This window comes from Zingiber officinale, chromosome 4A (genome assembly GCF_018446385.1).
Source record: "Zingiber officinale cultivar Zhangliang chromosome 4A, Zo_v1.1, whole genome shotgun sequence".
Classification (NCBI taxonomy): domain Eukaryota; kingdom Viridiplantae; phylum Streptophyta; class Magnoliopsida; order Zingiberales; family Zingiberaceae; genus Zingiber; species Zingiber officinale.
In genome coordinates, this window is record NC_055992.1 from 122,044,107 (window position 1) to 122,184,745 (window position 140,639).

At 39.2% G+C, this 140,639-nt stretch overlaps 14 protein-coding genes across 19 annotated transcripts; 6 read left to right on the forward strand and 8 right to left on the reverse strand.

The window, feature by feature from the left end:
* Positions 1-13,327: 13,327 nt before the first annotated feature.
* Positions 13,328-19,020, forward strand: LOC121973608 (protein IQ-DOMAIN 3-like). Its single transcript, XM_042525002.1, has 5 exons — positions 13,328-13,635; positions 16,461-16,923; positions 17,749-17,955; positions 18,080-18,199; positions 18,315-19,020. Exons 2-5 carry the CDS (start codon positions 16,504-16,506, stop codon positions 18,894-18,896), a joined length of 1,329 nt encoding a protein of 442 aa, XP_042380936.1. The 5' UTR covers positions 13,328-13,635; positions 16,461-16,503; the 3' UTR covers positions 18,897-19,020.
* A 1,731-nt stretch (positions 19,021-20,751) lies between these two features.
* Positions 20,752-23,398, forward strand: LOC121970841 (ran-binding protein 1 homolog c-like). 2 transcript variants are annotated; one of them, XM_042521832.1, is made up of 4 exons: positions 20,752-20,977; positions 21,059-21,210; positions 21,290-21,415; positions 22,851-23,398. In XM_042521832.1, the coding sequence occupies exons 1-4, from the start codon at positions 20,826-20,828 to the stop codon at positions 23,078-23,080; spliced, it is 660 nt and encodes a 219-aa protein (XP_042377766.1). In that variant the 5' UTR covers positions 20,752-20,825; the 3' UTR covers positions 23,081-23,398. The 2 variants fall into 2 exon arrangements, with proteins under 2 accessions (XP_042377766.1, XP_042377767.1); XM_042521833.1 differs by having other exon boundaries at positions 22,858-23,398.
* Positions 23,399-24,029: 631 nt separating this feature from the next.
* LOC121970842 (protein DETOXIFICATION 44, chloroplastic-like) lies at positions 24,030-29,628 on the forward strand. Of its 3 annotated transcripts, XR_006109022.1 has the most exons (14): positions 24,030-24,339; positions 24,458-24,567; positions 24,784-24,942; positions 25,024-25,187; positions 25,538-25,673; positions 25,877-25,973; positions 26,088-26,185; positions 28,017-28,180; positions 28,286-28,357; positions 28,473-28,589; positions 28,668-28,763; positions 28,839-28,960; positions 29,023-29,215; positions 29,378-29,628. XR_006109022.1 is itself a non-coding variant. In XM_042521834.1 (13 exons), the coding sequence occupies exons 1-13, from the start codon at positions 24,116-24,118 to the stop codon at positions 29,093-29,095; spliced, it is 1,632 nt and encodes a 543-aa protein (XP_042377768.1). In that variant the 5' UTR covers positions 24,030-24,115; the 3' UTR covers positions 29,096-29,628. The 3 variants fall into 3 exon arrangements, 2 of the variants coding, with proteins under 2 accessions (XP_042377768.1, XP_042377769.1); XM_042521834.1 differs by having other exon boundaries at positions 29,023-29,628; XM_042521835.1 differs by having other exon boundaries at positions 24,203-24,339; positions 24,415-24,567; positions 29,023-29,628.
* A 788-nt stretch (positions 29,629-30,416) lies between these two features.
* On the forward strand, positions 30,417-32,296 carry LOC121970844 (pentatricopeptide repeat-containing protein At2g38420, mitochondrial-like). Its single transcript, XM_042521836.1, has 2 exons — positions 30,417-30,518; positions 30,616-32,296. The coding sequence occupies exon 2, from the start codon at positions 30,680-30,682 to the stop codon at positions 31,853-31,855; it is 1,176 nt and encodes a 391-aa protein (XP_042377770.1). The 5' UTR covers positions 30,417-30,518; positions 30,616-30,679; the 3' UTR covers positions 31,856-32,296.
* Positions 32,297-33,607: 1,311 nt separating this feature from the next.
* Positions 33,608-68,871, forward strand: LOC121970848 (secretory carrier-associated membrane protein 1-like). 3 transcript variants are annotated; one of them, XM_042521841.1, is made up of 12 exons: positions 33,608-33,766; positions 35,317-35,382; positions 36,636-36,698; positions 37,646-37,679; positions 37,860-37,982; positions 38,841-38,903; positions 38,973-39,066; positions 39,163-39,208; positions 39,297-39,364; positions 41,132-41,180; positions 68,231-68,296; positions 68,445-68,871. In XM_042521841.1, the coding sequence occupies exons 1-12, from the start codon at positions 33,710-33,712 to the stop codon at positions 68,529-68,531; spliced, it is 816 nt and encodes a 271-aa protein (XP_042377775.1). In that variant the 5' UTR covers positions 33,608-33,709; the 3' UTR covers positions 68,532-68,871. The 3 variants fall into 3 exon arrangements, with proteins under 3 accessions (XP_042377775.1, XP_042377776.1, XP_042377777.1); XM_042521842.1 differs by lacking the exons at positions 68,231-68,296; positions 68,445-68,871 and adding exons at positions 42,810-42,875; positions 43,024-43,392; XM_042521843.1 differs by lacking the exons at positions 68,231-68,296; positions 68,445-68,871 and adding exons at positions 42,810-42,875; positions 43,024-43,392 and having other exon boundaries at positions 33,618-33,766; positions 35,320-35,382.
* Positions 47,215-51,234, reverse strand: LOC121970852 (protein ULTRAPETALA 1-like). Its single transcript, XM_042521846.1, has 3 exons — positions 50,239-51,234; positions 48,658-48,982; positions 47,215-47,681 (listed from the first exon to the last, which is right to left on the reverse strand). Exons 1-3 carry the CDS (start codon positions 50,444-50,446, stop codon positions 47,507-47,509), a joined length of 708 nt encoding a protein of 235 aa, XP_042377780.1. The 5' UTR covers positions 50,447-51,234; the 3' UTR covers positions 47,215-47,506.
* Positions 52,498-54,181, reverse strand: LOC121970850 (protein TIC 20-I, chloroplastic-like). Its single transcript, XM_042521845.1, has 2 exons — positions 54,052-54,181; positions 52,498-53,388 (listed from the first exon to the last, which is right to left on the reverse strand). Exon 2 carries the CDS (start codon positions 53,375-53,377, stop codon positions 52,604-52,606), a length of 774 nt encoding a protein of 257 aa, XP_042377779.1. The 5' UTR covers positions 53,378-53,388; positions 54,052-54,181; the 3' UTR covers positions 52,498-52,603.
* Positions 54,508-64,005, reverse strand: LOC121970845 (sphingosine kinase 1-like). The gene is made up of 10 exons (XM_042521837.1): positions 63,619-64,005; positions 61,197-61,319; positions 61,025-61,125; positions 59,306-59,378; positions 58,150-58,236; positions 57,952-58,029; positions 57,733-57,803; positions 56,056-56,352; positions 55,392-55,514; positions 54,508-54,954 (listed from the first exon to the last, which is right to left on the reverse strand). The coding sequence occupies exons 1-10, from the start codon at positions 63,962-63,964 to the stop codon at positions 54,772-54,774; spliced, it is 1,482 nt and encodes a 493-aa protein (XP_042377771.1). The 5' UTR covers positions 63,965-64,005; the 3' UTR covers positions 54,508-54,771.
* Positions 68,872-72,434: 3,563 nt separating the features above from the next.
* Positions 72,435-76,439, reverse strand: LOC121970853 (protein ULTRAPETALA 1-like). Its single transcript, XM_042521847.1, has 4 exons — positions 75,874-76,439; positions 75,458-75,711; positions 73,873-74,197; positions 72,435-72,901 (listed from the first exon to the last, which is right to left on the reverse strand). The coding sequence occupies exons 2-4, from the start codon at positions 75,663-75,665 to the stop codon at positions 72,727-72,729; spliced, it is 708 nt and encodes a 235-aa protein (XP_042377781.1). The 5' UTR covers positions 75,666-75,711; positions 75,874-76,439; the 3' UTR covers positions 72,435-72,726.
* Positions 76,440-77,695: 1,256 nt separating this feature from the next.
* Positions 77,696-79,396, reverse strand: LOC121970849 (protein TIC 20-I, chloroplastic-like). The gene is made up of 2 exons (XM_042521844.1): positions 79,253-79,396; positions 77,696-78,587 (listed from the first exon to the last, which is right to left on the reverse strand). The coding sequence occupies exon 2, from the start codon at positions 78,574-78,576 to the stop codon at positions 77,803-77,805; it is 774 nt and encodes a 257-aa protein (XP_042377778.1). The 5' UTR covers positions 78,577-78,587; positions 79,253-79,396; the 3' UTR covers positions 77,696-77,802.
* Positions 79,397-79,693: 297 nt separating this feature from the next.
* On the reverse strand, positions 79,694-89,322 carry LOC121970846 (sphingosine kinase 1-like). Its single transcript, XM_042521839.1, has 10 exons — positions 88,884-89,322; positions 86,462-86,584; positions 86,290-86,390; positions 84,553-84,625; positions 83,386-83,472; positions 83,188-83,265; positions 82,969-83,039; positions 81,239-81,535; positions 80,575-80,697; positions 79,694-80,137 (listed from the first exon to the last, which is right to left on the reverse strand). Exons 1-10 carry the CDS (start codon positions 89,227-89,229, stop codon positions 79,955-79,957), a joined length of 1,482 nt encoding a protein of 493 aa, XP_042377773.1. The 5' UTR covers positions 89,230-89,322; the 3' UTR covers positions 79,694-79,954.
* Positions 89,323-89,448: 126 nt separating this feature from the next.
* Positions 89,449-94,602, reverse strand: LOC121970847 (cell number regulator 5-like). Its single transcript, XM_042521840.1, has 5 exons — positions 94,141-94,602; positions 93,931-93,994; positions 90,459-90,623; positions 90,046-90,108; positions 89,449-89,957 (listed from the first exon to the last, which is right to left on the reverse strand). Exons 1-5 carry the CDS (start codon positions 94,434-94,436, stop codon positions 89,724-89,726), a joined length of 822 nt encoding a protein of 273 aa, XP_042377774.1. The 5' UTR covers positions 94,437-94,602; the 3' UTR covers positions 89,449-89,723.
* A 519-nt stretch (positions 94,603-95,121) lies between these two features.
* LOC121970855 (putative transferase At4g12130, mitochondrial) lies at positions 95,122-99,484 on the forward strand. The gene is made up of 5 exons (XM_042521850.1): positions 95,122-95,806; positions 96,649-96,902; positions 96,993-97,091; positions 98,759-98,917; positions 99,030-99,484. The coding sequence occupies exons 1-5, from the start codon at positions 95,310-95,312 to the stop codon at positions 99,272-99,274; spliced, it is 1,254 nt and encodes a 417-aa protein (XP_042377784.1). The 5' UTR covers positions 95,122-95,309; the 3' UTR covers positions 99,275-99,484.
* A 312-nt stretch (positions 99,485-99,796) lies between these two features.
* Positions 99,797-103,202, reverse strand: LOC121970854 (probable leucine-rich repeat receptor-like protein kinase At5g63930). The gene is made up of 4 exons (XM_042521848.1): positions 102,162-103,202; positions 101,741-102,001; positions 100,787-101,653; positions 99,797-100,627 (listed from the first exon to the last, which is right to left on the reverse strand). The coding sequence occupies exons 1-4, from the start codon at positions 102,589-102,591 to the stop codon at positions 100,161-100,163; spliced, it is 2,025 nt and encodes a 674-aa protein (XP_042377782.1). The 5' UTR covers positions 102,592-103,202; the 3' UTR covers positions 99,797-100,160.
* Between the last annotated feature and the right edge of the window lie 37,437 nt (positions 103,203-140,639).

The following is a 140,639-nucleotide window of genomic DNA, read 5'->3' on the forward strand; positions in this document are numbered from 1 at the left end:
GCACAGGTACTCGAGCGGAAGACGCAGCTAGCGAGAAGGACGGCACGCTGTGCGTCCGAGGGACAAGGCGCTGCAGAAGAGTACACCGGCGGACGAGAAGGAAGCGCGCGGTGGTTCCGAGGGACGAAAGCCGGAGCGGAAGATTGCTCGGGGAGCAAGAGACGCAGCTAGCGAGAAGGTCGACGACCGAGGGACGAAGACTGCGGATGAGTACGCTGGCGGACGAGAAGGAAACATGCGGCAATTCCGAGGGACGAGAAGCCGGAGGGAAGCACGCTCGAGAAGACCGGAAGTTGGGTTCGGGTGAGCCCTATTCTGGATGGTAGAGATCACCCAAGCGAGCAGATTAGGAGGAGAAGAACCGGACCGAGGCGGGACTGAACCAGAGAAGAAGTCCCAGATGAAAAAGTCAACAACTGTTGACTTTGGGCTCCGGGGCGCCCTGAGCAGTAAAATTGACCCGATCGAGTTTTGACTCGATCTGAACGTTGGGGGATAAGTTTTATCCCCCCCCTAGGGCGCCCGGAACCCTTCCAGGCGCCTCGACCAAGGCTATAAATATAGCCTTGGTTCAGAAGCTTCAAATCAACTCAGAGATTTACATTCCAAACACTTGTGCGATTCTGTTCTAGTTTAGCTTCTTTCTTTTGTGCTTTCACTGCTGTAAGAGGCTTCTCCGTCTGAAGGAGATTTTTTAGTGCACGTTCATTCCTTGGATTAACAACCTCCTTGGTTGTAACCAAGTCAAGTTGTGAGCCTCTTCTTTCTGCTTTTTATTTACTGCTAATTTACTTTATGCAAGTGTTCTGTTGAAAGTTCGAGAAGGGTCTTTGTTTTTTTATAGGTTATTCAGCCCTCCCTTCTAGCCAGCCCAACGGTCCTACAAGTGGTATCAAAGCCGAGACGCTTCAGGAGGACTAACCGCCGAACGAAGCAACGAGATGGCCGGATCTAACATCCACCCGCCAAAATTCGAGGGGGACTTTGCAAGCTGGAAGAAGCACATGGAGGTATTTTTCGGTACCGATTTTGATTTATTACTAACAATGGAACTCGGTTTTGAAGCTCCCGAGGGCAAAGTAAAAAGTCAATGGACAAAGAAAGAGCAGGCCGAGTACGTGGCAATCAAGAAAGCAGAATTCCATCTGCTAACCGTACATCCGCCACAAGAAGTCAACCGTGTCGGCACCTACAATTCGACAAAGGAGCTTTGGGAGAAGTTCCTTGAATTATACGAAGGAACATCCGAAGCCAAGCTTGCGAGACGGGGCTTACTTCGCAACCAGCTCACCAACCTCCGTCTTTAAGAAGGTGAAACAATTGCACATCTACACTCGAGGATACAGGAGCTCATCATCGGACTTTCGAATCTCGGAGAAGAGGTAAGTAACCGAGATTCGCTCAGGTACGCTTTAAATTCCTTCCCTAGAAATTCAAAATGGGCATCATTAGTAGATGCCTTTTACATTTCGAAGGACTTAGAAAAAATTTCATTAGAAGAATTTTTTTCAACATTTGAAGTGCATGAGTCAAGATGTGCAGGAATGAGGGAGCCAAAGAACAACGTCGTCCTCAAAGCTTCGAGAGACGAACCTGAATCGGAATCTTCTCTCGACGACGATGAAATGGTAATGATGGTAAGACAATTTAAGAAGTTATACAATTCTAGAAAAAACTAACCATCCACAGGGTAGAAAGAAAAGAACGATCCGCTGCTACCATTGCGACGAAGAAAGGCATGTCAAGGACAACTGCCCCAAGTTGAAGAACAAAGACAAGGAAAAGGGTAAGAAGCCTATTCAAAAACGAAAGGCCCTGAAGGCGACGTGGGACGATACGTCGTCTAAATCGGAAGTCGAAGCATTCTCCGGACTCGCACTGATGGCGAGTCATCAAGATGACGACTGCGATTCAAGCTCTTCCGAAATGAGCATCGAGAGCATCGATGAAGGGGGAGACACGTCGGAAGAAAGCAGCAGCTCAGGGGGAGAAACGGACAACGAGATCGACAAGGTAAGTCAGGTACGATCTCTTCGTCCCGATAAAATGTTTAAGTTCGTTAAACTTTTAACAAAAGATTGCTGCAAATTAGAAAGTGAAAATAAAAATTTAAAAGTAATTCTAGCTAAGTCTTGTCCCTTAGAAGAATTAGATAAATTAAAAATAGCAAATGAAAAATTGAAACTTGAAAATGATGATTTGAAAATTCAAGTAGATAACTTGAAAAACTATGCATGTTCATCTAAAACAAATTTTAGAAGATTTAATAATTTAAATTGGTACTATAAATATCACCCGGGATAAATTAGGAACATTTCAAGAAAATCTGTCCCTAAAAGCTTTTAATTAATCCAGTAGGGTGGAACCTATATTGGGTTCCTAAATCATGCCTAAACTAAATTGTAAAATTAGCGCTTTAAGTGAGAAAGTTAAACAAAGAATTTCCTTATGAGACTTTGTCAAGGAAGTGGTTGTTGCTTCAATAACCAAGAAGGCCTAGTGCCTCGCCACGACCTGGAAGCCAAAATATTGAAATAAATGTTTAATTAACTTACTAATATAGCATTAATAAAAAAATTAATTAGTGCTTTAAAAAGGTTACTCAAAACATTTTATTTTAGAAATTTACTTACTTAGAATTTTTTTTCCCTAAGTCATTTTTTTTGTGCTTAAAAATTCTCAAAAATTTAAGTTAGGATTTTTTTTGGATTTTTCTTACTTAGAAAAATTCTCAAAAATCATTTCTTCCCAAGTTAAAAACTTTTTCCTGAAACTAGAAATTTCAGCTTAAATTACTTAGAAAAATTTTCAAATTGTCTTAAAAATCTAGAAATTTTTTTTAGAAATATTTTCTAAGTTTTTAAACCCTTAGATTGTTTTTTCTTAGAACCCCATTTTTTTGTGATCAAAGGGGGAGAAGGGAAAGTATAAGTCTAGGGGGAGGTAGATAAATTTAATTTTATTATCTTTTCTATCTTTTTGCACTTAAATTGCAAATTAAGTTAATTTACTTAATTTTATTTTATGTCTATTTTAACCCTAGCTTAACTTAGGTTGATCACACCAAAAATGGGGAGATTGTTGGAACCCCAAGGTTGTTTTGGTGTGATCAACAAGTTAAGTTAGGTCCTGTGTGTATTTAACCTTGTGTCTAAGTGTGCAGGAGCTTAGGAGCACAGGTACTCGAGCGGAAGACGCAGCTAGCGAGAAGGACGGCACGCTGTGCGTCCGAGGGATGAGGCGCTGCGGAAGAGTACACCGGTGGTTCCGAGGGACGAAAGTCGGAGCGGAAGATTGCTCGGGGAGCAAGAGACGCAGCTAGCGAGAAGGTCGACGACCGAGGGACGAAGACTGCGGATGAGTACACTGGCGGACGAGAAGGAAACACGCGGCAATTCCGAGGGACGAGAAGCTGGAGGGAAGCACGCTCGAGAAGACCGGAAGTTGGGTTCGGGTGAGCCCTATTCCGGATGGCAGAGATCACCCAAGCGAGCGGATCCGGAGGAGAAGAACCGGACCGAGGCGGGACTGAACCAGAGAAGAAGTCCCGGACGAAAAAGTCAACAACTGTTGACTTTGGGCTCCGGGGCGCCCGGAGCCCTCCGGGGCGCCCGGAACCCTCCAGGGTGCCCTGAGCAGTAAAATTGACCAGATCGAGTTTTGACTCGATTTGAACGTTGGGGGATAAGTTTTATCCCCCCCCAGGGCGCCCGGAACCCTTCCAGGCGCCCCGACCAAGGCTATAAATATAGTCTTGGTTCAGAAGCTTCAAATCAACTCAGAGATTTACATTCCAAACACTTGTGCGATTCTGTTCTAGTTTAGCTTCTGTCTTTTGTGCTTTCACTGTTGTAAGAGGCTTCTCCGCCTGAAGGAGATATTTTAGTGCACGTTCATTCCTTGGATTAACAACCTCCTTGGTTGTAACCAAGTCAAGTTGTGAGCCTCTTCTTTCTGCTTTTTATTTACTGCTAATTTACTTTATGCAAGTGTTCTGTTGAAAGTTCGAGAAGGGTTTTTGTTTTTTTTATAGGCTATTCAACCCTCCCTTCTAGCCGGCCCAACGGTCTTACAAATAAGAGATCTTAGCCAAATAAAATGTATTAAAGATGAATGTAATAGGGTATTAGTAAACGATGGAGAAATAAAAGAGCAGTAGAAGAAGTATTTTCATCAACTTTTTAATGAAGTTTTAGGTGACTAACTTTACTTAGGTAATTTAAGTAGGTCAAATAAGGATAGAAATTTTAATTTTTAGCGTAGAATTCAAACTTCAGAAGTAAAACAAACCTTAAATGAGATGCACAATGGAAAAGCTATTGGACCAAATGATATTCTGATAGAGGTATGGAAGTGTTTAGGGAAACAATGTATTGAATGACTTACAAAATTATTTAACATGATATTGAAAACGAAAAAAAGGTATGATCAATGGAGGATAAGTACTCTAGTTCTCTTATATAAGAACAAGGGAGATATACAAAATTATGCAAACTATAGGGGTATTAAACTAATGAGTCATACTATGAAATTTTGGGAAAAAATAATAGAAAAAAGATTAAGAAAGAAGACCACAGTGACAAAAAATCAATTTAGGTTCATGCTTAGAAAGTTGACAATAGAAACTATACATCTTCTTAGACAATTAATTGAAAAATATCGGGAGCAAAAACAAGATCTACACATGGTATTCATTGACTTAGAAAAAGCTTATGATAGAGTCCCAAGATAAATTATATGGAGAATTTTAGAAAAGAGAGGTGTTAGTGTAACATATATTGAACTAATTAAGGATATATATGAGGATGTAACGACCAGAGTAAAGATTTCAGGCGGAGTAACTGAAGCATTTCTAATAAAGATAGGGTTTCATCAAGGATTGACTCTAAGTTCTTATCTTTTTACACTAATTATGGACGAACTCATTGCGCCCATTCAATACACAGTACCATGGTGCATATTGTTTGCAGATGATATTATTTTGGTAAATGAAACACGTGAAGGAGTAAATGCTAAACTAGAATCTTGGAGGGAAACACTAGAAGGGAAAGTTTTTAAGCTTAGTAAATTAAAGATAAAATATATGGAATTTAAGTTTAGTAATATTAGAAGTAATGAAACAATTGTTAAGATAGGAGAGGACGAGTTACCCAGAACCGAGAGATTTAAATATTTATGATCATTTTTACAAAATGATGGAGGGATTGAGAGAGATGTCTTACATAGAATACAAGCAGGATGAGTGAAATAGAGGGGAGCGTCGAGTGTTTTATGTGACTGAAAGATACCACTTAAACTTAAAGGTAAATTTTATAAAATCACAGTTAGACCTGTTATGTTATATGGAGTTGAATATTGAGCTATGACTCGAGCACATGAGCAGAAGATGAGAGTTGTAGAGATGAGGATGCTAAGGTGGATGCGTGGACATATGAGGATGGACAAAATAAGAAATGAGAGCATTAGAGAGAAAGTCAGAGTTGCATCTATTGAGAAAAAACTCCGAGAGACACGTTTAAGATGATACAGACATGTACTTAGACGACCAATAAATGCGTCAGTTAGACGATGTGAAACTATGATAAACATACATATCAAACGAGGAAGAGGAAGACCAAAAAAGACTTGGTTAGTAACAATAAAATAAGATAAAATTTATTTAAATATAGATGATGATATAATAGGAGATAGAGCTCAATGACGTAAAAAGATTCATACAGCCGACCCCACTTAGTGGTAAAAGATTTGATTGTTATTATTATATACAAAAAAACACTACAACAGCTTATTGCCAGTTCATATGTAATTTGCTCGATACACTCACATACACCAACTTAAGTTACAAATTTGGGTCAATCAAATTTATGAAAAGGCAATAATAATATGTGTGATTACATGCCCTTCACACAGATTTTCTCAAGCTCGCACAGAAAATTTTCAATTTTATATGCGATTACACGCCCTTCAGTTTGGTTTGGAATCCTTGTTTATTTTCATCTTGAAGAATTTCAATTTTATACTTTTGGTTTGATTTGAAAAATTTTCACTAGATCGATAGGCGCAAAACTTGCTTCTATGTTAACATATAAATACCTATGTTTGCAAGACAATGCTGCAAGGTGGCCTAGTGGGTGTGAGAGAGTTTATTCTGCTTTCTTCATAAGAATATATGCTTAAATTGTCCGATTATTTATTGGATTGATGATATCTTAATTGGGTCATAAGAGCATTTACAATGGGGTGTTAAATGGGTATTATAATACTCATTTAACATCCCCTCTCTATTGTGAGTGGGCATTATAATGTCCACTCACAAGAGAGAGGGGATGTTAAATGAGTATTATAACACCCATTTAACACCCCATTGTAGATGCTCTTATGACCCAATTAAGATATCATCAATCCAATAAATAATCGGACAATTTAAGCATATATTCTTATGAAGAAAGCAGAATAAACTCTCTCACACCCACTAGGCCACCTTGCAGCATTGTCTTGCAAACATAGGTATTTATATGTTAATATAGAAGCAAGTTTCATTATAATGTCCACTCACAAGAGAGAGGAAAGAGAGTGTTCAAAGGTTTGAACATCCTCTCTCTTAATTTTTTTAATATTTTTTTCTTTTTTAAATTATAAAATTTTTAATATTATTTAAAAAACTAATAAAATGAATGAATAAGTGGATGGTGGGGCCCATATTAATGTTAAAAGGAATGTGAGTGAAAGAGATATATTGTTATAATGAATATGTGACAGTGAACCTCATATCTTTTGATGAAATGATGGATATTATAACGCATTAGCGTTGTGGATGCTCTAAGTGAAAATGGATATACCAGTAAATAAGGACATTGCAACTGTTTTGTTATAGCATAAAACTTCAGCGCCTTTGCATTATAACTTAAGTTATCAGAAGATAGGTTTAATGAAGAGTAATAACATCTGATACCTTGCAACTTTGTGAAGATCTTCTATGTCATCTAGCTCTAAATCGTGTCAAAATTAAAATGTTAGCAAAAAGTTGATTGGTTGTGCACATTTATTAACTTTTCCTTCAGAGGAACCTGAGGATCAAAATATCAGATATTAGCCTCTTTATTAATTATGGTACTTTTCTTTTGGTAAATTCCACACTCTTTCCCTCAATTTGGACTTGCCCTATACAACAGGTATATGTTGCTATTTCTTATTACATTTTCCTTTATTCCACGTCACTTAATAATGACAAAGTTTTCCTAGATATGAATGCATGGGGATGGAATCAACATTATCACTCAACTCAATGGTTGCAAGTGCCCTCTTTAGCAACAGAATAATTATGAGATAAAAATACTAACAGAATAGAACTAATATCTATTCATAAATAAGAAAATCAAATGTTGACATCATCCATAATTATATTTCTTTATCACATTATAATACTAATACTACTTAACTAGATCAAACAACAAACAAAACAAGCGTATAGCCAAAAAAACTAAGTTCACTATCACTAATATTCAGACTATAAGCGGTATATTTCAATTTCCATATTATGTCCAGGATATGCAATGTGTTCACTTCCTACCTTTACTCCACTCTTGGCAACATCCTAAAATATATATCATTGGTGTCTTCATTTAGTCCAGTATCATACCTCACTCACTTTGACCATCTATGCTGTTTATATCCATAATATAATCTTCCTGGGTTCTTGATCGTTCCAGAGACTAGCACCAATGCTCTTAGTCCGTAGTCCCTGCATTGTACAATTTCATATTTAGTATGGTTGATGCTGCTGTTATTTGATAATGTCATTCAATAGCGACCTAAAAAGTATATTTTGACAAAATTAAGCTAAACAATAGTAATTTACTTAAGTAATGAAAAATTACACAATTTTATGAAAAATTTGACAAACTTCACTCAAAGTAGCCATAATTTGCATTAGAATACCTAAATTTCATGACACACCATATTTTGTAATACCTAGATGATCATGTTTGGAGTGAGATAAAATTAATCCAATTTGTAAGAAATTAGATTACAATGTTTGGAATATCTTTAATGAATCACTTAGGGTTTAATCAATATCGAACTAACAGATATTCAAGATATTGCACATTACCAAAGACATAAATAACCAGATGAAGGGCACAAATACCTGTAGGCCACAAACGATTGGAGAAAAGAAAACCAAGTAATAGAGTGTACCGTCGAGGAGAACAAAAGAAGGGGAATGAGGTGCGGGAAAACCCTAGCTTCGGCTTGAATGGAAGGGCGCAACCAGGAAACCCTAGCTTCGGTGTGGCGACTGAGGGCGAGTGCGTCGCAACGAAGGAGGAATGGGCGGGGAAACCCTAGCTTTGAGCGCGACGAGCTTCGTGTGTGACGCCGAAGAATCGTGAGGGCGCGACGAGGGAAGGCGGTTGTGGGTTCTCCTCACCGCGGGTGCATTGTGACGAAGGAGGAAGGGGCGGGGAAACCCTAGCTTCGGGCGCGACTTGCTTCGATGAGGGAGGGCGCCTGTGAGAGTCGTCGCATTGAGAAGAATCAGTCGACGAGAGAGATTAGAGTTGTTGTAATTACCTTTTGAAAAATAGACAAAAAACCATGACATGTTGAAAAAAATGACGCGGACCTGCCATGAGGACAGGTCCGCACGAAAGGTTCTGCAATGTAACCTTTTTGTATATATATTTGCACAACTTATCCTGCACAGTTGTAAGTGACATCCAATGTGGATGCACTAACACGACCTTTACTCATTTTTTTTTAATTTCCCTCTGTCATCTATAACTTTTCTCTCTCCTACGCGCAAGTCTCTCTCTAGTTTGCAAGGTGGTGTTAGTCTTTAAAGATTAACACTAACGTTGGTTTGAAACCAGCATCGGCCAACGGCATGTTGGTGCTGGTCTCTAAAGACTAGCACAACACCAACGCTGGTTTGAAACTAGCACTAGGTTGTACCACGTTGGTGCTAGTCTTTAAAGATCAGCACCAACACAGGTTTGCACCAGTTAGTACCACATTGATGTTGATTTCTAAAGATAGTACCAACGCTGGTTTCAAACCAGCACCACATTGTTGCTGGTCTTTCAAGACCAGCACCGGTGTTGGTGTTGATATTTCAAGACTAGCACCAGTGCTAGTTTGAAATTGGTGTTGGTCTTAAAGACCAACACCAACGTGGTGTTGGCTGGTATTCGTTTCAAACTAGTGTCAGTGCTGGTTAGTATTGGTTTCAAACCAGTATTGGTGTTGGTCTTTAGAAACCTATATATATCCTATCCACTTTTATATAAGTGACCACCTGACACAGCTTTGAGTGAAATTTTTTAATCCCTCTCATTTATATGCAATAACTTTTCTTTCTTTTCTCTTAAATTAAAATAAAATTCTCTCTTTTCTCTCCCTTGATGGCATACAATAACCATTGTGGTATTGACACTACAACTTAAATACACCAACTACCGTTGTCGTGCTATTTTCTAAAAATTAACACCACCGCACTATAGTGCTATTTTTTAAAAACCAGCAGCAACTGGTGCTGATTTTTAAAGACCAGTACCATTGTGGTGTTGGCCTTCCTTGGTGCAGGCGGTGTTAGTCTTTAAAAACCACCACCGCAATGGTGGTGTTGGTTTGTTGCTAATTTTTAAAAGCCATCGTTGGAGGACGGGTGCGTCGCGATGAAGGAGGAAGGGGCGGGGAAACCCTAGCTTCAGGCGCGACAAGCTTCGGGTGTGACGTCGAAGAATCGCGACGAGGGAAGGCACCTGTGGGTTCTCCTCACCGCGGGTGCATTGTGACGAAGGAGGAAGGGGCGGGGAAACCCTAGCTTCGGGCGCGACTTGCTTCGATGAGGGAGGGGGCCTGTGAGAGTCGTCGCAGCGAGAAGAATCAATCGGCGAGAGAGATAAGGGTTGTTGTAGTTACCTTTTGAAAAACAGACAAAAAAACCATGATATGTTGAAAAAAATGACGCAGACCTGCCACGAGGCAGGTCCGCAGCGGTCCACACAAAAGGTTTTGCAGTATAACCTTTCTGTATATATATATATATATATAATTTTGTTATGTTACGGATCATTTCCTATAGATTGTTACGGATTGCTCTTGTGGACCTGCCATGTCATTTTTTTATTTTTTAAATACAACTTTTTCTAGTTTTTTTCCTCGTTCTCTCATCGTTGAAACCACTTGTTGTGTGCCAATCGTGCTAGCCTCGCCGCCGGCCACCCCACCTCCTCGCCGCCGACCACCCGCCGGCAGCCAGAATCCCGCCACAATCCGGCCAAAATCTGGCTGCGATGCTGTCGCTAGCGTGGTGGTTGGATCACTATTGGATTTTGGTCTGATTCCGATTGCAATCCGGCCGTGAACCGGCCGGGGTCTGGCAGCGATCGGATTCCGACCGTGATGTGCGTAGATATTATGATTTTTTATGCATATTTTAACGCACATTCACTTGCTTAATTTGCATATATTGTTTACATGATCATCTCTCCTATTGTTTATTCTGCATTAATTACTCTTTTGTCAGAGATCTGCTCTTTGTTTGGTTTTGTATTGACAGGGATAACTTTTGGAGCAAAAACAACGATTGTCGACGCATCGGAGTAAAGCAGGGAGCCACTTGACATCGGTCATGCAACCCTGCACAGCCGTGTGACCATTCCCGAGAGAGAGTAGCACACGGCCATGCAACCTCGCATGACCGTGCCTCACGATCAATAGCCAAGAAGCACACGGCCGTGTGAACCTCACACGGCCGTGCAATGCAGACCCGAGCTGAAGGAAGACACGACCATGCGGATCTCGCACGACCGTGCCACTCAACTTGAAGGCAAGAGGAAGTTGGTCGTGCGGATCTCGCACGGCCGTGCCACTCCACCCGAAGAGAGGGAGGAGCTGGCCGTGCGGATCTCGCACGACCGTGGCACGGGCCGTGTGGCGCCCGTGCCCTAGCCTATAAAAAGGGGGGTTTAACCCTTCTCCGGGGGAGGTGAGCTGTCAGAAAGAGATATACCTTGGTGTCGTTCCTTGCCGTCCCGGATCTCCGTTCGACGATCCGAGATCACCTCCATCACCGCATCAACTATAGAAGCAAAGGATTGAATCCGAAAATCACTGGACGACATTGAATAAGTATCTCTTTTCCCTCTCTCTTCTTGTTTGGGATTATATGTCTAATTATACTATGTCTTCGGATTTTTCTCCCGCGTCTATGGAGTAGATTCTTTGTTCTAGGGAGTAGTTGTGGATAGGTATTGATATAAGACTCATGTTTATATCTTTTTCTCATTGAATAATTTCACTTGTCTTGTTTCTATTTGATATGCATGAAACTTGTTTCAGATTACCATGTCGTATTTAATTGATTGTATAGGAATTTCTAATTTCGTAAAGATGAGATCTTAGATCGTATACCCGAGGGACCCTAGTGACAGGGGTAACCCGTTCACGGACATCTAGGATACTGTCTTGAAAGGAGAGGCAATTCCACACAAGGAAGTAGAAAACTAAACCAAACCCCTATATCTATCCTTAATGATACCGATCAAATTCGTATTCTTGTGATCTACCGAGGCCCCCTAGTGACAGGGGTTAACCGTAACAGGATTTCACAAGAATCTTCTCTGTTTAGTGCTTAAGGGTAGTAACTTGAACTTCCGACAAGTACGTGTTGATTGACAATGAGGAAAGGATAGAACATGATACATCAACTACCACCACAACGAAACTGAACTCATAGAGCTCTTCCCAAGCCAAGTAAAACTCTATTTCTCTCACTAGTTCTCACATCTACTTCCTAAGTTCTTTTCTTCTTAAGAAATAGTTCACCTACAACCATCGATAGTTTTGCTAATTCTACATGTACAATCGCTAGTGTTTATAACCAGTCCTCGTGAGATCGATAATCTTTTATTACTGACGACGGATTCGTGCACTTGCGGAAGCGTAACAGGCCGCGATGGTGTCGTATTCCGGTTGCAATCAAGCTTCGATGAGATATGTAGTTCACACGACAGTCGCTAGCGTGGTGGCCAGATCGCAGCCGGATTTCAGTCGGATTCCGGTTACAATCCGACCGTGAACCGATCGGGGTCTGGCAGCCACCGGATTCCGACCACGTTCGCATTGGATTCCAGTTGTGATCAAGCTTCAGCGAGATATGCAGTTCAGCGATCGACGAGAGTAGCACCGATCCCCCTAGGGTTCACCTTCCCTACAAGTTACAGTTGGGATGAGTCCAGGCGACCAGAGGTGGGTGGGTGGTCGACGAGCGAGGAAGTACGATGAGCACAACAAGTAGCTTCGGCGAGAACGAAGAAATAAAACAGAGAAAAAGTTATATTTAAAAAATAAGATGGACCCACCATGAGATAGTCCATAGCAATACGTAAGAAATAGTCCATATCATGTATATATATATATATATTCTTAATTATTTTAAAATACAAAATTATAATAAGTTGGTGTCAATTAGGGGTCCTTAGACCATCTCCAACCCACATCACTAAATTTGGTGTAATTTCCATACCAAAATGGTGCTATTTCAACACCAAATACTATTTCAACTCCAACCCAACATCACCCTATCACACAAAAAAGGAATATTCTTTAGAATATTTTATTATTCTTATTAATTTTTTTATATAATAATTATTATATTTAAAATTAATACTTCTTAATATTTGATATTTAAATTTTTTAAAATTCAATATCCAACTATATATATATATATATATATAATTTTTATTTTTTATTATATTATATAATTACTCAGGCATAATTATATTTTAAAAATATTATATATTTTATTTATGCATGGTATATTTATGCATATAAAAAATTTTAATATTTTATTGTATTATGTTTATAAAATTAGTGATAATTTATAAATGTAATTATAATTAAAATATATTAAATAAAATTAAAATAATAATTTTAATAAATTAAATATTTACAAATATACATAATAAAATTTAAATATGCTATTAAATGCACTTAATTTAAATTTATAATAAATAATAATTACATTTAATTATACTATAAATAAAGATAAAAAATAATAATTATTAATTAATTATATTTGATTTTATAATAATATAATAAAATTTAAAAAAAAAATTCTCCATCACCAAATATGGTGATGTGAATAGTGCAATACCAAATATGATGTTGCATTATTCACATCATCATATTTGAGATGGATTTTGATGTATGGGTTAAAGTAATTTGATGTTAAATTGACACTAAATTTGATGTTTTGGTGGATTGGAGATGCCCTTAAGAACGGAAACCGGGGCCCGCTGGTGCTCGCGCTCGCCTTCGCGCTCTGCGTTCCCCTGCTTAATCACAACTGAGATCGATGGTTGAGCTTTGGCGAATGGCGGAAATGCTCCCCCTCCCTCGCCACGGTGGAGAGAGAGAAGGGGCGTTCCCCTCCGCTTCGCTCGCGCATCCAAGGCCACCTCCTTCTTCTTCTTCTCCTCGTCCTCCTCCTCCTCGTCCTCCTTCTCTTCCTGCCCCTCGAAGAGAAGGGGAAAAGAGAGAGCATCCTCTCTTTCTTTTCCTCCCTCTGACGTGATCGAACCGGGATCATTACCTCCGACGCAATTGCATTTTCATCGATTGGTGCGCCAGGTGAGGTTTGGATACCCTAAAAAAGTTATTCTTTTACCGGTTTGATTCTTCCCTTCGTCGTCCTCTTGGGTTCTTCTTTGCACTTCGTGTTCTTGTGTATGTCCTGTTAAATGCTCCGATGATGTTTCTGAAACCAATTGAATTAGATCATTACTGCCGTCCGTTTCTTATTTTCCCCAAATTTTCTCCTTCGAACGTTAGCTCATGTAGCTATGATTTTTCCACGTAATAAGGTTGGCATCTTTATTCATGCCCTCTCCTTGAAATAGGGGAAAATGCAAATTTTTTTTGTGATGAAAAAAATAAGAATCTTTTTGGTCTATGGTGGCTTCGTAGAGGATGAGAAACGATTAGGATATATAGCAACATTAGTGTCCTTCCTTGAATTATAATCGCTGTTTACCAAATCAAGATTCTCTCACGGAATTATTTGATCAAAGAACACAATTCACCGAGAGTAGATAGGTGAATGGGAAGCCAAGTGGAATTGTAAAATGCTATCTGTTCTTGCTTGAATTTTGATCGATATTCATCCAATCACGGTTCTCTCACAGGAATTTTGCTTAATGTTATCTGTTCTTGCTTTGAATTTTGATTGATATTTATCCAATCACGGTCCTTGTTATGGCCCTTGGATCTGGATCGTGTAATGGGACGATTTACCGGCTGATCGGTGGAATCAATTTTTGTCTTCTTGGTTTTACGACCTTGACGACCTATGGTGGTGGTAGGGATAATTTAAGGCTCGTTGGGATTAGAGAACCTCTCAATCTAGGGGGTTTGCTTTCTTTTTTGAACTCAGTCCTAATCTTTATTGCATTATTCCAGCCATTTAAATACAACTACTTATGTTCCTTCCCGACAAAGGAAGAAAACAAACACTGAATAAGAATGTTTTATTCTTATTAAAAATAAAAAAAATACTCGACTCAATCTTTCTAAAAATAAAAGATACTTGACTTAAATAAAAATCAATTACTATAGCTGAATCAATTCTCTTGATATGCATCCTTCTTTCTAAATTTGTCGTGTGTGTATTTCTTGTATTTGATGAGCTCCAGATGTCCATAACATTACTCTCTCCCTGAAAAATGAGTTTGTTGGCAAACATGAATGATGGGTAGCGTTCACTGCTAGCTACTGCATCTTCCCATCAATCCACATGGTTTGAGGAGCGCAGGTGGCTATGATCGCATTGAGGGAAATTTCAATATTCTCGACGTGGTCTTGTTTATTAGAATCTTCTAATCCCTCAAGCTAGAAAAGACGTTTGCAACGATGATCGGGAGTGTAAAGTTCATCGCAATTCAAACAAAGGCCCTTGGCACGTCATTCTTCCATTTCTTTGTATTTAATCATTTGATAAATGGTTGTTTCAGTGCCTAGATGGGGGTGCATCGTGGTGTGACGGTAGATTCAGATCGGTTAGAGCAGTATTCATAAAGATGGGCAAAACTCATAGCCGATGTGAGATGTTTTGGGTGATGAAGCTAGACTTCCACAACGATGTGATCTTAGAGGTCACTAATGAATATTTGAACTTCTTGTTTTGATGTTAAGGAACTCACTTGTGTCGCCAATTGTTCAAACTTTCGCTGGTAGTCTTCCACGGATCTTGATTGTTGAAGTTTGGCAAGTTCGCCTAATTTGCTGTTGTGAATAGGTGGCCCAAACCTCAGATTACACTGATCTTTAAATTCCTCCCATTGAATATGAGGTCGATCACGTTCTAGTTTGATGAGCCATAATTGGCCATCTCCCTCAATATGGAACGAGACTAGGCCATCATTTTCTTCCTCCGGAGTGCGCTGATGGCGAAAAAAATGGTCATATCGATTGAGCCAACCCAAGGGATCAAACTGACCATCATAACATGGGAAATCCAGTTTCGAATACCATGGTATATATGATGATCCATCCTCATTGCAATTGTAGCCTTTCGAGCGGTGCCCTTGTGGGTCAGGATAGTTGCTACTCTCTTCACTTGGATGATTGTTGTGCGAGTGTAGTTTAGAGAAGCCTTTGGACAATTCCTCTAGTTGAGCGTGGATGAGTTGCAGCTGTTTTTCATTGGCAGCTTTGTCCTCCTAATAAATTTTGAGAAAAGCATCAAAGCATTGTTAAAGTGCTTGTGAGTCACCCATTACGACGAGCTCTTATACTAATTTGTTATGACCCTTGGATCTGGATCGCATAATGAGATATTTTACCGGCTGATTAGTGGAATCAATCTTTGTCTTCTTGGTTTTACGACCTTGACAACCTATGGTTGTAGGGATAATTTGAGGCTCGTTGGGATTAGAGTACCTCTCGATCTAGGGGGTTTGATTTCTTTTTGTAAACGTAGTCGTAATCTTTATTGCATTATTTCAGCCATTTAAATACAACTACTTACATTCCTTCCCGTCAAAGGAAGAAAAAAAACACTAAATAAGAAGGTTTTATTCTTACTAAAAATAAACGATACTAAACTCAATTTTACTGAAAATAAAATATACTCGACTTAATCTTACTAAAAATAAAAGATACTCAACTTAAATAAAAATCAATTACTATAGTTGAATCAATTCTCTTGATATATACCCTTCTTTTTGAATGTGTGTTTCAGTTGTATTTGATGGGCTCCAAATGGGCTTATCTAAGGTCCATAATATTTCCTCACAGGAATTTTGCTTAATGTTATTTGTTCTTGCTTGTATTCTGATTTGTCATTTATACAATCAAGTTTCTCTCACATGATTTGTTCAGTCAAAGAACACATTCAGTGCTATTTGTTCTTGCTTAAGCTCTGGTTGGTCATTTATCCAATCATGTTTCTCTCACAGGATTTACTGAGCCAGAGGGCTCTATTAACCAAGAGTAGGCAGGATGATGGCAAGCAAACTAAAATGGTTCAATTCTTTGAGGAAATCTCTGCTCCCCCAGTGCTTGAAAACAGAGTTCAGAAAGGGAAATGACAAATCCAAGCATTCTGGTTTCCTTGGTTCACAGGAGATGGAGAATTGTATTCAGAATTCTACTTCTCTGCTGCCGCCCATTTCCATGGAGGATAAGCTGATGGTCACGGAGAGCGAGCAGAGTACCCACGCCTACACAGTGGCGCTTGCCACAGCTATTGCTGCAGAGGCTAAAGCTGCTGCCATTCGGGCTGCTGCAGAGGCTAAAGCTGCTGCCATTCGGGCTGCAGCAGAGGCCATTCACTTGACCACCTCAACGGCTAAGTCCTCTAGCAAACCAACAGAAGATGTTGCTGCCATTAGAATCCAGACTGCATTCAGAGGTCACCAGGTATTGATCTGGTTATTTCCCTCATCCATAGGATCTACAATTGATTCAGCTTGCAAGCTATAATGAAATCATTATCACAGCTGAAATAGTCAGTTTCTGAATTGATTGAAAAGTGATCATTTATTGCAGATACGAATACTTCATCTTCTTAATCCCCTAATCAACAAATATTTTTCCAAAATCATTTACTCATCATTTTTTTGGTTTATCTTGATTATGGTAGTAAAAATGTAGTTTGGATTTGATAATCTGAGATCTTGTCTGTGATTCATGTGGGAATTTTGATTATACTTGAAAAGGTACAATCTACCCAGTGATTCTGTTTTTTACCTTGAAAACCTATATTATGGAAACTCTAGTTGTTTTTAGTCTTCATTCAACATAAAATTTGCTTTGGCACTGTTTATAAGTTCTAACATGATTTTATTTTCAGCATTAATTTTATCACTTTACAGTTTATTGCCTTGCTAAGTTGATTCCACAATATGATCTCAGTGATAATCAAATTAATCAACATCACATTATCATGAAATATATAGTTTTTTCCATGTCTATGTACAAATGAAAAGCTGGTCGATTTCAAAATATTAGTTCTGCTTCATCCAAAGAAATATTGAGTTATTCACGTAATGGAAGTAATGGAAGTTCGATATTTTAGTTAACTCTCAATAAAGAACTTGTTATTACAAGAACATATTTTCTCAGACAATGGAAGTTCAAGATATTTTGTTATTAATGATAGACAGAAATTCTCATATTATGAACGTTCCTTACTTGATTGTGCTTTGAACTGAGACCTTGTTAACTCATGATGGATTCATCAAGGCAAGGGCTTCTTTCCGAGCTTCAAAAGGGTTGGATAGGTTGAGGAGAGTTGTCGATGGAATTGCTGCCAAGTCGCAAACAACAAAAACCTTGTACTCCTTGCAGACAATGTCAAGAGTGCAGATGCAACTTCCTTCGAGGTACAAATTGGAGGAAATCCATATTCCTCAGCAACCAAAGTTTGAAAAGGAAGACAATAAGAAAAAGGTAGAATGCATCTGTTTTTTCTCGTCTCTTATCTCGGAACACAAATGGAGATTGTGATAAACAGTTTTCCTCTAAACTAAGTTTTTTTCTCTGTTGGCTGCTAATGGCTACTATTCAGTGACAGATAGGAGAGGGGTGGAATCATAGTTTTCAATCCAAAGAACAAGCTGAAGCGATGCAATTGAACAAGAAAGAAGCTGCTTTAAGAAGAGAGAGGGCTTTAGCTTATGCATTTTCTCATCAGGTAATAACAACTGGTTATTTTGAGAACTGAAGGCAAATGTTGCCGTCAGTTCATTTCAGTTCGATTTTTAAAAACATCGATTCGAACTAAGATTAATATTTATGTTTTGATGCAGTGGCAAAGCCCATCCAAATCTGCAGCAGTCCCAGTACTGAGCTTCAACAGAAGTGGCAAGTTCATTCTGCAAGACCCAAGCAATCCCCAATTGGGATGGAGCTGGTTGGCACGCTTGATGTCAGGAAAACCATGGGAGAACCAGCAAAATGCCTCCTCCAAAACTCTCAGCTCTGCTGGAGGAGCTCGACGAGCCACCACCACCACCAAAAGCGGCAGCGACTCCGGTTCAAGCTCGGGGTGCAACTTGACTGTGCATTCCCCCACAAAGCTGCTCTCCCAGGCATCATCGACTGCAAGCAGCAGGAAAGGTTCGTTGAGCTTCTGCGGAGGTAGCAGATTCTCTCCCGAAGGCGAGGTGAGGCCGCGATTGAGGCGGCACAGCATTGCCGGACTGCCGACAGCGATAGACTGCAACCGGCTCAGCCAATCCCCTGGGGATCTGAAGAAGAACTACACAGTGTCCACCCAAACTGCCAAGCCAAGGTCCCGGCTTCTTCCAAGCCTGCAAGCGAAGGGACCAGTCGAGAAGGTGAAGGAGCAGCCGGCAGCCAGGATTCGACGGTTGTCGTTTTGCAACTGAAGAAGCCAATGATTTGGTTTGTACCAACTGCACGCCTACGTGACCATGTGTTAAGGTTGTTCTTGAATGAGATATAAGAATATGAAAACATGGCTTTCCTTTTCATGATGAACCTTGATTTGTTCTGGTAACCAAAATTTGGACATCATATGGATTTGATTAATAACCATCATCTAATAGTTAAGTTAATATACCATTTTTTTTATGACAATGAAAATAATTCTTTTGAATTTTTCCTCCAAAAATTAAAATGGTAGTAAAAAAGTGATAATCCTGATAGTTCTCTAGGATTGTTCTATATGATTTGGAAGGACTTAGGGACTTTGTTACAAATATCAACTGGACCATCGTGGGAGCCGCAGGAGCTAACTTTGTATTGAATAATAATTGAGTAACGATCATTCAGACAGATATAAAAAGGGCAAAACATATATATATATATTTGTTAAAATACGGACATGCACTTGCGGACTTGTCCGCGGCCCACACAATTTGATTTTTTTAATATTTTTTTATCATCCTCGTCCTCGTTGCTATGTGCCAATTGTGCCAGCACTCGTCGCCTCTGGTCGGTCGCCTGACCACTGCCTCCGGTCGCGGTCGTGCCCGGATTCCGGCTTGATCGCGACCGGAGGTAGGCGGTCGGAATCCAGACGCCATCGCGCCAGAATCCGGACGCGATGGCGCCGAAATTCGGCCGCGATGGCGCCGAAATCCGAACGCTATGGCGTCGGAATCCGGTCGCCTGCCCAACACGGGCGATAGCGCTGGATCGCAGCTGGAATCGAGCTGAGAAGGAACCCAATCTGGCGCGATCGCTGCCGGATTATATTCCGGACGAGATCCATGTCGCGATCCCCGACGGGTTCACCCTTGGGCTATAGTGTGGGTGGGTCCAAGTGGCCGGAGGCCGCCGGCGGTGGGCAGATGGATGGCGGCGGGGCAGGTGGCGGGCGCGCGAGGAGGCGCGGTGAGCTACTTCGGTTCGGCGAGAACGATGGGCAGGCGGCAGCAGCCGGAATCCATGCAGCGATCCTCAACGGGTTCACCCTCTGGGCTATAGTGTGGGTGGGTCCAAGCGGCTGGAGCCCGTCGGCTGAGCGGGTGGCGAGCGTGCAAGGAGGCATGGTGAGTTGCTTCGGTTCGGCGAGAGCGAAGGAAAAAGAAAAGGATTTTATGAAAAAAATGATGTGCCGAATGATCTGTACCATTCCGTAAATAAAAGTGCGTAGGCTATATATATATATATATATATATATAATGATTAGAATTATCTTATGTATAATTTCTGATTGATTTTGATTGATTGTCTTTAAATTTAGATTTTGATAGATTTTTAATTTTTTGAAGGACCGATTTTAAATTTACATTCTGAACGGATAAGATGGACTTGATTACTCAACAATATTTTCATTGCACTTGATATGTTAATCTAACATTCATATGATAACAATTATGATTTAATAACTATTATTATATAAATTTATTTTGTTCAATAATATTAATAACTGTTATAAATATGTAATAATTATAATTTTATGGTTTTTACAATGTGAATTTATCTTATTCTTATAATTGATTGATCCGAAGCATTTAATACATGCCAAAAATAATAATACACTCTGTATACTTGGGCAATTATGTCATTTTACATTAGATAACTTTTTTGATTAAAAAATGAAAGAAGAGCCTGATGTTTTTTTAAAAACATTTAAAAAGACGTTTTTTGATTTTTGAGATCGCATAACTGGCCTGCTTTTCATTTTTACGACGAGTCCGCATAGAAATTCATGCGACTGCCCCACTCTGTCTTTCTCTCACCGCAACGCTTCCTCCTATATAAGATCATGCCCTAACTCGGTAACTCCATATCTCCCCCGTTTCGATCCGTATTCATTTCTGGTCCCGGCCATTGCCGATTGGGATTCCATGGCGAGCAGCAACCCCGATCTCGAGGGCGAGGCAGCGGAGGCCGCTGCCGTCGAGGACGAGGACACCGGAGCTCAAATCGCACCTATCGTCATTCTCTCGGAGGTCGCCGTCACCACCGGCGAGGAGGATGAGGACGTCCTGCTCGATCTGTAAGGCTTTACTTCTCTTGAATCGTTTTTGTGCTTTTTTGATTCGGGATCTTTAGTTTTGACCTGCTTGTTTGTCGTCAGGAAATCTAAGCTTTATCGGTTCGACAAGGAAGGCAACCTGTGGAAGGAGAGGGGCACGGGTAATGTGAAGCTTTTGAAGCACCGGGAGACCGGAAAGGTTCGTTTAGTGATGCGACAGGACAAGACGCTCAAGATCTGCGCCAACCATCTCGGTGAGTGGTCGATTCTTCTTGTATTTGTTTTTTAGTTCTTGTTGCGCTGGATCTACAATTTTCCTTTTCTCTATTTCAGTTATTCCATCGATGAAGATTCAGGAGCATGCGGGGAATGATAAGTCGTGCGTGTGGCACGCTGCGGATTTTGCTGATGGGGAATTGAAGGAAGAGATGTTCTGTCTTCGCTTCGGTTCTGTAGGAAGTGAGATCTTTAATTTATCCCGAACAAATAATCCTGTGTTTCATGCAAGTTGGATTGGGTGATTAAACTTTAAATGCTTGAAGCTGCTAAATCTTAGTTAAAGACACTTCGACTATATCCATACTCGTACATAGTTATAATTTACATAGTTCGTTTATCAGCTGCATCTTTATTTTGTGATTATGAATAATACAGGGTTAATATTAAGCGTATTCTTTTAGCTTCTAAGCTAGATTTTTTTTTAAAGAAATATTACACTTGAGGCTCTCTCATTATTAGTTGCAGCATATAACCTAGTTACATTTCTAATGATTAATTTGAATACCAAGCCAATGTTTCAAGTTGATTGAGGTGGAATATAGATATCACCTACGGTTTACTTTGCTTATCAGCCTGCATACCTCTTCCTGTTTGTTTCTAGGCATGCTTGATTCTATTTACTGAGCTTTATGATTTTTTTTCAATCCTGATTATTTTTGAACTTCCTTCTGATGATAAACCTTATTATTAATCATCATAGACTATGTAGTAAGAATTAACTAGATATTGTACATAAATGTAGTTTAGTCTTCCTAACTTCTATCAGCAACTTTACATGGTTACTTCCCGAGAATTATTCTTGCTGTACCCTTATATTTACTTAAGGAGAGGTAAGAGTGAAGATAAATAAGTGTAGGGAGTAGTTTAATCATGAAGGTGTGTAGAAGTAGAAGTAAAGATAAATAAAGTAGTTTGCGTTTGGGAAAAATAATGTCCCTTCACTCATTTTTGGTCAAATATAATGAAGGTATATAGATGAGGTCGGCAATGAAATTAAGATATTGGATAGAATTAAATTCTTGCTCCTCCTATTCTTTCGTCCACTTGCATCCATCTTTTTTTGCTTTGACAGAATCACAAGGAAGAAAACGATGTCATTTAGGGTCAGTTTCTAGAAGCTATAAGTCAAAGGATGGGCCTTGTGTCTCTTGTTTCCTTGTCAAATAAAGAAGCAAGATAAATATTTCAAAAGATAGATTTGAACATCCGCCCTTTGTAACTCTCTGTAAAGTTAGAAAACTAATTTTCAGATGTTATATCTGAAAAAGTAATCCATTCTTTATATATAGATCTTCTAAAGGAGACAACTCAAAAGGATAACTTTTATGTCTGTCTGTCCTTTTTTTTCCTTACATATTCACCTTACATATTCACCTTTCTTAATTTACCATTTTTTTTTTAAAGGAATAGGCCTCATGTGTGTTATTATTTATTGTAGAAGCTTGCTATTCTTTGAATTTGAGCAGAAATAAAATTCGTTTCTCTTGTTTATTTCATTAGAGTGCTGAGTCTTATTATGTCATTTGAATTAACGTATCCATCATATTTAGTCTCTATAATAATACTACTACTTTTCCCAATCCTTCGTTATTATCACATTCCTCATCTACTATAGACTGTAGGAACTTCATCGAGATGGTCGTGGGCATCACAGAGTCTCTTCAAAAGAGTGCAGCAGAAGAGAGCAAGGAATCCGCAGATGCTGCTGAACTCTTGCTTAACTTGAGGGTAGATGATAGCAAAGAAACAAAGGCCGCAGAGGTTCTATCTGCTGATGATTCGATCAATCCAGAAGACGCCAAATCATCAACACAAACCAAAGCAGAGGAACAACCCAAGGAGTGATATTTGTCCAGCTTATTAGAAATGTAGTATTTGCTGGCCCCTTTACATGGAGACGTTGTATATGCAGTTCAAATTTGTTCAGGTGTTTGAAGAGGTGGATCAAGGTTGGTGGTCTTCTGGTAAGCATATTTGACATCAGAAAGTGAAGTCTTGATGGAATTTCATTTGCATTCAAATCATGTTTGGTTTCATCATGGAATTTGCCGTTTATATTCTTGTTGCATGATTTCATTACTCCCTCTTACATTACATGGGTTCAGCTTTTTGTTTTTGACTAGGGGAATTGATCGTAATATATTGAATATTGTCGTTTGAACTTGTTCCTGAACCCTATAACTTTTGTGAACTTTTTCTTATTTTCCTTCATATCTTCCAAGTAATTAGATCCAAATCTTTGATGTTGTGTAATAATTCAAAAGAATTCCTTCCACCTAAACACCACCAATCAAAAGGCAAATTATACGTTGCACAATATGGTACATAATATTTTAAAATACGGGAGGTAAAATGAAAAGGTGGTAAAATATGTGTTTGCAAAATGCAATTTCAGTAAATTGTTCTAAAATCTCTCATAGCAAACTAAACTACTCTTCAATTTCTACCTATTTTATTCCCATTCTTTAAATTGAGCACTGTTTGATCAATCCATTGATATACTACATTCTAATTAAATAATATTAAACTTTTTTTAAAAAAAAATTACATCTTATTTTAGATTTATTTTATATAGAAAAAAGGATCGTGTTTAATTGATAGAAAGTATATAAATTTTAATTTGAATATATTAAATTTAGGAAGAATTGTATTCTATTTTGAATTTTTTATATTTAAAAAATATGGATAATCATGCACTGAATTTAGAACAATTTCTCTAAACACTAATGCCTAATTATAATGGAATGTTTAAAAAAAATAACAAAAAAAAAAAAAAAAGATATTTCACGTTTCCCTGAGATGAGACGAAGCTTCAAGCTTATGGTCGCGAAGGGCCCGCGGTAGCTAGGATCCACAGGGTCTCTCGCTCTCTTCCCAGCCATGGCCATCGCCTCCGCCCATGCTCCCGTCCGAATTTTCTCGCGTCTCTCTTATTCCCCTTCGCCACCTACCAGGACACCGAACACGGAGCATCTCCTATTTTGCCGCACAACCCACTTAAGAACTCAGAACCGGCGCAGCCCCCGTCAGAAAGCCAAGCACCGGCCTTCGGACACCTTCCAACCTCTCCTCAGCTCGGTCTCACGCCTCCTGGATCGAATTAGGTATTTGTTATGTGCTTCTAGGTTCCTTGGCCCGCCTGCCGAAATTTACGTTTTTTTTTTTTCCAATTGGTCAAGCGTTTTGAGTTGAGGAATTGATTTTTCTATTGGGGATTCCTAGAGGCGACGATATCAATTTGGAGATACTGGGCATTGCAGTTCCGGCTATGTTGGCCCTTGCTGCTGACCCCATTGCATTGCTTGTGGACACCGCCTTCGTAGGACATTTGGGTATTGGTCTTTTTTTTTTTTTCTTTCAAAATTTATTATCTTTGAGGATCTTGCCATTGTCTGGCAGAAAGCTTGCAGTTTTTCTGGGTTGACTGTTTCATTCATGCATGGATTGCTTCAATTGGAGCATTTTGGCGGAACTTTGATGCCATGTTGCTAATTTATTTATTAATCGTTTCTCTTCTCGCCATGTAAAGTTGTATAACACTTCGATAGGGTCAGCTGAGCTAGCAGCAATTGGTGTCTCAGTCTCGGTTTTCAATCTGGTATCGAAGTTGTTTAACATTCCTTTGCTCAATGTGACTACGTCCTTTGTTGCTGCTCAGCAGGCTCTTGAGCCTCGTCCTGGGGACAAAGATTTTGCTGGTGGAATAGGTAGGAGCTTTTATCTCTGTGTGAAAGTAGATGGATAACTTTTGGAATCATATTTTAGTCAAGATTGTAGTTTGTGCACAGAATCTTTGCAACTCAAGCCCAACGGTGAAGTTGATGGAGAAAGCAGGAAGTCTCTTCCATCAGTATCGACTTCTTTGGCTTTGGCTGCTGCAGTTGGGATTTTGGAATCAATCGGTCTAATTTTTGGCTTGAGAACGCTGATGGATTTCATGGGTATAGCTGTTGTATGTACAATCAGGCAATGGTCACAATAGTTACTCTAGAAATTTCATCATCATTACACAACTGTAGTCAACTAAAGTAAACTCTTGGTCTTTCTTTTCAACTGAATGGATATTGCATACTGAAAAAAGTCAAGGAAATATAATTACATTCTTTGTTGTTAAAACATGATTTCCTATATTGATGATTTTGGAACGTAGAAAATTCCCTAAAGGAGAGCCATGGAATTGAAGCTAACTGTTAGAACTGTTGCTAAGAATCTAATAAGTATTTCTGCAATGCAATAAAGGATGGTAGTTGAATGCTTTCTTATGCCTCTATGAAAATTGACACCATCTTATGATTGTTGCAGGATTCACCTATGCGACTACCTGCAGAACAATTTCTTACCCTACGAGCATTTGGTGCTCCTGCAATTGTATTGACACTTGCTGCACAAGGAACATTTCGTGGCTTTAAGGATACAAAAACACCACTATATGCTGTCTGTAAGTATTATGTTTTCGACATTTGATTTTATGTAACTTATGCTTACTTGGTTGTTTCTTTACCAGTGCTACTGAAGATTGCTTAATTCTCCCTCTATCTCATCTTCACCATTAAACTTAGTTTTTCTAGTTATTGTTCACATCTTAATTTGTCGATGCCATATTCATCACTGAGCAACATCTACAATCATCTTGCATATCAGGTGCTGGAAACTTGCTAAATGCAATCCTTGATCCCATTTTGATTTTTCTACTTGGTCTAGGCATAGGTGGTGCTGCTATAGCTACAGTTACATCTGAGTATGTATATGCAATATGATATTTTTGGCAAACCAATGAATTCATGGTTCTTGTTTTGTTACTTCTCCCCTTTTGCCATTAATTAAGTCACTTTAATGCTTGGTTCTCTTGAAGGTATTTGATAGCTGGTATTCTCCTCTGGAAGCTGAATGAGAAAGTTATACTATCTGCAAATATAAATGGGGAAGGAATGAGTCAATATCTGAAATCTGGTAGGTTGCCTAAATCATTTTAATAGCAATAAACAAAGATATGTAAAATGATATTTTTGAGTGCTTCATAGTAAGGAAAAAAACTAGGATTACTACTATTTTTGAAGTCTGTAGTAAGGGAAGCTTGTTATGTGAGGATGCACCAATGTTTTTTTTTTGCCTCTACCAAAGGCTCCTTAAACACAGCTAAGTACCACCCGAGGCAAAAAATTTGACTCTCTTAACTTGGTTCTTCTCATGTGTTTATTTCACTTTACAATTCCACTACGCAGTAAGGATACTTAAATTCTATACCCTACTGACATTGTGCTTGTTATATTATATGTGAACTTTGATTCTCAAGCTTTTGATCTACCCAATATGATGCCGGAATTTGACAATTCTCTGTGTGAAGTGATAAAAAAAATGCTTATGAGTCAATTTCACTTATCAAAAGTAGGAATTATTTATTGTGGCAGTAGCATACACATATTTCCGTAGCAGAATACAATATGTCCAACATGAATAGACTTTCTAAAAAAAAAAAAAGGATAGCCTAGTGCATGAAGCTCCCGTCATGCGGGGTCCTGAGGAAGGATCCATTGTATGTAGTCTTTCCCTGCTTTTTTCAAGAGATTGTTTCGAGGATTCGAACCCGTGACCTTTTGGTCACATGGCAACAACTTTACCGTTGCGCCAAGGCTCCCCTTCTCATGAATAGACTTTCTACTAATGCAAAAATTAAATACTTGTACAGTCAAAAGTACGAAAGTGATACAATATGCATTCCCAGATTTCACAGTATCTTTTGTCAGCCAAAAATTCCCTGTCTCATGTAGATAGCAATAAAATCAACAAAAATTCTTGTTGTCACAACTTTGACTCAATCTTTCAAAATCACGAACTTTATGAATTTATGCTTGCTAATATATAGTATCTGAAAAATAAAGGCTATAAACATATAAAATAGTATAATCTATTATTATTTTTAGTTGTGCTAGCATGGTCGGAAACATTTCCAGAAGTCACATCCTGTTCTTTAAGCAGTTACAGAATCAAGGTCTCAGATGTCATCAGATGAATAATATATTCTTAATGAAAGTGCAATACTTTTAATCCCTATAGAATAATATTCTACTCTAACGTTCTGTTGGAATGTTGAATGAGTCTCCAGAAGTGATATTGCTAACTTGTGATCACTTGTGATCTTAGATCACCTCCCCAAAAGACAACCCAACACGCTGAAGAAGCACTCCAAAGTGTCATTTTGATCTTTAGAGAATCACAAAATTAAAATGAAATTAGTTGGATTTTTCTCTCTTTTCTTTTATTTTGTTTTTGTTTTCTTAAAGTTGGGATCTTATGGTTCTGAATATTGCATGCTGGACTATTTCTCAAGTTCCATTTCCAAACTGTTGATGATGCCAATTTTGCAAGAATATATCTACTTTGGTTAAAAATGCTAAGAGAGCTAAATTAAGACAAAAAAGTATTAGTTGGCAAAATCAGGCATAATTTCCACTATTTATGAGGCATATTCAGATATCATATATGTATATCGTGAATAGGAAATTCCACTTTGTATGAGATGAGTTCATGGGTGGAGTGGAAAGCATTATGAGACCCAATTAGGTGATGTCATAAATTCTTTTACATTTGTTAAATTGTTTTCTATGCTGACAATCTTCACAAACAAGGGATTATGGATTTTCGTTTGGTACCAGCCATTCTAGGCTTATTGTGATTGCTTTAGTTATATATCTATGAATGGCTATAAACCACATAGAACACAAAATCTGAATACTATACATTTTCTTTGAGGGATAATACATTTAATGCTATTCTTATGCAGTTGGCCTCTTAGTTGGAAGAACCATTGCAGTGCTCATAACCATGACAATTTCAACTTCGCTGGCAGCACAAGAAGGTCCAGTTCCCATGGCTGGTCACCAGATATGCCTGCAAGTTTGGTTGGCGGTATCTTTGCTTAATGATGCTTTAGCACTTGCTGGTCAGGTCAAATATCCTAATCAACCTCTTCATTCTTCAGAAATCAAGAAATAGGATAACTCCATTTTCAGCTTATATATAATATTAAGAAAACACAAACTTTTTTCACAGGCTCTGCTTGCAAGTGAATATACCGTGAAGAACTATAAACAAGCTCGTATAATAGTGTACAGGGTTCTACAGGTTTGTACATTGCATTTAGTGGAACACATTTCTATGAAGGCCCATCAGTGCCCATGAGTCCATGATTAGTAGTTAAAGCCTAAATCCTTTTCATCATCCTTTGAATCACCAACAGATTGGAACCACAACTGGCATTGCACTGAGTGTGTTATTGTTCTTTGGATTCGAGCCATTCTCAACTCTATTCACCACCGATTTTGCTGTTCTCCAAATTGCCAGATCTGGTGTTCTGGTATTTTTATTTTTTTTTTGCATAATCATTAAAACTTGGACACTTTCTTTGTCTCTAATGAATCTTGAAAATTTGCAGTTCGTGACCATATCTCAACCAATCAACGCCCTTGCTTTTGTGATTGACGGGCTCTACTATGGCGTTTCAGACTTTTCATATGCTGCATATTCAATGGTGTGATCTCTTTTACACTCGAAAAATAGTATTTTTCCGGTTACTATCCATTTACCTTAAATATATGCTACGTAGGTGTTCATAGGGTTAATCTCATCTGCGTTCCTTCTCGTGGTTTCTCCTGTATTTGGACTTGCTGGAGTGTGGGCTGGCTTGGTTCTCTTTATGAGTCTAAGAGCCATTGCTGGAATTTGGAGGTACAAAAACCAATCTACCTCAGACATCCATATTTTTGTGACACTAATATCTTCTCTTTCAGATTACAAACCAGAGGTGGCCCGTGGAAAATATTATGGTCAGATACTGAGATAGGATCCATAAAAGAGTCATGAAATAAACTATCAACAATCTTGACGGTAACTAACTACGCACACCGAATGGACTATGAAACCAGCATCACTGGACAAGGATGATTGTGAAAGACTTAAACTTGCAGATGCTCGAAAGTTTCAGTAAGTTTAACAACTCTAACCTGACATCCTAACAATTGCGGTCATCGGGCAAATCATTTCAAAAAAGGCATGGAGAAGTTCAACCCTGTTTGCATCATAATTCATACACTGGGTTCTATTCTGATATAATACTCGATAACTAACACAGCTTCTGGTCGCCAGAGCTCACAGTGAAGGAAAACTATCTGTTGCCTTCTGCCGCTGCTGTTATTACAGAATACTTCAACGCTATTCAACATGAACTAGAATCCATTTTGTTCCAAGATTGTTTTTTTCAAGTGAATGATCTCTTATTTTGTTGTCTGCATTTTCAGAAAAGTTGATCATTGTATTAGTTCTTTTTCTACGAGCTTGCAAGCTCTTTGTTCATCCACTGTTATGTTTCCCATTATAGTAAAAGAGGGAATTTCTCACCCAAGTGGTGGTCGGTCTCATGACCTTATATGAAGAGATAAATCGAAAAATTATAATTATTGTTTGTTCGACTTTATCGGGAATCGACCTTCTGTTATGCTTTCCAAGATCTATTCATGAAAGTTTATGATATTTTGTTATACCTTAAAGTAAAGAAAAAAGTGAATTTTCAAACTGCTCCTCAGAATTTGGATATTGATAAAAGGCAAATGTTTTTTATAGTTTTTTTTTTTCATTTTATCTTTTTTTTTAAAAAAAAAAAAGGAAAGGAAGAACATGAAGCGAGTCAACATGTACGAATGTATTCATAAATATTTGTAATTTACATAAATTGAGTATCTTAACATGTATAAATATGTGGCAGAAGATGATAATCTTCATCCCGAGTTCTTCCAAAATTATCTCATGAATATTAAAAAAAAGATACTCTTACTTGAGATATCGGCCAATAGAACAATCCTCTATATAGAAAAATCCTCTATATAGAAAGACATATATATTATTGAGATATTCTTATACCGTTAAAATTTATCAGTAACAATTTACTTGAATGACAATTTGAATGTCTTATGATGATACCATAATGCTAGAGACATCTAAACATGTACAAATGCATTCATAAATACTTGTAATTTACAAAGTTGAGTATCTAAATTTAACTTAAATCAAATTTTGTTGTAAAGTTACTTTATAAAACTTTGAGGGGTGCGATGAACACGTAGAAAAATTCTGAGGTAGAATGAAAGTATTCCCACGGATAAAATCATAAAATGCTGAAGGATCATCTCTGGTGCCGTGCAGAGCGTCAGAGGACGGCAGCGGAAGGCCGGGCGTTGCTCGAGCTGTTCGGAGATTTTTTTTACTGCGCGGATTAGTGTTTCTCTTCAAGGTAAGTAAGAAATATTGGATCTTGAGATATTAAGGTCTTTCCCCTTTCTCTTCTAGGTTTGTTCCCTTTAATGATTCTTGCTCAATCTTCGGATAAGATTTGTGTTTTTCCTCTGAAGAAATCACCAACCGAGGAAATAGAAAGCATAGGCGAAGGACAGGATGATCATGTCCAGTTCTTGTGCAAGGAACATCTGTATGAGAAGTTGCAGATGGTTTGCATCCTCCCGCAACGGCAAACGGCAGCGGAGTCTCAGCGAGCAGCTGGCAATGGATACCTTGAAGAAGAAAATTGCCGAAGAACCAAACGACGGGACCAATCATATCTCCATCTTGACTAATTGCTTCCGCAGCTACGACACTGATCCGAGCCCATCCGCCTACGCCTTCGTCATCAGACATCTCTTCCGAAATCGCATGCTCGCTCACGTATCTTCTGTCCTCGAGCATCTCGAGAAAGACGAGAGATTTGATGTTCCAGAAGGAATGTTTGTCACTGTGATCCAGAACTTCGGCCAAACAGGCAGACTCCAGGACGCCGTGGATCTCTTCTTCAGAATCCCAAAGTTTCGGAGCACGCCTACTGTGGTTTCATTGAACGCATTGCTTGCTGTTCTTTGCGAGAGCAAGGAGGGCCTTGCCATGGTCGGAGATGTGCTGTCGAAGGCGCCGGAGATGAACATTCGGTTCGAGGCAACAACCTTTTCCATCCTCATAGAAGCTCTTTGCCGGAACGGGAAGTTGAGCTTTGCAATGGAGCTTCTGGAGATGATGCAACTCCATGAATGTGATCCTGATGCTGGATTGTATTCAATTGTGCTTGTGTCACTTTGCAAACAGGGAGGTTCTGCTCAGGTGATAGAATTCTTGGAGAAGATTCGAAATGCCGGGTTCGATCCTGGTGCATCGGAGTATAGCCATGTTATCAGCTTACTTATTGATGAAGGCAAAGCCGATGATGCACATTCCTTTCTAGTGATGATGAGAATGGAGGGCAAAAGGCCTGATATCATGATCTACAATAGGATTTTGGATGCGTTCATCTTGGCAAATGATTATAAGAAGGCTGATGAATTGTTTGACGAAATGCTTCTGATAGGTCTTGTACCTTGTTCTACTACTTACAACACCTACATACATGGACTTTGCAAGCAAGGCAATCTCGAAAAAGCTCGTCGGATGCTAATCTGCATGGAGAAAGCCGGTTGCAAACCTGATGTCGAAACCTTCAGTGCTGTGATCGATGGATATGCGAAAACAGGGGACATGGCTAAAGCAAAGGAGCTTATGCAGGAGGTTCGCGAGAAAATGCCTATAATTGACACCAATTCCTTTTGAAACCTTGTGCATGGATTGGTTTCTGAAGATCAGGTGGAGGAAGCACACCAGCTATTGATGGAAATGGCAAGGATGAGTTTTCCCTTAAGTCTTCGACTCCGAAGCAACTGGAATTTGAGAAGGGTGTCCTTCAGTCTTGACAAAGAATTATGCTAACTCCCCTCTCATGAATCCTTGATTACATTGAATCAAATCATCTTGGATCCTTGATTCAAGGTTGTATCATTGTTTTGCATCTTATGTGAATTTCAGTTGTGCATTTTAGTGGTTTTAAAACAGTGTGTTCTGATCTTCTAGTTCAGATGCTGTTGAATCTCAGCTTATGCTGTAGTGGAGCAATCAAATGTGAAGCTGATTAAAGAATCTTTATTTTTATTTTTTGAGATTAGGTAGATGACTTTTCCTCTTAAGTCGTAATAAATTTGGAGCATAATTTATGTAGTCGACTTCGAAAATATTCATTTCAATTTTGATTCTCTTAGTTATTCTTTTAAGTATTTTATCTTTTTTTTTAATAATTCTGATATTCAATTCTTGCAATCTAATTATTTTTGAAGATGATTGATCTGGTCCTATGAAAATTTTTTACTAGTCATCAACATAAATCGGAAAGTACAGATGGATCATAATGGACGGTCCAAACTCCATAGGTATAATATGTCTTGGAGGATATTTGTTTGAACCCTCCTTGTTTAGGGCACAACCCATATTTTATCATCCCAACGTAGCTTCAGGGATTTAGGACATCTCTAATAAGGTTTTTTTTTTAAAAAAAAAATCTTTTCAAAAATCATGTCAAAAACCTGCTATCATTGCAAGAGCATGTTTTTTTAAACTTTTCCCTAGATTAAATATTTTGAACCATGAATAGTGGTGTTGATTTTAAAAAATTTGCATTCATAATATTTGAAATTCACACTACAGTGGTGCAACTCTGATTCGGTTGATAATGTTGATTTGATCATATTATAATTTTTTTTAAAAAATATGTGAATTATTGAATGTAAAATCTATACAAAAGTTATAGGAAGTTTTTTTTCTCAGTGAATACAAGAGCGGGATTTTTACTTTCAACGTGATAATAATATAACACAAAAGAAATAGAAAATTTACTTTTAAGGTTCTATTGAAGATGCCCTAAGTATTTTATGATTGCACCACCAAAATTAGACTTCTTTCGTTGTGTTTATGAGATTAATTTTTGAAATAATCTCTACGTCTATTTAGAAATTTGTCATAAAAAAATTGATATAAAAATTAATAATATTTGAGGCCAAACAAAAGAAAATTCTCATCAATGTGGAATTTAGAGACATAGTAACACTAGATGATTTTATTTATAATCCAATTTATAGACGATTTGACGACTAGAGATAAAATTTTTTAAAGATATTAATCGTTTTTTACCGTCTTACCTATATTTTAAAAGATTATTTTTATAATTTAAACCCATAACCTCGAATCACACCGTAACAATTGTACCCTACATTACGCCAAACCCTAAACTACCACATCTCCAAATTCCATTGGAGATGTAAAAACCAAGTCAAAATGAGTAAAATTCAATTCAACGGAGGAGGGACCTAATTCCATTTGATTTTGATGCTGAGACATGTGATAGCCTACAACTTGTTGTACGATTATGACCTTGCAATTGCTTCCATCCGAAGTCACGTTGACATCTGATACAATCTCATACATTGAACAAAGATCACTTGTTTTCCACTAACCCAGTCCTGTACAACAGACACTAACTCCCAGTCGTGGAGTGGTTGTCAACAACTCAACATACTCCCCCCCCTCTCTCTCTCTCTCTCTCTCTCTCGCACGCACCAACAAGCGGATTGGAGTCTGATGGCGAGGCGATACGATGCCGACCCCTTCCACGAGGAAGACGTCAATCCCTTCGCAGTGAGTCCATTGTTCTCATCTGTCCTCAGTTACTTCTCAATGTTGTAGTTCTGCGGCCCTTGGCCCGTACGTTAGATTTGGTGCCAGATCTGAAAGCTGAAAATTTGAAGTGTGAGATTCCGATTCGGCGAGATTGTTTTCCGATTTCTGTCTCTTTTTTATTTTTGTGAGTCAGTGACGTCTTTTGGTTTTGGTAGTCTCACGCCGGATGCGAAAGATGCCTTCTTTCGTCTTCTGTTGAGTTGATACTGAATTGAGGGTTTGCTCGATAATGTGCTTATTTATTGTGTTGTTTCTATGAAATATATCTAGTGTTTCGCGATCTAACCTTCCAATATGAGAATCGGCGCCACAAAAATTTGACCCTGGAATCGAATACTTACTGTTTTTATTCCGTTCATCAAGTTTTATGTCATACTGATAATAAAGTTTCGCGTTGACCTGGACTAAGCAGCCAATCCAGTCTTTAGACTATTTTAGCTTTATGACTTGTAAGAAGCCAAGACTGTTGGTCTTGAACTGAGAATTCATGCTTTGCTAGATTCTTATGGGACTATTTCTGGGAGTAGAAAGGTACGCTAAACTAGTATCTAGGCAGTCCCATCGCTAACTTCTCTAATGTCCGCAAAGTACTTTGATTTATCCAACATTAAGTTTTTTTTTTTTTTTTCAGAATGCCGTTAAGTTTCTTTTTGTGTGTGATAGGAATATCCCTTTCCTATGGAAAATGATTAAAAAACTTTTGGTGAAAAAAGCGTTTTTTTCCAAGAAAACCAGCACATATATGTTATAGGACAAAATTCAAAAAGGCGTCCCAAATTAAGAGAAACATCAACTGAGTGCCCCTCTTTCCAAAAATGGCAAATGGGCACTCCTCTCATGATTTATCCCGAAATTACCTTTTGACCCAGTGCTATCGTAGAAGCTAGCTTCTACAATGTGTTGCAACCATCGGGCAGCTTCTACAATGTATAGAAGCTACACAATAGCTGCTACAACATGTTTTGGGTGAGTTTAGGATTTATGATTTATACGGTGTAAAAGCTACTCGATAGTTGTTACAACATATTTAGGGTGAGTTTAGGATTTAATATTTATACCGTATAGAAGCTACCCAGTAACTGCTACAACGTGTAGAAGTAACTTGGTAGTTGCTACAATGTGTTTAGTGTGAGTTTAGGGTTTAGGGTTTAGGATTTAGGATATTTGAACATTATTATATTAAAATACTATTTACCAATTTGGTTAAAATACTATTTACCCAAACTCACACTGCATATGTTGTAATAGCTATTGGGTAGCTTCTACGCACTGAATCAAGCGGTGATTTGGGATAAAATCATAGGAGGGGTGCCCATTTGATTTTTTTGGAAAAAGGGACACCCTTTTGATGATTTGTAAAATCTGGGGCACCCTTTTGATTTTTGCCCTATGTTATAAGGTTCTTTGGTGGTTTTTTGTTTAATTTAATTAATTTCTGAAACGATGTTGAAGTGTCTACTTTTTTCCACATAGATTTTGGAATTACTATTATTTGGTGATAATTGCAGCAGGATCCTGGTGTACGAGGAAAAGCAGCTGGATCAAATTATGGTGGAGGAAAACTAAGTTCAACAGTATGTATGCTGCATGCGCATGCAATTATGTAACCTAAGTCAAGTTCTATTGTGGTTTTACGAATTAAGGATACTTCTGTCTTTGAATTTGATTAAAATTTTAATGTCTAAAAATTGATCAAGCATCACCTGCTCACATATACACCTTAACCAGTATCACTCCGGGTGCCAATTTTAAAAAAACCAGTATCACTCATCTCATTTACTTTCATTACGTTATTTTGAATTAAGAATTTCCACCTATTCATTTTCGTGTATTTATAAATTTCCCAAAAGATGATAAATACGAGAAAGTAGGTTAGTTTCATATTTTGTCAAACTTAGTTAGACTTAAAGTATGAAGGACACAAGAAGACCAAAGAACCTACATAAGATAATCAGGAGAAATAGTCATGTCGCACAAACTTCCTGCACTAACCTCTGTCTATCAGTTTCAAAATTGCAAGGACTTACCAGTTAGTAGAAAATAATATGAATGGAAATTATTTTAGTTCTATATAATGCTTAGTTCGCCTAAGTTTGTTCATTATGACCTAGTAACCATGAATCAAACCAATTTTCATTTCTGTTGAGGCTCCAATGATGTTGTGTGAATGATCCAATGTGAATTTATTGGCAAATTAGATTGACTAGGGACTATATGAGAATGAAATTATACCCACCCATATTGTTCTTGATTGTTTCAATATCCTATTGAGGTTTCTTACGATTTTTAAGCTAAGGGGTCTGCTTACCATTGGAGATTTTTACAAATGGATCCATGCATTTGTCCCTTGGAATGACTAATGACTTACTAAGCATATTACTGTTGTATAATTCAATGGAGAGATAAGATTTACGTAGTTGGACCAAATAGTTTGAATTCAATTTGTTGTTTTCGTCAATTTCAATTTATTTTTTTATGCTTTGGGAGTTTGTTTGCTGGTAGCAGTTATTGAATGTTTTTTCTTCTAGTAAATAGTAGGTGACAGAAACTCAATTAATGTAGTAGTTCATCAATATTTATCTTCCTACTGGTGTAGTGCTTCTGACCTAAGATTATTTTTGTTATATCTGTTGCATAACAAAATGCCATAAATATCTTCGATGCATCATAGATATTGAGACAACAATAAAAACCATTTTTCACTTATCTTGAGACAATAGTCTTTGTTTTTAACATCAATTCCTAATATCGATTGCATTGCTTGTAGTGTTTGGTTTAGAGGTACTGCTATTTCCTATACCCTCACAATCTTTGCTTTTTAATGTAGGATCTGAAGACAAAGGAAAGGGAGTTACAAGCCAAGGAGGCAGAGTTAAATCAGAGGGAAAAGGTGAATCAGTATCTTAGACTCTTAAAATGCAAATTTGTACTAATCCTGATGTTTTGTTTAGTTTTTTTTTTCTTTCTTTTTCTAAATGGCTATGTTGAAGTTTTTTTTTTTTGAAGTCAAGTTACATGGCACAAATTAATTCATTGAATGGTCGATTGTTTAGTTGGTCAATAAGCTTCTTGTTTTATGTAAGGTCGATTGTTCATTTGTTCCAAGAGCATCCTATGGATGAAGAAATATTTGGGTGATTGCATTAGTTTGTGCTAAATTGGTGTGTCATACAAATGCATAATGGATGATTTTAGAATATATACTGATAATTTTAAATCAGGATAAATTAGAAGTAAAAAACAATTGACACCCATATCATAGCTCAGTCTTAAATTAAATATTATCTAAAATAATATTACTAATATTCTTGGCAAAAGTCTCAAGTATCTTACTTAAAGCTCAAACTTTGAAAGAAAGTTGTGTTAAATTTTTAAATGCTTGATCATTACGTATTCTAATTGGACTAAGCAGCACTCATAGTTGCCATAGTTTAAATAGATGGCAAAGGATGCAAAGAAATATGATGCTCTGTTGTCTTGACAAAATTGACTGTGTGGTTGGATGAGCTACATTTTGATATTTCTATTGTTTGTTCATATATATATACACTGATACACACTTTTTTGATATATGACTTTTCTAGAATATATGGGTGACAATGCCATAAATAATATAGATTAAAGTAGACAGTGCAAATAAAAATTATTTCTTGGTGTTTATTCTAATAAATGTTTGTAAGAACTGTTTAGATCTAAGGTTAAAGCCTATCTTAAATGGAACATTTTCTAGATGATGCACATCTACTTTTGATCTGCCAATTATTGATATACATTTTATGCATGTCAATTTAGAGAGTGTGCACTTATTTTGTTTTGATTTACTGTTTTTCATGTAAGGAATTGAAAAGGAAAGAAGAGGCTGCAGCACAAGGTAACTTTCCTTCATAAAAAGATTAATATTTTTTTTATAGTAGAAGTATTGTTGTTTTTCTTAGTAGGAGGCAAGTCAATGACTTCACTCTCTTTCAATGACCACTGTTGTTTTTCCAAGTATATTGATAGTTGTTTGACCCCAAATTGATTGAAGCCATACATTTTGTTTTTCTTGCAGCTGGAGTTATTATAAATAAGAAAAATTGGCCACCCTTCTTTCCTATTATTCATCATGATATCGCAAATGAGATACCAATCCACATACAAAGATTGCAATACCTTGCGTTTGCCTCATTGTTAGGTATGTATAACCTCTTATCATTATTTTTAAGGTTCTAGAATTTGGCTTGCTTTCCTTTCTTTAACTCAGAGCACATATAAACTTGCATCTTTTTCAATGGTCTAAGCTAACTATGAAGGTAGAACAGAGAAGAATCTTGATTAAGCATTATGGCTGATGATATTTTATTTTTACCTTTTTATATTGACACTCTAGATCCATATCTACATTTGGATTGATTTTATTTCATCATCATGCTGGATTGACATTGGAGATAAAAACAATTATGTTTTAGTTTTTGGTGGTAAAGAAACAACAAATTGAGCAGAAATAAATGTTGAGATTGATGTTTGGGATTACTTGGAGAGTAATATTAATTATTTAGTATGAGTTGTTCTGACAGATGATAAATCAGGAAAAATAAGATTAAAGATGTGAATATATTGAAAGATGACTGATACATTCTAAGAGTGAGGCAGCTTGAATCTAGGTTATGAATTCGAGTTGACCAAAATAAATTTTGCTGACAATTAAAGGTTTCTAACTGACTTGTATTTTATGGAAGATAAGGTCCATGTCCCAAATAGTTAGGATGCACTGCTTTTTGTTGTTGTTATAAATTTGTATTGAATTTATAAGCAGGCTGGAGTTCTCCTATAGTTTTGTTGAGATTCGTCTGCCATTATGTCATCTAGAGTGTGGTTTCTCGTCCATGCCCAAATAGTTGTTTCTGAATGCATATGCTGCCTGGAGTTATTTTATGGTTATATTAACTGAGACTCTCACTAGCTTGAAATAAATTTCTTTTATGAGTACTTACTCATAATGTTTATGCTATTGAGTTCTAAATGTTCAGGGAGTTTTTTGTTTGTTTGGCAGGTCTAACGTTGTGCTTATTCTGGAATATCATAGCAGTTACAACTGCATGGATTAAAGGACAAGGTATTTTGAAACTTGAGTGGATGCCTTCATATCAGAACTGGACTTATTTGACTTGCTTCTAACATGTAGACGTCAAGATCTGGTTTCTTGCGATTATATACTTCATCTCAGGTGTTCCTGGTGCATACGTATTATGGTACAGGCCTCTTTATCGTGCTATGAGGTACAACTCTATGTTAACCTTTTTCTATAGCCATTCAAGTTACCATCTACTAGCCCTATCTTTTAGATAGTATAAATGACATTGCAACATACATAGGACGGAAAGCGCATTAAATTTTGGATGGTTTTTCCTCTTTTACTTGGTATGTTATTGTCTCTTCATTATATATCAGGTTTTCAAATTTAGTGATGCTCTATGGTTCATTCATTGTGTCTCTGACTTGTGTGCAGCTTCATATTGCTTTTGTCATATATGCTGCTGTTGCTCCTCCAATATTTTTCAAGGGAAAATCTTTAACGTAAGTGTTAGTATTTTATAGGAAATTTAGATGGCTAATGATCTGTTGCCATTGATATGAATCTTGTTGATAATTTAAATTCAAACTTCTTTCTGATAAAGATCACTACTTGCAGCTTGATCTCAACTTATTTACTAATCTAATTATGTTTTTCATTTGATCTAACACGTGAAACGAAGTGGAACTGTTGGTCATATCCCTAGCTTATTACATCCAGGATAAGGGTTTGCTTTACTTGTGTTGTTAAATTGATACATGTACCTTGCATGCAGTCTTCGTGAAGTTTAGTAAAAAGCAGAGACAATTGTTCCCATCTTATTTTACTAATTGTTAAGACAATTAGATTCTTGGCTTGTTCAACCCTTGATTTCATTGATTGATCCTTGATGTATGCTATAAGGCATAGAACAAAAACAGAACTAAGCCTCACACAGAGGAAATCTCTTGGAGAATTCATAGTGTAAAATCTTAATGATTAAAAGCACATCAGGAACTACAATTATCACTACTAATGGACAATCCAAATTGAAGGATAACAAATCTAAATAAACTAATTACTAAACAACTCGAATTAAAACCAAACAACTCAAATTGGAATTTAAAATTCAAATATATTTCAATTTGATTCCTTTTCTTCATCATTATACTAGCAAGACCTCAACATGCTGCTATTATCATGCTACTAACTGTAATTATTGGATTGTTGAATTTTTCTAAATTCTTGAAAGAAAATATATGGTAAATAGTTGAATCTAGCTCCTGGCTGTGCAAGGATATTCTCTTGGCTGCTTGAGGTTCCTTGCTTGTCAACACTTGATGGCCTTAGTGGTTATCATTTTCCCCCCTTCTATTCGTTCTCCTTATTTGTCTTGGATTTAGTTGCATTGGAGAACCTATCAGAAACCGTTCACCTTCTCATTTGGTAGGAAACAGAATCATGATCTTGACATTCTAGAATAAACATAATTTTAAATTTTTCTAATCCATACTGCAATTATCAGACTTCCAACTTTGTATGCTTATCCTCATACTCAGTGAAATATAAGAGTAAATTTTCTCCTATCCAACCTCCTAACATGATGGATTCTATTAGGAAATGTTTTTCAATAAAACCCTTCATTTTCAGTTTATTCATTTCCCTAGATAAAAATTTGGATGTTTCTTTTCCTGTAACATTATTGTCCTCTTAAATTACTATAGTAGTCTTGTGAGAGTGTCCACAAATAAAGGTGCCTTCTGTCTGTGTCTTTGTAAATCAGTCGCCTAGTGATGGTGCATACTGATACTGTCTAGATTTCCTGCCATGTAACTACTAGTATATAGTTTTCTTGGAATTTACAACAAGAATAGACTTTAGTTGTTTAGCTCGATGCATTCCATTATTTGGTAAATATATCTTTTCTAATTTTCCATGCTTACTAGCAATTCACATTGAATCATGGACCTTATTGGATATATTGTTGAACAATGCTGGTTTCTGCACAAGTCCTTAAAGCTTGAACTTCTGGCAACTTAAACTCTTCAGAAGCACATATGCAATAAGCAAATGTTACACCATTACTTGAAATCTGATGGCCTAAGCTGATCTGCAAAGATTTTTTTTTTCTTTTACCTGTTTACCTTAATCCTGCTAGTAGGCATAACGAATTGTCAGTACATTTTTGAACATGATGTTTCATTGGAGATTGACACTATACAAATTTGAGGATAATTTGCTTTCTCTATAAAAATCATAACAAAATTTCATGTCCATGTTATCTGCTGCAGAGGTATCTTGCCAGCAGTGGATCTTATCAGTGACAAAGTTTTGGTTGGGGTAAGTTCTCATGTGCAATAAAATCTATCCATTTCTTGAAATCATATCAGTGCCTTTAGCCTCCTAATATTCTTGAAATCATAGTTGATTCTGTTGGTCGATGCTGGAATTATATAATTTATCCATTTCTCAAAAATTGTTCATACTGCACAGAGATATAATTGCAGAAACTGCCTCTTACAAAATGCAAGTAAGACTGCATACAATAGATCCAATATGGTCCGACCATTCCCCGGGACTCCGCATTGGCTGGAGCTTCGTGCATCGAGCTCCCCTTTTGCACATAGATATAATTGAAGGAATCATAGTCATTAAGAAAAAAATTGATAGGAGAAATGAAAGGGGTCCAAGGTAGATGAAGAGAGGCATTGATGTGGTGTGAAGATGACGATATATACTCTGGCTTGTGAGGATGAAACAAAGGAGAGATTGCTAATGTTGCCTAAGTTGTTCGCTTAAACTAGTCTCATGTTATTCGCTAAAGATGATATGATCATACAATATCCTTCCTTAATTTGTTATATATATATATAATATTGAGCTTATCATGTGGTTGGAATAAGCCACTTCAGTTTGGTTGTACTAGAGCAAACAATATTAGACACAACCTGAATGCATAATGAGTTGACACAAATTAACTTGTTTATGAAGATAATTCATTTTAAAAAACACTAATAACTTTTATCTCATATAAAACGAGACTATTTAATTGTACACTTTATAAAATTATTTTTAAAAATATGCAATTATGTTTGTATTATTTAATATAATGTTTTTTGACCCAAATGATATGATCAATTTATGATATGATTAACATAAATTTTCACCCTAGATTGTGCAATTGATAATTATATATTGACAACTAAGTTTGTATTTCATCTGCAATTCCCAGGCATAGTTTCTTCGCTAGTATTTGCAATTCAAATTTTATTCATCCATCCATATAATTTTGATGCAAGCATGCTTTACAAGCTTTTCATACACAAGCCTGGCAATACCCAACCTATACTTATTCAAGTGAATAAAAAGGAAATGAATAAATCATTTCACTTATAGTAAATATGTGGATTTATTCATCCACTCAAACTCATTTATCCCTTCATTTTCTCGTACTTATTTACCTTTGGATGATTTACTCCTCAAGAGTAGTAGTGGTCAAGTGTTGAATGTAATATCATCACAAATTATGTGTGAAATAATCTCTGAAACAAGACTTTTGTTTTCTTAAATTTGGATCACATTTGTGATTGCATTTCTCTGCTTTTATGAAAGAAATTTCTCATTTGACATATTAAGGCTACCTAGCTCCATGCTACCGTGAACAGTGCAGATTAAGTTTGGGGTACTAGAGTCTGTACTAGGTTGTTATAATTGAGCAGCAATTACTTTTCCTTTATTTATGTTGGCTATAAGGATACAAGATAACAACATATTAATGCAAGGGACTTCCCTTCCATAAAATTGTGGAAGAAAAGTTAGAATGATTTACCTCCCTTAATAACCTAGGGACGGTTGTGAGGGGCACATGAGGTGAGCGTAATCACCTTTTTGCTACATGGAAGAAAAGCTAAAACAGACTCTAAAGAAAAAAAAAGTTTTTTTTTTCTGACCGTTCTTTGTTGTTTTCAGATCTTCTATTTTGTTGGATTTGGTTTGTTCTGCCTGGAGGCGCTGATCAGTGTTTGGGTCATCCAGGTGATTTTTTTTTCCTTTTCTATTTACTATTTACTATGTACTGTGAAAATATACTACAAAAGTTGGCATGAAGTTTGAGCTTGAACAAATTTCTTTTATTCTATCTTAAAATATTCTTTTGCTCAACTGTTCTCACAATCCCATGCAGCAAGTGTACATGTACTTCCGCGGGAGTGGAAAGGCAGCAGAGATGCAGCGTGAAGCAGCACAAGTCGCCATGAGAGCGGCGATATGAATATCATCGTTGTCAGTGCTCTCTCGACCAAGCGTGTATTTGATCTGTGCTCTAGTTTGCTTGTTTCTTCTCGGTCATTCATGCAAGTCATCATACCATTCAGGTTTTGGTTGCTCGAGTCACATAACAGTTTTCGTCGTTTATTTTCATTTGGGAATCATCTAGTGCGTGTATAGCTCTTCTCCAAAGCCCTGTTCTTACTCATCTTTGCTATCTTCAGTTTTCCCTGTAAATTTGTGGTGTGTTTGTTAACGAGTTATGATCCATATTTATTTGTTGTTACATGCAATGCTGGTTAGAACATATCTAGAATCAAAATTTTAATGCAGCATTAGACTATCACTATTGGTACAATAGTAGAATTGCTTCAATACCTGATAAGATTAGACTGCATAATAGATCTAATGTAGTCCGATCATTCTTCGGATTTCATACTAGCGGGAGCTTTGTGCATTCAGTTTTAATATTCGACCCTGACTCAGTAATTTAACAAAGGGTAAAAATTTGAGTCTTTTTTATTTTTGTTATTATTATAAGGGCATTTTATTTTTTTTTAAAAAAAAATTCAAAATTATGCCTCCTCTTATTCTTCATTCCCTAAACTATATACTGTTGGAAGTAAAATTATTTTTCTTTAATTAAATTGCCACATATTAAGTATTATTATATTAATATATATATTTAACTTAGTTAAAATTATTTTAATTTGATTAAAATTATTATAATTTAATTAAATTAGTTTTAATACTGATATAGGCTACATGTATAAGAGCTTTATTTAAAAGTTATTACGATAAAAATTGATATTAGCAATTATGTTATTACAAACGTTTTTAGGATATTTTTATAGCCGTATTGTTTTAATATTTTAAAAAAAAAATTAGGTATTTTTTTAGTGATAATATATATACACATAGAGTCGGTACTTAGACCACGTTTGCCACTAAAGAAATATGGTTCAATATTTGACATGTTCGAATACTACTTTGGGTTATTTACAGTTGGATCATGATCGTAATCCAATTGTAATTAGTTGTGATCTTTTCTTAAATTCATCGCTCCCTTCAGATTATAATTTAGTTTAGAACGAACCGTCGGAAGCGTCTGGAGGCCACCAGTGGTGGACAAGTGGTCAGGTTGCTTAGCGCCGAGCGAGGAGTGACTTCCCGTCATCCGTTCTGAATCAAATTATAATCTAGAGGGGATGATGAACTCAGGAAGAAATTGTAACTAATTATGATCACGATTTGATCATAATTATAAATGGATATCGACTTAGACCACGTTTGCCACTAAAGAAATATGGTTCAATATTTGACATGTTCGAATACTACTTTGGGTTATTTACAGTTGGATCATGATCGTAATCCGATTGTAATTAGTTGTGATCTTTTCTTAAATTCATCGCTCCCTTCAGATTATAATTTGGTTTAGAACGAACCGTCGGAGGCGTCTGGAGGCCACCAGTGGTGGACAAGTGGTCAATGATGAACTCAGGAAGAAATTGTAATAAATTATGATCACGATTCGATCATAATTATAAATGGATATCTCCTAGTCCATAGAAAAATGGACCTTGTTCTCCTTATTCTTTTTTTTTTTTCCTTTTTTTAAATAATCTTATTAATTGTTGGCACTATAAATTTCATAATAAGCATTTTTGCCATTAATTTGACTACCTTTCTAATTAAATTACATAGCGACAATATTATAAATTACCCTCGATTTTTTTTTTCAGATCTCCTTTTTTCAATCTCATAAAGTATATGTAAATTCTAAAATTATAATTTAGCTCCTAATTGCCATTTTTATCCTTTCTTTTACAAAGCATACCAAGTACGATATAAATGGACCCTTCCAATTTTGTATTTCACAAATTTCACTGAATTGCCAATATGGCAATTTGGTCCTCACAATTTTTTTACTTCTAATCTTTACCCTTATTCTATACACTTTTGTTATGCAATATCACAAGCAGGCCTTACACATTTCATTATTGTACATTTTCCCCTTGTACTTGACCATCTCATAATGGAACTAAAAATTTTATGGGTGTGAGTGGTAAAACATTCAAAGGAACAATAAAAAAAAATTAAGATTCTAATTCTACTACAGATAAATATTTTAAATGTCAGACTTTTGAGTGTGTATAAGTTATATTTAGATTTATCTAGTAGGTGATCTAAGAAAAAGTTGTCTATCTATTATAAAAAACAAAAATAAAAATTTTGTGAGCATTATGAACTATCATCGATTATTAATTACGATCCTAGAGAGTGATGTGATTTTTTTTTCTAATCTCCATAATATTCCATTTTCAACTTGATTAATTGTGATTATACAATAAGTTATTCTTAGATTTCACACTTGTAGACATAGAGATGTCTAAAGAAGCATAGTAAAACTAAAGAATGTCCATTTAATATATTATCTAGTATTTTTGAAATCTCATTTAAATGAGTGTAGCATCTTTGAAATAGCTTTAAAGTCGAAATTATCATTTATTTTATAAGAAGATCAACATACTTTGATGCATAAGGATTCAATTATTTTGATGCAAAAGAATTGGCTCTTTGAAAGGGTTGTAAGTGCCTTTCTTAGTAAATGAGAGTTTATATCGCATTGCTAGTGTAACCATAGACGATTAGATTAAACCTATGCATACTTTCCGATAGATCACAACAAAGTAGAAAAAGTTCTTGAACTTGACTTATCGGGACAAACACGAATTCGAGTCTCAAAAACTCGTTATGATATACGGATAATAAGCGAATTGCATTGCAAAATAATTCCACTATAAAAATGGTTTATGGAACCCAATGACATATAATTAAGTGAATTAGTATTAGTTTAATTAATTAGTTGTCAATTAGAAATTTAAATAATTTAGTTGTTAGTTAGTCTGATAAATGAGAAATTTAATTGGGATGGATTGATGGTTGATCGTAGAATAATTCTATAGTGGTTTTAAAATTATTATTAGAAGGTCTAGAACTTTTAAAATAATTTTTAAACTTAAGTAAATGGTAATAAATTAAATTAAACTATATTTGATTTAAACTTGGGTTTGGTCTTGCAAAAAATTAAAAATGGCTAATTTTGTTAACGAAAATAAGGAGAGACTTTGGAATTTTTACCCTTGAAATTAGTTTAGACAACCTTACAAATTACCCCTCGAAATTTTAAGATTTTTCTACTATCATCACTCGGAATCAATCATTATAGAAATTTTGACACGTCATTGGTATTCATTTTGCCTAAGATAATTGAGTGCAGGTCTTTTTGTCCATAATTTCTTAAGAATTCGATTAAAATTCACTATGATTTTTTTTAATTTTATTTCCCACTTAAGTTATGATTTTGGATTGAGTGAAGCGGTCGGAGGTCGTCAGCGATGGACGGACTATATAGTATCGAGCAGGAGGTGACCTGTCTATCGCCAACAACTTCCGACTAACTGACTCGATCTAAAATTATAATCTAGATGGTAAGATGAATCCAAAGAAGATCATAGTCAATTTTGACAGGATTCCGATCACGATCCGACATGTAAATTATGAAGAATGGATCAGAGAATCTACTCCAAATAATTCCCCTCCACCCTCATTCTATCACCTTAGCCTAAATATTTATTTTTATATTCATTTTCACCCTAAAAATTTTAAATGAGCTAACTAGTTAGGTAGTCAAGTCGAGCAATCCAAAATGAACCAAATCTAAAAAAGCTTTTTAATAAATATAATTTATAAATTCTATTCGTGAATATTATTTACAATAATTCATAATTTCCATTTTAACAAATTATATATATACACATATTCAAACTTATTTATAAATAGATTCTTACCCAACCTAGCTAACACCAAATTAAATCACTAACATTTCCTAAAGAATACCATCAAAATATTATTTTATCGCACATTTTTTTCTAATTTCTCACTTTGTTAAGTTTGTTCTCTAGAAAATTACCTAATCGTTTATATCTTACAAATGTTTTGGATAAATGCAGAAATATTGACAAACTGGAACTGGAAAATTGCACGTGTATCAAAAGATTGAACTATTGATCCATTAAGAAAGAAAGAAATGTTTCAAGCAAGAAAGGAATCAAAATAAGAATTTAGAGACCATGAGAAAAGAATGTGCCAACTATTACAGATCCCATCACAGGTCTTCATACATCGTCCATCATAGCATGAAAAGAAGATGAAAAGAATGCCCAATTGTGGGTTTGTCAAAATGTCTCACCGGTAGCGGATTATCATCGTCGAAAAGCGAGCGAAATCCCGACCGCATGAGAAGAAACAATGGAACCTGAAATAGCCTCTTAACCAATGCCATGGTTGCGCAACTTGCAGCAGTCCATGGCCGATAAATTAGAACCCCTCGAGCTAACTTAGCTTTTAGAATTGCTAGTGAAATCAACACAGGTCTGACAGCTGCAATCTGAGAAACGGCATATCTCGCATCCAAAGCAAACACATGTTGTGCACCCCTTGCAGGACGGAGATCGCGAGCATCCCCGCAGAACTTTACGACTTGCTCGCTCCTCTTCATCATCGCAGGTGATCCTGGTGCATGAGATAATGAGGTATAAGAAGAATCTAGGATAATAGAAAGAGCACCATATAAAAAATTGACAAATGTTAGCCAGAATCATTTTAAAATGAAAGATTTTTTTTTTTTGAATTTCAATTGATCAATATGTTCTAAAATAAATGTCAGAGAATCCAATCTTTTACCACTGCACTTATATTTGAAGAATTCATCAAACTAAATCAATTTAACAACAGTTGCTAACTTATTTATAATGAGAAGACAAATAAGTTAGGAATCTGTCGCGACCAAATTTGTTTCTCTTTGTGGCCTAATTGTAAGAAACAGCAGTTGAAAAGTCTTCCAACTTGTGTCGATCAAGTAGTGGGATTGAAATTCAAACAAAACCAAACTCTTAACAAGAAAGTTATGTATATACATCATCATAATTGTCTGCCAAACGAAATGACTGGATGTTAGGCATGTTATGAATAACTTATACGAGCCATCTGACAATCATAACAAATAGAACTCATCAACTTGTATAACAGAATATTGTCTCTGCGCAAGCACGGTACAAAGAAAGTAGAGATTAACTGAAGGCGGGGGGCACTGGAAGTGAGCTTAGAACAGTTTGGAACATACTACTATCAATTCTTCCAATACTTGATATAGATATCTTCTTTATTTCTTCTCAAAAAGCCAACCTATAAAACCATAAGCATTTTTATCCCTAGAGTATCTTGAGTTCTTGCATGATACACATAGTATTTACTTTTTAGGTAGCATCGCCGGTAAACAAATCCCTTAAAGTATAAGTAAGCAACAAGTTCAATAGCAACTGAAATCATCTTCCCTCTGTATTTTCATTGTGAGATGAAGAAACCATGAAATTAACTATCTCATGGAACGTACAGACCAAATAAATCATAGCAAGAGCATATTAAGAAAAAAAAAAAACTTAGCAAAAGAACAAGTACCTTGACATTAGTAAGCCATATTAACTCTTACCTGTCAAATGTCAAATTAGAACATTCCCAGGTTGCATTTCTCACAGCATCATGATAACTGCGGCATTCCTCGTTAGTACGCAAGCGAAATCTACGCTCCTTGTTACATCTCTTGCAGCAAATGAATTCATCGCGGTGACACAGCCGTCCATTGGGGCCTTTGTGAGAGCCATTAGCACCTTTCGATGCCAGATTATAGTATTTAAGCAACACTGTCTTTGAAAGTGGAACCTTGTCTCCTTTGACTATGATCCACACATTGCTTTTCCATTTCCTCGCAGTCTCCCTCCCAGAATGCTTCTCAAAAGCAGCCGGTGTCAACTTATCTGATTAGATTAGAACGAGAAGAAAGAAGATTACTAATTATGCCACTTGTGGCAAGACAAAAACTAAATAAAGTGGCGATTGAAGATTTGATTTCATATGGTAGCAATAGATTGCTTGATCCATGTGATTGAGCTTATTAAAAGGAACTCCTATTACTCATTTCTATTGAAATTTGGCTACTAGCTTCTATTATGTGCATCACCCATGTGACTCAGAAGTTGACAAATCTTATTTAATTCAAAATTCACCTGCTGGCATGTTTCAGTGCACTTCTTTTCATGCCTTGGCATACTTAAATCAAACTTTTCGGTAAGGCAACTGATTACTTCATCTGAAATACATAGAGATCCAACAAGAACAGTTCTTACCAACACAAGAGGATAAGATAGACAATTTTTTTTTTTGAAAGACCAAAGAGATTGTACATTTGGGAAGTTTAATGACTGGAATCTATTTAACTATTTCCTAATCCTCACTACAAGAAAGGGTTGCAAGGGCACCTTTCTGTGAGTAATTTCTGTAGAATGCATTTTGGTGTTATTTTATGGAATGTTTGATTGCATATGGCCAGAACCATGAGAGCACAGTGCTGAGCTGCTGACATCTCTGAGAAAACAAAAGGCTGCCAGCAAATACTCTATATTGTTCACCAAAATCTCTGTTCTTAGGTAAGTAAAATAAATGCAGTAAACTTCATACAAAACTAGATCACAAAGGATGGCACAGTATGAATTGGAAAACACAGCTATAAGGAAGAACATGCCATAAATGAACATTAAGCTCGAGTTATCAAGTAAACCACAACTTAAGAGGAAAAGTAACAAAAGGAACATGCAGAGAGTCTTCTTGAGGAATGAATAACTCACGAGACTACTGTGTGATAATTGTTATCCAAAGAGGAGTTGATCAAGTAGTTGAGATAATAGATCTAGAGATCAGTCAAACAATCAACCAGAACACATCTAAAATAGGCACAAACTGAAGAGAGACGTGACAAATCAACTCCTTTACTTGCATGCAGACGAGGAGAAGTCAACATGAACAAGACAATGGGCAAGTTGCATGGTATCAAACAACAATTATTTGCAATCATGCGAATCTTATCGCGAGTTAAGAAGCACGAATCCAAGAACAAATAACGTGTATCATGAAGACTAGATCGTCTTCTTTTGTTTCCAAAAGATTGCAACGTTATATACATTACGACCGGAGCAGCAAAACGAGGGAAAAAAAGGCATCAGATGATCGAACTCACCTTCCTGACAACCGGGCGTGCAATCGCAGCTGATCTCGAGATCGCCGGAGGCGAAAACCTTAAGACGCCCAACAGCATCGCCGTACCGGTGGCTCGTGCACCCGCACAGCACCTCGACGAAGTCGGCGCCTCTATTAAACCCGCTCATCTCGGCCAATTCCTCGTCGGCAAACAAAAAGGAGGCATCTTTTCCCTGATCACTGGCCATCTCTCTCTCTCTCTCTCTCTCTCTCTCTCTCTCTCTCTCGCTCGCTCTACAAGAAGAAAACACCCAGCTTCATCAAGGATCCCTATTTTATACCAAACCCTACGAGCGCAAGCCCAGCGAAGAGCGAGATGGGCTTGGGGGCGCTTCGAAACTTGTGAGAAATAAAGAAGAGAATCGCCCAAATGCAATCAGAGACAAATCGAATTACCACCGTAAACCAAAAGCAGGAGTTTCCAAGGGTCCTCGGGCTGAGATCTAAGTTTCCAAGGGAAGAATCTAACGACGTATCAACCTCAAATTAACTAGGCGATCGAGCGAACTCGTCGGGAGCAGGAACGCTTCACAGGAAAAGCAACACGAAGGGTACAAAGGCGCCGCCTTTAGGCGCCGGAGCGATGCTGCGGCACGCCAAGGAGAGAGGCCACACGAGTATCCATCGAAAGGAGCCGCATCGTACACGCCTCCCACCTAATAAACCGATGGGAAAAGGGCATACGCTATATAGGCTCATAGCTTTCCCATTGAGGGCCCAAACGCGCCTCTCTCTCTCTCTCTCTCTCTCTCTCTCTCTCTCTCTCTCTCTCTCTCTCTCCTGCAGCCTTTCCCGCTCCCGCTCTTCAATCTGCCGAGCTAAATCTCACCGTGTGACCTCCATCAGAAACCTCACCAGAGAAATCTGGAACTGGAAGAGATACAAACTAGAGGGGAAGCGGAGGAAGGAAGAGAAAGGGCGTTCCTTTAACAATAAAAAGAAGCGTAAAGAGCAGAAAAAGGGACACATTGGGAATCCCAGAAGAGGCCGGCGTTAAAGTAGAAGCAGTGTTGTCGAAGTTGCGCCACTGTTCTTGTATTGTCGTGCCGTGAGCTGGCAATGGCATCGCCGTCAGCATCAGCAGCCACCCGCAACCAGTAGCTGCTCTCTCCGTCCACAGTCGCGTGCATGACATGACATGAACAGCATTAATTATTCCTCAATGTCCATTCCGCACCGTCCCTCCCTGATTGATTGATACTTCTCTCAAAATAAACAAACAAACAAACAAAACATCATTTCAAAATCGAACACAAAACCCCCATCGAAATCAAAAGAGACTCGTCGTCGCTCGACTCCAAACTACCATGAACAACGAGTTGGAGAAGAAGATGAAAAAGGAAATTTTAGTAGGAATTGCAGGGGAGATGAACAAAAGCGCGTACCTTTTGGTTTCCTACAGCATCCGTAGGCCACCTGGGTGTCGCTGGTTGCCTTTCTCCAAATAATCAAACTTGGATTCTGGGTCACAGGAAAAAGTGATCGACTTTATTCTCCTCTACCCGTCCTGTAACACTGTTCATCCTTTGCAGTAAACAACACTTGAATAGTAAATTCATGATCTTGCTCGTTGAGAAATATATTTGTTGGAAGATACAGAGACAGAGAGAGACGTTGCGCCTGGTCGATCGCCGCTCGAAGACATCATTGCAAAAACTTATTTCAAAATCAACTTGGATTGTAAGTTGATTAGGAAATAGCTAGTTTGTATTAGAACATATGAAGAAATGATTTATCTTTCAAGTATTTGTATGAACATTACAGAATTACATTGTCTTTTTCCTTTTGATATCATTCTCCAACTCTCCTGCCTTGCCTCTGTCTTTTCACTATTTCCTAACAAATTCATCAGATTTGTTGGTGCTCTACTGTTACAATATCCCATAAGTGATTTTATCCTAAAAATACATTATCTATTATCTACAAAGTATTTAGAATGAATTTAACTGGATTAAGAATGAAATAGACTATTTTTAAATTCTAAATTTTAAACTTTTAAATTCTGAATATTCAAAATTACATAATAACTTTTACATATTGTAGTAATAAATAATAACTAACAATAATAATGGCTACAACAACACTAAGCTAAAAGAGCATTTTAGGGAAAAAATAAATGTGTGTCCTTTGATTTTTTTTTTTTAAAAAATATTCATTTGATTTAATATTTCTTTTAGTTTGGGACACCCTTACCCATAATAATATAGAATAAATTATTATCTTCAAGTTTGTACAGATATAATATTTGATCTCGCTTCGTTTATCCAAAGCATCATATTTTAGCCTAATTAATCTCGATGGATGTGTTAAATGAAAATTTTAATCTTCCCATCTTGATTATTTCTCTAGAACAAATCTAGATCGGAATGAATATATGCAGCATCAGACGCTAAGGGAACATCTGCGTACTTGCCGCTGAGCGCGGCTCTCATGCATTCCGCCACCGTGAGCAACTGCGCGACCGCGACGGCGAGCCAGAAGGTCGCGCCGAGCCTGCCGCGGTAGAGAGTCTTCGGAAGCCAGCCGCAGGCGATCGCCAGCGCTTGGTATCCGTTCTCCAGCAGCATGGCCATGATGACGTGAAACCGCAAGAAGTGCGGCCACTCCTTCCGCCTCACCACGAGGTAGTACGCCGCGAACATGAGCGACATCATGATCCAATTGGGCATCAGCGAGATCGTGTCGAGGAAGGGGTTGACGAGGAACTCCCAGTTCTCCATGAGAGGGTGGAGGCGGTAGGCCGAGTCGGCGTGGAACCACATCAAGTGGAGAGGGAGGAGATAAGGAGTGCAGGCGAAGGACCTCCACCACCATTTGGGTTTACTGGTCATGGGAGGATAAATGAAGAGAGTAGGAATCTTTGATGCTCTGCAGGAAATCACTCTGTTTCTGGTCCTCCTCCTGTCACTTACGGCCAATAGAGGCACCTTGTTCGATGCAGCATCGCCATCTTGCCCACAGAGAAAATGACTACGTTTGCTCGTAATTTTAGGAGATCTAATTGCAGGAAGACTGATGCAATGGACAAGTTTGAAAGAAGAATAGGGTTTCGCACAGGAAGGGGCAGCTTTTCTGTTTGGGTGCAGAGAAACAGTGGTAGTTTTTCCGGTTGTAATCATGTTGAAACAACCTACCAAGAAATGTTAGACAAAATGAGATGGCGAAGAACTTGGAAGAAAATAAAAGAACTTATAAATGCAATCAATGAAAGACTGAAACTTGGATTCTTGACATAATTGGTTCAAAAAAGTGAAGCAATTAATACCGCAAAGAAGAAGCGACCAATCATAGGATTTAAAATTCCTACTTCATTGAACAAATAAATAAGTTGAAGGATGCATCTGAAGCGGAGAAAATTCAATTCTCAAAAAGGATGGATTTAAATTCCATTTTCCAGTCTACGAGATCAAACTTCGTTTAATCCATTTTTTTTCTCGAAAATGAGGGAAAAGTAGGAGAAACCGGAAGATATTCAATTCTCACATTCAAAAGCCATTCGCGACGACGATCTCACTTGTCGGATACAAACAGAACGAATGACCAAATTGAGGACGATCCGAAATCGAAAAAATAAACGAGCTCGATTTTCTTTTAACTGGAGATCCCTAATTACGAACAGAGCTATGCGTTACGTAGCCGCTATGCGCTGTCGCCGGCGGAAGAAGCACGCGACGGAGGAGAAAATTGGAGGAGGATCTCCGTTTCCATACATTTCCGATTTTTCAATGTAGCAATGACTACAATAGGGACGGTCGATCGATAGGGGAAAAGCGATTAACCTAAAAAAACGTACCTTTAGAGGAGATCGTCGTCGTCTTCCACGGCGAAGCTCTCCGGACGGTATCGATCCAAACCCTCCCCACCTCCGGTCTGACGGAGGCGGCTCGATCGGAGGAGAAGCGACGGAGCGATTTATCGGGAACTAGAACGTTCTGGTTGAGTCGGGGAAGAAACAAATCATTCGGATATTTATAGGAATTTCCATGATGGGCCGTATTGGGCCACAAGTTGGGTCTCTTCAATAGTCTATTCGATGAAAATTTAACGAAATTTTCAAATATTAAAATTGGATTCAAGTATTTTAAAATATTCAAATTAGATTTTTTTTTTCTTTTTACCAAATTAGCTTAATTATTAAATCAATTGGTAAAACGATTTGAGTGATGTAAGTTAAAATTAACCAAATTTTTAAATAATAAATGTCTGTTAAACCGACTACGAATTAATTGAGCAAAACAAATTTATTCGATAGACTAATAGAGCGAAATCCAAAATGAATACTTCATTCTCTCATTGTTTTGTTCGAATTACATTTATAACCAAACATAAAACATAACTATTGTACTAAAATTCGAAAAGCTAATTGAAATTAATACAATTATTTTATGACCAAATGCAAAATAATTATTGTCAAAAATAAATAACTAAATAAATCATAATCTTTCCTGCATGAAGTGTCTAAACCTCTGAAGCCAATACTATGATCTTCTTTCTGGCAATTCAGTTCTGATGGTTACTTAGGAGAGAATATAGTTGCCAAGCCCTTGTCCACTGTCATCTGAATGGGAGGACCGTAAGCCATCAAGCAACTCTCTGGTTGATCTCCTCCGGCTATGACCTCTCCGTCGGAGTCGATGATGCCACCCTTGGTTGGCTGCCCTACTCGGCTACTTGGCTGTAACCTAAGTGCTTTGACCTGCAAAAAAACAGCATACAGGAATCAATGCTTTAGATATGAGTTCAGTTGAATCGCTCATATGAATAAAGTGAATGGATCAGTTATTACACGCAGAGGTATACTTATCAAAAGTGTTGCGATAGTTCATGCCATGCCGCATATTAGATTTACAAAATAAGAGAAACATATTCACAAGCTATCTTACCTACGTTAGTTTTTTTAGGTCTGTGAGGTGCATTTGGTTTGTGTTACTTGGAGATGTGCTTTGTGCAAACTTAGCAAACACATTTCCGAGACTATTTTTTTATTTTCAAGAAAATGAAAAGTTCTTTTACTAGAACTAATACCATATGTACCATAGTGAAAACAAGAAAACTCCACAAGGAATCACCAGTTTTCCTACTTTAGAATCTAGAGAGATTACTTAAAGGTTATAAAAAAAACACATGGCGTACCTTGAAATACAATATGTATGGTGACTTAATGTAACTTCCATCGCTCATTGATAGCATCATTTCCAGAAGTCCTGATTTCGGAGAATCCTTAACTATGATTACATCCAAGTAGCCATCTGCGAACTGTATCAAAAGCAAAGAAGCATTAGTTGCAGCGGCAATTGGATGGGCAAAATGATACATGTGTTATGACGCATTGAGACATTAAACCAATCAACAAAGTACAAAAGATACAAAATAATAAACATAATTAGAAATAAATGATGGAATTCGACAAAATGTTCCAAGCTTATTCATTACCAACTCATACATTGTTGAGTACATGAGCTCACCAAAGTGATCACAAGTAAAAGAAATCTGCCAATTCAAGACGTCACTAATGCATACACATGAAATTGACACTTCTTGATGACTCATTATTCAACAAATGAATATTTGCTCCAATAGATTTTGGGATCAATTCCCAGCCAGTGCAAACCTTGTTACGTACTTGAACTCCCCCATGCAAAGGGCCGCTGCACTAGGGCAAAATGCCCCTCATGATTTATCTTGCCATGGAGCCAGCAATACTGAGCCGTTTAGGGTGAGCGATATCACCTTATCTCCAATTATTCAACACCAGCAAACGAAGACAAATATTAATATTACTATAATAAGAAACTACCTCTGCCTTGGGTGCTGGCATATAATCTTCACCAGAAAAAGGTACATTGTGGACCAAAACTGAAATAAATGGTCCATCAATAGACCTCCATTCCATTCTTTCCATAGCTACTTCTGGGCCCATATATTTACATTGCTCTGTGTTATCGTTACCTCCTTTGCTCCATTTAGACAGTAAAACTTCACACTTACAGTCATCAACATGAATTACTGGATCGCCATATGCTTCAAATCCAGGTGCAGGAATAAAATGGATATGCCCATTATATTTCCGCAAGTTCAGAACTCGGAAAAGAGCCTGTGAGAAACATAGATATTTGATTATAAATATATAACAGGATGCTGAGGGCACAACTTTTGCTGTTAGTTTTTCAACATAGGAAATGAGCATTCACCCAATTCTTTTCACATTTCATTTGTTATAGACGTTAATTCATCTGTAAAATGTTTCCAATTACAAACCATGAGGTCATTTCCAATGCGGCCTTTGAAGTGGAGATATTTCTGACAATCGAGGAAAACAAGATTAAGAATTACCTAATGCAACAAGAAGTTAATTCGTAAAAGTTTTAATATTGTTAGTTATTTTGGTAGGTTCTATTTAGGAGAATAACTCCTTAAAGCTAATTCCAAAGTTTGTAATTGTTTATCTTAGCGTGTCAACTAGTTTTCATGTGCTCTACTTTGTAAGGGATGAAGTCTGTAAAGCAGGTGTAGTTTTTAGTCAAATTATTCATTTGATCTTTGTGTCAAATCATTTCTCCCTGTGAGTTTGATTTAGTTTGGTGTTGCAACCTGGTATTAGGGCATCCTCGTGTTGCATCATTACCAATACATGTTGCATCGTTAACTTAAACAATATTTAAAAGGTTTAAGGTTCTCACATTTACATCAAAGAAGGAAGCTAATCATAGGTTAATCTAATTAGTTCAAACTCCTACCGGTAATTTATGTAAACAAAAAGAAAAGAATGAATGCTTAGCTCTTTTTTAGTCTCTACATAAACACAAATGGAGCAAGATGCAACAATTTATGTTAGAATCTAAAGTTGACTTGGGAATAAAAGAGAAAGTTGTGTGACAATTTAGTGCTTACCTCTTAGTTGTAATAAACTTGACGGCAGTTAGGAAAATCAGTGTAGCCAATACAAGAAAATACATGACAGCCAATAGTTTTTGGTCAAACTATTTAATTAATGTAATGGTGCAATGCATGATCCTGTGTGAGATTTTCTGTACAAAAGCTGGATAAACCATATCACTAGGTAACCTATTTCTTGACAGGGTAAACAATATCAAGATGATCAGCTTGTGAATTAGTTTCATCATGAACGTGAGCCCACTCGAGACCATGGTAGCCATATTCGAGAGTTGACAGTAATAAAGCAGATTGGTTTAGAAAAACACCTAGAATATTGATGGTAAAAGATTCAGACGAAATGTTTCATGAGAAGGTACCATGTCCACTTAGAAAGTAACTGCAACACTTGTATAACAAAGGATCATTTGAAATAGTTAAATCACAGATAATTAGAATATGCTAAAGACCTAAAGGTTGCCACCTCATTAGATGCATTTGCAGATGTATTCTGTTGAATATGCTACCATTGAAGTGATTGAACATGTAATGAAAAAAAAAAATTAAATGGAAATTAGAAAGTTATTGCTAAGTGACATACATATAAATCCATCCGAGCACTTCCCATCCACCGATACCTCTCAGACTCAATATCAATATCAGCGACTAAACCTGTAGAATAATTAATTTCTTTTTCAGATATGAATACATATGTTCACATAATTTCTAAAGACGAGTTTAGTCAAATGGTGTGGAAAGGCTAAGCCTTGAATTGTTTATTTAGAGAGCAAAGAAAACAGCTTTCAAGTTTTCTCCATACCCCAAGTTAGTGACAAAACATTGAAAGACTTCTTTTCATTTTGTAAGATAGTAGCAACATCCAAAGCACGTCTGTGACCTGTACAGAAACTAGAGAGTGGAAAATGTGATGTCATCTTGATGCTGATATAGGTGGCAACACATTTGAAGAAGTAACAGAATTTTAGGAAACAATATAACGTTATGAGCAATGCATGACCTCTTATTATTGTAAATGTAGCATTAGGGACCGTGCACAAGTCATCAGCTGAATCCAGAAGTGATTTAGCCATGCCATTTCCTGTACCTAAAGTGTGAAAAAATCAATATATTATAACCTTCTGAATTGTCATATACATGATGATCATGATGATGTTGATCTCAATTGGTTGTATTAGAATCTTCAGATCATGAACTAAGTTACATATTCAATAAGAGATGTACAATTTGAACAACTCTAGTCCATGTATTATCATATTCTTCTGAGATACAGGTTCATGCTTCAAAGTTTGCAAACATACCCTGTTGTAAATTTTAGTTCATACTTTTTTCAACATGCATATACAAATTTATCATATTTAAACACTTTAACCCACAAGGTCAAAAATACACCAAAGACCTGCAAAAATTTCATATAATCATTGATGGATATCGAATGCAAATCCATCAAGTTTGAGCATGAATTATGGTGGTGACGCAACATCAAATTGAACTCTCACACAGAAATTGATGAAGCAAACAAGAATAATTATCTATGTAACACTGAGAAATTTTGATCTCACACAGAGAATACAAAGGGGATTTGTTTATTAACTTAAAATTTTGGTGTCATCTAAAATCTCACAATTGCTAGCATTCAGGACAAATTTTGCATTTAACAACACTGTCAGTAGAGATCAACAAAGAATTCTATCAGCAAAATATATATATGCCAACTTAATCTCTAATGTCCATAAGTTGTGCTTCTTGTTTGTAATAATATGCTAGAGAATCTCAGGACCCATAAATAGTGGAATTTGTGCTTGATTGGAGCTGAAAAAGAAGACCCAACATTTTATGAACGATGTGGGGTGGAATTTGTTGATTCTCAGATATGAAGATATCAAATGGGATACATAAAACTTGCATGCCCAGTGACTCATGTGTGGTATTTAAAATGTGGTCCTAGTTACATTGTGAATCTTTTAGATAAACTCCTTAAGGTTTTATAAGGCATGGTATATTGTGATGTGTGATTTGAACAAAATTTGTATGTTACAGATTCGGCCTGAGAAACTGTCCTCTCGACAAAAAAAAAAAGGAAAAGAAAACAAATCTAATACTTGATGGGTATTAAAGATGCAAGCTCAAGGAAGAAATAAACGACGTATGCATACCTGCAGGAATTACCCCAAGAGGTACCTTAATTGCAGTACCCCAGTCTTTTCTATTGAGCAAACCATTAACTATCTAGTCATGAGAAAATCAAGAAATAAGCAAACATTTTTAAGGTTAGAAAATGAAAGTAAAAAAAATCAAAAAAAAATATATAAAAGTTCGGCATTGCATATCTGTGCATCTATATGAGCTAGTACACAGTGAGAAATAAATCCTTGCAGAATATTAAAAAATTCTTCCACAAAACAACTATGAACATTAGGAGCAGGTGTTCACAAGTCACATCAAGTGTCAGCCCAAACCAATGAATTCCAGTAACAAATGTTTGATCCCAATGGGGCTTGCATTGATAAAAAAACAAAAGAAATTTTTTATGGTGTTGTGTGTTTCTTATTTCAACAAGTTGATTTTTGGTAAAAGAAAAATCTTAGATATCCAATTAAACCAGATCATGTTCGGACAATTTCAACCAAAATACGATGAAAATATTGAAAATAGATGCAGTTAAGTAACCATAACCACAAAAAGAGAAGAAGAAAAAAAAGAACTGGTCAGAGATCAGAAAACATGAAGCCCACATGAGTTTCTGAGTTTTAACTTCAGATGTACAAACATCAACAAGTTTGACAAAATAACCCATGGAAGTCATAAACTTATAAAGCATTCACAAAAAAGATTGATAACAGGACCAAATAAAGAAAGGTAATTGGAATAGCTCCGGAATTCAACAGCCACATCAATTGATGCAAAATAACTTTTTTGACTATGCAAATAGAAGGCTTTGAGCCTTCGTTCTTTTTCAAAGGAAAAAAAAAATGCAAGAAGAATGAAATATAATCCCACAGACCTTTTTATGTACAAATTTGTATGGAGAATAACACTTAAAGAGAGTAAACTCAAATTTTAAAATTATATTGTTAAATAAACAAGAATAGAGGAACTTGTGAACATAAATGCTAGAGCTTTCTGGTTTGGTTCATGTAGTAAATTTTGCAGATGAACAGCTCAGTGAAGGCGTGTAGATGTAGACATAATGTTTGCTTTATTAAACAACAATAAGTTGCAAACCACAACTATCATAGTTCTGCTACATGAATCATACCTCATTATTAAGTATTATATGTGATTTCGTATCAAAGAAAAGGATATTTTAAGGCCTTTAAGATAAAGGAAATACATTGTTCAAAGTTTTATTATGAAGATCAAGAGCAGTAACAGTGTCAACTGATCTTTGTTCTTTTCTGGAATCATTTAGTTGTTTGATGTCCACTTATAAGGAAGCCTACCATGCTAATTTAAGTAGAGATAAGAGTAAAAGCTATCTTCTCCAATGGACCATTGATTACTGAGACTAGTAACCTTCCTGTTCCCTATTATAAGTTGATAAACTAAGTCAACAGAGTTTTGAATAATCCATTGGCCATATATTTATGCATACTCTACCTTTTTTTAGTATTTATTCCATAAGAAAATGATACACCACTGTTTCTTAGTGTTTGCAGAAAATTAGAGTCCATACTAATTCAATGAGAACTAACAACAACAACAAAGCCTTTATCCCATTAATTCAATGAGAACTAAATCGTTAGAAAAATCCTGACACATTCAACTTTAGTTTCCACTGTCTGGGCTTAGAGTCTTAGACGAATACGTTCTACTTTCAAATTTAATTATCACCAAAATATTATTGGCCTTCAGACACCAGATAAATAACTAACCTCCACCAGGATGCCATCACCACTGACACAAACAATGCCATCATATTGTAAAATGTCCAACTTATATGCAATTTCGTGAGCATGATTCTGGCGTTCAGTCTCTGTGCAAAGGCAGACTTCAACAAGTCAACTGCTAGAAACAACTTACTTTGAGAATAAGTTGAGTACCAACCTTTTAAGTCAAAAAGGACACCAGCAGCTTCAAGAAGTGGCTTAATCTCATTCTGGAATATCTTTCTTGCAGATTTCTTCCCAGAGAATGGGTTTAAAACAACACAGAGTTTCTTTGGCCTTCCTGTTCAGTGAGATAAGTTTCAATTAGCAGTGATGTATTAAAACGTGGGAGCAGACAAACTAGAAGATGAATGCTGAAGTAAATCAACCAACTCAGCCTCTAAGTATATAAGCACAACATTATTTATGAATCATTTGATAACAGTTGAGAAACATTCTCACTCAAAAAAAAAAAAAAACTTTGCTGCAAAGTAATAAATTTTATTTTTAAAGTTTTTAGATTTGTAAGGAATTACGAATCATGTCAGGAACAGGGATCAGCGACTAAAATCACGTCAGAAGGCAAGACATAAATAATGATTTATCAGCCGTCTCAACGTAGCTATCGCTTGTCCCTATCAGTCGGACCAGCAACTAAATGAGATCAGTCCCAGACATTTTGGTAGAATTGTGCTATTTAGGAGAATAAGATTTTTTAAGAGGGCCTGTTAAATTGGTTTGTCTTGTTTAGGAGTATAGGGTATTTTTGGTAGATACTTTTTTGGTTTATTTAGATGTTTGCTTGGGTTGGACCTCTAAAATAGGTTCCAATCACCCATGTTAAGACATCTTTTTCTTAATAGTGTTTTCCCTTTGGTGAGTTTGATTTAGGTTCTACCTCACTTCCAACTTTTTCGTGATATAAAAGATTAGCTCTGACTTTTTCAGATGAAGTGGTAGGTCAATTCTACCAAGTCTTGGTCAAATATATAAAACTCCTTTTTTCCACTCAGTTGATTTTTTTCTTTCTTTTTGCCATCCGTAAAGGTTCTCTGGTCGTCTAGGTTTACATGGATGGAAAGAAAGGAAGGAGAAGGGAGGAGGAAGAGAGCAACATAAAAACGTATATGATGAATTGATGCTCCATATGCAATTTTGCACCTGTTTCCCCCTCGCTATCCCTCCCCTTCATATTTTTCCATACATACAAGATTGACCTTGATTTTATGTACCCTATTTGATGTACTGGAACCAGGATTAATTGTCTAAAAAATGAGAACTACGTGCAGGCATAGGAGCCTCTCACATCCTTTGCCTAAAGCAATGACGGAAAGAGGATGGTGAAGACTCCATAATCATTTCTCTCTTTCTGGGCACTTATGTTTAATTTTCAAGTCGAACACATTCCAAAATTGTCTTGTTTCTGATAAGAAAGAAAAACAAAAAGCACATTTTGAATCCATGCACATTAAACACCAAATATGTTCATTATGCCTAGAAACAATGTTTTTTATTTACCTATTGGATCCTCATCAGAAACCTCGATCCACCCAAAATTGAACACCACGCAAACTGCTCAATGACCAAGGCTAGACAATAGATGCTGAGACTGGCTTTAATGTGAAAGTACAAACTGTCATAACAAATAAAGCCCTCCAACAAGTAGTCTTTATTTTGCAAGTGACAGAATGTACCAAACACCTTATTCACAGTTTAGATTTGACCTCTTAATTGAGCATAGAACCAGCACCAATCACAAGTAAAATACGTGATCAGAAGGGTAGAACTGTGTCCTAGTGCAATTTACAAATAATCTACATGAAATGTTAGCTTTAGGACAGATAAGGATGGATATATAATTGGAAAGGCCGACACCAGATGTAAATAAGAACTAAGTGTTTATGCACTTCCCAGAACTCTCCTTGCTAGCCAATTGAGAAACATCTTATGATGAATATTCACCTCAAGGCTCCCTAGCCTCGACAAAGTACTTGCAAGAAGAAAAGCTTTCTCATTTGCATTCTAACTCCTAAATAGTTACCACAACCATAAAGGTACTAAAAGAAGATTTATAGCTTGAGTTTTGAATCAATTTTGGGCAGAAACCTACGGTCCAACTGAGCTTGAGCTAGGTCCAACAAAAACATCACTATCAAATATTAACATCAATTCAGGTGACTGAGCCACGCATTTACATGCTGTCAATAGTGTGCATTTACTTTTCCTTCGTTATCCGCCGACCTTTTCCCTTGTACCTTTTCCTTACTTGGGAAGTACAAAGGCAAGCATAAATGGTTTCAGACACTCTAGAAAAGGAAGCCAAACAGCGCCAATCTTAACGCCAGCAAACTTCAGGTGAACATAAGGCAAACAGAAAGAGAACAGAAAATGTCAATTTATTGTCTAAATAATCACTATTATCACTACTATAAACATAAAAGAAGAACACGTTACATTGGCCGTTTAAACCATGACATGATTTGATAGAAACGTATATATAATTGTAATAAGAACAAAAATTCAATAAATTTGTAATCAAATGAATTGTTGTTAAAGTAACCTTCTTTTAAACCATTGAGATCAATATCGGCAAGCCTTACCGAGAGATCCTAAAAATTCATTTATCCGATCGCTCCACCGCCGAGCCGCCGCCTCGTCGGCCATCTGCAGCACGTAGTCCCTCCTCGCCCTCCTCCTCCCGCCTGCCCCACCAACCACACCGCAGCACCCGCCCTCGCTCGTCCCTTCGAATGCCCTAACCGTGATCCAGGATCCACGGATCGCCAATCCGAGGACATCCGACTCCAAGCGTAGCCGCCGCTCGCCAGCTCCAGCGCCCCAGAGAAGCGTCCCGTCAGCCTCCAATCTCGCCCACGATGCTACCCCGTCGATCCGGATCCACTCCGTGGTCGTTTCTTCCACGGCACTCTCCTCGCTCCCCGTCATCCCCGCCAAACACACCGCGAAAAAAAACAAAAGAGTCGGATGGCGACCAAGAAATAAAGCTTTAGAAAAGCTCGATAATTACGTCCAGTCGCTCTCGCCTACCCACTTCGACATGTCGATTTTAATTCGCCAACAGACATGGACCCACTCAGAACCTACCGTAGCTTGTAGGTTAAGTTTTCTTTATTCGGACTTTCTCATAAATAGATCATTTCCCTAAATAAATTTATACACATTCAAAAATCGACTTTTAAAATATTTATTTTGTTTAAAATTTAAATCTTAATTTATGAAAACCCTAAGAAATCACTACTATTAAGCATTTACACTTTCCTGCAATATTTTGACTAGTTTTGCATCGTCGATGAAACTACACTGACAAGCTGCTTCTTTCTCCTCTTTTAGATACTCGACTTATCGAAAAGAATGATTCACCTGTTCCATTGCTGATCACTTTGTGAGGCAGCACTAGCTTGTACTTCAGCCATTCTGACCGAATTGGTCGGGCGGGACTAGCTGTTCCGATTGATTTGTGTCTGTGTTCCACGAATGCTGGCTGCCGGCCGATACCCTCTCCATGCTGCAATGGAGAGGCGGCTTCGAGATACCTGGGAATGCGTTGCTTCCTTCACCGCTGCTCACTAAGCATATTGTGTCGCCTCTACCATGCCATACACCATTCTGAACATTGTTCATTTCCAACGTTCTTGATTCCTGGTAAGTTCGAGAATGGAGCAGCATGTCAGAAACCGATAGGAATCTCAATCTCGAGAGTATTGAGTAATCTTTCAAGGGATCTACTGTTAACCTGGGACAATGTACAACAGGGGCAGATGAGATGGTTGACACAATCATCTAGAGAATCACTTCCCTGCACAAAAAGAAAATCGACATTAATTCGACTTATGCAACAAATGAAAAACCTGATCGGGGACGGGGAATCGATACATCCAACTCGCATTCTGATTATCAAGTTGCACTATCGGTCTTATGCATAGTCAAAATGATAACAAAATGTTTTCCTTTTTTCTTCTTCTCAAACTAGATTACAATGGCAGGGATGGTAAAGGATTTAACTTCAAACTGATAAAATGGTATCCCAATCCATGTAATAGTCTTACAGATCAGTTAAGACTGTTTAAGTCAATTCTTGGCTTGTTCAACCCTTGATTTCATTGATTGATCCTTGATGTATGCTATAAGGCATAGAACAAAAACAGAACTAAGCCTCACACAGAGGAAATCTCTTGGAGAATTCATAGTGTAAAATCTTAATGATTAAAAGCACATCCGGAACTACAATTATCACTACTAATGGACAATCCAAATTGAAGGATAACAAATCAAAATAAACTAATTACTAAACAACTCGAATTAAAACCAAACAACTCAAATTGGAATTTAAAATTCAAATATATTTCAATTTGATTCCTTTTCTTCATCATTATACTAGCAAGACCTCAACATGCTGCTATTATCATGCTACTAACTGTAATTATTGGATTGTTGAATTTTTCTAAATTCTTGAAAGAAAATATATAGTAAATAGTTGAATCTAGCTCCCGGCTTGAAACGGTGCAAGGATATTCTCTTGGCAGCTTGAGGTTCCTTGCTTGTCAACACTTGATGGCCTTAGTGGTTATCATTTTCCCCCCTTCTATTCGTTCTCCTTATTGGTCTTGGATTTATTTGCATTGGAGAACCTATCAGAAACCGTTCACCTTCTCATTTGGTAGGAAACAGAATCATGATCTTCGGCATTCTAGAATAAACATAATTTTAAATTTTTCTAATCCATACTGCAATTATCAGACTTCCAACTTTGTATGCTTATCCTCATACTCAGTGAAATATAAGAGTAAATTTTCTCCTATCCAACCTCCTAACATGATGGATTCTATTAGGAAATGTTTTTCAATAAAACCCTTCATTTTCAGTTTATTCATTTCCCTAGATAAAAATTTGGATGTTTCTTTTCCTGTAACATTATTGTCCTCTTAAATTACTATAGTAGTCTTGTGAGAGTGTCCACAAATAAAGGTGCCTTCTGTCTTGTGTCTTTGTAAATCAGTCGCCTAGTGATGGTGCATACTGATACTGTCTAGATTTCCTGCCATGTAACTACTAGTATATAGTTTTCTTGGAATTTACAACAAGAATAGACTTTAATTGATTAGCTTGATGCATTCCATTATTTGGTAAATATATCTTTTCTAATTTTCCATGCTTACTAGCAATTCACATTGAATCATGGACCTTATTGGATATATTGTTGAACAATGCTGGTTTCTGCACAAGTCCTTAAAGCTTGCACTGCTGGCAACTTAAACTCTTCAGAAGCACATATGCAATAAGCAAATGTTACACCATTACTTGAAATCTGATGGCCTAAGCTGATCTGCAAAGATTTTTTTTTTTTCTTTTACCTGTTTACCTTAATCCTGCTAGTAGGCATAACGAATTGTCAGTACATTTTTGAACATGATGTTTCATTGGAGATTGACACTATACAAATTTGAGGATAATTTGCTTTCTCTATAAAAATCATAACAAAATTTCATGTCCATGTTATCTGCTGCAGAGGTATCTTGCCAGCAGTGGATCTTATCAGTGACAAAGTTTTGGTTGGGGTAAGTTCTCATGTGCAATAAAATCTATCCATTTCTTGAAATCATATCAGTGCCTTTAGCCTCCTAATATTCTTGAAATCATAGTTGATTCTGTTGGTCGATGCTGGAATTATATAATTTATCCATTTCTCAAAAATTGTTCATACTGCACAGAGATATAATTGCGGAAACTGCCTCTTACAAAATGCAAGTAAGACTGCATACAATAGATCCAATATGGTCCGACCATTCCCTGGGACTCCGCATTGGCTGGAGCTTCGTGCATCGAGCTCCCCTTTTGCACATAGATATAATTGAAGGAATCATAGTCATTAAGAAAAAAATTGATAGGAGAAATGAAAGGGGTCCAAGGTAGATGAAGAGAGGCATTGATGTGGTGTGAAGATGACGATATATACTCTGGCTTGTGAGGATGAAACAAAGGAGAGATTGCTAATCTTGCCTAAGTTGTTCGCTTAAACTAGTCTCATGTTATTCGCTAAAGATGATATGATCATACAATATCCTTCCTTAATTTGTTATATATATATATATATATAATATTGAGCTTATCATGTGGTTGGAATAAGCCACTTCAGTTTGGTTGTACTAGAGCAAACAATATTAGACACAACCTGAATGCATAATGAGTTGACACAAATTAACTTGTTTATGAAGATAATTCATTTTAAAAAACACTAATAACTTTTATCTCATATAAAACGAGACTATTTAATTGTACACTTTATAAAATTATTTTTTAAAAATATGCAATTATGTTTGTATTATTTAATATAATGTTTTTTGACCCAAATGATATGATCAATTTATGATATGATTAACATAAATTTTCACCCTAGATTGTGCAATTGATAATTATATATTGACAACTAAGTTTGTATTTCATCTGCAATTCCCAGGCATAGTTTCTTCGCTAGTATTTGCAATTCAAATTTTATTCATCCATCCTTATAATTTTGATGCAAGCATGCTTTACAAGCTTTTCATACACAAGCCTGGCAATACCCAACCTATACTTATTCAAGTGAATAAAAAGGAAATGAATAAATCATTTCACTTATAGTAAATATGTGGATTTATTCATCCACTCAGACTCATTTATCCCTTCATTTTCTCGTACTTATTTACCTTTGGATGATTTACTCCTCAAGAGTAGTAGTGGTCAAGTGTTGAATGTAATATCATCACAAATTATGTGTGAAATAATCTCTGAAACAAGACTTTTGTTTTCTTAAATTTGGATCACATTTGTGATTGCATTTCTCTGCTTTTATGAAAGAAATTTCTCATTTGACATATTAAGGCTACCTAGCTCCATGCTACCGTGAACAGTGCAGATTAAGTTTGGGGTACTAGAGTCTGTACTTGGTTGTTATAATTGAGTGGCAATCACTTTTCCTTTATGTATGTTGGCTATAACGATACAAGATAACAACATATTAATGCAAGGGACTTCCCTTCCATAAAATTGTAGAAGAAAAGTTAAGAGTGATTTACCTCCCTTAATAACCTAGGGACAGTTGTGAGGGGCGCATGGGGTGAGCGTATTCACCTTTCTGCTAAAAAGCTAAAACGGACTCTAAAGAAAACAAATGTTTTTTTTTTTTTGTTTCTGACTGTTCTTTGTTGTTTTCAGATCTTCTATTTTGTTGGATTTGGTTTGTTCTGCCTGGAGGCACTGATTAGTGTTTGGGTCATCCAGGTGATTTTCTTTTCCTTTCCTATTTAATATTTACTATGTACTGTGAAAATATGCTACAAAAGTTGGCATGAAGTTTGAGCTTGAACAAATTTCTTTTATTCTATCTTAAAATATTCTTTTGCTCAACTGTTCTCGCAATCCCATGCAGCAAGTGTACATGTACTTCCGCGGGAGTGGAAAGGCAGCAGAGATGCAGCGTGAAGCAGCACAAGTCGCCATGAGAGCGGCGATATGAATATCATCGTTGTCAGTGCTCTCTCGACCAAGTGTGTATTTGATCTGTGCTCTAGTTTGCTTGTTTCTTCTCGGTCATTCATGCAAGTCATCATACCATTCAGGTTTTGGTTGCTCGAGTCATAACAGTTTTCGTCGTTTATTTTCATTTGGGAATCATCTAGTGCGTGTATAGCTCTTCTCCAAAGCCCTGTTCTTACTCATCTTTGCTATCTTCAGTTTTCCCTGTAAATTTGTGGTGTGTTTGTTAACGAGTTATGATCCATATTTATTTGTTGTTACATGCAATGCTGGTTAGAACATATCTAGAATCAAAATTTTAATGCAGCATTAGACTCTCATTATTGGTGCAATAGTAGAATTGCTTCAATACCTGATAAGATTAGACTGTATAATAGATCTAATATAGTCCGATCATTCTTCGGATTTCATATTAAGTAATTTAACAGGGCTTTGTGCATCCGATTTTAAATATTCGACCCTGACTCAGTAATTTAACAAAGAGTAAAAATTTAAGAGAGCCCTCTTTATTTTTGTTATTATAAGGGCATTTTAATTAAAAAAAAAAAAATCAAATTATGCCTCGTCTTACTCTTCATTCCCTAAACTAAATACTGTTGGAAGTAAAATTATTTTTCTTTAATTAGATTGCCACATATTAAGTATTATTATATTAATATATATATTTAACTTAGTTAAAATTATTTTAATTTGATTAAAATTATTATAATTTAATTAAATTAGTTTTAATACTGATATAGGCTACATGTATAAGAGCTTTATTTAAAAGTTATTACGATAAAAAATTGATATTAGCAATTATGTTATTACAAACGTTTTTAGGATATTTTTTATAGCCGTATTGTTTTAATATTTTTTAAAAAATTAGGCATTTTTTAGCGATTATATATATATATATATATATATGGGTCATCCTAGAGGACCCGTTATGATAACAGCCTTTTTTACCATTAGAGATAATTTAGATGTGTATTCGACTAATTCTAAAGATGTTTTTCTTCTTCATTTATTTATCGAATAAATTTGAAATATAATTTATAGAGAAATTCATGAAAATTTAAATTTAGAAATTAATCTTTTTATTTGTTCTAATTGGCTTTATTACAACTTGATCTTTGATATAAATGGTCATCTTGCACTTTCTTTGCACAATCTAGTAATCGGCTATATTACAAATTGAGCTTTGGGATTTCATAATTCACATTTTGCCCTTGATTGCAGCAAAATTATAATTTTACCCTTGAATATTTCACTGCTTATTTTTATCCTTATAAAATATAATTTACCTCCTTATTCTTGAGAACAGATCTTTTGTTTTTTTTAATGATCAAAGGATGAACCATTCATAATTACAACCAGATCTGTTCTCCTTATTATCTCGTTTTTATTCTTTCTTTTGAATAATCTTATTAATTGTTGGCACTATAAATTTCATAATTCGCATTTTTGCCATTAATTTGACTACCTTTCTAATTAAATTACATAGCGACAATATTATAAATTACCCTCGATTTTTTTTCAGATCTCCGTTTTTTCAATCTCATAAAGTATATGTAAATTCTAAAATTATAATTTAGCTCCTAATTGCCATTTTTATCCTTTCTTTTACAAAGCATACAAAGTACGATATAAATTAACCCTTCCAATTTTGTATTTCACAAATTTCACTGAATTGCCAATATGGCAATTTGGTCCTCACAATTTTTTTACTTCTAATCTTACCCTTATTCTATACACTTTTGTTATGCAATATCACAAGCAGGCCTTACACATTTCATTATTGTACATTTTCCCCTTGTACTTGACCATCTCATAATGGAACTAAAAATTTTATGGGTGTGAGTGGTAAAACATTCAAAGGAACAATAAAAAAAAATTAAGATTCTAATTCTACTACAGATAAATATTTTAAATGTCAGACTTTTGAGTGTGTAGAAGTTATATTTAGATTTATCTAGTAGGTGATCTAAGAAAAAAGTTGTCTATCTATTATAAAAAAAAACAAAAATAAAAATTTTGTGAGCATTATGAACTATCATCGATTATTAATCACGATCCTAGAGAGAGATGTGATTTTTTTTTCTAATCTCCATAATATTCCATTTTCAACTTGATTAATTGTGATTATACAATAAGTTATTCTTAGATTTCACACTTGTAGACATAGAGATGTCTAAAGAAGCATAGTAAAACTAAAGAATGTCCATTTAATATATTATCTAGTATTTTTGAAATCTCATTTAAATGAGTGTAGTATCTTTGAAATAGCTTTAAAGTCGAAATTATCATTTATTTTATAAGAAGATCAACATACTTTGATGCATAAGGATTCAACTATTTTGATGCAAAAGAATTTGGCTCTTTGAAAGGGTTGTAAGTGCCTTTCTTAGTAAATGAGGGTTTATATCCCATTGATAGTGTAACCAAGAACCATTCGATTAAACCTATGCATACTTTCCGATAGATCATAACAAAGTAGAAAAAGTTCTTGAACTCGACTTATCGGGACAAACATGAATTCGAGTCTCAAAAACTCGTTATGATATACGGATAATAAGAGAATTGCATTGCAAAATAATCCCACTATAAAAATAGTTTATGGAACCCAATGACATATAATTAAGTGAATTAGTATTAGTTTAATTAATTAGTTGTCAATTAGACATTTAAATAATTTAGTTGTTAGTTAGTCTGATAAATGAGAAATTTAATTGGGATGGATTGATGGTTGATCGTAGAATAATTCTACAGTAGTTTTAAAATTATTATTAGAAGGTCTAGAACTTTTAAAATAATTTTTAAACTTAAGTAAATGGTAATAAATTAAACTATATTTGATTTAAACTTGGGTTTGGTCTTGCAAAAAATTAAAAATGGCTAATTGTGTTAACGAAAATAAGGAGAGACTTTTGGAATTTTTACCCTTGAAATTAATTTAGACAACCTTACAAATTACCCCTCGAAATTTTAAGATTTTTCTACTATCATCACTCGGAATCAATCATTATAGAAATTTTGACACGTCATTGGTATTCATTTTGCCTAAGATAATTGAGTGCAGCTCTTTTTGTCCATAAGTTCTAAGAATTCGATTAAAATTGACTGATCTTTCCTAATTTTATTTCCCACTTAAGTTATGATTTTAAGTTGAGTCAAGCGGTCGGAGGTTGTCAGTGATGGACAAACTATATAGTGTCGAGCAGGAGGTGGCCTGCCCACCGCTAACAACTTCCGACCAACTGACTCGATCTAAAACTATAATCTAAATGGTAAGATAAATCCAAAGAAGATCGTAGTCAATTTTGACAGGATTCCGATCACGATCTAAATTATGAAGAATGGACCAGTGGATCTACTCCAAATAATTCCCCTCCACCCTCATTCTATCACCTTACCCCAAATATTTATTTTTTATATTCATTTTCACCCTAAAAATTTTAAATGAGCTAGTTAGGTTAGTTAGGTAGTCAAGTGGAGCAATCCAAAATGAACCAAATCTAAAAAAGCTTTTTAATAAATATAAATTATAAATTCTATTCGTGAATATTATTTACAAATAATTCATAATTTCCATTTTAACAAATTATATATATATATACATATTCAAACTTATTTATAAATAGATTCTTACCCAACCTAACACCAAATTAAATCACTAGCATTGCCTAAAGAATACCATCAAAATATTATTTTATTGCACTTTTTTTCTAATTTCTCACTTTGTTAAGTTTGTTCTCTAGAAAATTACCTAATTGTTTATATCTTACAAATGTTTTGGATAAATGCAGAAATATTGACAAACTGGAACTGGAAAATTGCACATGTATCAAAAGATTGAACTATTGATCCATTAAGAAAGAAAGAAATGTTTCAAGCAAGAAAGGAATCAAAATAAGAATTTAGAGACCATGAGAAAAGAATGTGCCAACTATTACAGATCCCATCACAGGTCTTCATACATCGTCCATCATAGCATGAAAAGAAGATGAAAAGAATGCCCAATTGTGGGTTTGTCAAAATGTCTCACCGGTAGCAGATTATCATCGTCGAAAAGCGAGCGAAATCCCGACCGCATGAGAAGAAACAATGGAACCTGAAATAGCCTCTTAACCAGTGCCATGGTTGCGCAACTTGCAGCAGTCCATGGCCGATAAATTAGAACCCCTCGAACTAACTTAGCTTTTAGAATTGCTAGTGAAATCAACACAGGTCTGACAGCTGCAATCTGAGAAACGGCATATCTCGCATCCAAAGCAAACACATGTTGTGCACCCCTTGCAGGACGGAGATCGCGAGCATCCCCGCAGAACTTTACGACTTGCTCGCTCCTCTTCATCATCGCAGGTGATCCTGGTGCATGAGATAATGAGGTATAAGAAGAATCTAGGATAATAGAAAGAGCACCATATAAAAAATTGACAAATGTTAGCCAGAATCATTTTAAAATGAAAGATTTTTTTTTTTTGAATTTCAATTGATCAATATGTTCTAAAATAAATGTCAGAGAATCCGATCTTTTACCACTGCACTTATATTTGAAGAATTCATCAAACTAAATCAATTTAACAGCAGTTGCTAACTTATTTATAATGAGAAGACAAATAAGTTAGGAATCTGTCGCGACCAAATTTGTTTCTCTTTGTGGCCTAATTGTAAGAAACAGCAGTTGAAAAGTCTTCCAACTTGTGTCGATCAAGTAGTGGGATTGAAATTCAAACAAAACCAAACTCTTAACAAGAAAGTTATGTATATACATCATCATAATTGTCTGCCAAACGAAATGACTGGATGTTAGGCATGCTATGAATAACTTATACGAGCCATCTGACAATCATAACAAATAGAACTCATCAACTTGTATAACAGAATATTGTCTCTGCGCAAGCACGGTACAAAGAAAGTAGAGATTAACTGAAGGCAGGGCACTGGAAGTGAGCTTAGAACAGTTTGGAACATACTACTATCAATTCTTCCAATACTTGATATAGATATCTTCTTTATTTCTTCTCAAAAAGCCAACCTATAAAACCATAAGCATTTTTATCCCTAGAGTATCTTGAGTTCTTGCATGATACACATAGTATTTACTTTTTAGGTAGCATCGCCGGCAAACAAATCCCTTAAAGTATAAGTAAGCAACAAGTTCAATAGCAACTGAAATCATCTTCCCTCTGTATTTTCATTGTGAGACGAAGAAACCATGAAATTAACTATCTCATGGAACATACAGACCAAATAAATCATAGCAAGAGCATATTAACAAAAAAAAACTTAGCAAAAGAACAAGTACCTTGACATTAGTAAGCCATATTAACTCTTACCTGTCAAATGTCAAATTAGAACATTCCCAGGTTGCATTTCTCACAGCATCATGATAACTGCGGCATTCCTCGTTAGTACGCAAGCGAAATCTACGCTCCTTGTTACATCTCTTGCAGCAAATGAATTCATCACGGTGACACAGCCGTCCATTGGGGCCTTTGTGAGAGCCATTAGCACCTTTCGATGCCAGATTATAGTATTTAAGCAACACTGTCTTTGAAAGTGGAACCTTGTCTCCTTTGACTATGATCCACACATTGCTTTTCCATTTCCTCGCAGTCTCCCTCCCAGAATGCTTCTCAAAAGCAGCCGGTGTCAACTTATCTGATTAGATTAGAACGAGAAGAAAGAAGATTACTAATTATGCCACTTGTGGCAAGACAAAAACTAAATAAAGTGACGATTGAAGATTTGATTTCATATGGTAGCAATAGATTGCTTGATCCATGTGATTCAGCTTATTAAAAGGAACTCCTATTACTCATTTCTATTGAAATTTGGCTACTAGCTCCTATTATGTGCATCACCCACGTGACTCAGAAGTTGACAAATCTTATTTAATTCCAAATTCACCTGCTGGCATGTTTCAGTGCACTTCTTTTCATGCCTTGGCATACTTAAATCAAACTTTTCGGTAAGGCAACTGATTACTTCATCTGAAATACATAGAGATCCAACAAGAACAGTTCTTACCAACACAAGAGGATAAGATAGACAATTTTTTTTTTTTTTGAAAGACCAAAGAGATTGTACATTTGGGAAGTTTAATGACTGGAAATCTATTTAACTATTTCCTAATCCTCACTACAAGAAAGGGTTGCAAGGGCACCTTTCTGTGAGTAATTTCTGTAGAATGCATTTTGGTGTTATTTTATGGAATGTTTGATTGCATATGGCCAGAACCATGAGAGCACAGTGCTGAGCTGCTGACATCTCTGAGAAAACAAAAGGCTGCCAGCAAATACTCTATATTGTTCACCAAAATCTCTGTTCTTAGGTAAGTAAAATAAATGCAGTAAACTTCATACAAAACTAGATCACAAAGGATGGCACAGTATGAATTGGAAAACACAGCTATAAGGAAGAACATGTCATAAATGAACATTAAGCTCGAGTTATCAAGTAAACCACAACTTAAGAGGAAAAGTAACAAAAGGAACATGCAGAGAGTCTTCTTGAGGAATGAATAACTCACGAGACTACTGTGTGATAATTGTTATCCAAAGAGGAGTTGATCAAGTAGTTGAGATAATAGATCTAGAGATCAGTCAAACAATCAACCAGAACACATCTAAAATAGGCACAAACTGAAGAGAGACGTGACAAATCAACTCCTTTACTTGCATGCAGACGAGGAGAAGTCAACATGAACAAGACAATGGGCAAGTTGCATGGTATCAAACAACAATTATTTGCAATCATGCGAATCTTATCGCGAGTTAAGAAGCACGAATCCAAGAACAAATAACGTGTATCATGAAGACTAGATCGTCTTCTTTTGTTTCCAAAAGATTGCAACGTTATATACATTACGACCGGAGCGGCAAAACGAGGGAAAAAAAGGCATCAGATGATCGAACTCACCTTCCTGACAACCGGGCGTGCAATCGCAGCTGATCTCGAGATCGCCGGAGGCGAAAACCTTAAGCCGCCCTACAGCATCGCCGTACCGGTGGCTCGTGCACCCGCACAGCACCTCGACGAAGTCGGCGCCTCTATTAAACCCGCTCATCTCGGCCAATTCCTCGTCGGCAAACAAAAAGGAGGCATCTTTTCCCTGATCACTGGCCATCTCTCTCTCTCTCTCTCTCTCTCTCTCTCTCTCTCTCTCGCTCGCTCTACAAGAAGAAAACACACAGCTTCATCAAGGATCCCTATTTTATACCAAACCCTACGAGCGCAAGCCCAGCGAAGAAAGAGATGGGCTTGGGGGCGCTTCGAAACTCGTGAGAAATAAAGAAGAGAATCGCCCAAATGCAATCAGAGACAAATCGAATTACCACCGTAAAACAAAAGCAGGAGTTTCCAAGGGTCCTCGGGCTGAGATCTAAGTTTCCAAGGGAAGAATCTAACGACGTATCAACCTCAAATTAACTAGGCGATCGAGCGAACTCGTCGGGAGCAGGAACGCTTCACAGGAAAAGCAACACGAAGGGTACAAAGGCGCCGCCTTTAGGCGCCGGAGCGATGCTGCGGCACGCCAAGGAGAGAGGCCACACGAGTATCCATCGAAAGGAGCCGCATCGTACACGCCTCCCACCTAATAAACCGATGGGAAAAGGGCATACGCGATATAGGCTCATAGCTTTCCCATTGAGGGCCCAAACGCGCCTCTCTCTCTCTCTCTCTCTCTCTCTCTCTCTCTCTCCTGCAGCCTTTCCCGCTCCCGCTCTTCAATCTGCCTAGCTAACTCTCACCGTGACCTCCATCAGAAACCTCACCAGAGAAATCTGGAACTGGAAGAGATTGAAACTAGAGGGGAAGCGGAGGAAGGAAGAGAAAGGGCGTTCCTTTAACAATAAAAAGAAGCGTAAAGAGCAGAAAAAGGGCCACATTCGGAATCCCAGAAGAGGCCGGCGTTAAAGTAGAAGCAGTGTTGTCGAAGTTGCGCCACTGTTCTTGTATTGTCGTGCCGTGAGCTGGCAATGGCATCGCCGTCAGCATCAGCAGCCACCCGCAACCAGTAGCTGCTCTCTCCGTCCACAGTCTCGTGCATGACATGACATGAACAGCATTAATTATTCCTCAAAGTCCATTCCGCACCGTCCCTCACTGATTGATTGATACTTCTCTCAAAAATAAACAAACAAACAAACAAAACATCATTTCAAAATCGAACACAAAACCCCCCATCGAAATCAAAACAGACTCGTCGTCGCTCGACTCCAAACTACCATGAACAACGAGTTGGAGAAGAAGATGAAGTAAAAAAGGAAATTTTAGTAGGAATTGCAGGGGAGATGAACAAAAGCGCGTACCTTTTGGTTTCCTACAGCATCCGTAGGCCACCTGGGTGTCGCTAGTTGCCTTTCTCCAAATAATCAAACTTGGATTCTGGGTCACAGGAAAAAGTGATAGACTTTATTCTCCTCTACCCGTCCTCTAACACTGTTCATCCTTTGCAGTAAACAACACTTGAATAGTAAATTCATGATCTTGCTCGTTGAGAAATAGATTTGTTGGAAGATAAAGAGACAGAGAGAGACGTTGCGCCTGGTCGATCGCCGCTCGAAGACATCATTGCCAAAAACTTATTTCAAAATCAACTTGGATTGTAAGTTGATTAGGAAATAGCTAGTTTGTATTAGAACATATGAAGAAATGATTTATCTTTCAAGTATTTGTATGTACATTACAGAATTACATTGTCTTTTTCCTTTTGATATCATTCTCCAACTCTCTTGCCTTGCCTCTGTCTTTTCACTATTTCCTAACAAATTCATTAGTTTTGTTGGTGCTCTACTGTTACAATATCCCATAAGTGATTTTATCCTAAAAATACACATGATCTATTATAATGAATTTAACTGGATTAAGAATGAAATAGACTATTTTTAAATTCTAAATTTTAAACTTTTAAATTCTGAATATTCAAAATTACATAATAACTTTTACACATTGTAGTAATAAATAATAACTAACAATAATAATGGCTACAACAACACTAAGCTAAAAGAGTATTTTAGGGAAAAAAAAATAAATGTGTGTCCTTTGATTTTTTTTTTTAAAAAAATATTCATTTGATTTAATATTTCTTTTAGTTTGGGACACCCTTACCCATAATAATATAGAATAAATTATTATCTTCAAGTTTGTACAGATATAATATTTGATCTCGCTTCATTTATCCAAAGCATCATATTTTAGCCTAATTAATCTCGATGGATGTGTTAAATGAAAATTTTAATCTTCCCATCTTGATTATTTCTCTAGAACAAATCTAGATCGGAATGAATATATGCAGCATCAGACGCTAAGGGAACATCTGCGTACTTGCCGCTGAGCGCGGCTCTCATGCATTCCGCCACCGTGAGCAACTGCGCGACCGCGACGGCGAGCCAGAAGGTCGCGCCGAGCCTGCCGCGGTAGAGAGTCTTCGGAAGCCAGCCGCAGGCGATCGCCAGCGCTTGGTATCCGTTCTCCAGCAGCATGGCCATGATGACGTGAAACCGCAAGAAGTGCGGCCACTCCTTCCGCCTCACCACGAGGTAGTACGCCGCGAACATGAGCGACATCATGATCCAATTGGGCATCAGCGAGATCGTGTCGAGGAAGGGGTTGACGAGGAACTCCCAGTTCTCCATGAGAGGGTGGAGGCGGTAGGCCGAGTCGGCGTGGAACCACATCAAGTGGAGAGGGAGGAGATAAGGAGTGCAGGCGAAGGACCTCCACCACCATTTGGGTTTACTGGTCATGGGAGGATAAATGAAGAGAGTAGGAATCTTTGATGCTCTGCAGGAAATCACTCTGTTTCTGGTCCTCCTCCTGTCACTTACGGCCAATAGAGGCACCTTCTCCGATGCCGCATCGCCATCTCGCCCACAGAGAAAATGACTACGTTTGCTCGTAATTTTAGGAGATCTAATTGCAGGAAGACTGATGCAATGGACAAGTTTGAAAGAAGAATAGGGTTTCGCACAGGAAGGGGCAGCTTTTCTGTTTGGGTGCAGAGAAACAGTGGTAGTTTTTCCGGTTGTAATCATGTTGAAACAACCTACCAAGAAATGTTAGACAAAATGAGATGGCGAAGAACTTGGAAGAAAATAAAAGAACTTATAAATGCAATCAATGAAAGACTGAAACTTGGATTCTTGACATAATTGGTTCAAAAAAGTGAAGCAATTAATACCGCAAAGAAGAAGCGACCAATCATAGGATTTAAAATTCCTACTTCATTGAACAAATAAATAAGTTGAAGGATGCATCTGAAGCGGAGAAAATTCAATTCTCAAAAAGGATGGATTTAAATTCCATTTTCCAGTCTACGAGATCAAACTTCATTTAATCCATTTTTTTTTCTTGAAAATGAGGGAAAAGTAGGAGAAACCGGAAGATATCCAATTCTCACATTCAAAAGCCATTCGCAACGACGATCTCATTTGTCGGATACAAACAGAACGAATGACCAAATTGAGGACGATCCGAAATCGAAAAAATAAACGAGCTCGATTTTCTTTTAACTGGAGATCCCTAATTACGAACAGAGCTATGCGTTACGTAGCCGCTATGCGCTGTCGCCGGCGGAAGAAGTACGCGACGGAGGAGAAAATTGGAGGAGGATCTCCGTTTCCATACATTTCCGATTTTTCAATGTAGCAATGAGTACAATAGAGACGGTCGATCGATAGGGGGAAAAGCGATTAACCTAAAAAAACGTACCTTTAGAGGAGATCGCCGTCGTCTTCCACGGCGAAGCTCTCCGGACGGTATCGATCCAAACCCTCCCCACCTCCGGTCTGACGGAGGCGGCTCGATCGGAGGAGAAGCGACGGAGCGATTTATCGGGAACTAGAACGTTCTGGTTGAGTCGGGGAAGAAACAAATCATTCGGATATTTATAGGAATTTCCATGATGGGCCGTATTGGGCCACAAGTTGGGTCTTTTCAATAGTCTATTCGATGAAAATTTAACGAAATTTTCAAATATTAAAATTGGATTCAAGTATTTTAAAATATTCAAATTAGATATTTTTTTTCCTTTTTACCAAATTAGCTTAATTATTAAATCAATTGGTAAAACGAATTGAGTGATGTAAATTAAAATTAACCAGATTTTTAAATAATAAATGTCTGTCAAACCGACTATGAATTAATTGAGCAAAACAAATTTATTCGATAGACTAATAGAGCGAAATTCAAAATGAATTTCATTTTCTCTTGTTTTGTTCGAATTACATTTATAACCAAACATAAAACATAACTATTGTACTAAAATTCGAAAAGCTAATTGAAATTAATACAATTATTTTATGACCAAATGCAAAGTAAATAACTAAATAAATCATAATCTTTCCTGCATGAAGTGTCTAAACCTCTGAAGCCAATACTATGATCTTCTTTCTGGCAAGTCAGTTCTGATGGTTACTTAGGAGAGAATATAGTTGCCAAGCCCTTGTCCACTGTCATCTGAATGGGAGGACCGTAAGCCATCAAGCAACTCTCTGGTTGATCTCCTCCGGCAATGACCTCTCCGTCGGAGTCGATGATGCCACCCTGGGTAGGCTGCCCTACTCGGCTACTTGGCTGTAACCTAAGTGCTTTGACCTGCCAAAAGACAGCTTACAGGAATCAATGCTTTAGATATGAGTTCAGTTGAATCGCCCATATGAATAAAGTGAATGGATCAGTTATTACACGCAGAGGTATACTTATCAAAAGTGTTGCGATAGTTCATGCCATGCCGCATATAAGATTTACAAAATAAAAGAAACATATTCACAAGCTATCTTACCTACGTTAGTTTTTTTAGGTCTGTGAGGTGCATTTGGTTTGTGTTACTTGGAGATGTGCTTTGTGCAAACTTAGCAAACACATTTCCGAGACTATTTTTTTATTTTCAAGAAAATGAAAAGTTCTTTTACTAGAACTAAGGCCATATGTACAATAGTGAAAACAAGAAAACTCCACAAGGAATCACCAATTTTCCTACTTTAGAATCTAGAGAGCTTACTTAAAGGTTGTAAAAAAAACACATGGCGTACCTTGAAATACAATATGTATGGTGACTTAATGTAACTTCCATCGCTCATTGATAGCATCATTTCTAGAAGTCCTGATTTCGGAGAATCCTTAACTATGATTACATCCAAGTAGCCATCTGCGAACTGTATCGAAAGCGAAGAAGCATTAGTTGCAGCGGCAATTGGATGGGCAAAATGATACATGTGTTATGACGCATCGAGACATTAAACCAATCAACAAAGTACAAAAGATACAAAATAATAAACAGAATTAGAAATAAATGATGGAATTCGACAAAATGTTCCAAGCTTATTCTTTACCAACTCATACATTGTTGAGTACATGAGCTCACCAAAGTGATCACAAGTAAAAGAAATCTGCCAATTCAAGACGTCACTAAAGCATACACATGAAATTGACACTTCTTGATGACTCGTTATTCAACAAATGAATATTTGCTCCAATAGATTTTGGAGTCAATTACCAGCTGGTGCAAACCTTGCTAGGTACTTGAACTCCCCTGTGCAAAGGGCCGCTGCACTAGGGCAAAATGCCCCTCATGATTTATCTTGCCATGGAGCCAACAATATTGAGTCGTTTAAGGTGAGCGATATCACCTTATCTCCAATTATTCAACACCAGCAAACGAAGACAAATATTAATATTACTATAATAAGAAACTACCTCTGCCTTGGGTGCTGGCATATAATCTTCACCAGAAAAAGGTACATTGTGGACCAAAACTGAAATAAATGGTCCGTCAATAGACCTCCATTCCATTCTTTCCATAGCTACTTCTGGGCCCATATATTTACATTGCTCTGTGTTATCGTTACCTCCTTTGCTCCATTTAGACAGTAAAACTTCACACTTACAGTCATCAACATGAATTACTGGATCGCCATATGCTTCAAATCCAGGTGCAGGAATAAAATGGATATGCCCATTATATTTCCGCAAGTTCAGAACTCGGAAAAGAGCCTGTGAGAAACATATATATTTGATTATAAATATATAACAGGATGCTGAGGGCACAACTTTTGCAGTTAGTTTTTTCAACATAGGAAATGAGCATTCACCCAATTCTTTTCACATTTCGTTTGTTATAGATGTTAATTCATCTGTAAAATGTTTCCAATTACAAACCATGAGTTCATTTCCAACGCGGTCTTTGAAGTGGAGATATTTCTAACAATCGAGGAAAACAAGGTTAAGAATTACCTAATGCAACAAGAAGTTAATTCGTAAAAGTTTTAAGATTGTTAGTTATTCTGGTAGGTTCTATTTAGGAGAATAACTCCTTAAAGCTAATTCCAAAGTTTGTAATTGTTTATCTTAGTGCCTCAACTAGTTTTCATGTGCTCTACTTTGTAAGGGATGAAGTCTGTAAAGCAGGTGTAGTTTTTAGTCAAATTATTCATTTGATCTTTGCGTCAAATCATTTCTTCTCTATGTGATATAGTTATCCCCGTGTTTCATTAATTTTGATATCAATTCTCCCCGTGAGTTTGATTTAGTTTGGTGTTGCAACCTGGTATTAGGGCATCCTCGAGTTGCATCATTACCAATACATGTTGCATCGTTAACTTAAACAATATTTAAAAGGTTTAAGGTTCTCACATTTACATCAAAGAAGGAAGCTAATCATAGGCTAATCTAATTAGTTCAAATTCCTACCAGTAATTTATGTAAACAAAAAGAAAAGAATGAATGCTTAGCTCTTTTTTAGTCTCTACATAAACACAAATGGAGCAAGATGAAACAATTTATGTTAGAATCTAAAGTTGACTTGGGAATAAAAGAGAAAGTTGTGTGACAATTCAGTGCTTACCTCTTAGTTGTAATAAACTTGACGGCAGTTAGGAAAATCAGTGTAGCCAATACAAGAAAAAACATGACAGCCAATAGTTTTTTGGTCAAACTATTTATTTAATGTAATGGTGCAATGCATGATCCTGTGTGAGATTTTCTGTACAAAAGCTGGATAAACCATATCACTAGGTAACCTATTTCTTGGCAGGGTAAACAATATCAAGATGATCAGCTTGTGAATTAGTTTCATCATGAACGTGAACCCACTCGAGACCATGGTAGCCATATTCAAGAGTTGACAGTAATAAAGCAGATTGGTTTAGAAAAACACCTAGAATATTGATGGAAAAAGATTCAGATGAAATGTTTCATGAGAAGGTACCATGTCCACTTAGAAAGTAACTGCAGCACTTGTATAACAAAGGATCATTTGAAATAGTTAAATCACACATAATTAGAATATGCTAAAGACCTAATGGTTGCCACCTCATTAGATGCATTTGCAGATGTATTCTGTTGAATATGCTACCATTGAAGTCATTGAACATGTAATGAAAAAAAAAATTAAATGGAAATTAGAAAGTTATTGCTAAGTGACATACATATAAATCCATCCGAGCACTTCCCATCCACCGATACCTCTCAGACTCAATATCAATATCAGCGACTAAACCTATAGAATAATTAATTTCTTTTTCAGATATGAATACATATGTTCACACAATTTCTAAAGGCGAGTTTAGTCAAATGGTGTGGAAAGGCTAAGCCTTGAATTGTTTATTTAGAGAGCAAAGAAAACAGCTTTCAAGTTTTCTCCATACCCCAAGTTAGTGACAAAACATTGAAAGACTTCTTTTCATTTTGTAAGATAGTAGCAACATCCAAAGCACGTCTGTGACCTGTACAGAAACTAGAGAGTGGAAAATGTGATGTCATCTTGATGCTGATATAGGTGGCAACACATTTGAAGAAGTAACAGAATTTTAGGAAACAATATAAGGTTATGAGCAATACATGACCTCTTATTATTGTAAATGTAGCATTAGGGACCGTGCACAAGTCATCAGCTGAATCCAGAAGTGATTTAGACATGCCATTTCCTGTACCTGAAGTGTGAAAAAATCAATATATTATAACCTTCTGAATTGTCATATACATGATGATCATGATGATGTTGATCTCAATTGGTTGTATTAGAATCTTCAGGTCATGAACTAAGTTACATATTCAATAAGAGATGTACAATTTGAACAACTCTAGTCCATGTATTATCATATTCTTCTGAGATACAGGTTCATGCTTCAAAGTTTGCAACATACCCAGTTGTAAATTTTAGTCCATACTTTTTTCAACATGCATATACAAATTTATCGTATTTAAACACTTTAACCCACAAGGTCAAAAATATACCAAGGACCTGCAAAATTTTCATATAATCATTGATGGATATCAAATGCAAAGCCATCAAGTTTGACCATGAATTATGGTGGTGACGCAACATCAAATTGAACTCTCACACAGAAATTGATGAAGCAAACAAGAATAACTATCTATGTAACACTGAGAAATTTTGATCTCACACTGAATTGAGAGGGGATTTGTTTATTAACTTAAAATTTTGGTGTCATCTAAAATCATTTGAGATGCATTCTCACAATTGCTAGCATTCAGGACAAATTTTGCATTTAACAACACTGTCAGTAGAGATCAACAAAGAATTCTATCTGCAAATATATATATGCCAACTTAATCTCTAATGTTCATAAGTTGTGCTTCTTGTTTGTAATAATATGCTAGAGAATCTCTGGACCCATAAATAGTGGAATTTGAGCTTGATTGGAGCTGAAAAAGAAGACCCAACATTTTATGAACGATGTGGGGTGGAATTTGTTGATTCTCGGATATGAAGATATCAAATGGGATACATAAAACTTGCATGTCCAGTGACTCATGTGTGGTATTTAAAATGTGGGCCTAGTTATATTGTGAATCTTTTAGATAAACTCCTTAAGGTATTAGAAGGCATGGTATATTGTGATGTGTGATTTGAACAAAATTTGTATGTTACAGATTCGGCCTGAGAAACTGTCATCTCGACAAAAAAAAACAGAAAAGAAAAGAAATCTAATACTTGGTGGGTATTAAAAGATGCAAGCTCGAGGAAGAAATAAACGACGTATGCATACCTGCAGGAATTACCCCAAGAGGTACCTTAATTGCAGTACCCCAGTCTTTTCTATTGAGCAAACCATTGACTATCTACTCATGAGAAAATCAAGAAATAAGCAAACATTATTAAGATTAGAAAATGAAAGTAAAAAAAATCAAAAATATATATATATAAAAGTTCGACATTGCATATCTGTGCATCTATATGAGCTAGTACACAGTGAGAAATAAATCCTTGCAGAATATTAAAAAAATTCTTCCACAAAACAACTATGAACATTAGGAGCAGGTGTTCACAAGTCACATCAAGTGTCAGCCCAAACCAATGAATTCCAGTAACAAATGTTTGATCCCAATGGGGCTTGCATTGATAAAAAAAAAACAAAAAGAAATTTTTTTTTATGGTGTGGTGTGTTTCTTATTTCAACAAGTTGATTTTTGGTAAAAGAAAAATCTTAGATATCCAATTAAACTGGATCATATTCGGACAATTTCAACCAAAAACGATGAAGATATTGAAAATAGATGTGGTTAAGTAACCATAACCACAAAAAGAGAAGAAAAAAAAAGAACTGGTCAGAGATCAGAAAACATGAAGCCCACATGAGTTTCTGAGTTTTACGAACATTCCAAACTTCAGATGTACAAACATCAACGAGTTTGACAAAATAACCCATGGAAGCCATAAACTTATAAAGCATTCACAAAAAAAGATTGATAACAGGACCAAATAAAGAAAGGTAATTGGAATAGCACTGGAATTCAACAGCCACATCAATTGACGCAAAATAACTTTTTTGACTATGCAAATAGAAGGCTTTGAGCCTTCATTCTTTTTCAAAGGAAAAAAAATGCAAGAAGAATGAAATATAATCCCACAGACCTTTTATGTACAAAATTTGTATGGAGAATAACACTTAATGAGAGTAAACTCAAATTTTAAAATTATATTGTTAAATAAACAAGAATAGAGGAACTTGTGAACATAAATGCTAGAGCTTTCTGGTTTGGTTCATGCAGTAAATTTTGCAGATGAACAACTCAGTGAAGGCGTGTAGATGTAGACATAATGTTTGCTTTATTTAACAACAATAAGTTGCAAACCACAACTATCATAGTTCTGCTACATAAATCATACCTCATTATTAAGTATTATATGCGATTTCGTATCAAAGAAAAGGATATTTTAAGGCCTTTAAGATAAAGGAAATACATTGTTCAAAGTTTTATTATGAAGATCAAGAGCAGTAACAGTGTCAACTGATCTTTGTTCTTTTCTGGAATCATTTAGTTGTTTGATGTCCACTTATAAGGAAGCCTACCATGCTAATTTAAGTAGAGATAAGAGTAAAAGCTATCTTCTCCAATGGACCATTGATTACTGAGACTAGTAACCTTCCTGTTCCCTATTATAAGTTGATAAACTAAGTCAACAGAGTTTTGAATAATCCATTGGCCATATATTTATGCATACTCTACCTTTTTTTAGTATTTATTCCATAAGAAAATGATACACCACTGTTTCTTAGTGTTTGCAGAAAATTAGAGTCCATACTAATTCAATGAGAACTAACAACAACAACAAAGCCTTTATCCCATTAATTCAATGAGAACTAAATCGTTAGAAAAATCCTGACACATTCAACTTTAGTTTCCACTGTCTGGGCTTAGAGTCTTAGACGAATACATTCTACTTTCAAATTTAATTATCACCAAAATATTATTGGCCTTCAGACACCAGATAAATAACTAACCTCCACCAGGATGCCATCACCACTGACACAAACAATGCCATCATATTGTAAAATGTCCAACTTATATGCAATTTCGTGAGCATGATTCTGGCGTTCAGTCTCTGTGCAAAGGCAGACTTCAACAAGTCAACTGCTAGAAACAACTTACTTTGAGAATAAGTTGAGTACCAACCTTTTAAGTCAAAAAGGACACCAGCAGCTTCAAGAAGTGGCTTAATCTCATTTTGGAATATCTTTCTTGCAGATTTCTTCCCAGAGAATGGGTTTAAAACAACACAGAGTTTCTTTGGCCTTCCTGTTCAGTGAGATAAGTTTCAATTAGCAGTGATGTATTAAAACGTGGGAGCAGACAAACTAGAAGATGAATGCTGAAGTAAATCAACCAACTCAGCCTCTAAGTATATAAGCACAACATTATTTATGAATCATTTGATAACAGTTGAGAAACATTCTCACTCAAAAAAAAAAAAAAACTTTGCTGCAAAGTAATAAATTTTATTTTTAAAGTTTTTAGATTTGTAAGGAATTACGAATCATGTCAGGAACAGGGATCAGCGACTAAAATCACGTCAGAAGGCAAGACATAAATAATGATTTATCAGCCGTCTCAACGTAGCTATCGCTTGTCCCTATCAGTCAGACCAGCAACTAAATGAGATCAGTCCCAGACATTTTGGTAGAAATGTGCTATTTAGGAGAATAAGATTTTTTAAGAGGGCCTGTTAAATTGGTTTGTCTTGTTTAGGAGTATAGGGTATTTTTGGTAGATACTTTTTTGGTTTATTTAGATGTTTGCTTGGGTTGGACCTCTAAAATAGGTTCCAATCACCCATGTTAAGACATCTTTTTCTTAATAGTGTTTTCCCTTTGGTGAGTTTGATTTAGGTTCTACCTCACTTCCAACTTTTTCGTGATATAAAAGATTAGCTCTGACTTTTTCAGATGAAGTGGTAGGTCAATTCTACCAAGTCTTGGTCAAATATATAAAACTCCTTTTTTCCACTCAGTTGATTTTTTTCTTTCTTTTTGCCATCCGTAAAGGTTCTCTGGTCGTCTAGGTATACATGGATGGAAAGAAAGGAAGGAGAAGGGAGGAGGAAGAGAGCAACATAAAAACGTATATGATGAATTGATGCTCCATATGCAATTTTGCACCTGTTTCCCCCTCGCTATCCCTCCCCTTCATATTTTTCCATACATACAAGATTGACCTTGATTTTATGTACCCTATTTGATGTACTGGAACCAGGATTAAGTGTCTAAAAAATGAGAACTGCGTGCAGGCATAGGAGCCTCTCACATCCTTTGCCTAAAGCAATGACGGAAAGAGGATGGTGAAGACTCCATAATCATTTCTCTCTTTCTGGGCACTTATGTTTAATTTTCAAGTCGAACACATTCCAAAATTGTCTTGTTTCTGATAAGAAAGAAAAACAAAAAGCACATTTTGAATCCATGCACATTAAACACCAAATATGTTCATTATGCCTAGAAACAATGTTTTTTATTTACCTATTGGATCCTCATCAGAAACCTCGATCCACCTAAAATTGAACACCACGCAAACTGCTCAATGGCCAAGGCTAGACAATAGATGCTGAGACCGGCTTTAATGTGAAAGCACAAACTGTCATAACTCATAAAGCCCTCCAACAAGTAGTCTTTATTTTGTAAGTGACAGAATGTACCAAACACCTTATTCACAGTTTAGATTTGACCTCTTAATTGAGCATAGAACCAGCACCAATCACAAGTAAAATACGTGATCAGAAGGGTATCACTGTGTCCTAGTGCAATTTACAAATAATCTACATGAAATGTTAGCTTTAGGACAGATAAGGATGGATATATAATTGGAAAGGCCGACACCAGATGTAAATAAGAACTAAGTGTTTATGCACTTCCCAGAACTCTCCTTGCTAGCCAATTGAGAAACATCTTATGATGAATATTCACCTCAAGGCTCCCTAGCCTCGACAAAGTACTTGCAAGAAGAAAAGCTTTCTCATTTGCATTCTAACTCCTAAATAGTTACCACAACCATAAAGGTACTAAAAGAAGATTTATAGCTTGAGTTTTGAATCAATTTTGGGCAGAAACCTACGGTCCAACTGAGCTTGAGCTAGGTCCAACAAAAACATCACTATCAAATATTAACATCAATTCAGGTGACTGAGCCACGCATTTACATGCTGTCAATAGTGTGCATTTACTTTTCCTTCGTTATCCGCCGACCTTTTCCCTTGTACCTTTTCCTTACTTGGGAAGTACAAAGGCAAGCATAAATGGTTTCAGACACTCTAGAAAAGGAAGCCAAACAGCGCCAATCTTAACGCCAGCAAACTTCAGGTGAACATAAGGCAAACAGAAAGAGAACAGAAAATGTCAATTTATTGTCTAAATAATCACTATTATCACTACTATAAACATAAAAGAAGAACACGTTACATTGGCCGTTTAAACCATGACATGATTTGATAGAAACGTATATATAATTGTAATAAGAACAAAAATTCAATAAATTTGTAATCAAATGAATTGTTGTTAAAGTAACCTTCTTTTAAACCATTGAGATCAATATCGGCAAGCCTTACCGAGAGATCCTAAAAATTCATTTATCCGATCGCTCCACCGCCGAGCCGCCGCCTCGTCGGCCATCTGCAGCACGTAGTCCCTCCTCGCCCTCCTCCTCCCGCCGGCCCCACCAACCACACCGCAGCACCCGCCCTCGCTCGTCCCTTCGAATGCCCTAACCGTGATCCAGGATCCACGGATCGCCAATCCGAGGACATCCGACTCCAAGCGTAGCCGCCGCTCGCCAGCTCCAGCGCTCCAGAGAAGCGTCCCGTCAGCCTCCAATCTCGCCCACGATGCTACCCCGTCGATCCGGATCCACTCCGTGGTCGTTTCTTCCACGGCACTCTCCTCGCTCCCCGTCATCCCCGCCAAACACACCGCGAAAAAAATCAAAAGAGTCGGATGGCGACCAAGAAATAAAGCTTTAGAAAAGCTCGATAATTACGTCCAGTCGCTCTCCCCTACCCACTTCGACATGTCGATTTTTATTCGCCAACAAACATGGACCCACTCGGAACCTACCGTAGCTTGTAGGGTTAAGTTTTCTTTATTCCGGACTTTTTCATAAATAGATCATTTCCCTAAATTTAAAATAAAAATTTATACACATTCAAAAACCGACTTTTAAAATATTTATTTTGTTTAAAATTTAAATCTTAATTTATGAAAACCTCTAAGAAATCACTACTATTAAGCATTTACACTTTCCTGCAATATTTTCCGACTATTTTTGCATCGTCGATGAAACTACACTGACAAGCTGCTTCTTTCTCCTCTTTTAGATACTCGACTTATCGAAAAGAATGATTCACCTGTTCCATTGCTGATCACTTTGTGAGGCAGCACTAGCTTGTACTTCAGCCATTCTGACCGAATTGGTCGGGCGGGACTAGCTGTTCGGATTGAGTTGTGTCTGTGTTCCACGAATGCTGGCTGCCGGCTGATACCCTCTCCATGCTGCAATGGAGAGGCGGCTTCGAGATACCTGGGAATGCGTTGCTTCCTTCACCGCTGCTCACTAAGCATATTGTGTCGCCTCTACCATGCCATACACCATTCTGAACATTGTTCATTTCCAACGTTCTTGATTCCTGGTAAGTTCGAGAATGGAGCAGCATGTCAGAAACCGATAGGGATCTCGAGAGTATTGAGTATTCTTTCAAGGGATCTACTGTTAACCTGGGACAATGTACAACAGGGGCAGATGAGATGGTTGACACAATCATCTAGAGAGTCACTTCCCTGCACAAAAAGAAAATCGACATTAATTCGACTTATGCAACAAATGAAAAACCTGATCGTGGGCGGGGAATCGATACATCCAACTCGCATTCTGATTATCAAGTTGCACTATCGGTCTTATGCATAGTCAAAATGATAACAAAATGTTTTCCTTTTTTCTTCTTCTCAAACTAGATTACAATGGCAGGATGGTAAAGGATTTAACTTCAAACTGATAAAATGATATCCCAATCCATGTAATAGTCTTACAGATCAGTTAAATTCCAGAAGAATTAGCACACTGATATTTAAGTAGCAAAGTTATAAGACAAAGGAAATGGACAGTAATGAGATCTGAAACAGATGCTTACTCTTATGTTAAATTGCCTCTTTATCTTGATACGAAAGTAACTCAAGTACAGCCCTGCTGAGATGCTAGAAGCAATTCCCATAAATACATAGATATACTGGTTGGTGATACCGAATGCAATGAAATTGACCAATGCAGCTAGTATAAAGATACAATGCACCGCGGCCTGCACTCAAAAAAAAAAATCTCGTCGAAAGCTGTGCTAGAGAGAAAATGATGCAACTACAGAGATTACTTCTCGAAAATAATATGTGCAGCAGTAATCTGGAAAATGAGCTTACATCTCTTAAAACTAATAGTGATAATTAATTGGACTCCAGATAGTTTACAGGAAGTCGAAAGACAGTTTGTGCAATATAACAGGTCTAGAAATAGCACAACTTTGGTATGCTATAGAAATTGACTGCGCGAAACAAAGAACAGAAAGAACAACTAACTAAAAAGTTTTGCCTCAGGAGACCCTCTCTAAAAAGAACTTTTGATGTTTGACTACTATAACAATCTATGGAGTAGAGCTTCCAAGCCTCGGTCAGCAACCTCAGAACAAGTTACAGATAGAGTAAGGGCATTTTATTAAAGTTAAAAACTGTGCCAAACAATAAAACATATTGCTATAATAGAACAATAATTTTACCAATTAGTCCGCATAATTTTCATTCATACATAGTAGGGGGTTCAATTGTGAGTGAGAAATTCCTATGCCCACTAAAAGAAAGAACTCAAATGTCTAATATGGAAGAAGACCATTGATACGGTGCATGATGGTGGGGTCTGATAAAGGTGGGCAGTCAGAAGTCAAGGGACGTGGCAGTTAGAAGTCAAGGGAACGTGGCAGTCAGAAGCCAAGGGGATGTAGCGGTCAGAAGTCAAGGGGGGCGTGACAGTCAACAAGTATGGAACGACGTCAGCAACCTGATTCCCAACCGAATTCCAACAGGCCGGGACTTCAGATCTGAGACGCCTGGGTAGACAGTCGGATGACACCTGATCTGGATTTGATGGGTTAGGCTCTCACAGCCTGGCGGTACTTAGGCCCAGTGCTCTCAATAAGCTAAAACTCCTGGTCAGCTAACTCTCGGCCAGCTAACTCTCGGCCAGCTAACTCTTGGTCAGCTAACTCCCGATTAGCACTTGGACTATTTCTCCACAACCTCGGCCTCCCAAGGTCTAAGGAATTGAGCTTGACTCTCAAGATCCGCATAGCTTTCTGCTTCAACACTACTTCAGCCCGGGTCCGAGACTTAGTTGCTAATCAAAGTTCCTCAATATCTTGGCGGAGAGAAGACTTAAGATCTCTGTTTTGCGCCATCTTGATTAAAGCAATATCCTTGTAGGCGAGTAGTTGACGCAAAGATGACACCTCATCAGAGTTAGGGGTGAATTCCATGGTCAAAAGAAGTCAGCAAGAAAAGTACAATGATGTGGAGGGACTCAGCCCTTTTAAAGAGGAAGGAAGGAAGAGTCGGTTTCAAGGCGTTTATGAGGTTCTTCCCCCAAGGATGAATGGGTAATTAATCAGGTTGTATAGCCGAGAAGCTGGGAAAAGATACAGCATTTAAGAACGTCATGGGGGAATGAGTAGACTAGAGTCTGAGCCTAGTCAGTCGGACGTGAGCCTCCTTCGACTAGACTTAGGAGGGAGGCTTGTAATACAGTGCATGATGATGTTGTTAATCCTAGTTTTATGGATATTACAACAAATTTTTGATGATGTTGTTAATCCTTTTATTGATGATAGGGTTATTAGTGCACTCTTCACCGATTCTAAAGCTATTGATGCTGTGGATGAAAGTGTAGGGACATGTACTATGGAGAAAATGTCCTAAAAATCACCTCCTTTAATCACACAACCAATTGACACTATGGAAGTTGTAAGAATGAAATTGGTTGATGATAAATGTGTATGGACTTGTGCAATGGAAACAAGTCCATGGGGTCTGATAAAGGTGGGCAATCAGAAGTCAAGGGGACGTGGCAATCAAAAGTCAAGGGGACGTGGCAGTCAGAAGTCAAGGGGACGTGGTAGTCAGAAATCAAGGGGGACATGACAGTCAACATGTATGGAACGACGTCAGCAACCTGGTTCCTGGCCGGGTTCCAACAGATCGGGACTTCAGATCTGAGACGCCTAGGTAGATAGTCTGATGACACCTGACCTGGATTTGACGAGTTAGGCTCTCACAGCCTGGCGGTACTTAGGCCCAGTGCTTTCAGTAAGCTAAAACTCCCGGTCTCAGCTAACTCCCGGCCAGCTAACTCCCGATCGGCTAACTCCTGATCAGCAAACTCCCGATTAGCACTTGAACTATTTCTCCACGGCCTTGGCCTCCCAAGGTCTAAGCCGGACAACAAGGTCAGGGAATCGTAACCGCCTATCAGAGAATAACTGCCAAGTGTCAGGAATATTCCAACGGTCTGCAGTCACCTGCGAATGGAACCTTCCTTCAGGCTGTAGGAGGGTGTCATGTGTCCTCCCTCACCCGACAAGTCCTGACACCCAACATTCTCTGACATCAGTCAGCCTCAAAAGGTATGCACTGTCATATAAAAAGGGAGGGCTTCTCCCTTTCGCAGGTACGCTCTCTCGCACATTCGCACTTGTCTTCTATTTTCTTTTTTCTTCGTACGCTATTTCTTCTGGGGAAAAAATACCTGACTTGAGCGTCGAAGGGCTTGCTCCGGGGACTTTTTCCCTGGTTTCTGGCCTCTAACATTCATGTGCTTGTCTGAGTGCGCGCAGGCTCAAGTACCACCGGCCGAGTCATCGCCGTCTGTCAGCACCACGTGGAAGTCTATTTTTGGAAGCATATACGAGAAAGGCATCTCAGTCTCCCCTCCGTCAACGTCCGCAACAGCTCACCCGCCCTTCGTCTGACTCAGATTCCGGACAGGATCAACCACTTATATAGATTGAATTACAATTTAAGGGTAGGGAAACTCGCGATAACAGGCCTATTAGTTTAGGAAAAACAATGTTTTTGATATTATTTAAAATGTTTAATGTAGTTTAGTTCGCCTGAATAACCTTCTGTCTACATTCAACCATCCAAAAGTACCACCAAAAACTCATTGGCAAATTGTTATAAACTCAACATAGCATTGGCAGGGAGATGAGAAGAGTGATCATTTTCAAAGAGTCTCTGATTCACTATATTTATAAGAGCATTGCATGAGATAATCTTCCTGAAATCAAATCTCTTCACTGAGTAGGTATATTCAGAGATCTCGGCGACCTACTCATGTTCAAATAGTTAGTATGATCGTTTAGGCAACCAGCTCTATATTATTCATCCACCATCAGTACATGTCTGATTACTACTTCCCTAGATGTAACAACTACATATGGGTTAGTTTTCCTTTTACCTACACACATTACATAATGCTAACTATTTCTATCTCTAATTACACAAATTGAAAGGATTTATCAAAAATGTAGAGAATTTGAGAAAAACAAAGGGGAAAAATAATCCCACCTGAAGAAACAAAGACCCTAAGTTGGCCCTCTGCATGTTCTTCCCAAATCTATAACATGGGAAACTGCAAAACATGTAGTGAACGATGAGATGAACATGTAACAGAAGTAAAATATACCAAAGAATAATACGTAGAATACTAAACATAGAAGATAAAAGTAGTTTTTTTTTCCTAATCAACGAGTAGAAAATTGAAGACCAAGGGCTAACCATGCGGCCTCGATGGCGATTCGCCGGTCGTCGAAGCAATCCATGACGTCGCCCTCCCACATCCTCTGCACGCCCCCAAACTTCAGGCCTTCCTCCTCGGCCTCTTCCGCCGCCGACTCTTTCCAGCGCGTCCTCCCCGCGGAGAACCCCTGCGTCTGGAGGGCGACGGTGGCACAAAGCATGTCGAAATCCAGCACCGCGTGTATCTCCCTCCCTTGTTCAACCTCCTCTTCCTCTGTCTCCGCCACCGCCAGCTTCTGGTCCGCCGCCGCCGTCAGCACCCCAACCGATCCCATCGCTACGGCACGCGTCGTCGATTCTTCCCCTTCTCGCGTCGACTGCGACGAAAATCGAAGGCCTGAACCTAACAACCTTTTCGCCGCTCCTTTTCCTCCTCGCCGTTCCTTTTCCTTTCCTCCGCCAAGCAAAAGCAAGCCGCCACCATTGAAAAGCCCACGGCGAAGACGCCACCATTAATAATTATTTTAAGAATATTCACTTTGCCCCTAAATATTTATTAAAATATAATTTTATTTATTATTACATTAAATCAACAAATTATTATATTAAAATATTCTTTATTGATTTAAATAAAATTATGTTTACTTTATTGAATAAATATATGATGTCCTTTTATGATAATAATAATAATAAAGGTATCTTCTTGATGTTTCCCAATTTCAAATGGCAAATAAGATCGTAATGCATTTTATGACCTGGATTGGGTCGGCGGCTTAGCGCTTTCATTGCAGGTGGACCCCATGACAGCACCTTTTTAACAGAATCCAACCGGCTGGTGGCCGTCCCGGTTGGCCACTGTTAATGCGCCACGTCTGCATTTTCCACTTTATGTATGGTAGTGGGCCAGCCAATTCTCATGATCCGCTACGGGTAGCCTTGTATTGTTTGGACCTAAGCCCAGCCCATAATGGAGATGATGGATCCGGATCAACACTAACGGGTCACGCCACAAGCCCCGACCGTTCTGGAGAGCGTGGGGAGCAACCCGCGATAGATGAGGGAGCGCATGGAGCCGGAACTCGCCGGCCGCCACGTCTCCTCTCCCTCTCAACACGCGTCTCTTCCACCGCCGCCACTGCCGCCGTCGCTTTTCCAAAACCTTGTAAGCGACAACGAGGAGCGAGGAGCGGTATCGGTAACGGATTGAGATGTCTCCCCTCCGCGGCCCCGCGCATCTCCGCACTGCCCTCTCCGCCTCCTTCCGTCGGCGCTTCCACGCGCAGGCCCCGCCGGGAGGCGGCCTGGACGAGTCCGGTCCCTTGGCGTGCCGTCTCGAATCCCGCTCCGTCGTCCGCTTCCGAGGCCCCGACACGCTTAAGTTCCTCCAGGGCCTCCTCACCAACGACGTCCGCCGCCTGGGCGCCGCAGATCCTCCCGGCTCCGGAGGAAGCAGCAGCGACACTTCGGCTTCGTTTATCCCAACTCAGAATCTCGACTTCCGTCCCCCGCCGCCGCTCTATGCCGCGCTGCTCACCCCCCAGGGTAGATTCTTGTACGATCTCTTCCTCTACCGTCCTCCACGGGCGGATGAGAAGCTCGATCGAACCGGATCGGGGCCTGGGTCGGACGATTCGGGAGAGCCGTTCACTTTGATGGCCGATGTCGATTCTGCCTTCGTGGATGAGCTTCTCGATTGCTTCAAGAAGTAAGAATTTTACATCCCTATCTTCTCTTTGTCTATCTCATTGAGAGATTGGAATTGAGTCTCAAAAGTAAAAAATTATTCTCGAATCATTGTTTCGAGTGTGATGTAGTAGCTGCAGTTATGCCGTTGATGCAGTAATTTAAATTTCTGGCTTTGTTTAGTACAAAAGTTGAAATTTTGCAACCATTAGCATGTTAAGTTGTGGTTTATATAATCATAATCCTGATAATGATTTTCTGGATAGCTTCCCCTGATTACCTGGGTAAAAAATAGCTGGTTATACAGATGTTTGATCACTGATATATGATAGTGTTGAAGGAAATACTTTCTTGTGGTCAAATGTGATGGTTTTATTTTTTTCAAAGTGACAAATTACATGTGAACAATGATATCATTCTGTATTCCGTGTTGTTTTAGATGGATAATATTTAAACTAGTTATGGAACATTGAATGTAATTAGAGCATCAACTGCCATTTGGTACTTAAGCCTCACTGCATTGATATATGATGTCAAATTTCTTCACCGTGCTTTTCTAGTTATTGGTATTCTGGATGCTATTTATTGGTCTAATAGAGTTTATCTAAGTAAATATTATAAAGCTTCCCACTGACCTTGGAAATGAGAAAATGGTGGATTGACTGATTATTTTGTTAGAGGGAGGTTAGTAAACGGAGTTATTCTTCAGCTCTGAAGCTTGTTCATTATCTAATGTAAAGCAACAAATAATTTGTTTATAGAAATATAGTAATCTTTTAATGGTAAAGACAACAACAGTTTTAGATAATCTAATGATGGCACTCTAAACATAGTATTTTGCAAATGATTCTTTTGTCATTGTAGGTATCGCTTGAGATCAAAGGTTGAGATAGATAATGTAGCTAAGGAATACTTTTGTTGGCAACGATTTGGCAGCAACCGCTTAACCAAAGTGCCATCAGCCCAAGAACCTGAAACTGCATCAGTTGGCTGGGGAAAAGGGATTGATCACACTGCGATATCTTCTACACAAGGAAATGATGTTGGTTGGCAATGGTTCAAGGATCCTAGACTGGACCATCTTGGATTTAGAGGAATTTTTCCTTCTAATTCAATCCGTGAGGATTCTGACTTAGTTGTATGATATTCCATTACGAATAAAGATGAAATCATTTAATGAAGCTTTTATTCTATTGATTTTTGTGCAGCACCTCTAGTTGAGGCTGATAAGGAAGTTGGTGAACAGCATTATCTTATATGGAGATATCAGAAAGGAATTCCAGAAGGTTCATATGAGATTCCAAAAGGTTGGACTGCAAAATTACAATTCATTGTTTGTTAGGACATGAGGTTGATGTTTATGCAATATAGAAACTTAAAATCAATATAAATACAGTGTATTAACCACTTTAGGGATGCTTTGTTACTACATTGTCTTCACTTGATCTATCCTTGGATAGAGAGAATTTTAGATTATTTTTCTATTAATAGGCTTTGCTATAGAATCCACTGTGTTATCAAGCTTGTTCTATTTGCACAGAATATTGACGCTTCACACTAGCAATAATATATTTTGTGGATTATTCACCTGCCTAGACACACATAAGTACCATATTTAGACATTTGTGTGTTTATGTGTTGTCGTACAGTTTGTTCTAGGAGACTAGGACTACAAATATTTTCTGAATGGAATTTGCATATAAAGAACACTAAGTTATACTTTCTGTCCTACTACAAAACCCAGTAGACGGGAAGCGATAATTCCCATGAGGTCATGAAGTGTAACTTACAATAGCTAAACTCAAAACAACTAAACGAATAAAAAAATACTAAAAGCAACTAATAAGATGGTCCTGGGTTTACAACAATGTAATAATAATAGATGTGTCACTTTCAAGGTGTATCAATGTTTCATCCTTATTTTCATGCTTGCTAATTAAAGTTGGCATGGAATTCTCAGTAGTTTAGAAAGTTTAATGTTTTGGTTACAAAATTGTTTTGTGCTGAGAACTGAAATTTGCATAGTATCGTATTTCTATTTATAAAACATTTAAAGCCTTCACAACAAAGTTGTAACTATTTGATGAAAGATTAAATGGGAAACTGATACCTCGAGTTTTTATGGTGTTTTCATGAGCCTCTCAGTTAATAGTTTTGTATAGGCTGAGTAAAGGTGGATCACATTTATGGACAAGCTATAGAAAAGTGGATGTGAATTAAGTGTCTGAGTTTTTATTCATCCTGAAATGAAAAGTTAACTGAGATCTCAGTGCACCTCAGGTCAGTTTGTACTCCACCAAGGATTATTCTATCTCCAATCTGATTGAACCCCATGAAGGGGAGCCTTGGCGCAACGGTAAAGTTGTTGTCATGTGACCAAAAGGTCACGGGTTCGAATCCTAGAAACAGCCTCTCGCAAAAAGCAGGATAAGGCTACGTCAATGGATCCTTCCCCGGGACCCCGCATGGCGGGAGCTTCGTGCACCGGGTTGTCCTTTTTTTTTTCTAATCTGATTGAACCCCATCAGAAGTGGTGCATAATAGTTTGGTAGTAGGTTGCTTCCATAGTAGTCATGGTCTTGTTCAACTAACATAAAATTAAAAATTTAGCCTTATTGGTGAATTTAGCCTAATGACCAGTTACACCGGCGTGAGCCGTGCAATTAATCACTTGGTTTCTAACTAGCAGATGTAAACATTTAATTGAAGATGCTAAAAGTAATATGTTTTAAACAATAACAATCAAGTCTTTATTCAACTAAGTGTTATGGATTCTCCTACATCATTTAATATGTTTTAAAGCGCAAACAAATTTCTGATGTGTGGTTTCTTCTTTGGCTATCTATTGTTATTGATATGATTTGTCAGCATATTAAATCGAAGTGCAATTTTTCATAATTTGTCTTACAACATGGATATGGATAGTCAGAACCTATTCAGATATTTACTCTTGGATTCTTCTATTTTGCAATAGGCGAGGCAGTACCTCTGGAGTACAATCTTGTGGGATTGAATGCTATCTCCTTTGATAAAGGATGCTATGTAGGACAGGAGCTTGTTGCTCGGACACATCATCGAGGTGTCATTCGCAAGCGATTGTTTCCACTCAAGTTTCTCAATGACAAAGGAGAAGGTTTTAATTTCTATCTAGCTTGGTTCATTAATAAATTATCATTAATCAGGAGAAGTCATTCTTAATTAACTTTCTGGTTCGTGAAATTTACACTTCTTTTGTCTGCCATCAGAGCTACAGCAGGCAGTATCTCCAAATTCAGAAATAAAAGATGGTGAATCCAATAAAAAAGTCGGGGCTGTGACGGCTGCTCTTGGATGTCACGGTCTGGGCTTGGTGAGACTAGAGGAGGCCCTCAAGCAGTCATCTAATCTATGCATCAAAGACAAAGAAGAAGTGAGCGTTAAGATCATCAAGCCTGACTGGTGGCCAATTGAATGGATGCAACTGGAAGAACAACAAAGTGCTGCTGCTTAGAGCTACATATGCGATGATACACCTTACCCCATTTTAATTTTATTTTATCTATAAAGAAGAGGGTGGCTGTCTAACTATTATGTGATTTTTCAATGTGGAAACAATGGAGAATGTTACATACTCAACTAGAGTTTCTTCCCATGTTACAGACGTATTGTTCACGGGTCTTGTACTGCAGTAAATAAAGGTGCAGAGTTGTTGATCTTGAAACTTATGGACAACGAACAGGCTTAGTAAACCTGCCAAAATTTTGGAAGAACTTGTTCCCTGTAGCAGCTTTATTAAACTTATGCTGTTTACTGATATATGTATATATATTTTTAATAAAAATGTTTTAGTTTGCATTTTGATAGCTAGTTTAAAAGATCAGCCGTTTCCCAGAATAAAGAACAAGAAACAGCAGATCATCAGATTTAGGTTTCATGGCATGTGAAGTTTGGCTTAATCAGTTTGCAATGGCCTGCATATACACTGACCTTGAATATTTCTCTCATGTTTTAGATGAAAGGAGAGGAAGATCAATTGAGCAAAACCATCTCTTACAAAGGTAACTAGATAATTTGATCATACACATTGATGCATTCAACAAAGTTCCAGTTTTGCATTGATCATCAATTGTCTGAATGACCAGATTACATAAAATTAGTGCATAGATGAAGCTAATTTTACCACATTGTTAGTGCAGCTGAAGGATCAAAAGATTGCATTCCCTCTGATGGAATAGTTTGCAACAAAGCACATATTACATGGCTAAGCTTACCAATATGCAGAGTTCATTACTCGAGCAAGTATCTGTTTCTCCAGGTCAGCAGTTAGCAAAGGTCACAGACCACATAGCGATAAACATCCCTGCGATTAGGAATAGAGTGCAGCAGGCGCAGAGCGATCAATTCATGTTCAGCTGTTTGAGCACAGTCTCCATAGTCGGCCTCTGGTTTGGTACCTCGCTTGTGCAAACCAATGCAATTCCAGCAAGTGTAGCTGCCTCTTTTCTAGAGTAGTCGCCATGAAGATTCTCATCGACGATGTTTTCAAGCTTGCCAGAATCCTGACCCAATCGCAAATGGTTTACATTTGTTTTTCCAGCAAGGATTTGGAAGATGATGACTCCAAACGAATATACATCACTCTTTTCTGTGAATCGTCCAACAGTTGTGTATTCTGGAGCTAAGTAGCCCATGGCAGCACTAGCTTTGAGTGTGGAGAAGACGACATCATCAGCGAAGAGTTTGTGCAGACCAGAACCAGAGAGTTGAGGGATGAAATGCTGATCGATCAGGATTTTTTCTGCCGATATGTTTTGATGGACAATTGTGGGCTTGTTCGGTCTGTTGCTGTGTAGATAATGAATGCCTGAACATTGAAACACAAGAACATACAGTGGAATCGACAATCATAAGGAACATGAGAGGATCAATGTAAGTACAGAACAGGTTTGCATCAAGGATGGTATCATCAAATTTCATGTTTTGCATACTAAATTGATTGGAAACTGGAGTTTGAATTTATTACCTTTCGCAATGCCTTTGACGATCGAAACTCTTGTAGGCCAGTCGAGAACTCTTCCTGGATTCTCCTTCAAATCTAGATACTGAACTAGGTTACCATTTGGAATGTGATCATACACTAGGAAACATTCTCCCCTTCCTCTCGAGCAGCAGAACCCTCTCAATGCGACAAGATTGTCATGCCGCAACAGAGTGAGCAACTTCAAACCTTTCAAGAATTCAGCTTCATCGGTTTTGCAGCTCGTCTTGTTGATGCTCTTAACAGCAACTATACTTCCATCTCGCAAGATGCCCTTGTAAGTTGCTGCAAAACTACTTTTTCCTAGCAAGTTAACCTCCGAAAAGTACTGAGTTGCACACTCGACCTCCTCCAGATTGAACCTGAAGCTCTGCGACACCTCCTCTGAGAAGCCAACACCACTTCTGCCATCGGCTAAAGGATCCCATCCACCCGAATACTCAAGGCTGATGAGTGGGGAGGCACTCTTGCGATATATTTCCTTTGGCTGATCAGTGCTGAGCCGGCTATCCGATACCTCAAGCGCACTGCCAATCTTTTGCTTCCTTCGACGGTACCAGACACAGGCAAAGAGCCCTGAGATTGCCCCACAAACTAAAATGGCAACAACAACAATCACAATGGTTTTCGAGGATCTTTCTTCATTCGAACAGCTAGAATCATTGCAGTTTGAGTTTAAGTTTGCAGACTCAGGAATCTGCTGTGGCTTCGTTCTCGATTCTGGTCCAAAAGGTTCCGGCTTGTTAGGCCCGAGAGGATCATATAAATCACAAACCTGGAGTGAAGCAAATCCAACACCACACAATCCTTTGTTGTTTCCATACTGAAATCGTTCGCCCAGACTCTTCAGACCTTCATTTACATGGAAAAGCATCTCGAGTTCATAAAAAGGATACAGATCTACAAACAAATGAATACAAGATATGGACTTGGAATTACCAGTAGGTACATTGCCGGAAAGAGAGTTATTTCTAACATCCAACACTGTCAACTGAGGGAGGCGAGCTAGCTTGACAGGGATGGAGCCAAACAGCTTATTGAAACTCAAATCTAATCGTAACAGCTGAGTCAAATCGCCTAAGCTTGCAGGGATTGCTCCATTCAAGAGATTGGATTGCAAGGCAACAATGCTAAGCTTCTTCAGATGCCCTACTTGGGTTGGTATACTACCACTTAGCTGGTTATGGCATAACTGCAACACTGCCAGCAAAGTAGAAAGCTAAATGGCTTAAGAATTGGAGTTATTCAGTATCGTTTTTGCATGCATGCAACAGAAACGAGACAATCTTTCCATTTGATTTGTTTCTTGTATTCTTTTTTTTTTAGAAAAAGGAATAAGATGCTGCGGGAAGGAACTCACCCTGCAGGCTCGACATGTTCCCTAGCTCCACAGGAATGCTCCCAGAGAGATTGTTGACGTTGAGGTAGAGGTCGGTGAGCTCAGTGAGGTTGCCGATTTCGCGCGGAATCCTCCCGGTCAACGCATTGTAGTGCAGATAGAGGCCTGAGAGGCACTTGAGCACCGCCACCGCCGGGGAGATGGAGCCGGAGAGACCCTTTCCCTGCAGCGAGATGTTCGCCACTTTGCCGTGCTCGTTGCACGCCACTCCCTCGAAGTCGCCACGACATGGGTCACCGTCAACGGTCCAGGACGAGAGGAACCGGTCCTCCGGGTCCAGGACCGCCTTCATCTCCATCAGCGCCGCCACCTCCGGGTTCCCCGACGAGGGCTCGAACTCGAGGCCCAGGACGAGAAGCAACAAAACGACGGCGACAGGAACCGACGCCATTGACCAAAAATTACAAGGCGGAATCAAGAACGGTGGAGAAGGAAAGAAAACTGACGCATTTCTCGAATCTCACTCTCCGCAAATCTGAATCCAACGCCGTAGAAGCTAGAAACAACAGATTGAGAAGAAAGGCAAGATCTTTCCTCTACTTCCACCTTCAAAATCCCACCTTTTTCACTGATGTGGGAAGGGGGGAAAGGAGAGAATGACAAAGTAAAACTGTAAAAGCTCGCCGCTTTGGGTGGACGAAACAAAGGATGGGGAAGCAGCACCGAGGCACCGCTTCTGTAGCACTGGTGGAAAAGGACAACGGCTCTGGAAATTAGCAGGCCTCAATTTCGAGAAGTAAAGAAAGATAGAAAGAAAGAAAGAAAATTTTGAGATCTTCGTGCTGATTTCTAATTATCCACACTTTGAAGTCAACAAATCTCTGGTAAGTTAAACAAATAGTTTGTCATCTACGTTAATCTTCTCCAAATTCATGATTACAATTCAAAGCCTTGATTTTTTTTCCCCTCTTCCAAACAGATGCTGACAAGCCCTGCTCATCGTCGGCAGCTCTCGTGTATCATTCCCCAAAGGAGGAACAAAAGATTGTATGTATCAATTCCAGCCCTTCGCTTTGCCTACTACTACAAGGATGCCACTGCGAAAAGGTACCTTTTGAGCTGTAATGCACACCATAATCCTGGTAGTTTCGCCCAGTTTTGAATTCCCCAGTTAATGGTCCACCTGCAATATTTTTTGTTCTTCTGAATAATAGTCTCGAACATCAATAAAATACTCAAAAAAAGTACCAATTCTGATATGATAGGTGAGTTGTAGCTGTGGAATTCAAACAAAGTTGTCTCATTTAAATAATAGAGCAGGAATCGACGAGCTAAATTTATTTCCCACCTCCCCCCCCCTCCTCTCTCTCTCTCTCTCTCTCTCTCTCCTCCTTCAAAAGACCGATCTCTCCTCTATCTTTTTTGATTATTTTTTTTTCAATTTTTTAGTTTTATTTTTAAAATTAATTTTATTTATTATTTTTTTCAATCATACTTATATATTTTTAAATTTTTATTTAATTTTAATCTTTTAATCAATTTTTTTTATTATTTTTCATTAATACTTATATATATTTTTAAATTTTTATTTAGTTTTATTTTTTTAATTAATTTTGTTTATTATTTTTTCATTAATACTTATATATTTTTAATTTTATTTAATTTTTATTTAGTTTTATTTTTTTAATTAATTTTGTTTATTATTTTTCCATTAATACTTATATATTTTTAAATTTTATTTAATATTTATTTAGTTTTATTTCGTTAATCAATTTTGTTTATTATTTTTTTATCAAATTTTTTAATTTTTTAATTTTATATAATTTTTAACATAGGTCAAAATCTTCCTTCCTTTGAATTACCTTCTAATTTGACATTTAAATTACCCCCATCCAACTCTTGACACATGTTATAATCTTCTCTCTCTTTAAATCATTCCTCTCTCCAACACTTGACACATATCAGAATCTCTCACCCTCTTTAAATTATCCATCCTCCAACCATTAACACCTGTCAAAACACTTCCTCCATTTAAATGAGTCATTCTCCAACCATTGACACCTGTCAAAACACCCCCCCTCCCTTTAAATTACCTCTCTTCAACGCTTGACATATGTCAGAACCTCCCCTCCCTTTAAATTATCCCCCTTCCAACCCTTGTCACATGTCAAAATCTTTCATCCCTTTAAATGACCCCCCTTCTAACCATTAACACATGTCAAAATCTCTCATCACTTTAAATGGCCCCCCTTCCAACTCTTGACATATGTTAAAATCTCTCATCCCTTTAAATTACCCCACTTCCAACTCTTGACATATGTCAAAACTCCTCACTTTCTTTAAATTACACATCTTTTAATCCTTGACACATGTCAGAGTCTCCCCTCCCCTTAAATTACCCACCATTCAACTCTTGACACATGTCAAAACCTCCCCTCCCCTTAAATTACCCACCATTCAACTCCTGACATATGTCAGAACCTCCTCTTCTCTTAAATTACTCACCCTTCAACTCTTGACACATGTCAAAACCTCTCCCTTTAAATCCTCCTCTCACACTTTATTTTTAGTCACTCTTTATTCACACCTCCCTTCACTGCTATCTCCCTCTCAGCCTCTCCTTCTCTCTTCCTGAAACTATGAATGACTATTTGGGTTTATTTTCAGATAGTTGGTCAATTGAGAATGATGTTTCTAGTGAAAATATCTCCAACAACAGTTGCGATTATACATTCGAATTTACCACAGATCAAGTTAGTTATTATCATTATTTTATGCATATTCATTATTTATTTTATAAGTAGAGAAATTATATTAAGATTGGTAATGTCATACTTATATATTTTTGTTATATTTTTTTATATAGATATTTAAAAGTAAAGAATATATGTTAAATTGGGTAAAGACAGTTGGTCTGAAGAATGGTATTGTAGTGGTTATTAAAAAATCTACTAATTTAAAAGGTATGTTGAAACGGTATTTCTTTATCCATGGGCAATGAGTTTCGATGTATTGGGTGTATCCGTATTTATTGAAGCTTTTATTTTCGTGCTTATCTTAATTATTGGTTCAGTTTATGCATGGCGAAAAGGAGCATTGGAATGGTCTTAACTAAATATTCATACAATCAAAATAAAAAGGAAGGAAAAGATTACATTGAGACAGTTATGAATTTGATTGAGTTTACCTTACTTGACAAAATAACTACCAATTCAGTTATTTCAACTACATTGAATGATCTTTCGAATTGGTCAAGACTTTCCAGTTTATGGCCACTTCTCTATGGTACCAGTTGTTGTTTCATTGAATAGCTACCAAAGTGTCATCTTATGTGTGAAAGAGGTGGAAAGTACAAACCGCCACGATATCTAGTTGATAGACAATCCTTAAAAAGAAATACTGGGACTAAAAAATGTGAATGTCCATTTGAGCTACGAGGTATATCAATACCTCCAGATGGTGTGATGTGGGGTTTAAGGGTTGTCTGTAGTTTTCATAATCATCAATTAGCAGAATATATTGATGGTCATGAGTACCCGAGTAGGTTAAAACCAAAAGATAAAGAATTTGTGCTCAACATGGCCAACAACACTATACCTCTTGAAATTCTTAATATTTTGAAGGAAAGAGACCCGTCAAACACTACGGGGATCAAAAGCATTTATAATGTTATTTTCACAAATAAATCCACTAAACGAGCGGCCTAAATTTTATTCAGTATGTCTTGGACCAATTAATTAAGAAAGAATACCTTCATAATTACCGTACAAATCCAGAAGCCAACGAAATCACAGATATTCTTTGGGTTCATCCAAAAAGTCTAGAGTCGTCTGTCAATTTTTCGTCTGTGTTGATCATTGATGTCACATACAAGACCAATGAGTATCGGTACCACTATTAGAGGTTGTGGGTATCACATCCACAATGCGAACTTACTCACTTATGTTTGCATATCTTAATAATGAAAAGACAGAGCAACTGGCATGGCCATTAGGTACCTTAAAGAAGTGGATGGTTGAAAAGAAGGCATCGTTGCCATTTGTATTTGTTTCAGATCTGGATTTGGCGCTTATTAATGCCATTGAAATATGTTTTCCCAATGCACGCCACATCCTTTGTATTTGGCACATAAACCAGTGCGTAATGAAGAAATGCGCCCCTATACTTGGTATGGAGTGACAACATTTTTATGCATCATGACACTCACTCATTAATTCATCAACACAATGGTCTTATCAGCAAAAGTAGGATGATTCCATGATCGAGACAATTGGCTGAATCCCGTGAAACCATTTCATAGAAGTTCATTGATATATTCTTTTTATAAAGCAAATCCACTTCGATTCTTGAATGATCCAAATCGCTTCTGGTTCTATTGTAACAAAAGATTCCCTTTTTATGTGGAAAAGACCCGTATCAATAATTATGATCCTACATATGGACAATTCCTCACTATCTTGTTCATTCGCAGCAAAATATTTTCTTCGTGCGTCGGTAAAAAAAAACATATTTTTGGGGAGAGAGAGACTATTTTGCCAATCGAGTCACAGGTATCTGACATATTTATACTTAACGATTTTACACAAAGTGGTGACGAAAGGTATAACTTGTACAAATTTTTCCATTTTCCAATTCGATCCTAGCCATTCGTTCGTAGAGCTATTTACTCGATCGCAGACATTTCTACAACACCTCTAACAGAGGAACAAATAGTTAATTTTGAAAGAACTTATTGTCAGCCTCTTTCAGATATGAATCTATCTGATTCAGAAGGCACAAGGAGTATCAATGATTCGAGGGTGTTCTAAATTACCTTTGGGATACATGGTTACACCCTTACAAAAAGCGGTTTATTTCAGCATGGGTTGATATATGTATGCACCTCGGGAGCAATTCAAATTAAATGTATAGTCATTTGATAGTTTTATTATTTAAATTTTTTTCATTATTGTAGTATTTCAATTCTTTTCAGTATTTAAACACAATGCATTTTTTTTTACAGGGCAGAATCTGCACATGCGAGACTGAAGTTATATTTGGGAGATACTATGTCATCCCTACAGGCATCTTTTGAAAAAATACATAAGATGCTGAGAATTCAGTTCGGGAATATTAAGAAGTCGTTCGAAAAATCTCTCAACATTCCACGCTATCAACATTTACATGATGACATTTTCAGTCAAATAAGGTGTCGGATTTCATTAGAGGCAATGAAGTTGATTTCTGGTCAGCTAAAATGTATTGAGGAAACAGCTCACCAGCTAGCCGGCAAATGCAACTATTCTATCAAAATTGTATACGGATTACCATGCGAGCATGATCTTGCATATTACTGTTACTTTTCCATTCCAATTCCGCTTCAGAGTGTCAACACTCATTGGAGGAGATTGTCGATGCACGTACATCAGTTTAATGACGAGGGAGCATAACCTAACAAGGCATCCCACGTTGTTGAAATATTAGATGAGATGTATCCACATATGCGAGAGCATATGATAGACAAGTTTTTGGATATGATAGATCCATCTCAAAGTACAGTGCGAACCCCTTCATACAACACAGAACATAGAGGTCGACCTACGGGTAGAGATGAGCAAAGTGGGCGTCGCATATCTTCTTTCGGAGATGCATCCACTTCAGGATCTAAGGTCTCTCAACCGACTGCAACATCTCAAGGGAGAGGAAGACGTGGAAGGGGGTCGAAGGTTCGCAATACTCAAGCGACCCATGATCACTCTCCAGTTCCACCCATCCATGATACTTATATTGAGAAATTACATGTGTCTTTGCAGCGTTATATTTCTCTCACTGTTGATGTTTAACCTGATGGTCATTGTGGATTCAGGGCAATAGCTGCACTAATTGGGTATGGTGAAGAAGGTTGGTTCTAAGTACGATTCGAGCTTATAGAAGAGATTCAACAAAATAAGGATCTATATGATCAACTTTATCCAGATCTAAATATGGTAACCATTCTATTATTCTCATTGAATTGGTTTGAGTCGTGGGCACCGGAAATGTATTGGATGGACTCTATGCCTTTGGGAATTGTAATCGCATCAAGGTATAATCTCGTACTTCATACATTCGGTGAGAATGTTGGAAGTTGTTTTACTCACTTGCCATTAAGAACTCATCCAGTTCCAAACCAAGAGCATAGAGAAAAAAGCTATTGCTCATGTTGGCAATCACTTTGTACAAGTTTTCTTACATCCTCATTATCTTGTACCACCCATTCCAACTTGGTGGTGGCAACATTCATCGTATGAAGCTAAAGGATGAGTCACTCGTTATAGGGCACGTGTTCATTTGTGGTACAAAGTAATAGGTACACCACCATCAAACGCGTCGGGAGCAGAATTTGGAGGCAATATTGATTAAGATTTTTATTTTTATGTATTTTTATATTTTTTTATTATTACATGTACTCTTCATTTGAAAAAAAAAAATATTGATTTCTAAGTTATGAATGCGTTCACTATTAATTGTTAGTATTTTTTTTTTTTGTTAGTTTTAAATATAAACTAAAAATAAACAAAGGATTATAAACATATAAAAAAATTATTCAAAAAATAAAACTGATAAAAAAACTGATTAATAAAAAATAAAATTTTAAAAAAATAAATTGAAAAATACAAGTAATATGAAAAAATAATAAATTAAATTAAGTAAAAAATAAAAACTAAATAAAATTTATATAAAATTGAATAAATAAAGTATTGATAAAAAACAAAAAATTAAATTAATTTAAAAAAAAAACTAAATAAAATTAAATATATATAAGTACGAGAGTTATTTTTAAACAAAATTAATAAAAAAAATTAAAACTAAATGAAAATTAAATGAAATTAAAAAAAAAAAAACAAAAAGAAGAGAAGGGCACATGCATCATTTGACAGGGAGAGAGGAGGTGGCTCTGCTCCTGTAGAACAGAGTTCCAGCTTGCCATGGATTAAGAAAATTACTGCCTTGTCCCCTTCTGTCAAAAAACAAAACAATTAGGAGGTGATGACTCTAAACCGGAGTTTGAGTGTTTGATGCTGCTCTCCTCCATGATTAGTCATCCTAATCCTGAATATCATCATTAGCAGGGAGAAAGATAGGACTAGTTTTGACAAATAAATAGATAGATAGAATCTGTGGCTTTGTGCATGAATAAAGTAGTGGCCCCCGGCATCAAATGATGGAAAGATAGAAAAATTAAAAGAAATAATTTCTTTTAGACTAATCATTCATTCAGATAGATAGGGTAAATTAATGAGTTCAGATATAATGACTCTAGCAACGTGTTTATGAGTTTGAATGTCAGTTACAACGTATTGTAAAATATTTTTCTCGTCCAACTCTAGAATTTAATTGGGTCGATAGAAATTTGGATACTTGCGACACTCTTCTAAAAATACTCCCAGCACACCTTTTCCATACCATTATGGCATTATATAACAATACTTCCTCATGGAAGTATTTTAGAATAAGAGCTATGATATTCTTAAAAAAAAAAATTTAAGTAAAATTCTTAAGAATACCCAACCAGCTTAATCTATCGCTCAAATTTCCTCATGATATTTCATTATGTCACTCCATGAAATTTTACGAGGGGTGAATTTGCGAGGCAATCCTTGTCATTCCTAAAGAGTTCGCTAAAAGATAGTGCAAATTGGTTAGAGCTTGTTATTGCTAACAACTCTTGTGCTGTGTTTGATCTAAATCTCACATACGAGCCTCTTTTTTATTTCCTAAATCCTCTAGAGTCATCTTGTCCTTTTTCAAATTTCGATCAATTTAAGTTCTTGTACAATCTTAGTCAAAACTACTATATGGATCTAAATTGTCTAAATTTGATAGAATTATTTGATAAATTTAAGTTTATATAATAGTTTTAGTAAAAAAAAACTACATTAATTAAACCTTTTGAATGGTTCTAATTTTAACTAGCTTAGGTCCAATGACGGGTTAGTCAAAAGGAAGAGGATATTTTTTAAATCGAACAAGTTTAGGTACCATTTGACTAAAATTATTATATGGATATAAATGAGTTGAAATTGAACTAGCAAAAGAGGATTTATCTATGAAATTTGACTAATAATATAGATTACATGAAAAACAAACTCATTAGTGTCAAAAGGGTTTAAAATTACTATTTATTTATTTTTTGGATTTATATAAATTTAGATTAGTCCAAAACTATATTTATCACTGGATTTATATAAATTTAGATTAGTCCAATCATCGATGAGTCCAATCAGTTATCTTTTGTCCGAATTCATCATATTTTAATTAAATAATTAATTAATTTTTTAAATATATTTATATCAAGAAGAGGCGGACTTTCAAGCGTCTTTGAATTTCAAATTCTGAAAGCAGAAAATAGTTGAATAATATTCGTGTATTGTTAATTATTAGGGTTTTAGTCGTCGGTCAAAATGTTGGGGGAAGTTAAGTAAATTGAATGAAGAAGACAAAGACAATGCTATAAATTAGAAGTTAATGTGGAGAAACTTTGGAAAGCGGAGCTTCACCTAAACGTTCGGCCACATGCTCTCTTTCTTCCAACTTCGAACGTTATTATCTTCTTGCTTCCTCCTCGTCTTCTTTCTTTTCTCAGGTTGGGAGTTGGTTTGGTGGAACTCTTCCGGCCTAACTTTGATTTCTCTGTTTCATGGGCCCGCCTTGTGCTGTGTTTATTCAAATGGGTTTTGAAGTAGAAATGAATAAAATAAATAGGGCAAAATAATATTTTAATATATATTTTTTATTTTGAAAATATTTTTATTTTAATATTATATTAGTTATAAAGTCATTGTTAAAACGTATTAAAATAAATTAATTTGATTTGATTAAAAATAATAATATCTTATAAAGAGAGCAATTTTGATGTAAAAAATTATTTACTTAATTCAAATTATTTTGATATGATTGAATCATCATAAAATTATTATATATATTTTTTATAGTAAGTGATCTGGCGATAAGAACAGGGGACCCTCGTTGTAAGGGGTCAACGCCATGTGGAAGTCAAATAGCCGGGCGGTCCATTGGAGAAGGTCGGACCAGCTAGACCGACCGGAGAAAGGGGGCTGACCGACCGGGCGGCCGCCCGGTGTTTAGCCGAGGGCAAAAGGCACCCCTATGGAAGTCGGGGTTCCGGCGCTCATTGGGCAAGATCGTAGGGCCGAGCGGACAGCACGCTCGGTCGAAGACATGAAGCATACTGCTAACAGTCGCCACAAAACACATTACCGATAATTTCCCAAGTGGACCATCATACATGACCAGTCGGACGGAAGGTGGACGTGGGCCGGTCGGACGCACGGCAGGAGTTCGGGGAAAAAGACAAGGGACATCTTCTGACAGCCGGCAAGGGACACGACAGGGGATTCCGCTGTCCCATCGAGGACATGCTTGGACTGTAGCAGTATGGGTCAGGTAAGCTCACTGATAAGCCCTTACTGGGGTATGGGCCACGGACACGTGTACACCTCGATATGTGTGCACTCGCTTCTCCGCTGCCCTATATAAAGGCCCTCATCCTTCGCCGGAGGTACGCGTTCTAATATTTCGAGAGCCACATTTCACTGCTTGCTTGCCTGACTTGAGCGTCGGAGGGTCGCCGCCGGGAACCCCTTCCCGGCCCGACTTCTGTGCAGGTTCGCCGGAGCTTCGTGCAGCCAGTCGAAGATCCACACCAGCAGCCGGGGAGCGCCACGTGCCCAGCGTCCGTTGGTTCAGCATTCGGACAGGATCAAATTGGCGCCGTCTGTGGGAACGCTCCTGCATCCGAACGGAAACAATGGACGAGACTGGACGACAACACACGGTAACGCTCTCCACGGAGGAACTCGACGCTCTGATCGAGTTGCGGGCCGCCAAGCTTGTGGAACAAAAACAGAAGGCAACAGCCGAGCGGCCAGAGCAGCAAGCAACCTCAGCCTCTGGTGGCCGAGTGGAAGCACCTCAAGCCACCGTTGCATTCCACCGGGCCCTATTCCGCACCCCCGAAGCCGCACCCACTCATAGAGATAGGGGATCTTCTTCGGAAGAAATGCCGAGACGAGATGACAAAAAAGGAAAAGCCCCTCGAGCGGACTCATCGCCCGAGCGGATTAATCGCCAATTTTCAGAGGCTATTCTACGAGACCCTCTGCCCAAGCACTACGCGCCTTCGACGATCGACGAATACAATGGAACCACCGATCCGGACGATCATTTGGGCAAGTTTGATAACACGGCAACCCTGCATCAATACACAGATGGGGTGAAGTGTCGGGTTTTCCTCACCACCCTATCTGGATCGGCTCAACGATGGTTTCAGAGGCTGCCGGACGGATCCATCACCAACTTCAAGGACTTCCGGACGGCCTTCCTCCATCATTTTGCAAGCAGTCGGCGCTATCAAAAAACCAGCGTTAGTCTGTTCGCCATCAAACAAGAAGCCCGTGAATCGCTCCGAGCTTACATCCAGCGGTTCAACAAAGTGGCCATGGATATTCCAACGGCCACCTCGGAAACCATGATGAATGCCTTCACATAAGGCCTCGTGGATGGGGATTTCTTCCGATCGCTCATTCGGAAGCCGCCCCGAGACTATGATCACATGCTACACCGAGCCAACGAATACATCAACGTGGAGGAAGCGCAAGCGGCCAGGAAAAAAGAAACTCCAACCGAGCGGGCTCCTCCGGCCGAGCGGAAACAGCACGCCGCTCATCAGCCGCCCAGAGGACCGAGGGCCGAAGCAATCCGCTCCCCCCATGCCATGTCTCACGTGCAAGAGGTAGTTGCCGCCCGACCCAAGCCAAAGAAGAAATGGACCCCGATGTTCTGCTCTTTCCACCGGACGGATACACACAACACAAGGGATTGTCGAAGTCTTCCCTTCGTGGCTCATCCCGTTCCCCGGAATGGCGGCCAACGGTCTCCCTCAGTCGACAGGCGACAGAGAACTCATGATGCCGATCGGACGCGAGCTGATAGGCGACAGCAACAGACTCCCGATCGGCATCGCTCTCCAAGGCAGGAGAATCGCCAAACGTCAAGAGAACGGTCTCGGCCATCCGCTCAGGAGGAAGAAAATAGAAATAATACTTCCCGAGGTGAGATCAACATTATCGCTGGCGGGCCGACCGGAGGAGACTCCAATCGAGCAAGAAAGGCGAGCGTCCGGCAGCTCCAGATCAATGCGGTCGGCTGTAGCCGAGAGCGGGCGAGTGGACCCGAAATCAGTTTTGGGCCTGGGGACTTGGAAGGAGTTGAAGTGCCCCACGACGACGCGTTGCTCATCAAAGTGGTAATAGCCAACTACACTATTCACCGCGTTTTTGTTGACACAGGAAGCTCGGTCAACATAATATTCAAAAAGGCGTTCGATCAACTACAAATTGACCGTGCCGAGCAGCTGCCCATGACAACCCCCCTCTACGGGTTTACGGGCAATGAAGTCCTTCCGGTCGGACAAATTCGGATGACTATTTCATTGGGAGAAGAGCCGCTCAGAAGGACGCGTACAACAAACTTCGTGGTGGTCGACTCTCCCTCATCATACAACGTCATTCTGGGACGACCGGCGCTCAGTGAGTTCCGAGCGGCCGTCTCTACCTTCCACCAGAAGATCAAGTTCCCCGTCGAAGACAAAGTGGGAGAAGTACGGGCAGATCAACTGGCAGCTCGGCGATGCTACGTCGAAATGGTCCGAGCCGAAGCAAATTCCGCTCGGAAGTCGCCACGGATCGAGGTGAATGCTATAACTGAAAAACCTCCCTCTCTAGTTTATGAAGAAAAAGAGGAAGTCCAGATACACCCGACCCGATCGAAGGCCACGACATTCATCGCATCCGACCTGGAGGCGAATCAAAAGGAGGAGGTGATCCAATGTCTCTGGAGAAACCATGATGTCTTCGTCTGGTCGACACATGAGCTGCCCAGAATTTCACCAAGTATAGCGCAGCATGAGTTACACGTCCGACCGGATGCACGGCCAGTAAAGTAAAGAAAAAAGGACTTCAGCGCCGAGCAGAATTCCATCATCCGAGCGGAGGTGGAAAAACTCTTGGAGGTCGGGCATATCCGCGAGGTGCAGTTCCCGAGCTGGCCGGCGAACGTAGTATTAGTCTCCAAGCCGGGCAACAAGTGGAGAGTGTATAGATTTTCGGGATCTCAACAAAGTTTGCCCGAAAGACTTTTATCCTCTGCCCCGGATAGATCAGCTAGTGGACTCTACGGCCGGCTGCGAATTAATATGTATGCTCGACGCTTACCAAGGCTATCATCAAGTGCCGCTCGCCCGTGAAGATCAAGAAAAAGTCAGCTTCGTGACGGCCGACGACACCTACTGCTATAATTGTTGGTTGCTACTCGGAAAGCCTAAAGGTTCCACTGTACAAAAATTTTGTACAAATGTCTGAACCTTTTCCTAGCTACCATGTGTTCTTTTAAATTAAATTTTGGATCGCCTGCGGAACTTAACACGTTTGATCCAAAACTTAATCTATTCGTTCTTTTAGGTTTTGACTTGGGTCTTCTGCGGAACTTAACACGTTCGACCCAAATCACCTTAAGTTATTAATTCCATTAAATATTAATTTCCATAATCGGTTCCCAGTACTGACGTGGCGAGGCACATGGCCTTCTTGGATATGAGAGCAACCACCACCGACTAGACAAAACCTTTTATAGAAAGCTAATATTTAATTTTCTAAAATAACTTTAGGTTAACCGAAAAGAACAATCAAATCACAAGGAAAAGAAAAACAAAAGAACACTATATCGAAAACAAATTCGAAACTCTAGAATCGTATGCCTCTTGTATTTAGTATTATTTCCAAAAATAACTAGTATGATGCGGAAAGAAAAATTACTAGTTATACCTTTTAGAAAGACCTCTTGATCTTCTACCGTATTCCTCTTCTAACCTCGGACGTTGTGTGGGCAACGATCTTCCGAGATGAGAACCACCAAGCACCTTCTTCTTCCTTGCAAGTTTCGGCCATCAAAACTTCTTCTAGGATGAAGAGGTTCGGCCACCACCACCATGCTCCAAGGGATGCTAGAAAAGAGGCTTCTTTTCTCTCCTTCTTCTCCTTCTTAGATCCGGCCACCAAAGCTAACTCCACCATGAGAAAGTTTCGGCCACACAAAGGAGAGGAAAGAAAAGAAAGGGCCAGCCACACCCAAAGAAGAAAAGAGGGAGAAAAATAAATAGAGACATTCACCTTGAAGCCTCCTCTACCCCTCTTTATAATCATTGGTCTTGGCAAATAAGGAAAATTTAATAAAAACTTCCTTAATTCTTTTGCCATTAAAAAGGAAAATTTATTTAATTAAAAATAAATTTTCTTTTCTATTTGTAATGGCCGGCCACCTTAATCCCTTTAATCAAGGAAATTTTAATTCACACAAGAATTAAAACTTCCTAATTTGCTTTCGGAAATTTATAAAATTTCTCAAATAATTTTTCCCTTCATAGTGGTTAATAAAAGGAAATTTAATAAATTAAAATCTTTCTTTTAAATATGTGGATAAAAAGAAAGTTATCTCTAAAAATTAAAATCTCTCTTAATCTACAAATAAGGAAAGATATCAAATCTTTTCTTAATCTTTTGTAGAAACTAATAAAAGAGAATTATTAATTTTAAACTTTCTTTTAAATCATGAACATGGTTAAAAGGAAAGTTTTCTTAAAATTTAAAATCCTCCTTTAATCAACAAATAAGGAAAGATTTCAAATTTTAAACTCTCTTTTAAACATGTAGATGATTTACAAATAAGGAAATTTTTACCAAAAATTAAAACCATCCTTTTAAACTACAAATAAGGAAAGAGATTAATCTCTTCTCTTAATCTTTTGTAGAAAACTATAAAAGGAAATTTTTAATTTTTAAACTCTCTTTTAAAATCATGATATCCACATAAGAAATAATTTTAATAAAAATCCTTTTTAATATTCTAGTGGCCGGCCACCTAAGCTTGGGACCCAAGCTTTGGCCGGCCACCTACATGACTCATCCACTTGATCTTGGCCGGCCCTAGCTTGGGTTCCAAGCTAGCTTGGCCAGCCCCATTGGATGGGTAAGAAGGTGGGTATATGGTGGGTATAAATCTCTATATACTAGAGGCTACGATAGGGACCGAGAGGAGGAATTGGTTTTGGTCTCCCGATGAAATTAAGCATCCCGTGTTCGCCCCGAACACACAACTTAATTTCATCAATAATAATTCATTCCACTAAAGAACTATTATTGAACTACCGCACCAATCCCAAATTACATTTTGGGCTCCTTCTTATTATGAGTGTGTTAGTCTCCCTGTTTAAGATAACAAATGCCCACTAATTAAGTAAGTTACTGACAACTCACTTAATTAATATCTAGCTCCAAGAGTACTACCACTCAACTTCATTGTCATGTCGGACTAAGTCCACCTGCAGGGTTTAACATGACAATCCTTATGAGCTCCTCTTGGGGGCATTCTCAACCTAGATCACTAGGACACAGTTTCCTTCTATAATCAACAACACACACTATAAGTGATATCATTTCCCAACTTATCGGGCTTATTGATTCATCGAACTAAATCTCACCCATTGATAAATTAAAGAAATAAATATCAAATATATGTGCTTGTTATTATATTAGGATTAAGAGCACACACTTCCATAATAACTGAGGTCTTTGTTTCTTTATAAAGTCAGTATAAAAGAAACGACCTCTAATGGTCCTACTCAATACACTCTAAGTGTACTAGTGTAATTATATAGTTAAGATAAACTAATACCTAATTACACTATGACCTTCAAATGGTTTGTTCCTTTCCATCTTGGTCGTGAGCTACTGTTTATAATTTATAAGGTACTGATAACATGATCCTCTGTGTGTGACACCACACACCATGTTATCTACAATATAAATTAATTGAACAACTACATTTATCACAAATGTAGACATTTGACCAATGTGATTCTTATTTCTAGATAAATGTTTATACCAAAAGCTAGGCTTTTAGTATACACTCTAACAATCTCCCACTTATACTAAAACTGCCATACATCTGATTCTCATCCCTTCAACATGCCCATCAAAAGCTCTTGCCTTAAGGACCTTAGTGAAAGGATCTATAGGTCATCACCTGATGCAATCTAGGCGCCAACAACTTCTCCTCGTTTATACGATTCCTCGTATTGGGTGGTACTTGCGCTCTATTGTGTTTACTTGCCTTATAGACTTATGGTTTCTTCGAGTTTGCTACTGCACCAACATTATTACAATAAATTGTAATAATTTTTGGACAAACCAGAAATCATATCTAAGTCTATCTTGAGGTTATTGAGTCATTCAGCTTTTATGGCTACCTCAGAGGCTTGCCATATACTAAGCTTCTATGGTGGAGTCCAGAAAAACACCTATGCTTATCACTCTTCCATAGTTATGACTTTACCTCCTAAAGTAAACACAAAACCCCGAGGTTGACTTATTATTGTCCCTATCCGATTGGAAGTCAAAATCCATGCAACCCACAAGGACTAAATTAACTGCCTTGTAAGCTAGCATATAATCTCTAGTGCCTCTAAGGTACTACAATATATGCTTTGCTACAGTCAACTGTTCTTGTCCAGGTTACTTTGATATCTACTAACTATGCCCTTGGCAAAATAGATCTCGTGCATAGCATACATTAGGCTTCCAACACCCGTAGCATAAAAAACTGCCTTTATTTCCTTTATCTCCTTTGAAGTCTACAGAGACATATCTTTAGATAAAGTTACTCCATCCTGAAAAGGTAAGAAACCTTTCTTGGAGTTTTGTATGCTTAAAACGAGCAGGGATTTTTCTGATGTATGAAGCTTGGGATAAGTAAAATATTCTTTTCTTGTGATCCCTTATTACTTTGATCTCAAGAATATATACATTCTCCCAAGTCCTTTATATCGAATTGTTTGGACAACCATACCCTTACTTCTGACAACATTTTGATATTGTTTCCAACTACCAAAAATGTTATCTAAGTATAGTACAAGAAATACCACCACGTTTCCATCACATCTTTTGTATACACAAGACTTATCCGGTTACTAAATCCATAGATCTGGATTACTTTGATAAACCGGATGTTCCAAGACCTTGAAGCTTTGCCTCAGTCCATAGACTGATTGAGCTTATACACAAAATGCTCTTAGCCCTTTGCAATGAACCCTTCTGGTTGCTTTATATGGATGTTTTCTTCAAGACTTCCATTAAGGAATGCTGTCTTGACATCCACTTGCCAAAAAGAATCCGGATAGACTTAAGCATGACTACCAGTGAAAAAGTTTCCTTTTTCATCTAGCCTTGCTTTGAGAGTTTTTACCTTCCTGTCTATCCCTCTTTTCCTAATATAGACCTTTTTACACCCAAAGGCTTTTATACCATTTGGTGGTTCTATAAGCTTCCAGATTTTATTAGAATGCATATATTCTAATTCTGTTATTCATTACTCTTTGCCAAGATATTGCATCTTTACTTGGAGTGCTTCGTCATATGTCCGGAGATCAGATTCATGTCCTCCAGGGATCGAGTCCAAAAAAAAACTCTCCCAAAACATAAATCTTTTTAGGTTGCCTAACAACCCTCCCACTACGATGAGGCACTTTCTTCAATTGTGTATCATTTGTGATACGTATTGCAGTTTCCTTGTGGTATCTCATCTTGTACAGTTGGTACTAGATTAGACATGTCTTTTATTATTTCCTTAAGAACAAATGGGCATGAGGTTTATTACATAGTTCTTTTCTAAAAATCGATCATTGATGCTAATAATGACCTTCTGATTTTTAAGACTATAAACCTACTTTCATTTCTCTAGGATAACCCACAAACAATTGAATTCCTGTCCAACTTATCATTGTCTCTCTTCAGCATATGTGCTGGACTACCTGAATCCGAATATGCTTCAAAATAGGCTTACGCTTATTCAGCAATTCTATATGAGTAGAGAGTTATGAATTTGGAAGGTACTATGTTCACTTCCGTTTCCAGAGTATATCCTTAAAATGAATTTGGTAATTTTCTAAATAACTCATCATCAATCTACTTATTTTCATAAGAGTCCTATACCTTCCTTTTTCTACACCATTCTGTTGGGATATACCTAGGTGTAGTTAGTTGGGATTGAATCCCTACTTCTGATAAGTGACTCCTAAATTCTCCCAAGAGGTACTTGCCACTACGATCTCACTGTAGTGTCTTGATACTTTTACCTTGACATTTCTCCACATCAGCCTCATACTCTTTGAACTAATCAAAGCACTTAGACTTGTGGCACATCAAGTAAATGTATCCGTATATCAAATAGTTGTCTATAAAATAGATGAAATATTTGAAACAACCTCTTGCTTGGATAGTCATAGGATCACACAAATCAGAATGAACCAATTTCAACATATCTTTGACTCCATACCCCTTAGACTTGAAAGCTTCTTGGTTATTTTTCCTTCCAAGTAAGACTCGCAGGTTGGAAAGATTTCCACTACTAATGAACCCAAAAGTTCATCAGCTACCAATGAATCATACTCAAGTTAATATAACCTAGCCTTAGATGCCAAAGATATAATTGGTTCATTTCCGAAGGTTACTTTCTTTAGAAGATGTGTTACTAATTTCCATTTGTTGCATCGTGAGAGTTATTGGTTCTTAAATTTTCAACCAACATACCAGAATAGATAACTTCCCTATTTTTCTTGATAACAACTTTGTTATCAAAATAGACACAATATCTATTCTATAATAGTTTAGAAACTGAAATCAGGTTCTTTCTAAACTTAGTATGTAAAGACAATTTCTAATAATTCATATTTTATTCCTTTTCGAGAATAAACCTCTCCCACTGCAACAGCTGCTATTTTTGCAGTAATGCCCATGTGGACGGTGCTTTTATTTTCATTTAGTTGTCGGGTTTCCTGGAACCCTGCAATGAATTGCAGACATGATTAATGGCATCTGTATCTATACTCCAGGTTCTGGTAGATAACACCACTAGACATGTTTCAACTAATGAATTAAATACACCTAAATTGTTCTTAGTTCTAAGAGGACAACCTACCTTAATGTCCAAATCCTATTTCCAATCAATTATTATTGGGACCACTAAGTCTATCCTAAAGTATATCAGCTAGGGATTGACCATCATCCTAAGAATCACAAAAATATTTGGTTAAAAATCCCCATGAATTTTGTATGCCACGTTAGTGTGGACGTATACAAATTCAAAGAGGAAATTTTATCATTTAATTTTATTATCTCGTCAACCTTACTTTATGACGAATAAAATTAATAGTTGGTCTATCTTTAATCAAATATTTGGTCAAGACTCTAAATTTAAAATAATATTGATTCCTCTAACAATACTATTTAAATTTACCAACACCTCAAAACACCGTGAATTTTGCATGCCACGTTAGTGTGGACGTATACAAAATCAACATTTGTAAGAGGAGGGTTTTACCCATTAACTATCTTGTCAACGTAACTTTATGACAAATAAAATTATCTCAAACACCGTTAATTTTGTATGCCACATTAGTGTGGACGTATACAAAATCAATCATTTGTAAGAGGGGTTTTAACCCTTTAATTTTATTATCTTGTCAACCTAGTTTTTTGACAAATTAATAGTTGGTTTCATTTGGTCACACAAATAATAGCAGTGACTCCGATGGGGAGGATACTATTAGATGTGTCTAAGTGTATACCATTACTTGACACTAAGTCCATTAATAAGATTATGCCCCTTCCGTTGGGGAAGATCACACGCTCTTAATTAACTTCCTATAGTCATCCAAAAATGGAAGTCTGTTCTAGTGATCTGCAAACTAGCTCATCCGTTATGGAGGAAGGCACTCAGAGCCAACGCGCAAGCTTGTTTGCATCACTTACAAACCAGTAATGGAGACCATGGGATTTACTTAAAAATTCCTCTCCCACTTAGTTATTTATTAATGAGGAATTTTAACTATGCTAGCCTACTAAACTTGTAAACTAACATGCACACACAGCACAATATAAAAGCAATAAATAGAAAATCTAATTTTCAACTATTATGGCTTTTATCTCTAGTTGTCCTCCGTGTGTTGTCATCCCAAGCTGCTGCCATATTTGGCCACCGCCACCGGGTCTAGCTGTCGCATCCATCTTGCTCCTTGTTCCGCTACGCCTCTGGTCCTTAGTAGGTTCCACGCTTTGCAAGATTCGATCCGCGACATAAATAGAATTTTACAATTTTGATCCTATATTCCATAAAAGGAATGTACATGTATCTAGATCAAAAATAAAATCCTAATAAAACTAAATGCAGCTCCTGCTGTATTTTATAATACAATCATGCACACACATATAAATGCCCTTGACATGTCCAAGGGTCCAATCACACACATAAAACTATAAGCCATAATAGTTGGATCCTGCATCCACAAAGTTAGCACATCCTACTATTATCCTGCCTAAATTATGTATGACATGTGCATAATTAAACTAATACCAAATACACAGAGGCAAAACCCTAGCTCTGATACCAATTGTTGGTTGCTACTCGGAAAGCCTAGAGGTTCCACACAAAATTTTGTACAAAGGTCTGAACCTTTTCCTAGCTACCATGTGTTCTTTTAAATTAAATTTTGGATCGCCTGCGGAACTTAACACGTTTGATCCAAAACTTAATCTATTCGTTCTTTTAGGTTTTGACTTGGGTCTCCTGCGGAACTTAACACGTTCGACCCAAATCACCTTAAGTTATTAATTCCATTAAATATTAATTTCCATAATCGGTTCCTAGTACTGACGTGGCAAGGCACATGGCCTTCTTGGATATGGGAGCAACCACCACCGACTAGACAAAACCTTTTATAGAAAGCTAATATTTAATTTCCTAAAATAACTTTAGGTTAACCGAAAAGAACAATCAAATCACAAGGAAAAGAAAAACAAAAGAACACTATATCGAAAACAAATTCGAAACTCTAGAATCGTATGCCTCTTGTATTTAGTATTATTTCCAAAAATAACTAGTATGATGCGGAAAGAAAAATTACTAGTTATACCTTTTAGAAAGACCTCTTGATCTTCTACCGTATTCCTCTTCTAACCTCGGACGTTGTGTGGGCAACGATCTTCCGAGATGAGAACCACCAAGCACCTTCTTCTTCCTTGCAAGTTTCGGCCATCAAAACTTCTTCTAGGATGAAGAGGTTCGGCCACCACCACCATGCTCCAAGGGATGCTAGAAAAGAGGCTTCTTTTCTCTCCTTCTTCTCCTTCTTAGATCCGGCCACCAAAGCTAACTCCACCATGAGAAAGTTTCGGCCACACAAAGGAGAGGAAAGAAAAGAAAGGGCCGGCCACACCCAAAGAAGAAAAGAGGGAGAAAAATAAATAGAGACCTTCACCTTGAAGCCTCCTCTACCCCCTCTTTTATAATCCTTGGTCTTGGCAAATAAGGAAATTTTAATAAAAAACTTCCTTAATTCTTTTGCCATTAAAAAGGAAAATTTATTTAATTAAAAATAAATTTTCTTTTCTATTTGTAATGGCTGGCCACCTTAATCCCTTTAATCAAGGAAATTTTAATTCACACAAGAATTAAAACTTCCTAATTTGCTTTCGGAAATTTATAAAAATTTCTCAAATAATTTTTCCCTTCATAGTGGTTAATAAAAAGGAAATTTAATAAATTAAAATCTTTCTTTTAAACATGTGGATAAAAAGAAAGTTATCTCTAAAAAATTAAAATCTCTCTTAATCTACAAATAAGGAAAGATATCAAATCTTTTCTTAATTTTTTGTAGAAACTAATAAAAGAGAATTATTAATTTTTAAACTTTCTTTTAAATCATGAACATGGTTAAAAAGGAAAGTTTTCTTAAAATTTAAAATCCTCCTTTAATCAACAAATAAGAAAAGATTTCAAATTTTAAACTCTCTTTTAAACATGTAGATGATTTACAAATAAGGAAAGTTTTTACCAAAAATTAAAACCATCCTTTTAAACTACAAATAAGGAAAGAGATTAATCTCTTCTCTTAATCTTTTATAGAAAGCTATAAAAGGAAGTTTTTAATTTTTAAACTCTCTTTTAAAACCATGATATCCACATAAGAAATAATTTTAATAAAAATCCTTTTTAATATTCTAGTGGCCGACCACCTAAGCTTGGGACCCATGCTTTGGCCGGCCACCTACATGGCTCATCCACTTGGTCTTGGCCGGCCCTAGCTTGGGTTCCAAGCTAGCTTGGCCGGCCCCATTGGATGGGTAAGAAGGTGGGTATGCGGTGGGTATAAATCTCTAATAGAGGCTACGATAGGGACCGAGAGGAGGAATTAGTTTGGTCTCCCGATAAAATTGAGCATCCTGTGTTCGCCCCGAACATCCAACTTAATTTCATCAATAATAATTCATTCCACTAAAGAACTATTATTGAACTATCGCACCAATCCCAAATTACATTTTGGGCTCCTTCTTATTATGAGTGTGTTAGTCTCCCTGTGTTTAAGATAACAATGTCCACTAATTAAGTAAGTTATTGACAACTCACTTAATTAATATCTAGCTCCAAGAGTAGTACCACTCAACTTCATTGTCATGCCGGACTAAGTCCACCTGCGGGGTTTAACATGACAATCCTTATGAGCTCCTCTTGGGGACATTCTCAACCTAGATCACTAGGACACAGCTTCCTTCTATAATCAACAACACACACTATAAGTGATATCATTTCCCAACTTATCGGGCTTATTGATTCATCGAACTAAATCTCACCCATTGATAAATTAAAGAAATAAATATCAAATATATGTGCTTGTTATTATATTAGGATTAAGAGCACACACTTCCATAATAACTGAGGTCTTTGTTTCTTTATAAAGTCAGTATAAAAGAAACGACCTCTAATGGTCCTACTCAATACACTCTAAGTGTACTAGTGTAATTATATAGTTAAGATAAACTAATACCTAATTACACTACGACCTTCAAATGGTTTGTTCCTTTCCATCTTGGTCGTGAGCTACTGTTTATAATTTATAAGGTACTGATAACATGATCCTCTGTGTGTGACACCACACACCATGTTATCTACAATATAAATTAATTGAACAACTACATTTATCACAAATGTAGACATTTGACCAATGTGATTCTTATTTCTAGATAAATGTTTATACCAAAAGCTAGGCTTTTAGTATACACTCTAACAATAATGTGATGCCATTCGGATTGAAGAACGCGGGAGCCACTTATCAACGCTTGATGAACAAAGTGTTCAAAGAGCAGATCAGGCGGAATCTGGAAGTTTATGTGGACGGCATTCTCATCAAGTCCGTCCGAGCGGCCAATCTCTTCAAAGACATGGAGGAAACCTTCCGAACGCTACGCAAATATGGAGTCAAGCTAAATCCCCAAAAGTGTCTGTTCGGAGCGAAAGGAGGGCGTTTCTTGGGGTACATAGTGACCAAGCGGGGCATCGAAGCAAATCCCAGCAAGGTGAAAGCTCTACAAGACATGTCGCCTCCAAGAAATACAAGAGAAGTGCAGCGTTTGACCGGTCGGATAACGGCTCTGTCCAGATTCATCTCCAAAACTGGTGACCGGAGCCTTCCTTTTTTCAAAATCTTACGCAAGGCCAATAAGTTTCATTGGGACGAAGAATGCGATCGGGCGTTCGAAGATTTGAAGGCATATCTGAGCTCTCTCCCGGTATTAGCCAAGCCGACTGCGGGTGAGCCACTTTATATTTACTTGTCTTCAACCGAACAAGAAATCGGCTCGGCACTGGTGAGGGCGAGCGGAGAGGAACCTGTGTATTTTCTTAGTCATATTTTAAAAGATGCTGAATCTCGCTACACTGGGCTCGAGAAGTTGGCTTTTTTCCTTGGCCGCGCCCGTCCCTACTTCCGCACATACCATCATTGTCAAACCAATAGCCCGCTTCGTGTATTATTGAATCCGTCGGCGGCTCATCAAATGGACGACAGTTAAGTTAATTTGACATCCGATCACCGCCGACAATCAAAGCGCCCTTGGCGATTTTACCGAGGTATGTAATCCGTGAGCCGAAGCTATTCCACTCGGCTCGGAAGCGGGATTGGAATACTGTTGCTCTCCCCACAAGAAGAAAAGATGCACTTATCCGTCCGGCTGAATTATAAAGCTACAAACAACGAAGCAGAGTATGAGGCCCTCATAGCCGGCTTGCAGGCAGCGCGACACGTGGGTGCCGGTCGGGTAACGCTTCATTCGGATTCTCAGCTGGCTGCTCAGCAACTCTCTGGTACCTTCGAAATCAACAGCGCTCGGCTCAAACTCTACATTGAAGCCTTTGAGAAGCTTAAAGCCAATTTTAGAGAAGTCATTGTCCAGAAGATACCCAGAGCGGAAAATCAAGCGGCCGATGAGTTAGCCAAACTCGCGAGCTCAATAGTGTCGATCGCCATTCAGCAGCCAATTGAACAAGTATTGTTGGTGGCGCACGTCGACCGTATGGAAGGCCATACGTTTCCGAGCGACTAGAGGACACCCATCACGGAGTTTCTGCGCTCGGGCGCCACACCGTCCGATCAGAATGAAGCTCAACTGCTAAGGAGGAGAGCCGGTCGGTTCACACTCATCGGCGATCAGCTTTACAAGAAGGCTTTCTCACGACCGCTGTTGAAGTGCGTGAGCTCGGAGGACTCGGCTTACATCCTCCAAGAAGTACATCAAGGATCCTGCGGAGGACATCCGGGCGGACGATCGCTGGCTAAGAAGATCCTGTTGGCCGGGTACTTCTGGCCGACCTTACAAGCAGACGCCGCTCGGACCGTGTCGACGTGCCTTTCGTGCCAGAAATACCACAACTTCTATCACCGACCGGCAGAGGAAATGAAGGCATCAACAGTCTCATGTCCGTTCGACCAGTGGGGAATGGATATCGTTGGTCCATTTCCTATGGCGACCGGACAGCGGAAATTTCTACTAGTGGCGGTCGATTATTTTTCCAAGTGGGTGGAGGCCGAGCCGCTAGCCAGGATCACCGAACAAATGGTCAAAAAGTTCATATGGCAGCACATCATCTGTCGGTTCGGCATCCCTCGCCGACTGATTTCTGACAACGGACGGCAGTTCACAGGAAAATTGCTTGAAAATTGGTGCAAAAGCTATGGCATCGAGCAACACTTCACATCTGTAGCCTATCCCCAAAGCAATGGTCAAGCCGAAGTAGCCAATCGGGAAATTCTTCACATTCTGCGCGCTCGGCTCGACCATTTGGGAGGAAGTTGGGTGGATGAAGTGCCGGACGTCCTATGGGCCATCCGAACGACTCCAAAGGAAGGAACGGGCGTCACGCCTTTTCATCTGGTATACGGCGGCGAAGCGGTGATTCCCGTCGAAGTCGGTGTCGAATCCGTCCGGATCCAGAATTACGATGAGGGCAACGCCGAGCGGAGGAACATGGAGCTGGATTTGGTTGATGAAGACCGAGCTAAGGCGTCCGTCCGGCTGATGGCGTACCATCAACGGATGAAGCAAAACTACAACATGCGCGTAATCCCCAGATCATTCCAGGTCGGCGACCTTGTCTAGAAGAAAGTCAAGCCGGTCGGCGACGTCGAGAAGCTTGAAGCTCCGTGGGCGGGTCCCTTCAAAATCATCGAAAAGCTCCGCTCGGGCGCTTACTATTTGGAGGGTGAAGACGGACGACAGCTGGACCGACCTTGGAGCACAAATCATCTCCAGCCTTATCGAGCTGGGTGAAAGGTGCACTGATGTAATTCATTTTTGTGTATATTCTAGTCGCCCATGTCCTTGTAATGCAGGAAGCAGAAATGAATTAAAAGGATGGCTAGTATGCCCGCCGAGCGGCTGTGTTAAAGATTAGCCGTTAAGGCCGTCGAGCTCCGACGTTAAAAATCGAGAGACGAGCCGGCGTCTATAAACCCTCCGAGCGGAAGACCGTCGAGCTCCGACGTTAAAAATCGAGAGACGAGCCGGCGTCTATAAACCCTCCGAGCGGAAGACCGTCGAGCTCCGACGTTAAAAATCGAGAGACGAGCCGGCGTCTATAAACCCTCCGAGCGGAAGGCCGTCGAGCTCCGACGTTAAAAATCGAGAGACGAGCCGGCGTCTATAAACCCTCCGAGCGGAAGGTCGTCGAGCTCCGACGTTAAAAATCGAGAGACGAGCCGGCGTCTATAAACCCTCCGAGCGGAAGGCCGTCGAGCTCCGACGTTAAAAATCGAGAGACGAGCCGGCGTCTATAAATCATCCGAGCGGAAGACCGTCGAGCTCCGACGTTAAAAATCGAGAGACAAGCCGGCGTCTATAAATCATCCGAGCGGAAGATCGTCGAGCTCCGACGTTAAAAATCGAGAGACGAGCCGACGTCTATAAATCCTCCGAGCGGAAGACCGTCGAGCTCCGACGTTAAAAATCGAGAGACGAGCTGGCGTCTATAAATCTTCCGAGCAGATTAAAGCATCTAATGTCCCGAGGCACGCGATTTCGATACCGTTCGATCGTCTCTACGCTCCGATTGGCCCAGTATCCAAAAGTACTTGACATTTGGTAAACGAGCTCTACCATCAGAGAACACGGTATATTTCGCAGAGCGGGGAAATCACGACGATTACTTTGTTAAAATCCCTTGTGGGGGAGCACGAGAAGTAATAATGGGCGAGCGGATAAACACACATTTTGGTTATGAAAGGAGACAGCAAATACAAGGAAAACATTGCATTAAAGGTAAAGCCTTAGGCCGAGCGGCCCAATTACAAAAAAGGATGATATCCAGGCGGGTGACCGAATTACAGAAAACTACTCAATATAATCATAGAGGTCCCTAGGAATGTTATTCAGAAGCTCCACTTGATCGCCGGCCGGAATAGTAGTAGACTCCGGAAGAAGACCCTTAGTTCAGATAAGTGGTGGTGGCGGTCATAGCCAAGTCGAAGGCTGTGTACATCCGCTCGCATATTTTCTCCGAGAATTCGGGCGAGCGGATGTAGCTCTGTCTTAAGGCAGCGATTCGACTCGGCTCGGCATCTTGATATTTTTTGAAAGTCGCCTGGGAGCTAGCAAGGGCCTCATTCAGACTCTGAAGCTTGTCCGCGTCAGCCGAGCGACCCGCCTTCTCCCTGTCGAGCTGCTCTGTCAACTCCTTTATCTTCAGCTCCAGGCCCCGAGCCTCCACGTTCTTTTTCTCCAGATCGGAGATAGCTGTATTTTTTCGAGTGGTGGCCAAGGTTATTTTTGTGTCGAGCGACTTGACTTGTCGCTCGGACTCGGCCAGGGCGTGGGCCTGATCGGCTGTCTTCTTCTGCTCGGCCGCCAGCAGATTTTGAGTTTTCTTCAGCTCCTTTTGCAGCTCGGAATAGGAAGGGCCCTGAAGGCCGGACGGACCAACTGCGGCCTTCAGTTGTCGCAGCTCTTCATCCACCAAGGCCAAGCGGTTGGAAACCGCAATTTCCTCCACCCATCTCTGGCAAAAGAAAATTATAGTTGTTAGCGGCCGATCGGAAAGAATGCATACAAAACTTCGTAGAGAGCGAACTTACCCCCGTGGCCTCCCGCATGTGGCTATTGGCCAAGTTTCGGAGGGGGAGCGTGCCCGAGCATCGGCCCACATCTCAGCTAGGGCCTTTTCAAGGTAATGGTGTGCTTGCGCGGTTGGGCGGCTCGCGCAGCCTCTTCATCAGATGAAGAGTGACCGACCAGCGGCCATGATCGGGTCGCTCGACCGGCGAAAGGGGATCGAAGCCGCAGTAAAACTGGAATGAATGGTCGAGCTGGACCGAGGACGACAAGGAGGGTGCTTGATCGAGTATCCTCAATCGAGCAGTGGCTCGTCCAAGGCGTCCGGACGAAATGGTTTCGCCTCAGCGCCTTGCCTCGAGCGATTCAGGGGTCTTACGGAGGTTGGACCATGGAGGTAGCAGAGCGCAGTGAGTCTCCACCCGCCTCTTTGTAGAGGTCGCCTCCTCCCGAGCGGAACCTTCCTCGGGGCTGGTTTTCCGGGGTGGCTCACGCCACGCTCGTTGAGAAGCTTGAGCGCCGACTCACCGAGTCCCGCCTCTCCTTCATGGAGCCGACCATGAATACCCGCCCATTTCCTTGGCGCCTTTAGCGCCTTTCTTCGTAACGCCATCACGAGTCCATGACGATGTCGAGGAGAAAGAAAAGAAATTAGTTAGCAATTAAAGCAAATGCCCAAGCAAAATTCTTACCGAATCCGGTCGGAAGAGGAGTCCGTATAGGACTCAGGCCGAAGATGTACATCACTCCTTCGTGAAGAAGCTTGTTGATGTCAAGTCGCAGACCGGCTAGTATATTCGCAGCGTGGAGATAGTCCGGTCGGGTCTTGAATTTCTTCAGCTCGGGAGTGGGAGGTAGGCTGACCTGCCACTGGGTCGGGAAGTTGGCCCGATCGGGCATACGGATGTAGAAAAAATAATCCTTCCAATGTTTATTGGAAGTAGGTAGCTTGTTGAAGAAGACTAAGCCGGGTCGAGCTTGGAACATGAAGGTGTCCGGCTCGGCTTGCTTAGGGTAGTAGAAATAAAAGAAGACCTCCGGTCGGAGGGGGATGTTGTGAATCTTGAACAAAACAACAACACCGCAGAGGAGACGAAAGGTGTTGGGTACTAGACTGCCGAGCGGCACACCAAAAAAATTACAAACATCTACGATGAAAGGATGTACAGGGAACCGCAGACCGGCGGTAAATTGGTCGCGGAAGACACAGAAAGCTCCGCGCGGCAGCCTGTGCGGCCGAGCGGAAGGACCGGCTAAAAGAAGTTCAAAATCGTCGGGAATATCAAAATTATCAGTCAGGATATCAAAGTCACGCCGGTCGAAGCGTGACTGCATGGTGGTGTACCATGGCCCAAGGGACTGGTCTTCCGGATGAGAAGAACTAGCCATGGTCCGATCGGAAGGAATCGAAAAGGCAAAAAGGCAAACGGAGGAAGACAGCGAACGAAAAGATATCCCGAGGATGAAAATATGGAAAAGGAATGTAAGGAAAGCACCGGAAACAAGGAAAGATGGCCTTACGATGAGAAGGAGCGAAAAGAAGGCCCCGGAGGTCGTCGGAAACCAGAAGCGGAATCGCCGGAGCTCTAAAGCGCTGGGGGCAGGGGTCGAAGTCGCGGAGGCAGATAAGAGAAAGAGAAGAAAATGAAGAATTTATAGGGTGGAGGCCGGGCGGCCTCCACCGTCGGATCCAGGTCACGAGAATCAAAGCGTGCATCGGGTCGTCCATTTCGAATCGCTTCGATCACATCAAAGCACCATGCCACCGCCGCCGTACGATGATGGCATTGCGCCACGTGGCGTTCGACCATTCGAAGCATTTAATGAACGCATGCTCAGCCTTAATGTCGAAGATTGGCGTAGATTACGAGGAGATCCGATGAAGGCCACTGTTGATTCACTCAAGGCCATCTCTGCGCTAGGCCGATCGGGGGATACTAGCACGAAGGAGCCGCTCGGCCAGACTCGCAGTCCAGTCAGTCGGACTAATCGCCTCCTTCGACTAGACTTGAAGGGGAGGCAAGTGATCCGGCGATAAGAACAGGGGACCCTCGTTGTAAGGGGTCAATGCCACGTGGAAGTCAAATAGCCGGGCGGTCCATCGGAGAAGGTCGGACCAGCTAGACCGACCGGAGAAAGGGGGCTGACCGACCGGGCGGCCGCCCGGTGTTTAGCCGAGGGCTAAAGGCACCTCTATGGAAGTCGGGGTTCCGGCGCTCATTGGGCAAGATCGTAGGGCCGAGCAGACAGCACGCTCGGTCGAAGACATGAAGCATACTGCTAACATTCGCCACAAAACACATTACCGATAATTTCCCAAGTGGACCATCATACATGACCGGTCGGACGGAAGGTGGACGTGGGTCGGTCGGACGCACGGCAGGAGTTCGGGGAAAAAGACAAAGGACATCTTCTGACAGCCGGCATGCTGCGTGATATGGTCATACTCCAAATCACGCGATGTGGGGTTCCGCTGTCCCATCGAGGACATGCTTGGACTGTAGCAGTATGGGTCAGGTAAGCTCACTGATAAGCCCTTACTGGGGTATGGGCCACGGACACGTGTACACCTTGATATGTGTGAACTCGCTTCTCCGTTGCCCTATATAAAGGCCCTCATCCTTCGCCGGAGGTACGCGTTCTAATATTTCGAGAGCCACATTTCGCTGCTTGCTTGCCTGACTTGAGCGTCGGAGGGTCGCCGCCGGGAATCCCTTCCCGGCCCGACTTCTGTGCAGGTTCGCCGGAGCTTCGTGCAGCCAGTCGAAGATCCACACCAGCAGCCGGGGAGCGCCACGTGCCCAGCGTCCGTTGGTTCAGCATTCGGACAGGGTCAGTAAGTATTCAGATGTTATAATCCGATTAATAGTAAGAATTATTTTATACTAAGTAAAGTTTCAAAATCATGAGTTATTCAAAATGTTCCGGTTCTAAAACGAATAATTAGTAAATTTGAAAAAGTAAACCTAATTTATTTATTTGAATTTAAGAAGGTGAAAATATATTGATGCGATGGTATGAAAGGGGCCTGATCCGGCGGTAAGGATCGGGGGCCCACATAGGAAGGGGTCAACGACACGGGAGAGTCAAAGTCAAGATCAAATTGGGGACCCGACCTATCGGGGGGGGGGGGGGTCACCTGGCTGGCCGACCGGAGTGAATCCCGGGTCGGCACGGAGATAGCTCGACCTGGGGTGGAGCTTCCGACGCTCACAAGCTCCCTTATAGAGGAACCATCGTGCCGAGCGACCGATCCGCTCGGCCGAACCGCGGAACAAACAGATCGTACTCCTGTCCAAGTGTTTGACCGAGCGGCCTTCTCACCCGGTCCGATGTGCATACACACCCAAGCGCCCTGGAGGCCGAGCGTGCATCCCGTCCGACCCAATAAGAGACAAAATACTTAGAAGAGGACAAAAAGGGAAGCTAGTGATATCATTCTCGAGACACCTGCCGCCGATAAACAGCATGGTCGGCGCCCGGGTCATACCGAGGATCGTACGGTGGAAATTTCCACTGTCGTGGCAGAGATATGCTCGGATAGTTGTGGTATGACGTCAGACACGTTTTTCTGACACAACCATTCTGATGTATGCTTTGAGGAACGTGCATTCCTCGGGAAGCGTGCACGCGCCTCTCCGGGGTCTTATATAAATACCTCCAGACTTCGACGGAGGTATGCTTTTCTCCTCTACTATAGCCACAGTCTCGTTATTTTTGCTTCATCTCGTCTTTTCCTGACTTGAGCGTCGGAGGGTTGTCGCCGAGAACCCCTTCCCAGCCCGACTTTGTTGCAGGTTCACCAGAGCTCCACGTCATTGCGAAGATCACCCGAGGGCAGCAAAGAGCACCACGTCCCTAGTTTTCATCGACTCAGCGCTCGGACAAGATCAAATTGGTGCCGTCTGTGGGAACGCACCTGAATTCGAGCAGAGAAGATGGAAGAAGCTGGACGCCAACTCATGGTGACGCTCTCTCCCGAGGAGCTCGACGCACTCATCCAAGCGCGAGCTGCGAAGATGATCGAGCAACAACAGAAGGCTCAAGCCGAGCGGATAGCGCAGTAGACCGCCTCGGTTTCTGGGGGTCGAGCGGCAATGGAGGACCGACCGGAACAATACTCTACCTGGGCATAGAACAAGGGCAGACCGGCAGACCAGGAGATGCGCCACCCGCCCCTATTCTGTTCCATCGGGCACTGTCCAGACTCCGTCGGAGCTGGCCCTAGCCAACCAGGGATCGTCCGATGAAGCGCCCGTGCGGGACGCCAGGAAGGGGAAGGCACCGCGTGCAGAGTCATCCCCTGTGCGGGTCAATCGCTAGTTCTCCGAGGCGATCTTACAAGACCCTCTCCCAAAGCATTACTCTCCCATATCGATCGGAGAATATAGCCATACAACCGATCTGGACGACTATCTCGGTAAGTTCGATAATGCTGCCACTCTTCATCAATACACCGACAGAGTCAAATGCAGAGTCTTCCTCACTACATTGTCCGATTCGGCACAACGCTGGTTTCGGAGGTTGCCGGATGGATCAATTAAGGGCTTCAGAGACTTCCGAACGACATTCCTTCATCACTTTGCCAGCAGTAGACGCTACCAGAAGACCAGCGTCAGGCTCTTTTCCATGAAGCAAGGGCCAAGAGAAACTCTCCGAGCCTACATCCAACGCTTCAACCAAGCAGCTATGGACATCCCCGCGGTCTCGTCTGAGACAATGATGCATGCTTTTACACAAGGCTTAGTCGACAGGGACTTCTTTCGCTCGCTTATCAGGATGTCGCCTCGCGACTATAACCACATGCTGAAAAAAGCAAGTGAGTATATTAACGTGGAGGAAGCGCAAGCGGCTCGAAAGAAGGAAGTGCCAGGCGAGCCCTCAACCCAAACCGAACGGAGAACACACACCAACCAGCAACCGCCGAGAGGACCACGTATCGAGGGGATGAGGCCACCTCAAGATTCAGGTCGCCCGCCGTTCAACACATTGCGGTAGAACGAGCTAGACAAAAAGGCAAGGAATGGACGCCCATGTTTTACAAAATCCATCAATCAGCCACTCATAACACTCGAGACTGCCGGAGTCTCCCCCCGGTCAGCCAACCTCAGTCGAGGAACTATCGTCGCCGATCACCTTCACTGGACAGGTGAGCTCATCATCAGCACGCCGAGTGGCGAATAGTTAGGCGTTCACCCGAGCAGCACCCCCATCAGCAGCAACATCACCAACCACGGGCCAACCCTCGAGTTTCCCATGAGCGAGCCAGACCATCTGCTCGGGAGGAAGAAAATAGAAGTAATACCGCTCAGGGGGAAATCAATATCATCGCTGGTGGACCAACAAGTGGTGACTCCAACCGAGCCCGCAAGTCGTACGCCCGGCGACTGGAAATTCATGCTGTGGGATGCAACCAAGAGAATGCGAACGGGCCTGCGATCAACTTTGGTCCTGGCGACCTAGAGGGAGTCGAAGTACCGCACGATGACGCCCTCATCATCCGAGCGGTAATAGCAAACTACACTATTCATCGCATCTTTATTGACACAGGAAGTTCGGTAAACATCATCTTCAAGAAGGCGTTCGACCAGCTCCAGATCGACAGGGCGGAGCTGCTACCAATGACCACACACTTGTTCAGATTCACTGGTAACGAGGTTTAACCAGTCGGTCAGATGAAGTTGGTCATTTCGCTCGGGGAAGAACCACTCAGGAGGACGCGGACCGCTAACTTCATCATTGTGGACGCTCCCTCGGCGTACAACGTCATTTTGGGCTGACCGGCCCTCAACGAGTTCCGGGCTGTCGTCTCAATTTTCCATCAGAAGATCAAGTTCCCCGTGGAAAACCAAGTGGGAGAAGTTAGAGGCGATTAATTGGCAGCACGACGTTGCTATGTGGAGATGGTATGAGCCGAGTCGAGGTCCGCTCGGAAGGCCCCCTGTATCGAGGTAAACGCTATGACCGAAAAGCCGCCTACTTTTGTTTATAAAGAAAAAGAGGAGGTACAGATCCACCTGGCATGAGCGGAGGCCACGACGTTCATAGCCTCCGACCTGGAGGCAAGCCAGAAGGAGGAGCTGACCAGATGTCTCCAACAAAACCATGACGTCTTCGCGTGGTCGACGCACGAGCTACTAGGAATCCCGCCAAGCGTCGCGCAACATGAGCTACATGTTCGGCCGGACGCTCGGCCCGTCAAGCAGAGGAAGAGGGACTTCAGTGCCGAACAGAATGTCATCATCCGAGCGGAAGTCGGATGTCTCCAACAAAACCACGACGTCTTTGCGTGGACGACGCACGAGCTACCAGGAATCCCGCCAAGCGTCGCGCAACACGAGCTACATGTTCGGCCGGACGCTCGGTCCGTCAAGCAGAGGAAGAGGGACTTCAGTGCCGAACAGAATGTCATCATCCGAGCGGAAGTCGGGAAGCTTCTAGAGGTCGGTCATATACGGGAGGTGCAATTCCCGAGCTGGCTTGCAAATGTGGTGCTAGTCTCCAAGCCCGGCAACAAATGGAGAGTCTGCATCGACTTCCGTGATCTGAACAAGGCGTGTTCGAAGGATTTTACCCGCTGCCCTGGATTGACCAAATGGTGGACTCAATTGCCGGGTGCGAACTGATATCCATGCTGGATGCTTATCAGGGTTATCACCAAGTGTTGCTCACCCGGGAAGAGCAAAAGAAAGTCAGCTTCATTACGGCGGATGGTACCAAATGCTACAACGTGATGCCATTCGGACTAAAGAATGTCGGAGCTACGTACCAGTGGCTCATAAACAAGGTGTTCCGAAAGCAGATCGGGCGGAACTTGGAGGTATACGTAGATGGCATACTCATTAAATCACTTCGAGCGGTCGATCTGTGAGCAGATATAGAAGAAACCTTCCGGACGCTGAGAACGTACGGAGTCAAGTTGAAACCCCGGAAGTGTCTATTCGGAGCCAAAGGCGGACGCTTCCTGGGATACATCATCACCGAGCGTGGCATTGAGGCGAACCCTAGCAAGGTGAAGGCATTGCAGGATATGTCGCCACCCAGAAATCTTAAGGAAGTTCAGCATCTCACCGGTCGGATAACAACATTATCGCGATTCATCTCCCGGACGGCTTATCAAATGGACAACCGAGCTAAGTGAATTCGACATCCAGTACCAGCCTCGAACGGCAATTAAGGCACAGTCCTTAGCAGATTTCATAACTGAAGTACGGAACCCCGAGCCAGCAGCTTTATGGAAAATATTTGTGGATGGAACGTCCACTCGGTTCGGAAGTGGAATTGATATCTTACTACTTTCTCCTCAAGAAGAGCAGATGCATCTATCAGTCCGGCTGGATTACCGAGCAACAAATAATGAAGCTGAATATGCGACCCTCATAGCCGGCCTGCAGGCTGCTCGACATGTTGGGGCCGTTCGGGTGGCCTTCTACTCGGACTCTCAGCTCGCCGCCCAGCAGCTTTCAGGAGCTTTCGAAATAAATAACGCACAGCTCAGGCTCTATGCGGACGCCTTCGAGAAACTCAAAACCAACTTCGAGGAAGTCGTCATACAGAAGAGGAACTAGGCGGCAGACGAATTAGCTAAACTTGCAAATTCAATATCGTCGGTTGTCATCCAGCAACCGAACGAGCATGTATCTTTGGTGGCACACATCGACAGAATGGAAGGCCTCACATTCCCGAGCGATTGGAGAATGGGCATAACGGAATTTTTACGCTCTAGAACTACACCGTCCGATCGGGAGGAAGTCCAGCTACTGAGAAAAAGAGCCGGTTGGTTCACCCTCATAGGGGACCAGCTCTACAAGAAAGCTTTCTCCCGATCATTGCTAAAGTGCGTCAGCTCAAAGGATGCGGAATATATATTGAAGGAAGTGCATCAGGGATCTTGCGGAGGACATCCGGGTGGTCGCTTGCTGGCAAGGAAGATCCTGTTAGCGAGGTACTTCTGGCCGACCCTTCAAGAAGATGCCGCCCGAACCGTCGCCCACTACCTTTCCTGCCAGAAACACCATTGCTTCTCCCATCGACCAACGGAGGAGATGAAGGTGTCTACGGTATCCTGCCCGTTCAACCAGTGGGGTATGGATATTGTAGGACCTTTTCCCATGGCGACCGGACAGCAGAAGTTCTTATTGGCAGCGGTAGATTATTTCTCAAAATGGGTCGAGGCCATCGAGGCCGGGCCACTAGTAAGAATAACCGAGCAGATGGTTAAGAAGTTCATCTGGCAGCACATAATATGCCGATTCGACATTCCCCGACGGCTCGTGTCCGACAATGGGCGGTAGTTCGTCGGCCAAAAGCTCCAAGCATGGTGCGAAGGGTACGTCATCCAGTAGCACTTCACTTCCGTAGCATAACCCCAAAACAATGGGCAGACCGAGGTCGCCAATCGGGAGATCCTTCGGATTCTTCGCGTTCGACTCGACCATATAGGGGGAAGCTGGGTGGATGAACTGTCGGTCGTGCTATGAGTCATCTGCACGACCCCAAAGGAGGGAACGGGCGTTACTCTGTTTCACTTGGTATATGGAGGAGAGGCAGTTGTCCCAGTCGAGGTCGATATAGAGTTCGAGCGGATATTAAGCTACGACAAGGACAACGCCGAAAAAAAATAGCTGGAGCTGGATTTGATTGACGAGGAGCGGGCCAAAGTAGCCGTCCGACTAATGATATACCGGCAAAGGATGAGGCAGAATTATAACAAGCGAGTAATCCCCAGAGCGTTTCAGGTCGGCGACCTGGTAAGGAAGAAGGTAAAGTCGGTCGGCTATGTGAGTAAGCTGGAGGCCCCATCGGTCGGCCCCTTTAAGGTCATTGAAAAGCTCCGATCGGACACCTACTATCTCAAAGATCAAAATGGATGACGGCTGGAACGACCATGGAGCGCGAACCATCTCCAGACGTACCGAGCTGGGTGAAAGGTAAGCCAATGTAATCATTTAAGCATGTTTTCGTTCTCCTATACCCTTTAGCTGCAAGAATGGAATCACAAAACACAAGGGTATACCGATTTCCACCAAATGACTATCTCCATCAAACCGTCGAGCGGCGACGTTAAATCCCAGAGTCGGACCGGCGACTATAAACCCCACGGTCCCAAAACCGTCGAGCGGAGACGTTAAATCCCAAAGTCAGACTGGAGACTATAAACCCCCCGGCCTGAAGACCGTCGAGCGGCGACGTTAAATCCCAGAGTCGGGCCGGCGACTATAAACCCCGTGCTGGAGGATTGCCGAGCGACGATGTGAAACCCAGAGCTGAACTGGTGGCTATTAAAAATTCGGTTTATCGCTGATCAACTTCTATAGTGATTCGGCCAAGGCATCACTTAAGCTTAACAAGACTCAAGTGGTCTTGTACTCGATTGTCGAGCGATAGTTCGGAAATCAGAAGACGTTCCCACGAATTCGGTGAAGATCAAAGGAGCGGATAACCCACACAAATACACACAGCAAAAGAGCAATAAAGAAAGTTTATTAAACCAAAAAAAGGCAAACATACAAGATAAGATAGGTTGAACGACCAGTACATAACCCATGACTTCACTCTAGATAATTAAAAATCTCATCCGGGATCGTAGTTAGAAGATCAGCGTGATCCCGGACGAGAATAGTGAAGTCCTCAGGAAGCCGACCCTTGGTCTTCAGGTAGTCGGGCGTGGCAGTAATGGCTAACTCAAATGCGTGGACCAGCCGATCACAGGTTTTCTCCACAAATTTCTTTGAGCGGATATAGTTCTGCTGCATGATAGTAACCCGGCTCGGTTCGGAGTCTTGATATTCTTTGAAGGCAGCTCGGGAGGCCTCTAATGCGTCTTGAAGGGTCTTCAAATCACTCTGAAGAGTGGCTACCTCCGCCGAGTGTCCGTCCTTCTCAGTGGTCAGCAGATCGGTCAATTCATTGACTTTCACCTCAAGCGTCCGGGCCTCAGCATTCTTCGCCTCCAGGTCGGCGATGACCTGATTCTTCCTGTTGGTGGTCAATGTGATCTTCTTGTCATATGTTTTGACTTGAGTCTCAAGTCGGTCCACCATGGTCTGCAAGCTCGAGGATCTGTGCTGCTCGGCCTCCAGCAGTTTGTTGGTCTTATCCAGATCGGCCTTCAACTCGGCATAAGAAGGACCTTGAAGAGGAGTCCCACCAGAGACCTTGAGCTTTTTGAATTCCTTCTTGAGGAAAGCTAAGCGGTGGCAGACCGCTATACTTTCCACCCAATGCTGCGATTCGATTAAAAACGTAAAGAATAGTCAATACCAAACGGGGGATAAGAAATAAAGGTTTGTAAGAGTTACCCCGGTAGTTTGTTGCAGGTAGCTATTGCTGAGCAGCCCAGGTGGCATCACGCCCACGCGCGCTCGGGCGTCCTCCCAGACTTTTGTGAAGGGCCCCCGAATTGTTATCAAGTGTTCGGGGCTCAATGGCTGTTTAGCCTTCTGCAAATATTCCACTGTTGGTAGGTGGAGCAGAGCCTTGATCGTCCTGTGCTGGCCCGGAGTAGACTGAGCGGACGCGGATGGGGCAGAAGATTGTCCGGCCGTCTCAGAGCGAATAAGAGATCGCTTGATTATCCGGCGAGCTGGAGGAAGCGAGCTAAGAGGCTGAGCCGCTACGGGGTTGGAAGGCCAGTCTCCTTGAGATAGGGTCCTGTCGGACGACAGCGCTTCCACAGACGCAGGAGCTAGAGGGTCGTCCATCTGTTCGGACGCGTGAACGGCTGTGGTGGCCGAGAGGGTGGGGGTGCCCATTCAGCGGCGTTTACGCCCGACCAACGGAAGTTCATCGTTATCAGATCCGGCTTCCTCGAGCTGAGTGGACGGTTGCGCACTCGACGAAGCGGTCTCCCCAGCTGCATCGGTGGTGACCGTCCGAGCGGCAGACGCCTCACCCGCCGTCCGCACCTCTTCACTATCACCTTCGTGAGAGCCGATCGGGGTAATGCCTAGTTTCTCCGACTCCTGCGCGGCAGCCGCCTCTATCTCGGCGGCCTTGCGTTTCAGCTTGCCAAATATCACCGCTTTCATCATGGCCTCGGCTGCGAGAAAGAAAAAAAATTAGTTAGACTCAAAGAAAAGGAGAGAAGGTTATTTCTTACCAGGGTCGTTCGGAAGCCGCGTTCGGATCAGACTTAACCCGAATCGATACATCATCCCCTCGAGCAACAACTTATGGATGTCCAGCTTCAGCCCAGCCAGCAGACTAGCCGCGTGTAGAAAGGTAGGTTCGGTCCGGTACCTTTTCAGGTCAGGGGAGTCGGCAACGAAGTCAGCCATTGGGTTCGAAAGGGTGGCGGCTCAGGAAAACTCAAAAAGAAGAAATGATCCTTCCAATACTTGTTGGAGGTAGGCATTTTGTCGAAGAAGAACAAGGCGACCCGCGATTGAAATAGGAAGGTGTCGATCTCATACTGCTTGGGATAGTAAAAATAGTGAAAGATTTGAGGCTTAAGGGGGATGTCGTGCGTCCGGAAGAGCACCACTACCCCGCACAACAACCTAAAAGAGTTAGGCACGAGCTGGCCGAGCGGAATGCGAAAATAGTTGCACACTTCTAGGATGAAGGGGTGAATAGGAAACCTAAGGTCGGCTACAAATTGGTCGCGGAAGAAAGTAACCGTGCCGATCGGCGAGTCATGGGGTCGGTTGGAAGGGTAAGCTTGTGGTCGGAAGGGAGGTCATAGGTCCTGATCAAACTACAAGCATCCCCCGAGTCGAACCGGCTCTCCATCGCTTGGTACCAAAGACCAGGAGAGGGATCCGAGGGGCTGGTCATGACAGAAGAGGGAAAAAACTCGATGTTTCTTCAAATGGTTCAACAGAGAAGAACCCGAAAGGATAGCAACAGAGAGAGAACTAAAACGAAGGAATAAGGCGACAAGGTAAAGCAATGGAGAAGCTAACTAGGGAAGCAAAGCGCAAGGAGAAGGGTGCCGAGAGTTCGCTGAAGCGTCGAGTAAACAGTTCGT

Excerpts from the sequence above, each read along its gene's own strand:
- LOC121973608 (XM_042525002.1), top strand. The coding sequence starts at position 16,504 with ATGATGGCAAGCAAACTAAAATGGTTCAATTCTTTGAGGAAATCTCTG. Across the intron at positions 16,924-17,748 it reads CTGCATTCAGAGGTCACCAG|GCAAGGGCTTCTTTCCGAGC; the intron begins GTATTGATCTGG and ends GGATTCATCAAG. Across the intron at positions 18,200-18,314 it reads CTTATGCATTTTCTCATCAG|TGGCAAAGCCCATCCAAATC; the intron begins GTAATAACAACT and ends GTTTTGATGCAG.
- LOC121970841 (XM_042521832.1), top strand. The coding sequence starts at position 20,826 with ATGGCGAGCAGCAACCCCGATCTCGAGGGCGAGGCAGCGGAGGCCGCT. Across the intron at positions 20,978-21,058 it reads GAGGACGTCCTGCTCGATCT|GAAATCTAAGCTTTATCGGT; the intron begins GTAAGGCTTTAC and ends GTTTGTCGTCAG. Across the intron at positions 21,416-22,850 it reads TCGCTTCGGTTCTGTAGGAA|ACTGTAGGAACTTCATCGAG; the intron begins GTGAGATCTTTA and ends CATCTACTATAG.
- LOC121970842 (XM_042521834.1), top strand. The coding sequence starts at position 24,116 with ATGGCCATCGCCTCCGCCCATGCTCCCGTCCGAATTTTCTCGCGTCTC. Across the intron at positions 26,186-28,016 it reads GAGTCAATATCTGAAATCTG|TTGGCCTCTTAGTTGGAAGA; the intron begins GTAGGTTGCCTA and ends ATTCTTATGCAG. Across the intron at positions 28,590-28,667 it reads TTGCCAGATCTGGTGTTCTG|TTCGTGACCATATCTCAACC; the intron begins GTATTTTTATTT and ends GAAAATTTGCAG.
- LOC121970844 (XM_042521836.1), top strand. The coding sequence starts at position 30,680 with ATGATCATGTCCAGTTCTTGTGCAAGGAACATCTGTATGAGAAGTTGC.
- LOC121970848 (XM_042521841.1), top strand. The coding sequence starts at position 33,710 with ATGGCGAGGCGATACGATGCCGACCCCTTCCACGAGGAAGACGTCAAT. Across the intron at positions 36,699-37,645 it reads AGTTAAATCAGAGGGAAAAG|GAATTGAAAAGGAAAGAAGA; the intron begins GTGAATCAGTAT and ends TTTTCATGTAAG. Across the intron at positions 37,680-37,859 it reads AGAAGAGGCTGCAGCACAAG|CTGGAGTTATTATAAATAAG; the intron begins GTAACTTTCCTT and ends TTTTTCTTGCAG.
- LOC121970852 (XM_042521846.1), bottom strand. The coding sequence starts at position 50,446 with ATGGCCAGTGATCAGGGAAAAGATGCCTCCTTTTTGTTTGCCGACGAG. Across the intron at positions 48,983-50,238 it reads CACGCCCGGTTGTCAGGAAG|ATAAGTTGACACCGGCTGCT; the intron begins GTGAGTTCGATC and ends TAATCTAATCAG. Across the intron at positions 47,682-48,657 it reads TCTAATTTGACATTTGACAG|GATCACCTGCGATGATGAAG; the intron begins GTAAGAGTTAAT and ends CTCATGCACCAG.
- LOC121970850 (XM_042521845.1), bottom strand. The coding sequence starts at position 53,377 with ATGATTACAACCGGAAAAACTACCACTGTTTCTCTGCACCCAAACAGA.
- LOC121970845 (XM_042521837.1), bottom strand. The coding sequence starts at position 63,964 with ATGACGGGGAGCGAGGAGAGTGCCGTGGAAGAAACGACCACGGAGTGG. Across the intron at positions 61,320-63,618 it reads TGAATTTTTAGGATCTCTCG|GAAGGCCAAAGAAACTCTGT; the intron begins GTAAGGCTTGCC and ends CTCACTGAACAG. Across the intron at positions 61,126-61,196 it reads TGTCCTTTTTGACTTAAAAG|AGACTGAACGCCAGAATCAT; the intron begins GTTGGTACTCAA and ends GCCTTTGCACAG.
- LOC121970853 (XM_042521847.1), bottom strand. The coding sequence starts at position 75,665 with ATGGCCAGTGATCAGGGAAAAGATGCCTCCTTTTTGTTTGCCGACGAG. Across the intron at positions 74,198-75,457 it reads CACGCCCGGTTGTCAGGAAG|ATAAGTTGACACCGGCTGCT; the intron begins GTGAGTTCGATC and ends TAATCTAATCAG. Across the intron at positions 72,902-73,872 it reads TCTAATTTGACATTTGACAG|GATCACCTGCGATGATGAAG; the intron begins GTAAGAGTTAAT and ends CTCATGCACCAG.
- LOC121970849 (XM_042521844.1), bottom strand. The coding sequence starts at position 78,576 with ATGATTACAACCGGAAAAACTACCACTGTTTCTCTGCACCCAAACAGA.
- LOC121970846 (XM_042521839.1), bottom strand. The coding sequence starts at position 89,229 with ATGACGGGGAGCGAGGAGAGTGCCGTGGAAGAAACGACCACGGAGTGG. Across the intron at positions 86,585-88,883 it reads TGAATTTTTAGGATCTCTCG|GAAGGCCAAAGAAACTCTGT; the intron begins GTAAGGCTTGCC and ends CTCACTGAACAG. Across the intron at positions 83,040-83,187 it reads TGTTTTGTCACTAACTTGGG|GTTTAGTCGCTGATATTGAT; the intron begins GTATGGAGAAAA and ends ATTATTCTATAG.
- LOC121970847 (XM_042521840.1), bottom strand. The coding sequence starts at position 94,436 with ATGGGATCGGTTGGGGTGCTGACGGCGGCGGCGGACCAGAAGCTGGCG. Across the intron at positions 93,995-94,140 it reads ATCGCCATCGAGGCCGCATG|TTTCCCATGTTATAGATTTG; the intron begins GTTAGCCCTTGG and ends CATGTTTTGCAG. Across the intron at positions 90,109-90,458 it reads AGAGGCAATTTAACATAAGA|GGAAGTGACTCTCTAGATGA; the intron begins GTAAGCATCTGT and ends CTTTTTGTGCAG.
- LOC121970855 (XM_042521850.1), top strand. The coding sequence starts at position 95,310 with ATGTCTCCCCTCCGCGGCCCCGCGCATCTCCGCACTGCCCTCTCCGCC. Across the intron at positions 95,807-96,648 it reads CTTCTCGATTGCTTCAAGAA|GTATCGCTTGAGATCAAAGG; the intron begins GTAAGAATTTTA and ends TTGTCATTGTAG. Across the intron at positions 98,918-99,029 it reads TCTCAATGACAAAGGAGAAG|AGCTACAGCAGGCAGTATCT; the intron begins GTTTTAATTTCT and ends GTCTGCCATCAG.
- LOC121970854 (XM_042521848.1), bottom strand. The coding sequence starts at position 102,591 with ATGGCGTCGGTTCCTGTCGCCGTCGTTTTGTTGCTTCTCGTCCTGGGC. Across the intron at positions 102,002-102,161 it reads GAACATGTCGAGCCTGCAGG|TGTTGCAGTTATGCCATAAC; the intron begins GTGAGTTCCTTC and ends CTTTGCTGGCAG. Across the intron at positions 100,628-100,786 it reads CGTCAAAGGCATTGCGAAAG|GCATTCATTATCTACACAGC; the intron begins GTAATAAATTCA and ends TTCAATGTTCAG.